The sequence below is a fragment of the Pinus tabuliformis genome, chromosome 9 (genome assembly GCF_031772625.1).
Source record: "Pinus tabuliformis cultivar Carrire ecotype Pingquan chromosome 9, CPIR1, whole genome shotgun sequence".
NCBI lineage: Eukaryota > Viridiplantae > Streptophyta > Pinopsida > Pinales > Pinaceae > Pinus > Pinus tabuliformis.
Window position 1 is genome coordinate 1,357,933,668 of NC_142307.1, and position 144,179 is coordinate 1,358,077,846.

The window sequence follows — 144,179 nt, forward strand, 5'->3', positions numbered from 1 at the left end:
CGCAAATATGGAGAGGAAGGTGAGCCTTCCTTCCCCAGATTGCGCAATGCAGCCTTGGTGAAGGCAGAGTCCGGGCCAAGGTTGGCCTGACTCACCGACGGGCAACTGAAAGCAACTAAGATAGTAAATACATGGCGACACTAAGTGATAGCAGAAGTGATTGAGAGTGCATGCAAAACATGAACGAAATATTCAACAAACATATCAACATGCATGTGGGTGAGGCAGTTTGCCGATTGGTCGAATGTCCATGTAAAACAATTTCATGCATGCAACACCAATGAGATAGCAAAGAAAGCTGAAATAGAGCTAGGACAAGCTAGTATATATGTAAACGACAGAAAATGTTCAAAGAAATCAATCAAACAATACTCCCACAAGCGAAAACACAAAAAGCGACAGAAATGCAGCACAAGGCATGGGAAGCGAGATTACCCCAAAACAGCTGAGCTGAATGTTCTGACTACTCCTAGATGTGATGTGGGATGTTAGAGTTACAAGGTTGATGTGAGGGATGAGCTCTGCAGTGTCTGGTTGATGATTTTTTATAACATCAAGGTTGTGAAGCGCATGCCATGAATCTAGGGGAAGCGACACTTGGTGGGAGGTTTTAAAATTTCTCCTTGCATGTAACCTCCAACTGTTAAACATAGATCCTTGAAGCAAGGGATGCCTTTGCATGCTACCATGGGAGAAGCATCCCATGCATGAAAGTCTATTTTGCTCAGTTCTAAAGGGAACAGGTCAACTCAGCTGCACATGCAAGAGGTTGCTCGATTGTTGGAGAAAAATGCACATTTCTGGCTGGGAGATGGGCTGGATGCCCAAGAGATTTGCGCAATTTCTGGGCAGAACAGCTAACTGCTACCAGATTTGTGCAAATACTAGGTTGAACAGCCTCGTGCTGGGAAAATCTACGAAAATCCTACTGGGAGGGTTGGCTGGAAGGATTGCACAATCTTGGAGCCCAGTAGGCTGTCAGAGAGGATTACGCAGTTGCTAGAGGGAAGGTTGGTTGCCCTCCAAAAATGCACAATTTTCAAGTGGAATTTGCTCATCCTACAGCTGGACCAATTTCAGGTGAGAAACCTATGAGGAAAATGGATCAACTGTGATCGACAGGTTTCCTTTGTGCGAGGAAAACTCTGAAGCTTGAGTACTTGACGAAGCAAGACAAAGTGTTGTGTAAGGTTGGTAGGGAGGCTCTAAAACAGGATAAGGAAAAATTTTGGAAGGGTGGTTGTAGCCGCCACAACACCTCCTATCCCTTCACCCTAGACTATTCCCACTCCATGGCCTTATTCTCCCAAAAATCATATTCTTCGTTTTCATCCATATCAACACTAGCCTCCTCAAAGATGATAATACATCTTCAGAATGGAGGCCTCAAGCAACGCAACCACCTTCCTTAATGCCTCCTCCTCCTCAACCACAAGTACTTCAAAATAATCCTCCAAAACAACCTCAAATGCCTTTCCAACCAAACCTGAATCTTAACAACAAGCAGGCTCGACCAGTCTAGAGTGGAGAAACTACCTATCTAACTTATGTTGTAGAGATTTAAGATATAAACCTTAGGTTTGGGAGGGCCCTTCTAGATTCCTTCCCACCTTCTCCAATGAAAAATATAGAAGAAGATTTTGCACCTCAAGATACCCAAACTAAGTGTCCATTTCTTGAAAAGTTGACCACTCACTAAACACGCGCCCCATAAGAAGTTCTAGGAGAATTGAAAAATTTGTGTGTTAAGATTACCCTTTTTCAAGCCATCAAGGATGTTGCTATATACATAATTTCCTAAAATAAGAATGTCTTAAAAGGCCAGGAAGGAGGAAAAGAGATGGCCCTACTATCAATGTCATAGGAAAGCTAGTTGATATTATGCATGGGAAGTCATCATCCCAAAGTACTTAGATCCTGGGAGCACAATAGTAGATGTCCACATCAATGATATTTTAGTTCCTAACACTCTCATCGACTTGGGATCTGCATAAATGTCATGACCAATGAGACTATGCTCAATCTCAATCTCCAAGAATACCTAAGGAATACCAACATACTACTACAACTCGTTAATAAATCCACAGTAGCACGGGAAGGAATCATTGAGGATTTCATGGTCTCCATTGATTATTGGGAATATCCCATAAATTTCCTTGTTCTTTAGCCAAGTACCAAGTTTAATGGATACCCTCTTATCTTGGTTGGCTACTACTTATGCCTATATCGGTTATAGGGCTAGAAATATGACAATCACTAATGGGTAGTCTAAAAAACAACTTGTATTATATCCACATGATCAACCCCTCATTAAGCATTCTTTTCCTAATTGGGTAGAAGAAGAAGAAGAATAAGACCTTTATTTATCATCGCCCAACCTTGTATGAACATTAGAAACCACTATAGGTAGCAGACAAATGGATGAAGATAATTTTATTGACAATTTTTTGCAAAATAAATACATTGCTTCCATGAATATTGATGCCATGAAAGAAGAATATGCGAGACAACTTGGCTATTCTCAAGAAAATTCATTGGAAGATATGATAAATACTGGTTCTAACCAAAATAATGTAAAACCCATAGAAATTATCCCTTCCAAAACCTTGAAAATCAGCCCCTTTCTTTCAGCTAAACAAGAGGACAAACCGCTCACTTTTTTTAGACAAAATGTTAATACATTTGCATGGGACTATAAATAAATGAAGGGAGTCCATCCTTTTGTGTGCATTCATCATATATACGTTAATGAAGGTCATAAGCATGTTCACCAGCCAAAAAGGTGAATGAACCCTGCATTAAAAGACATTGTAAATGATGAATTGAAGAAATTGCTCAATGTAGGATCCATCTATCTGATCTCAGATAGTGAATGGGTATCTCCCTTAGTCCTTGTCCCTAAAAATAATGGAAAATGGAGAAATTTTGTTGATTATAAAGAGCTCAACAAAAACACCAGAAAGGACCATTTTTCCTTGCCCTTTATTGACCAAGTTTTAGATGTTCTTGCAGGGAAATAGTTCTCATTTTTGGATGGATTCAACCAATATAATCAAATCTAGATCATCCCTGACAATTAAGATAAAACCACTTCCACATGCCCATGAGAAACCTTTGCTTACAGAGTTCTTCAATTCGGTCGATCCAATGCCCGTGCTACCTTATAGAGAGTTGTATTTAGTATTTTCTCTTATCTTGTGCATGATTTAGTGTAAATCTACATGAGTGATTTTACACCCTATGGGGATGGTTCCAAGAGGCTCTCTCCAACCTATGTAAGGTCTTCGAAGGTGTAAAGAAATGAACCTCTCCCTAAGCCATGAGAAGTGCTTTTTTTTATGAATGAAAGAATTGTTTTGGGGCAATTTTTCTCTGAAAAAGGAATTTAGGTAGATCCTAACAAAATAGCCATCATTAAAAATGTTCTTACTGCTCAAAAAAAAAATATGTTATAATTTTTCTATATCTTGTTGGATATTACCGAAGATTCATCAAGGATCTTAACAAAATTGCTTAGACTTTATTTTATTTACTAACAAAAGATTTAGGGTTTTGCTAAACAAACTTATGTCATAAGGAATTTGGGGAAATCAAAGAAAAAAAGATGACTGCACCAGTCCTCAAAGGCCCAAACTAGACTTTTCCCTTCCATATCCATACGGATGCATCATATAAAGAAATTGGGGTAGCACTAGGGTAGCTTGAAAATAAAATTTCTTATGTCATTTATTTTATTAGCAAGAATCAATTCAAATATGAGCTTAGCTATAGAATATCTTAGAAATAAATCTTATATGTTGTACATTCTTTGAACAAATTTAGGCACTACAATACTGGCTATCAGGTCTTCGTACATACTGACCATGAACAATCAAATATTTGATGAATAAACCAGATGTAAATGTTCGCATAATTGGGTGACTACTGTTGCTACAACAATTTGATTTAACTATTTTTAGCAAACTTGGAAAAGAGAATGTTGTTGCATATTTTCTTTCGAGGCTGACATTGTCTATAGAGGATGAAGAAATGGTGGATGACCATCTCCTTAATGAGAATCTTTTTTTCATCTCACTCTTATCTCCAATGTTTGTTAACATAGCTAAATTCCGAGCTACTAGCCAATTCCCTCCCCACTTATCTTCGAAAGAGAAAATCAAGATTGTCAAAAAAAGTACCTCTTACACTTGGATTGGGGTTAACCTCTTCAAGTTGAGGCTTGATCAAATCCTGAGAATATGTGTGATGGAAGACAAGGTTTATGACATCCTCTCAAATTTTCATGACGGACCCTATGGTGGTCATTTTGCTGATAAGAGGATAGCCTACAAGATCCATCAGGCAGGATACTACTAGCCAACCATTCATAAAGATTCCTAGAGATACACATCACAATATGATGAACTCCAAAGGATGTGGAAACCTACTCAGAAGGATGAAATTCCTTTACAAGCTCAAGTGACTTTCAAGCCATTTGAGAATTGGGGAATGGACTTCATAGGCCCTATTAATCCTCCAACTAGACATAAGAGGTACATCATTGTGTGTATTGACTACTTGACTTAGTGGGTTGAGGTAAAAGAAGTAGAGGCAACAACAGAGAAAAGGTAGTTTAATTTTTTAGGGAGAACATCTTCTACAAATTTGGTTTCCCAAGAGAAATGGTGACATACCAAGGCTCTGAGTTCACTTCCAAATTGATCCAGGGAATATTGAGGTAACATCATATCCAACACCAAAAGTCTACCCCGTATCACTCCCAAGAGAATGGAAAATTGGAGGTGACTAATAGGAAATTAGAAAGCACTTCAAACAAGGTGTTCAAAACCAACAAAATAGATTGGGTAGAGAGATTTGTTGAAGCCACCTAGCTTATGTTGTAACATTATTTATTTTTTATAAGTTAGTATATTAATCAAAATAATTTTAAACGGTTAAGTTAGGATATGGATGCAAAAAGAAAGAAAAGTTAAAATGTTAGGCAAAATTTGATGTTTTATAGGCATCCATATCAATAAAATGTGAGGTGGTAGCTGCCCTAAATAAAGAATGCAAAGGAAAATAAAATGCTAGGGAAGCAAAAAGAAAAGAAAGGCTTCATTTTATGCTTTCATAAATGCACAAGTTGCTAGTCTAAATGCGCCACAAGTCAATTATCAAATGATATTTTCATGTGCAGAAGAAAAAGACAGAAGAGTAAAGGTTTACTCTAAGGTTTATATATTAATTTTGGGTATTAATATTATCCCTAATTTTTAAATCCCATATTAACCCTCCGCTTATTCTTCCCTTCACTTTCATATCCCTAAGTCATTACACCCCCTCATACATTATAAATAATCCATATTATGCAGTTATTAATCTTCCCGACCCCACTGTAAAATCTCATCGCATCATGATTAATTCCCCGCCATGTTACACTTCATCTCCACCCCATCTTCCCACATCCAACGGCACACATGCGATTTTAGCCCCCCCTCACCATTCAAGCTTTACCGTCGAGGGGGTCCGAAATGGATGGTATACCAAACACGCCAATCCCTATGTGTGAGCTTCACAACATTTTGGACCCCCTTGAGAGAAACCACTAACTGCTCACCCCCCCCCCCTTGAAAAGTTAATTCTATTTCTCCGATACTGCTTACCTATCCGTTGTGTTTCCGCCATTCACTCTCTCCCACCTCACCAGTCCATTAAACTCCATCAAATCACATTCATTACCTCTAGAATTAACCCGTTAAGCATTCAATTAACTTAGTCGTTAATTCAACGGACTCGCGCCACCAACGGAAAACAAAAGTTGTTATATAAACCTCCTTCCCCTTTGTGAACAGGTTACTAAATTCTTGTTTTATTACTGTTAACTAATTTGATTATAGGTTGCTCACCAAATCCTGACATTGTCAACTCGCCAGCGACACTCTTTATCCGATCATTTCCAGATTATTCCTTCTGTTCCTGTCTCCGAAGTCTGACTTCTGTCTGTGAATTGTCTCCTCCCAATCCATTTTTCACTCCTGCTCTTAGCCATAGCCAAAATGCCTCCAAAGGACAAAGGGCTAGAGGAAATTGTCAATCCTATGATCCATCCTCCTATAGACCTTCATCACATTCCTATGGCTGACCGAGATTACAAAATTCATGAGACATTCTATGAACTCGACCTCTTCGAGATGTATTGTTGGTTTGAAGACAAGTATATAGATAAATCATATGATATCCAGCTGTAGGAATCAAATTTACCTCACTACATCTTTCCTCTTAACCACAACACCCTAGATTTTATTAGAAAATGTCATGCATCCTATTTGTCAAGCCAAAGGGCCATAGCCACTCCAACAGGAGAAATTATGTTTACCATAACCCCTCAGGTCATTGATTAGATGATGCAATCCCCCTCAGTTGAGAATGCTACCCCATTTTCCTATGAAGCACTGATTGAACTATACCAGAAACTAGACTTTGCCAAGAGAGCCAAAACCCTTTAGTTGTTTTTGACACAAGATGCTTCATTACCAAAGAAAAATTCTCCTTATCGCTTCTCGATATTCCCTGAGATAGCCAAGAAGATTATCATTGTTGCTTCCTACCTCCTTGGCTACTACTATGATCAATGGGTAGATGAGGCCATTATAGGATTTTTGTCCATCTTCTCTGTTGATTCTAAGCCCTCAATTGTGTTTAATTTTATCCATTTTCTTGCAGAGTCCATTCATCAGCAGCTTGTTAAATTTCCAATTGAGGAGGTATTCAAATATGCCTTTGTGTTAGTTTACATGTTCCTATACTTTCAGGGGGATAACATTAACATATCTTTGCAAAAGCTGGATGAGAAGGGAAATCAGCAGTCAGCCATATTTTGGACTACTCTGGTCATGAAAGAGCAGAAAGAGTACACTTATAAATAGTTTACAGAGATGTTTGTTCACCCAGCAATAGGTCTCATGAACAGCAAAATAGAACCGAGGATTAGTGAAGAAATCAAAAGGGTGTTGTAGTTGTTAGATCAAGTTCAGACAGGGGACTGGTACCTTTATGAAAATTATACAAAAATAAGAATATTTGGATGCGAGCTCCCACCTTATAAGCTGCCAAAATTCCTCCCAATGAGGATTTTTTCCTTGGAGTACATAAGGTAGATGATCAACATGGATGAAATCCACTTTGTTGCTGCCAAGAAGAAATCCTAGTTTAAAATAAAAACACAGGTTGGCCCTTTCATTTGCAACAGTAGGGCAGCAAGGGAAGAGGCAGATAAGATCTTGAGGGAAATGCATTTCAGCCTCAGTTTTACCTAGTCCTATGATCCATTAGGGATCATTTCTATATTAAGGGTAGAAACCAAGTCTACTCCTTACTTTCACACAACCAGGCCAGAAATAGAAAAGTACAAGAATCAATTAGAGTGGGTTGAGAACACCTTACAGGAGGCAGAAGAACAACAGGTATCATCATCTATAGTGCAGACTCCCACCATGCAGGAGAAGACAGCAAAGAGGAGCAGAGAGGAAGAGTCCCCTTTGGGGATTTACATCTTCAGTGAAGGGTTTAAAATAATGTAGAGAAAGAAGGCCAAGCTTAGTTCCAAACTGAGCCTTAGCAAAGATTCAGATTAGCAGACCATTATCACCACTAATGAGCCACTTGTTTCCTCATTAGTTAGTTATTGGTCCACACAATCTCCTACCACCTCCACAACTTCACAAGAGCAGCAGCAAATAATGTAGACAGGTACATCTACTTTAGGCGAGTCAAAGAATATCATAATGGACATCTTCAAGGAGATAAAAGTCAGAAATGAAGGCTTGAAGGTTAACACTTATACCCAGTTCTAGAAAAAAACTTCTAGTACCCACACCAGGATGTTGTCAGCCATTGACTCAGAAAAGGGGAAAATGCAAATGGCATTCCTCCAATCACACACCTTTTGAGTTTGATGTAAAGGATATACATCCCATTGACCAAATGGAGATGCATAAGCAGACTAGGGAAATTATTTTCTCTACTGTCACTAACATTGCCATGACTTTGTCCAAACTACAGGTTACATTAGCAAATTTACAGTCACAGCTAAAGATGGAGAAGGTCTCTGCACTTTCCAAAGACACCATGATTAAAACCCTGGAGCATTTGGTAATCAAACTGGGTTATGATCTTGCAAACATCAATGTTGCAGAGGAACTTGTCAAGAAGAAGATTTTGGATATAGCAGCGTTGAGGAAGTAGTTAAAATTGCTAGCTACTGAAGATCCTCTGGCTAAGGATATTACAGAGGCAGAGACTCAAGAAGCAGATATGATGAATCTCATCATGGAGCAAACTGCACAGCTCAAGAAAATGGAGACAGATATGGAGAAGCTAATTAAGGAAAAGGAAAAACCTACCAAAAAGACTGCCCCCTTGGAAGCACTTCCTATCACAATCATTCCTACAGCCATACCAGCGACAACAAGTACAGGGGATGCTATAGACCAGTTGGCCAATGAAGTCCAAAATATGTCTCTTCAAACTAAGGAAATCAAGAAGTTGCAGGATCAAGTGAAACTTTTAGAGAATCATCGCCAAAAATCTGAGATTTTTCATGTAGCAGAGCTTCAGAGAGCTCAGAATTAGATAGAAGTATGGAATAAGTCAGTAGTTGAGTCTTCCATTGGTCACACTTTAGCTCATGTCAACGAAATCATACGGAACAACATCATTGAGGAGATAGATGAAATCTGGCCATGCATCTAGATTATTTTTTAGCAAAAGGAGTTGATGGAAAAGGCAAAGCAAACCATTGCCAATATAAATGCTCAACTAGGATAGATGCCTCCTACAGCCAACAGCATTATAAAGTTCCTCAAATCCAAGAATAGATATGAACTGGATGATCTAGGAGTGGATGACAGCACTGAAACCATCCTGGAGGTGAAGAAAGTTCTAACCAAGAAGAACTTAGTTGTACAGTTGACAGAGAAGTGCCACACTCTTGAAGTGGCAGTCGACATATTTTTCACAAGGATTGATGCATTGAACAAGAAGGGTCTGCCTTCACTGTTTGTAATCAATGATAAATTAATGACCAAGGAAGACTACATGAAGAAGCTTTAGGATATTTCCAAGGATACAGCCAAGTCTTCCAACATCAAAGGTTCCATGATAGGCAGGGCGTTTTACAAAGCCATCAACGACATATGTTTTATTCAACATGAGATAAAACATATTTTCACTGTAAAACCCACTTTTGCCTGGTATACTGAGATAGATGAAATCTATCGTAAGGTAACCAAGACAGCAATCCCAGATGAAGAATGGTGGGAAAAGTTGTGTGAATTTCAGGATTAGAGTACAAATTAGCTTCACCAGCGAAGCACACGAATAGTGGCCACTCAGCAACAATTTTCCTTCAAAACAGGTCCAAATGTTCAGTTTTTATCGAATTACTTATGTTTCTGTGAGTTTTAAGTAATAATAGAATGTCGTGTCACTCAAGCATTTATTGTAATATTTTGTAATTTTGTTTAAATACTTCAGCCTGTCGAAGTATTGAGGGTTTCACCCTTGAACCAATTATCACACAGATTTGTACTAGGCTAGAGAATTTTTGATATAATAAAAGATTATGGATTTACTTCATATGGCTTGTCTCTCTGTGAGTTGTTTTCATCATGTTTTTCATTATGTATTCTTCATATAATTCAATTCTTTTACAGTCATCCGATTGGAAATTTAATTGAATCTCAATTTCATTTTGAATCCCTGTGAAGTTGAATTTAAATAAGAGATTAATTTACAAGACTATCTGTTATTGTAAATTCCTCTTTGAACTTAAATTGCACTAGATTTCTGTAATAGTTTTATTATATTCTATTGACCTAGGAAACAATGTTTTCTTGATTTCTTCTTATAAATGGTTAAATATTCAGTCTAAATATTAAATCACTTATACTTCTCTATATTCTACATATCCATCCCACTTAAATCAAAATAACCATATGTATTTAAAGAACAACCTTTTGTTTTATTAAGGATATTCCTAAGTTTAAAGCACTTGTTTTTAAACAGTTCACTGGTCATCCAAACCATTAAAATCAACAAAACATTTTAGATTCTTTGGTATAGCCAATTGACCTTAGGTTATCTCAAAGGAAAGCATCAGACTGGCGTCATTGTCGGGGAGCAAAGAGCTGAAAGTTAAATTTTCCCTGGGGCAACGATTTTCCCTTTCCTTTAAGGTGAATAAAGGATAAGGTTATAGGTCAAAATCTTTCACTTGGCAATTCCACTGGTCCAAGATGGTTCCCTATAAGCATACAAGATCACGTTCTGATTCTGAGATTGTTAACCCTCTACCTGACCCAGAAAGACTCATCAGGGGAGCCTCTTCAAGGAGAAGACGTAGAACACCTTCTTCTTCAGCTTTACAACCTAAAGACATTCCATCTATATATCCCTTTTCAATTATACCAACCCATCCTGATTGGACTGAACTACCTCCTAGGGTTTCTGATCTTATTTCCAAAAGAGTAGACCTTCCATCAGCCTTTTTAATACAAACACTTGAATCATATCAAGTTCCATCCCTTCCTATTAAATCACCTTCATCTGAGGAAGAATTGGGTTTGCATTTACCTAAATTCAAACCTCAAGATTTCATTACTCCAACTCCTTATTCTATTCCATCATCCTCAACTAATATTGAAGAGACATTTTCTGTCTATCCGAATCTTTTGTTTGAAAATAAGGAAGACTTCCCACCAGGAGTTCAGAAATTGGTTATCAAAACCCCTTTCAAATCCTTAAAGAGGTCTCCTCCCTCTCCTCCACATGTTAATACACCTACTAACTCATCTTCATCTCCTTCATCCTCATATTCATCATCTTCCTCTTCCTCATCAACACCCACACAAAATCCCCATACTCCTCTTGTTGTTATGGTTTTTCAACCTATCATGCAAGCTAGGTATGCTGCTCTAGTTCTCCCTGCAAACTTGGGAAATTTTCCTAATGTTATCTAAAACATATACCAAGATTCAATGGAGAAACAGGTCCCTCAGCAAAGGATCATGTATCATCCTTCCTTGATTTTGCTGACAATATGAACATAGAAGAGGAAAATGTTTATATGAGATTATTTGTACAATCTTTAGAAGGAAATGTTAGGATATGGTTTAGGTAGCTCAAAGCTGACTCTATCAGAACTTGGAATGAGCTCATAATCATCTTCAAAAAGCAATTGGGGGTAAAGAAAGATCATGTTTAATTCCTTACTGAATTTGAAGAATTAAAGAGAAAACCTGATGAACTAGTTGCTAAATTCATCAAAAGATTTAACAAACTCTATCATAAAATTCATGTTGATTGTAAACCACCAGTAGCAGCTACAAAAGTTAGATTCTCCAAAGCATTTGATGATGATTTCTCAATCATGCTAAGGGAAATAGTTTCTAATACATTAGAAGACATGAAGACACATTCTATAGAGGTAGAAGCCAATAGGTCTTCTTCTGAAAAACTCAAAGCTAAAGCAAAAAAAGAAGAAAGAAAACTAAAAGCTAAGACTGATGATTCATCTTCCTCCAAATCTAAACTTGAAGATTAGAAAATTGATGAAATTACATCTTTGCTTAGGAACCTTCCTAACAGGATTTCCAAAATTGAAACACATCCTAGAACTGTTGTCAGACCTCAAGCTAAAACTCAATTCAGAAGAACTCCTCAAATGCAAATTCTTCAGAGACCAGCTTCTCACCAAAACATTCAACCACCTTTGATAATTGATTATCAACAGTCATAGGATACAGACCCTTTAATCACTGAAGATATCAATAACATTGATTCATAAGTAGTAAAAATGGCCATAGTTCCTTCATCCTCACCTCAGTCTTTTGAACAAGAACCAGGAGATGTTCGACTTTCAAAATACTTAGCATTCTCTAAATCTTTTATTGTAGAATTGAATAAAAGGTATGATCTAAGGCCCAGATCAGGTCTTGTAGACCTCCACATTCTACCACCATAATTGAACCTACAATGAAAACCATTCAAACACAAACTCCAACACCTTAGACTACAAAGTCATCCATTGAAACCCTTTTATCTGACAATACTGTTTTGACCACTTTTAATATTGAAAGGGAATTGGAAAGGATAAATATTCCTATACCTTTAGCTGAACTTTCCAAAAATCATGGTTACAAAAATCAAGTGTCTAAATGGATATAGTCTTCTAGTGTAGATTTTTAGGGAGATGTTATTAGTCTGGAGGATGAAAAACCCTCTGTTGTATTTGGCCCTAGTTCTGATATGATCGATGAAATTGTTCCACCATTTTATGTAACATTAAAAGCTCATGATTTTCTTTTGTACAACTGCATGCTGGATTCTGGAGCCTCTCGTAACCTTATGCCAAAGGTAGTTATGGACCAGATTTAGTTACAAGTCACTCGTTCTTATCATGACCTTTACACCTTTGACTCAAAGAAAGTACCATGCCTAGGATTGATTAAAGACCTAGTTGTGACCTTAGCTCAAATACTTGTCAAAAGTATAGTTTTAGACATAGTTGTCACTAATATTCCTGAAAAGTTTGGCTTTCTTCTATCTAGATCACGTTGTGCTAAACTTGGAGGATCACTTCAGATGGACATGTATTTTGCTACTATCCCAGTCTATGGAGGTGAGCATTTAAGGTTATATAGGGAAGTTAGATTCCTTCATATTGTTTGTAGGTTTGATCAAGCAAAAAACCACCCTATCTATGCAGTAGATCAGGATTTTGGTTTCTTTCACTTATCTTCACAAAATGCATCAAACACTCAACTTGCCATCGAAAATATTGTTTCCCGGCCTAAAGTTGTAGAATCAGATATCTAGAAACTTTACTTTGATGGCTCTTGCTCAAAAGAAGGAGCATGAGCAAGAATTGTTCTAATATCACCAAATAAGGAAAACATTACTCAGTCATGTAAACTTGAATTTTAGGTCACCAATAATGTGGATGAGTATGAGGCTTTTCTTCTTGGTCTTGAGTTACCTAGAAGTTTAAAGGTTCAAAACTTGAGTGTATTTTCTGATTCTGAGCTTATATTGAACCAGGTTATAAATCTGTGTCAGACTAAACACCCAAGGCTTAGGTCCTACATAAATGAAGCTTGGGATACAATTGAAAATTTCTTCCAAGGTAACATAACAGCTATTCCGAGAGATGAAAACATGCATGTTGATTCACTAGCTGTCTCATAATGCTCTTTCAAAATCCTTGAGCCAGTATCATTTTAATACCAAATCAAAGTGAAGTATTGGCCATCCATTCCTGATAACCTTAAACACTGGCAGATTTTCGAAGATGATGAACAGTTGAAATCTTTCCTTCAAGTTATTGTTAAATTCTCAAATATGCAAATTGAAGGAGATCAAAAAGATATTCCAGAATTAAATCAACAAAATCCAGAAACTTCATTCAGTCCTAAAATTCTTAATCATGATATTATCCAATTATCTAATAATTGTGTTCCTAAAGGATTAGTCCCATTGGAAAAATTATTTGATAATAATGATGTCTCTAAAAATCCCTTGTTTCACTCACCTGAAGAAGAAATTGAAGAATGCAATATTAGGACTATGGATGATTTGAGAAATATCAAATTGTCGTCAACCTTACCTTCAGATGTAAAAACCAAATACTTGAATCTTCTTAAAAACTACAAAGACGTTTTTGCCTGGTCTTATAATGAGTTAAAAACTTATGACACATATTTGATTGAGCATAAGATTCCTTTGAAACCAGAAGCAAAACCCTTTCAGCAAAAGCTAAGAAGAATTAATCCCATACTACTGCCAACCATTGAGAAAGAACTTAAAAATCTGCTTGATGCTCATATCATTGTGCCCTTAAGGTATTCTAATTGGGTATCCAACCTAGTTCCTGTCAGAAAGAAAAATGGTGAGATTAGGCTATGTGTAGATTTCTGAAATCTGAACAAATCATCTTTAAAGGATAACTATCCATTGCCTAAAATGGACCATCTACTTTAGAAATTTTCAGGGGCTAATAGGATTTCTATGCTAGATGGATTTTCTGGTTATAACCAGATCATGGTAAGTGAAGCTAACCAAGATAAAACTGCATTCACCACTCCTTGGGGTACATTCATGTATGCCAGAATGCCATTTGAGTTAACCAATGCCGGAGCCACTTTCCAAAGAGCCATGGACCTCACATTTGTAGGTAAAACATTTGAATTTATTGTCATTTATTTAGATGATTTAATTGTTTTCTCTGATTTTGATGAAATTCATTTAAAACACTTGAGAAAGGTTTTTGACAAGTGCAGGAAATTTAGCATATCCATCAATCCGAAGAAATCTTTGTTTGCTATGAAGGAAGGGAAATTACTAGGGCATATAATCTCCAAGGAGGGAGTTATAAGTGACCCAAAGATAGTTTCAGTTATTCAGATGTTGTCTCTGCCAAGGACTAAGAAAGAGATACAAACCTTCCTTGGAAAGATGAATTTTCTCCGAAGGTTCATCCCAAATTATGCTGAGATAGTTAAAGATATAACAGATATGCTTAAGAAAAATAATGAAGTGAAATGGACAATCCCTACTAGATGTTCTTTTGATCATATCAAAAAGGCCATATCTGAGGTCCCTACATTAGCTAGCCTTGCCTATTCTTCATCTTTTAGCATATTTTATTTTGCATCCGAGACAACCTTAGCTGATGTACTTTTACAGAAAAATACAAATGGTGATGACTAGCCTATAGCCTTCTTTTCCAAAGTTATGAGGGATGTTGAACTTAGGTACGATATTATTGAAAAACAAGATTATGCCTTAATTCAAGCCCTCAAAGCCTTTAGAACCTATATCCTGCATTCACACATTACAACTTATGTATTGTTTTGACTCAGCGTAACATTGATGGAAGAAGAGGGAGATGGATTGCTAAAATCCTTGAATTTGACCTTGAAATTAAAACCACAAAGCTAGTAAAAGGCCAAGGCTTGTCCAAATTGTTAGCTGAATCAAACTATAAAGTATTGGGAATTAATCTGGTTTCTGAAATGTCATAAGGGGAGAATTGATATGGAATTTATCCAGGACAAAGACTTAAAGGTATTACAGACTCATGTGCATGGATGTGCCTATGTTACTTTATGCAACGGATCGATAAGATTGAAAAATACATAGACACTGAAGCAGTAAGAGAAAACAGAATAGGAAAACATGTAAACATGACAAGTTTAATAAGGAGTTCATCCAATACTCCTGGGCTATGTCTCCTGGTCCAGCCTTTAGTGGTGGCCTCTCTATTATGTTTTCAAAGCAGAGTTTTTACAACAGTGAGCTCAATTTGAGTCTCACTCAATAGATATAAATCAATAGGATTGGACTTGGATCCCCCAAGTCTCCAAAGTACACAGACTCTCCTTACTAAAACTAGACCTCTATTGGTCATAGTGGTATGAGCCCAATCTGAGACTCATACATGACAGGCATGTATAGAGGAGTTCGCTTCAACCTCTCAAGCCTTCTCTGGAGTACACAAACTCTCTAACTCTCTCTGGCTATGTCTGGCTCGGTGCTACCTTCAAGTCAGCTCGGCTCCTTCTCTCTTTTCTCTACTCTTGGCTTTCTGCCTTGACTAACTCTCCTTGCTTGCTTTGTTTCTGTCAGTTCGTGGCTTTAAAGCCAATCTGCTTTCTGTCTGTTCGTCTCCACTTTCCAGTGCTTTGGTTCTCTTGCCTCTGTCCATTTGAATTCCTCTGTTCTACGTCATCATCACTTTGTAACGCCTTACAAGGAGGTGGTCACCTGTTTCATAACGAACTAAGTGTCAGTTCTCTTGAAAATGTTTGAACGGTCGTTATTTCCATTTAACTCCCAAATTTCCCATGAACATGATTCCTCTGCCAACTCATCGTTCATGTCGGATTTCAAACCTTTTCACAATTCGCCCTATTTACCCCATTGAATCCGGTCATTCGTCGGATCGCATCTCCATCATCGATCTGGAGCCTCCAAATCCTATGGTCTCCGTCCGTATCGGGCAGGTAAGTTGCATGACGTTTACCTCTCTGATGTGAGTGGTTTTCTCTCTCTTCCACCGGACACGTGGCACCCAGTCTGTGGCAGCGGGCGGGACTCGGTTGAAACTACTTACTGCTTGAAGCCCTTTCGATATTTTGTCGGTTTTCGTGTGGGACCTGCTTCTGACGAAATCAGCGAATTCCGTACGGTTTTTGACTTTCAGGGTCCAGTCGCTCGGAGCTTTTTCTTTTCTGAGGGGTTTGCCCGGAGATATTCAGAAACCTCCCCTGTTTTTCAAAAAGACTTCCCATTTTGCTGCTTCATGGCAGTGCGCATTACCATGGGCCAACGGTCTGCATGCTTGACCGAGCGTCCTCGTTGCTCAGCGCTGCTCACAAATTACAACTGTTCAAGGATATTTCTGATAAGCTCGACCTTTGTAAGACTTTGAAACTTTAGCATGAATTTTACAGAGTTATGAAAACTTAGAGAGTTCTTTAGGATCTAATTCGGATCACGGCCTTCCCACTGAAAAATCTTTTGGACCACCAAAAGTTGGTTTTTAAGCATCAATCAAGTGAGGGTACAGATTCCTCAATTGCCCAATTTCTATCCATTTCGCACTGCTTGGTTTTGAACCTTTGAGTCCAATCCTCAGGTACTCAACATCCCCCCTACGCGTAGTTCTCACCTTCCTGTCCAGAACTGTATCTTCCTGCAACTCAATGAGATAATCAGGTAACAGATCGTCAATGGAATGCAATTGACTCTGCTCTTTGGGATCTTCAATCAATGAAGGTTCAAATAATCTCAAGTTGTCTACATTAACAACTGAGTAGATGTGCATGTAAGCTGGTAAATCAAGGCGAAAAGCATTCTCACCATTTTTCTCAAGTATCTTGAAAGGTCCATACCTTATTGGCTTTAGCTTCTTACCTTCACCTTGCATTCTGTCTTTTCTGATATACAGCCAAACTTGATCACCAACTTGGAAACTATGCTCAATCTGATGTTTATCATGCCTTGCCTTGTACTTGGCTTGTCTCTTTTCCAGCTGTTCCTGTACTGCCTGGTGAATCTCTTGGATTTGTTCGATGAACTTGGTTGCCTTGTCCACATCACTGTGTCCATCAATTATTATGTCTTTACCAAAGACAAAATCCAAGGGAGACCTTGGTGTGAAACCAAAACAGGTCTCAAAAGGAGATCTCTGTGTAGAAGAATGTTTAGCTCGGTTGTAAGCATGTTGCACATAACATAAATGTTCATCCCAAAGCTTGGGATGCTTGCTGCAATAGCCTCTGAGCAACTGGATCACTGTCCTATTGACCACCTCTGTTTGGCCATCTGTTTGCGGATGAAAAGTTGTGCTCTTCTTCAGTCTGGTGTCCATCAATTCCCACAAACTTGACCAAAATTTCCCAACAAATCGGGTATCTCGATCAGATATAATGGAAGTGGGTAATCCAAAATGAACCCATACATGCTGAAAGAACAACTTTGCAGTTTGTTTAGCTGTAATCTGTTTGTTACAAGGTATTAAAATACACATTTTGCTGAACCTATCCACAAAAACATATAAATAGTCATGACCTTTTCTAGATTTAGGCAGTCCCCCAACGAAGTCCATAGAAACACTTTCCCAAGGATGAGAAGGAACTGGTAGTGGAATGTACAAACCTATTTTTCTATTGCTGGGTTTTCTTTTAGCACACATGGTACACCCTCTTACATATCTAGAAACTGTCTCATGCATTTTTGGCCAATAACAAAATCTTTGCAGCTATGCAACTGTTTTACTTATACCAAAGTGACCTGATATTAGAGAAGTGTGTGCTTCTCTAATTATCTTTACTCTTTCTGTTTGAGGAATGCATAACTTTCCCAAATGATACAAGAGTTGGTCCTTAACATGATAATCCAATTCTTCTACTTGTTTGCCATGTCTTAAAGTTGCATATACATCTTTAAAATCTATATCTTGAGCATACTGTTCAATGTAGCTTTCATGCAATACTGAATTATGCTTAAGTATAGTGGATGCATTTATGATTGGTCTGGACAACATATCTACAACTTTGTTGTGTATGCCCTTTTTATTTCTGATGACAAGATGAAACGGTTGTAGAAAACCTATCCACCTATAGTGTCTTGATTGCTGCAACTTAGTTTGTGAGTGCAAATATTGAAGTGGTTGATGATCAGTATGTATAACTATCTCTTTTCCCATTAAATAATGTTTCCACTTTTTCACACTTTTTACTAATGCATACAATTCTTTATCATATGTGGGATAATTAACTACTGCATAATTAAATGTCTCAGAATGATAACATATGGGTTTACCGTGTTGTATCAACACTGCTCCCATGGCATAGTCAGTGGCATCTACTTCAATCTCAAATGGTCTTTGAAGATCGGGCAGTGTTGGTACTGGTGTTGTACTAATCTTTTCTTTTAAGGTGTCGAAGGCTTTCTGTTGTTTGCCTCCCCAATGAAACACCTTGTTCAATCCTGTTAAAGCATGTAAGGGAGCTGCAATCAAGGAAGAGTTAGAAATAAACTTTCTCCAACACTGTGTTGCTCCTAAGAAGCTTCTAACTTCTGTAGCAGATTTAGGTTTAGGCCAGTTTACAATGACTGCAACCTTAGAGGGATCTATCTTCAATTCACCACCCCCTACAATATGACCCAAATAATTCAAAGATTTTTTTCCAAATTCACATTTTGAGACCTTAACATAAATATTCTCTTTTTTCAAAACATCTAGAGTCTACTTGACATGCTTTAAATGTTCTTCCCATGTTTTACTAAATATAAGAATGTCATCTAAATATACAATGACAAAATCATCAATGAAAGGTTTGAGTACATCATTCATTATTATCATGAAAGTGGCAGGAGCATTAGTTAAGCCAAAAAGGCATAACCAACCACTCATATAATCCTTGCTTTGTTTTGAAAGCGGTCTTCCATGCATCCTGCACTGCAACTCTGACCTGATGATAGCCACTATGCAAGTCCAACTTGGAAAAATAAACAGCTTCTTTCGAGTACTGATCTGATATATCATCTATGTGAGGAAGGGGATAACGATTTTTTATCGTTATCTTATTTAGTGCTCGGTAATCAAGCACATTCTCCATGAGCCATATTTATTTCTCACCAAGACAATTGGAGACCCACAAGGCGATGTGCTAGGTCTTATGAACCCTTTCTCAATCAACTCTTGTACCTGGTTCTTGATTTCTGCATTCTCTAAAGCAGACAACCTGTACATTCTGATGTTAGGAAATGGAGCATCTTGCTACAAATTAATATCATGTACTATTTCCTTTTTGGTTGGTAGACCTTTAGGTTCTTGAAATAGTATATCATATTCTGAAACAAATTTTTCTAAATCAGCTTGTTGTTTAGCATTATAGCCCTCAAATACATTGGTTTTGTCAAGTTTCTTTTCCTTTACAACCATCAATAAAAATTGTTTGCATGAATTTACAATTCTTTTCATCTGCCCTAGGTTTATGAGAGTATAATTATTCTTGAGTTTATGAGCTCTTACAATATATTTGATTCCATCTTTAACGAGTTGTTACTTGTTCTTAGCTCTATAGAAAATGGCTTTTCTACTATACAAGTAAGGACTTCCTAAAACAATTCCACATATATCCAAGGGAACAATATCTAACTCAACCTCGTCTACAAATGCTGACCCAAAAGTAAACCTAAGTTTACATTGTCTAGTCACTTGTAGCTGTGCTTTATCACATAACCAACCTAATGGATATGGCTTTTTGTGAGGTGTGGTTAGTAATCCCAACTTCTTTACAATTTCTTCAGAAATTAAATTTACTTGTGAGCCACTATCAAACAAAGTATCAATCTTTTGATGCTTGGAAACAACTCGAATATGAAAAATCTCATGTCTTTTCCTCTCATTTTCTTCATTGTCAGTAGATTGTGCAGAATTACTAGTAGATGCTTCAGAATTTTTACCTTTTATACCTGTGGCTGCAATTGTTGTTTCATCTCCTGAATTTGACCCCAAATCTTTTTGAATAGCTGCAGCAATCTTCTTCTTCTTGCCATCGTACTTCTTGGGTTTCAGCTCCGGATGCAGAATCCAGCAGTGTTCATCATCATGCCCATCCTTCTTACAGTGAGTGCATGAAGATTTGGTCTTTTGTACAGTATTTGTCTTCCTCTCTTTCCATTTATGTTTTCTTTTCTCCTTATTCTTGCTTGCAGTGGGTTTTGATGATCCCCCAACTTCTGGGTTCACATTCTTGCCTCTAGCCTCTAGATGTGTAGCTTGAACAGATACCTCATCTATGCTAGTGGGATTAAACATGAGAATTGTGTGCCTTAAGTAGCTATGTAGACCACCTATATACTTTAGCAGAGTTTCAAGTGAGTTTAAATAAATTCCTAGAATCAAAGCTCTTTTCCTAAATTCTTGAGTGTAGCTTTGTACACTTTTCCCTTTTAATTGTCGAAGAGTTTTCCAACTCATCATGGCTTGCTGCATATAAGCTAGTGGATAGAACTTTTTTTAATTACAGAAACAAATTCACTCCAGACAGAAAGAATTTTACCATGCTTCTTCATGTCAGCTTGTGTCCTGCCTTCCCACCATACCAAGGCAGTGCCTCCAAGGTGTAGGCTGGCCAGCTGAAGCTTACTACCATCTGAATCAATGCTCTACACCCTGCAATAAACATCAATCTATCGAATCCAATTATCTGGCTTCTCTGCATTCAACTCTCCATCATATATTGGTAAATCAAATTTAATATCTCAATTAATCAAAGATGTCTTCTTTTTGTTTTCGGGGCTACTAGGAGGTGTGGGAAGTTTTTCTTCTTTTCCTTTGCCTTTAGAGTAGTCATGGAGGAGAGATTCTTCTGCTCCTTTATCTCGTTTGGAATTTGATGCATCTTCCTCTCTACCTTTCTTAAATTCTCTATACATTTCCTCTACCATGGCTCTCATGGTCAGGAAACTATCCATGAACTGAGGGTCTGATTCCAAGGGACTTTCTTCTGACATTTTCCCCTTAGGATAGACTCTTCCAATTTCAGGGTTAGTTTCAACCAACTCTCCTTCTCCTAATTTAAGCTTTGATCTAGTTAGCATTCAACAACAAAATCCAGAACAAGCTTGTCTAACCTTAGTAACCTATAGCTCTGATACCACTTGATCTAGAATTTATCCAGGACAAAGAATTAAAGGTATTACAGACTCATGTGCATGGATGTGCCTATGTTACTTTATGCAATGGATCGATAAGATTGCGAAATACATAGACACTGAAGCAGTTAGAGAAAACATAACAGGAAAACATTTAAACATGACAATTTTAATAAGGAGTTCACCCAATACTCGTGGGCTATGTCTCCTGGTCCAACCTTCAGTGGTGGCCTCTCTATTATGTTTTCAAAGCAGAGTTTTTACAACAGTGAGCTCAATTTGAGTCTCACTCATCAGATATAAATCAGTAGGACTGGACTTGGATCCCCCAAGTCTCCAGAGTACATAGACTCTCCTTACTGAAACTCGACCTCTATTGGTCATAGTAGTATGAGCCCAATCTGAGACTCATACATGACAGGCATGTATAGAGGAGTTCGCTTGAACCTCTCAAGCCTTCTCTAGAGTACACAGACTCTCTGACTCTCTCTGGCTCTCTCTGGCTTGATGCTACCTTCATGTCAGCTCGATTCCTTCTCTCTGTTCTCTGCTCTTGGCTTTCTGCCTTGACTAACTTTCCTTTCTTGCTTTGTTTCTGTCAGTTCATGGCTTTAAAGCCAATCTGCTTTCTGTCTATTCGTTTCCGCTTCCCATCGCTCTGGTTCTCCTGCCTCTGCCCGTTTGAATTCCTCTGTTCTGCGTCATCATCACTATGTAACGCCTTACAAGGAGGTGGCCACCTGTTTCATAACGAACTGAGTGTCAGTTCTCTTGAAAATGTTTCAACGGTCATTGTTTCCATTTAACTCCCAGATTACCCGCGAACATGATTCCTCTGCCAACTCATCATTCATGCCGGACTTCAAACCTTTTTACAATTCGGCCTATTTACCCCGTTGAATCCAGCCATCCATCAAATTGCATCTCCACCGTCGATCTGGAGCCTCCAGATCCTACGGTCTCCGTCCATATCGGGCGGGTAAGTTGCATGATGTTTACCCGTCTAATGTGAGTGTTTTTCTCTCTCTTCCGCCAGACGCGTGGCACCCAGTGTGTGGCATTGGGCGGGACTCGGTTGAAACCACTTACCACTCGAAGCCCTTCTGATATCCTGTCGGTTTTCGTGTGGGACTCGCCTCTGACGGAATCGGAAAATTACGTACGGTTTTTTACTTTTTGGGTCCAGTCACTCAGCGCTTTTTCTTCTCTGAGGGGTTTGCCCAGCAATATTCAGAAACCTCCCTTATTTTTCAAAAAGACTTCCCATTTTTCTACTTCGTGGCAGTGCACGTTACCATGGTCCAACAGTCTGCGCGCTTGACCGAGGGTCCTCGTTGCTCGGCGCTACTCACAAATTACAACTGTTCGAGGATATTTCTGATAAGCTCGACCTTTGTAAGACTTTGAAATTTTGGCATGAATTTTACAGATTTATGAAAACTTAGAGAGTTCTTTAGGATCCAATTCGGATCAAGAATCCACAAGAACCTTCCTTAATATCAAGAGAGAATCCACAAGAACCTTCCTTGATATCAAAGGATAATCCACAAGAACCTCCTCCTCTTAGAGAAGGGGAGAATCCACAAGAACCTATTTCTTCATATCAAGTTATTCTTGTTCACATATATAAGAAATATCTACTCTCTAATTGGTATTCTGATATTGTGCAGTTTCTTAGATATTTTCAATGTCCGACTGATCTTAATTTGAAACAGTGCAAAGCTCTGAAGATTAAAGTAAAATATTGCATTATCAATGCTAATCTATACTAGAAAGACCCTCTTAATATCCTTCTTTTGTGCTTAACTGAAAATGAAACAAAGGGAATTATAGATCAGTTCCATGCAGGGTTTTGTGGTGGACACTATGCCTAGAGAGAAACAACCTACAAAATTTTAAAAGCAAGTTTTTATTGGCCCACACTTTTTAAATAAGTTGGAGCAAGAATAAGAAGTTGCAAACCATGCCAATTATTTGCAGGAAAACAGAAACTATCAGCACTTCCTTTGGTCCCAATATCTGTCCATGATCCTTTTCTACAATGGGGGTTGGACTTTATAGGGGAAATTCATCCACATTCCAATAATCAACACAGATGGATTTTAACTGCTACAGACTATTTCACCAAGTGGGTAGAAGCCATACTGGTTAAAAATGCAACTGATATTGTTGTGATAAAATTTATTGAAGAAAATATCATGTCAAGATTTGGATGTCCTCAACAGATTGTTACAAATACTGTAGCAGCTTTCAGCAGTGTTAAAATGATTGAATTATGTCAAAAGTATTCAATCCCTTTACACCATTCTACACCATACTATCCACAGGGTAATGGAATAGCAGAGTCTTCCAACAAGAGCTTAGTTAAGGTCATTAAGAAGACTCTTGAAGACCTTTAAAAGAGTTGGGACAACCATCTTATTCATGTTATCTAGGAAAATAGAGTTTCTCCTAAGAGATCAATAGGAAAGTCTCCTTTCCAATTAGTTTATGGCAAGGAAGCGGTTTTTCCTACTCATTTGGATTTACCTGTTATGAGATTCCTCCAGGAATCCTATGAAGAAAAAGATGATTTCTCAAGAAGGATTAATCAAATTATTGAGTTAAATGAAGACAAGGATGAAATTCAGTACAAGCTAAGGAAATACCAGAATAAGATGAAAGAACTGTTTGACAGAAAGGCTAGAGAAAGAAATTTCAAGAAGGGTGACCTAGTGCTTAGATGGGATACAAGGAGAGAAGATAAAGGCAAGTGTGCAAAATTTGACAACCTCTGGTTTGGTCCATTCAGCATTGCAGAAGTCAAAGGGAATAATACATTCATCCTGCAGAATCTGGAAGGAGAGTATTCCTCATTCCAAGTCAATGGGAGATACTTAAAACATTACATTTAGTATTGATTTTTGAAAAATGCAAGTGAGATCCGTCATCTGTAAATATTCCGAGAGTTTAATTTATTTTTGAAAATTGCAAGTGAGTATCTATTTCAGCAAAGATTCCATAGCCCGAGGAGAAGGCACTTGGATCTTCTTTTTCTCTGCATCCCATAGGGGGAAGTAGTCCCTAGCTGGAGTCGATGTTGTATCATTATTTATTTTTGATAAGTTAGTGTATTAGTCAAAATAATTTTAAAATGTTAAGTTAGGATATGGATGCAAAAAGAAAGAAAAGTTAAAATGTTAGGAAAAATTTGATGTTTTATAGGCTTCCATATCAATATAATGTTAGGTGGTAGTTGTCCTAAATAAAGAAGGCAAAGGAAAATAAAATGCTAGGGAAGCAAAAAGAAAAGAAAGGCTTCATTTTATGCTTTCATAAATGCACAGGTTGCTAGTCTAAATGCGCCACAAGTCAATTATCAAATGATATTTTCATGTGCAGAAGAAAAAGACAGAGAGTAAAGGTTTACCTAAGGTTTATATATTAATTTTGGGTATTAATACTATTCCTAAGTTTTAAATCCCATTTCCTAAGTTTTAAATCCCATATTACCCCTCTACTCATTCTTCCCTTCACTTTCATATCCCTAAGTCATTACACCCCCTCATACATTAAAAATAATCCATATTATGTGGTTATAAATCTTCCTGACCCCACCGAACAATCCCGTCACATCATTATTAATTCCCTGCCGTGTTACACTTCATCTCCACCCCATCTTCCCACATCCAATGGCCTGCATGTGATTTCGGCCCCCCTCACCATTCAAGATTTACCGTCAAGGGTGGGGGTTTCAAAATGGGCGGTATACCAAACCGCACCCATCCCTACGTGTCAGCTTCACAGCATTTCGGACCCCCCTTGAGTGAAATCACTAACCGCTCAACCCCCCTCCGAAAATTTGATTCTATTGCTCCCGATACCTCTTACCTGTCTGTTGCCACCTCATCAGTCTGTTAAACTCCATCAAATCACATTCATTCCCTCTAGAATTAACTCGTTAAGCATTCAATTGGTTTAGTCGTTAATTCAACGGACCCACACCACCAATGGAAAACCAAAATTTCTATATAAACCTCCTTCCCATTTGTGAACAGGTTACTGAATTCTTGTTTTATTACTGTTAACTGATTTGATTGTAGGTTTCTCACCAAATCCCGACATTGTCAAATCACCAGCGACACTCTCTTTCCGATCATTTCCATATTATTCCTTCTGTTCACGTCTCCGAAGTCTGACTTTTGTCTGTGAATTGTCTCCTCCCAATCCATTTTTCACTCCTAGTCTTAGCCATAGCCAAAATTCCTCCAAAGGACAAAGGGCCAGAGGAAATTGTCAATCCTCTGATCCATCCTCCTATAGACCTTCATCGCATTCTTATGGCTAACCAAGATTACAAAATTCATGAGACACTCTGTGAAATCGACCTATTCAAGATGTATTGATGGCTCGAAGACATGTATATAGATAAATCATATGATATCCAGTTGTGGGAATCAAATTTACCTCACTACTTATTTCCTCTTACCCACAACACCCTAGATTTTATTAGAAAATGTCATGCATCCTATTTTCCAAGCCAAAGGGCCATAACCACTCCCACTGGAGAAATTATGTTTACCATAACCCCTCAGGCCATTGATCAGATGATGCAAGCCCCCTTAGTAGAGAATGATACCCCATTTTCCTATGAAGCACTGATTGAACTATACCAGAAACTAGACTTTGCCAAGAGAGCCCAAACTCTTGAGTTGTTTTTGACACAAGATGCTTCATTACCAAAGAAAAATCCTCCTTATCCCTCCTCCATATTCCCTGAGAGAGCCAAGCAGATTATCACTGTTGTTTCCTACCTCCTTGGCTACTACTCTAATCAATGGGTAGATGAGGCCATTATAGGATTTTTGTCCATCTTCTCTATTGATTCTAAGCCCTCAATTGTGTTTAATTTCAGCCATTTTCTTGCAGAGTCCATTCATCAGCAACTTGTTAAATTTCCAACTGAGGAGGTATTCAAATATGCCTTTGTATTAGTTTATATGTTCCTATACTTTCAGGGGGACAACATTAACCTATCTTTGCAAAAACTGGATGAGAAGGGAAACCAGCAGTTAGTCATATTTTGGACTACTCTGGTCATGAAAGAGCAGAAAGACTGCACTTATAAAAAATTTACAGAGATGTTTTTTCACCCAGCAATAGGTCTCATGAACAATAGAATAAAACCGAACATTAGTGAATAAATCAAAAGGGTGTTGCAGTTGTCAGATCAAGTTCAAATAGGGGACTGGTACCTTTATGAAAATTATACATAAATAAGAACATTTGGATGCGAGCTCCCACCTTATAAGCTGCAAAAATTCCTCCCAATGAGGATTTTTTCCTTGGAGTACATAAGGTAGATGATAAACATGGATGAAATCCACTTTGTTGCTACCAAGAAGAAATCCCAATTTAAAATAAAAACACAGGTTGGTTGTTTCATTTGCAACAGTAGGGCAGCAAGGGAGGAGGCAGATAAGCTCTTGAGGGAAATGCAGTTCAGCCTCAGTTTTACCTGGTCTTATGATCCATTAGGGATCATTTCTAGATTAAGGGTAGAAACCAAGTCTACTCCTTACTTTCACACAGCTAGGCCAGAAATAGAAAAGTACAAGAATCAGTTAGAGTGGGTTGAGAACACCTTACAAGAGGCAGAAGAATAGTAGGTATCATCATCTACAATGCAAACTCCCACCATGCAGGAGAAGACAACCAAGAGGAGCAGAGAGGAAGAGTCCCCTTTAGGGACTGACATATTCAGTGAAGGGTTTAAAATAATGTACAGAAAGAAGGCCAAGCTTAGTTCCAGACTGAGCCTTAGCAAAGATTCAGAGAAGCAAACCATTATCACCACTAATGAGCCACTTGTTTCCTCATTAGTGGGTGATCAGTCCACACAGTCTCCTACCACCTCCACAACTTCACAAGAGCAACAAAAAATAATGCAGACAGGTACATCTACTTCAGGCGAGTCAGAGAAGAGCATAATGGACATCTTCAAGGAGATAAAAGTCAGAAATGAAGCCTTGAATATTAACACTTACAACCAGTTCTGGAAACAGACTTCTGGTGCCCAAAGCAGGCTGCTGTCAACCTTTGACTCAGAAAAGGGGAAAATGCAAATGGCATTCCTCCAAGCACAAGTTCCCCAGCTTAATGGAGCATCATACTACAAAAATACAGCTTTTGAGTTTGATGTAAAGGATATACATCCCATTGACCAATTGGAGATGCATAAGCAGACTGGGTAAATGATATTCTCTACTGTCACTAACACTGTCATGACTTTATCGAAATTACAAGTTACATTAGCAAATGTCCAGTCACATCTAAAGATGGATAAGGTCTTTGCACTTGCCAAAGTGGTGGGCCCCAGTATTGTAGCAATAATGCTACAACTCCTGGAACTCCCTTCTTTAATTTTATCAACCCGGTAGTTCATAACAAACTTGGAAGCGACGGTGTTGTATGCACAAGTACTAGCTCTTGCCGCAGCTGTCACTTGGTCAGCTGGCACAAGTCCACTAGGAGCTTAAGCCAACTTCTATGAGCTCTTAGAAGAAGCTTTTTAATTGATGGATGAAAGCTAACTCGAAGGAAGCTAATCTAATCGCAAAAAGAAACTGAAAGCCAAAAAGAAACGCAAACCCTAGCAAACCCTAATTCTACCAGCTAGTCCTACTGACGCAAAGGAGAGCATGCAAACTACTAAAAGAGATGCCATTACTTCTATGAAGGTAAAATACATGTGTCTTGACTACCTCTATCTGAAGAAAACATCTTTTTGTATTTTTGTTTAAGTTGTTGGAATTATCATGCATGTGCTTCTAACTATTTTTTACTGTGCAGAGGTGGATCAAGGAGGAGAAATGCTTGGGAAAGGTTGGGAAGGTTCAAAGAGGGTTTAAGGGGTCCCTAACACCCTTCCAGAGAGTCCCACAAATTTTGGCTGCCAAGAAACCGTGTTTATGAGCTTCTACAGGAAGTCTGCAGGGGTTCTACAGGATGTTCAGGATTTCTACAGGATGTTCTGTAATTCTTCTATAGGATGTTTCGAAATGGGATTTTGGAGCATGGATGGAGGGAAAAAGATGGAGGAATGAGTATGGAGGTGAAATAGGGGTGTGAAGAGGTCTAGGACTTGGTGGATGAGGATAAGGAGCGATTGGATTTGTTCAAGGATGGAGGAAGCGATGATGCACAAGAATGTAGGAATTAGGGCAAGGTGGGGAAAGTATGGCAAATGAAGGGTACGAATCATGGACTAAGGGTTGGAGTAGATTATCTGATGGATTATAGGTAGATAGAGAAGGATAACAGGTGCTCTGCAAGTTATTTTTCGAATTTAACAAAAGAAGACTTGGAAAATCAAGAACCTAATTACCTTGACCTAATCTGACCTAGATAATAGCAAAAGAAATGGAACAGAAGTTTATTTGCACAAAATCAGATGAACTAACTATGCAACTAAGCAATCGTAACCCTAAGCATGCGGTCAAAATTGATATCAAGTTTGACAACTAAGAATCCAACACTAATACTTGCATGGTGAAGCAAAACATCGTTTTTGTGGGCAGCAAGGTCACCTTTGTCCCAACTCACGATCCCACTGAGGGAGAGGTAAGATCAGAGGTGCTTGAGCCCCTTTTTCCAAGGATCCTTTATGTTATTAATCTATCCAAATCAATCTGAACATGAAAATCTACTTTAATCATCAAAAGCAACCTAAATAACACAACAAGTTTTAAATCTAAATAGCAGATTTTACTCTAAGAATGCAGCAAAGACACATGAAAGTAAACAAAGGAGGTATTGGGCACTTGAGATGGGCCCAACCCCAAGAGCTACAGCCTCCTAAGAGAGATTTAGAGCTGGTGCAAAGCTGGATTCATCTTTATTGATCAAGAAATGAAGAGTTACATCAAAACTGTCCACAAGGAGAACTTGAAAATGAGCTGACAGCAAAACTAATCTATTGCCTAAAAATCGAACTACAAAATGACTACAACAAGACTATGAAATGACTAACTACTAGCTAACCAAAATGAGGCCCTAAGCCTTCTTATTTATACAAATTGAGGACCCAACAGTCCTCCTAAACTTTAGGGACTCGGCTGCCCAAAACTTGTAGTTAACAGCAGTCCTACTTGACTTGCTTGGCTGCCCTTGTGCTAATTGATTTGGTGGCCCTTGAACTCTGAGCTGATGGTGGAGAATTCGAGGTAAGGGCCCATAAATGAAGGGGACACCTTCCTACAAATCCTCTCCCTTGTTCTCCCACGAATTTGGCTGCCAAGTGCTCATTAAAACCTTCAATTTTGTCTCCAAGTTGACCAAAGAGGCTACACAAAGCACCCATTAGACTTGTTGGCATAATGACTAACCCAATTCACTCTATTAGCATAAATATAATAAAAAACATGCAATAAACTAATGAGAATGGTGGATTAAGTTGAATTAGGAGGTTGAATGAGCCCAAATAATTATCCATTTTTGGGGCTCATCATCACCCCCCTACTGAAAGTGTTGCTCATCCTCTGAGCAACCAATCTATCTCCTCATTTTCGATGGCCTTGGTGGCCTCCTTGTCATGCCAAGCTTCTAAAGTGATGTCCTTTTCTCTGTCATGAAATCACGCTTTTCTCTTTGTTTCTTCCCACTGCCTGCTCCTTTTCCTATTGAATTCTCCTTGGTATGATTGTGCAAGTATATTCAATCTGATGGTGGCAATGGTGGTGAAAGGAGATGAAACCAGTGGAGGATGGAAGAAAAGAGTGGTTGCATGCCTCCTCAACAGACTTATAGCTTCAAATACCTCTCCATAATTGATTCTGGCCTGCCCAAAGGCTTCTACATGATGTTTTTGGTAAAAATACAGAACTTCCTATAGAAGGTTGAACCGTGACTAAATTGTGCCCGAACCCTGAAAAAAATGAGTGTTCATGGAGGGGGTGGATGTGAGGATGCCTGGGAAATTGGTAGGGACACTTTTGCTTGTGCTGGGAGGCCGTTTTCTGGCTTCCTGTAGAAACAGTTCTCTGTCTTCCTGTAGAAACAGTCTGCTAACTTCCAGTAGAACCAGTTTTCTCTGATTTGGCTTGCTTGGCTGGGGTGCCTTCTCCTTGACCTGTGTTGTGGTTGCCTTGGGTGTGTCCCTACTTGTTTGGCCTTTTTCAATCTTCTCTACTCTCTTCTGCAATCCTTTTCCAAGGTGTTTGTGCCATTGTTCCTCCCACAGTTTTAGGCTTAGCAATTCGGCCCATTTCTCCTTTTCCTCTATGTTTCTTCCTTCTTTTTCTTTCTTGATTTTCCTCTTTCTTTCCTTGTGGATTTTTTCAATTCGTTGATTGCATGTTGTACCATAGGCCTCAGGAATAAACCGCGCCACCACAATAATTTCAGGTTTGATGTCCAATCCTTGATGTGTTGTTCTCAGCAACATTTCATTCTCCAATGCACAAACTTGATCAAGTATATACACAACCTGTCCACCAGTATCTGGCATTCCTAAAACAATTGCTTGGCCAAAATAACCCTGAGGTGAAAGAATCACAACATTAAAGACCATAGGAATCCTTCCTAGAAATGTTTCTAAAGTTGATGGATCAGGGGCCTGCAAAGTCTCCAAGAGCAAATGAATCATATCCAAGACATGTTCTGCATTGTCTCCCCATCCTTTTTCCAATCCCATTTCTTGTAATTTGTATTCAAACTCTGTATGTGGTGTATTCTTGGGGAACTTTTTAAGATATTCCACTGCCTTTACCAAGACTGAGCGTAGCTTGGACAAACTTTGTATTCTCTCATTCAACATCAGCTTCTGGCCTCTGTAGCTGTGTGCTCGAAGGAAATGCAGCAAGGGCTGCATGCTTTCTCTATCATGGAATAATCTTGAGGACAAATGCTGATTGAGAAATTGAACTCCACTACCAATGGAAGATGGCCGTGTTGGGCGAGGAAAAGATTCATTGAAGGGCTCAAGGTCTAGCTTCAATGCATATTTATCCTTGACACTTTCATCCACAAGGTGCTCCTTGAATTCCAAATATTCAGCCACAGAAAGTTGTTCAACAGCAAGTTCATCAACATTTGACACGGACATAATCCCATATACTAGACCTTGGTCGTACTGCAAGGACAATCTGTGGTGGAAGAATGATGTCCTCCTGTGTCTTAACACATCTCCAAATAGCCCTTCTTTGAGCGTTTGAAGTTCATCATTCTCTCCCAATACCTCTGTTAGTCATCTAATAAATGATGAGGCCGCAAAATCTTCTTCCCTTGTGCTACATATCTCTCTTCAGGCTCCAAATTTAATGAAGAAAACTCGGGCTTTTCTGCTCTGGACGGCTTTGCTATACTTTCCTGTAGGACGTCTTCCTGTAGAAACGCCTGTACAGTGCCCCTGCGCCTCTGTGCGAGCTTGATACACAGCAGAATATCAAAGACAAGTAGAAAAACTCAGCGGAGGACGATAGGTTAATCATTTTGTGGAAGCAGAGGATACATACTTCAGTTGAAAATGTTGCAAGTGTAAGTTAACAACAATCTGTGAGTTTCAGCTGAGCATTCATTAATTGTTGCATGATTTGTGGTGAAGGAGTGAGGTGGCCAGGTGTACGTGGCCACATGTAGACGGTAGTGCTATGATGAGTTGCATGTCCTCTTCTTGTTAATCAGTTGCACTGGAGTTAAAGCCTCTACCACTGTCTGTTTTTTTTTTTTTTTTAATTTTCACGTGAGTTGTCTAACACGTACGCTGCATGATTCATGGCTGATTGCTAGAGAATTGGAAAAGGAACTATCGGCTTAATCTTGCTATATTCGTGCCTTAATTCCACCATTCCATTCGTTCATGCAGTTTTTAAATTAGATCTGTGCAATAGAAGGACGAGTTTCAGTCACGTACCTGAAGTCAAATGGCTGTCGTGAGCTGCTGTGGCCTGTCATTGCTGAATGCATTTGATTCTATGGTTGCATGATGGCTTGGTTGCTGATTCATGGCTGGTTTTCTTGTGCAGGTGTCCTCTGGCCAGATGCATGCTACAGGAGTTCATTTCCACGTTCAGATCTACACCCTCAAGCTGCTGCTGCTGAATTTTCACTGGATAGAAACTTGTTTTTGCCATTGCTCCCAAACGGTAAACCGGATCAATCTGAAACATGCTGAGCACGTTCCTATCATCATTATGCATCTCCCATAGCAAAATTACGATCAATGGATGCACAGATTTCGAGAAAAATGGAAAATGGCTGAATATTTCAGAGATCGATTTCTCGGAAACCGTGCATCAGAATCGGCTGAAACTGCTTGGGTAGGCTACTATCACCCATGTGCATCTCCCCATGAAACAGATTTTGAAACGGATGCACGGATATGGAGAAAATGCAAAAATGGCTGATGGTGATGGAGGCTGATTTCTTGGAAACCGTGCACCGGAATTGGCTGAAATTGCTCAGGCATGTTGCCATCACCCCTGTACAATTCCCCCTAAAACGGTTTTTCAAATGGATGCATGGTTTTCAAGTTATGGCAAAAACAAATTTTGTTCTATGTATTTTCTCTTCAAAGCATTTTGCAAGTTTTTGCATGGAAAGAAAAACTGAGCTTGGGCTGTGATGCAGGTATGGAGATGATGGAGGAGGAGTTTGAAAAGTACAGGAGGACTTCTAAACCCTTGAGGAAGCTACCATGTTCGCCAAACCGCCTTTTTGAAATCCATTTCTAGCTTCCTACCATTTCTACAGGAACTTCCTGTAGAAGCACAATGAAGAAGCACAATGAGGTGGAAAAGATGATGGAAAAGTGTGAGGAATGGGAACATGGATGCTTGCAGGCATAACCAATGGATTCCAAGCTTTAGATCCCCTTCCAAAATCGAATCTGGCTCGCTTGAAGGTTCTACAGGATGTTTCCTGTAGAAATATAGAACTTCCTCTAGAAGGCACAAAAACTCCTTTGTCTTTGTTTTGAGTGATCCTCCTAACCTGCAATGTCATTGCTGTAACCTGAAATTATTCAATGGAAATTAGATTTATTTTTATTTTTCTTTTTCTCTTTTTTTTTGAAAAACAACCAGGGCGCCTCATGGAGGTTTTCACCCTAATTGCCTGCCCTGGGCACCTCCAAGGGAGGTTTTCACCCAGAGATCTTATTCTCTTTTCTCTTTTTTCCTAACCCATTGACCGCCTCATGGAGGTTTTCAATCAATGAGCCAATCTAAGGCGCCTCCGAAGAGGTTTTCACCTTAGATTTTTATTTTCATCTTATTTTCATTTTTTCTTTTTCCTTTTTTTTTCTTTTTTTTTCTACCCTACCCTACTTGAAAAACAAAATCATTTTCAAGTATTAGAATACTTCCAATGGAGCCATGTGCACATCGAGATCAGAGACAAAATGATGTGGCGGCTTGAGATGCATGCTTTGACAGGTATCCGGATTTCAGAGACCAAATGACCTGACTTTGAAGGGATCAAACATAGCTGAAGAAGATAGTATCGTTGCAACTTAGTGACCGTCTGAAACCATATCTCAATATAGCTCTGATATCCTTGGTCCTTTTGCTGATCTGGATCATTCTTCATGTCACCTTCTATCATGACCTTCTCATCTTCCTCTTTTTGCTGATCTTTCTCTTGAGTACATGGAGGATTTGATGGTAACCATGAGGGAACTCTCTCGATCTCTAATTTTGATTTCTTCTCTTCATCAAGTGCAGCCCATGGTTCTTTGATCTCCTCTTTTGAATCTTCTTTTGCCTGATGTGGTCCTTCAATGCTTTCAATATAGTCTCTTTTTTGCAATACTCTTCCTGAGCTATGGTGAAGATCATTGAGCTCAAGAGCAGTTGTTTGGACATGTTGTGCCTCAGCTTTGCAATTGGGTTGAGCTGCTCCATGGTATGGTTTTGGAAATGGTGGTACGGGTAGTTGAGTGGAGGTGTGTATTTGAGATGGATGCGGATGGGGTTGTGGTTGGGTAGGCATTTGGGGTTGCCTTGGTGGAGGAGGAGGTGATGGTTGCGGTTGAGGAGGTGGTGGAGGAAAAGAAGTGGGAGGAGTGTTGTATTGGGGCCTCCACCCCTGATGAGGTGCATTCCATTGAGGTTGTGGCTGAGCATAAGAGTGAAACGAATGAGCAGCTGGTTGGGCATAATATGGATCTATGAAGGAACAAGGAGGAGGTGTGAACCAGGAAGGATGAGCAGGGGGACCCCAAGAAGGCATGAAAGTGGCTTGATAGGGGTCATAATAGGTCTCGGATGTCCCTTGCAGTTCCTGCTGATAAGATCTAGGTTCATGTGGCCTCCTTTGGTTCATATAATAGAGTGATTTAGTGGCTCCTTTGGCTCTCTGATATGCAGCTTTGATTCTGGGTAAGGAAGGGCACTGATCTGTAGGATGGTATTCTTCACATACAAAACACACTTCTATGGAGTACAATGGACATTCGTTCCTAGGATGCTTTCTAGTGCACCTAGGACAAAAAATGGCCAAAGCCCTCTTGGCTTCTTCTTGCTTCTTTTGGATCCGCAAGGTATCTAGTTGCATGGTAAGAAACAGCCTCATATCACTCTTGAAATCTTCGATCTGATTTTCAAATTCGTCTTTGGACAAGGTGCTGCTCCCAAGATTTTTGCTTGTAGCCATTTGCTCCAGAGGAATGGTTTCTTCTTCTTCTTCCCTTGAGGTTCTTCAAATGTGTCTTGCTGTCCACCTAAGGGTTCTTTAATCACAGCCATCGAAGAAGAAACTTTGTGGGTCCCTAACACCCTTCCAGAGAGTCCCACAAAGTTTGGCTGCCAAGAAACCATGTTTATGAGCTTCTACAAGAAGTCTGCAAGGGTTCTACAGGATGTTCTGTAATTCTTCTACAGGATGTTTCGAAATGGGATTTTGGAGCATGGATGGAGGGAAAAAGATGGAGGAATGAGTATGGAGGTGAAATAGGGGTGTGAAGAGGTCTAGGACTTGGTGGATGAGGCTAAGGAGCGATTGGATTTGTTCAAGGATGGAGGAAGCGATGATGCACAAGAATGTAGGAACTAGGGCAAGGTGGGGAAAGTATGGCAAATGAAGGGTACGAATCATGGACTAAGGGTTGGAGCAGATTATCTGATGGATTATAGGTAGATAGAGAAGGATAACAGGTGCTCTGCAAGTTATTTTTCGAATTTAACAAAAGAAGACTTGGAAAATCAAGAACCTAATTACCTTGACCTAATCTGACCTAGATAATAGCAAAAGAAATGGAACAGAAGTTTATTTGCACAAAATCAGATGAACTAACTATGCAACTAAGCAATCATAACCCTAAGCATGCAGTCAAAACTGATATCAAGTTTGACAACTAAGAATCCAACACTAATACTTGCATGGTGAAGCAAAACCTCGTTTTTGTGGGCAGCAAGGTCACCTTTGTCCCAACTCACGATCCCACTGAGGGAGAGGTAAGATCAGAGGTGCTTGAGCCCCTTTTTCCAAGGATCATTTATGTTATTAATCTATCCAAATCAATCTGAACATGAAAATCTACTTTAATCATCAAAAGCAACCTAAATAACACAACAAGTTTTAAATCTAAATAGCAGATTTTACTCTAAGAATGCAGCAAAGACACATGAAAGTAAACAAAGGAGGTACTGGGCGCTTGAGATGGGCCCAACCCCAAGAGCTACAACCTCCTAAGAGAGATTTAGAGCTGGTGCAAAGCTGGATTCATCTTTATTGATCAAGAAATGAAGAGTTACATCAAAACTGTCCACAAGGAGAACTTGAAAATGCGCTGACAGCAAAACTAATCTATTGCCTAAAAATCGAACTACAAAATGACTACAACAAGACTATGAAATGACTAACTACTAGCTAACCAAAATGAGGCCCTAAGCCTTCTTATTTATACAAATTGAGGACCCAACAGTCCTCCTAAACTTTAGGGACTCGGCTGCCCAAAACTTGTAGTTAACAACAGTCCTACTTGACTTGCTTGGCTGCCATTGTGCTAATTGATTTGGTGGCCCTTGAACTCTGAGCTGATGGTGGAGAATTCGAGGTAAGGGCCCATAAATGAAGGGGACACCTTCCTACAAATCCTCTCCCTTGTTCTCCCACGAATTTGGCTGCCAAGTGCTCATTAAAACCTTCAATTTTGTCTCCAAGTTGACCAAAGAGGCTACACAAAGCACCCATTAGACTTGTTGGCATAATGACTAACCCAATTCACTCTATTAGCATAAATATAATCAAAAACATGCAATAAACTAATGAGAATGGTGGATTAAGTTGAATTAGGAGGTTGAATGAGCCCAAATAATTATCCATTTTTGGGGCTCATCATCAAGACACCAGGAATAAAACCCTGGAGGATTTGATAATCAAACTGGGTTATGATCCTGCAAACATCAATGTTGTAGAGGAACTTGTCAAGAAGAAGAATTTGGATATAGCAGCGTTGAGCAAGTAGTTAAAACTGCCATCTACTGAAGATCCTCTAGCTAAGGATATTACAGAGACAGAGACTCAAAAAGAAAATATGATGAAGCTCATCATGGAGCAGACTGCACAGCTCAAGAAAATGGAGACAGAGATGGAGAAGCTAATTAAGGAAAAAGAAAAAGTTGCTAAAAATACTGCCCCCTTGGAAGCACTCCCTATCACAATCATTCCTACAGCCATACCAGCTACAACAAGTACAGGAGATGTTGCAGACCAGTTGGCCAATGCAGTCCAAAATATGTCTCTTCAGACTGAGGAAATCAAGAAGTTGCAGGATCAAGTGAAACTTCTAGAGGATCATCGCTAGAAATATGAGATTTTTCATGCAACAGAGCTTCAGAGAGCTCTGAATCAGATAGCAGTATGGAAGAAGTCAGAAGCTAAGTCTTCCATTGGCCACACTCTGGGTCATGTCAAGGAAATCGTATGGAACAACATCATTGAGGAGACAGATGAAATTTGGCCATGTATCCAGATTATTTTTTAGCAAAAGGAGTTGATGGAAAAGGTAAAGCAGACCATTGCCAATACAAATACTCAACTAGGAGAGATGCCTGCTACAGCCAACAGCATTATAAAGTTCCCCAACTCAAAGAATAGATATGAACTGGATGATATAGGAGTGGATGACAACACTGAAACCATTCTAGAGGCGAAGAAAGTTCTGACCAAGAATAAATTAGTTGTATAGTTGACAGAGAAGTGTCACACTCTTGAAGTGGCAGTCGACGGATTTTTCACAAGGATTGATGCATTGAACAAGAAGGGTATGCCTTCACTATTTGTAATCAATGGTAAATTAATGACCAGGGAAGACTACATGAAGAAGCTTCAGGATATTGCCAAGGATACATCCAAGTCCTCCAACATCAAAGTTTCCATGACAAGCAGTGTGTTTTATGAAACCATCAACAACATATGTTTTATTCAGCATGACATAAAACATATTTTCACTGTAAAACCCACTTTTGCTCGGTATACTAAGATAGATGAAATCTACTGTAAGGTAACCAAGATAGAAATCCCAAATGAAGAACGATGGGAAAAGTTGTGTGAATTTTAGGATTAGAGTACATATCAGCTTCACTAGCGCAGCACCTGAATAATGGCCACTCAACAACAACTTTCCTTCAAAACAGGGCCAGATGTTCAGATTCATTCTATTTTATTGAATTACTTCTGTTTCCGTTAGTTTTAAGTAATAATAGAATGTCGTGCCACTCAGGCATTTATTGTAATATTTTGTAATTTTGTTTAAATACTTCAGTCTGTCGAAGTATTGAGGTTTTCACCCTTGAACCAGTTATCACATAGATTTGTACTAGGCTGGAGCATTTTTTATATAATAAAATATTTCATATTTACTTCATATGGCTTGTCTCTCTGTGAGTTGCTTTCATCATGTTTTTCATTATGTATTCTTCATATAATTCAATTCTTTTACAATCATCCGATTAAAAATTTAATTGAATCTCAGTTTCATTTTGAATCCGCTATGAAGTTGCATTTAAATAAGAGATTAATTTACAAGACTATCTATTGTTGTAAATTCCTCTTTGAACTTAAATTGCACTATATTTCTGTAATAGTTTTATTATATTCTATTGATCTAGGAAACACTGTTTTCTTGATTTCTGCTTATAAATGGTTAAATATTCAGCCTGAATATTAAATAACTTATACTTCTCTATATTATACTTATCCATCGCACTTAGATCAAAATAACCATATGTATTTAAGGAACAACCTTTTTGTTTTATTAAGGATCTTTCTAAGTTTAAAGCACCTGTTTTTAAATAGTTCACTAGTCATCCAAACCATTAAAATCAACAAAAAAAATTTAGATGCTTTGGCATATCCAATTGACCTTAGGGGAAAGAAGGCTTTATTATCTATTGAGTTCAAGTACAACACATTAAACAACTCAACATGGATCTCACCAAAGCACAAGAAGAAAGTGTGCAACAATTAAATGCACTTGATGAATACAGGATGTAGGCCCTATTGCACACCAAAGTGGTCCAATTGCAAAAAAAAATATGGCATGACAAGCATATCAAGATTAGAGCCTTCCAAAAGAGTGATTGGACCCTCTTGTATGACTCTAGGTTTAAATATTTTAAAAGGAAGCTCATGATCAGATGGTTTGGACCTTATCTAGTTGAAAAATGTTATGATAATGGTTCAGTCCATATTAGAACAATAGATGAAGAGCATATTCCACTTATAGTGAATGGTTACCAACTAAAAATCTATAAAAATACCCTCTCTAAGGTGGAATTTAATGATTCAATAATAAAATCGTTGAATATGATTGAAATCATTAGAGCTCCCAATCCATTCAGCCGCTGATCAATAAAGAAAAGAAGAAGAAAAAAAAGAGAAAAAACCCTCAAGTGAAAACCTCCTTTGAGGCACTTGAGGTAGACTCGTTAGCTAAAAACCTTTCAGAGGTGGCCTCTAAGTCTAAGCAAAAAGAAAAAAATAGTAATAAAGATCCCCAAGTGAACCTCCTCTGAGGCACCTATGGAAGTCCTCCTAGCTGAAAACCTCCTTTGAGGCACCTAAGGCAGTCCTACTAGTTGAAAACCTCCATGAGGTAGCTAGTCGGCCTCAAGGAAAAAAAAAAACAATGAAGATGTTTTATCTTGCCTTGATGTATGTGTAAGCATCAAAGATGGAACTCATCAAGGCAAATTAAACCGACCATCTTGCACATCTAGCCCATAACATCAAACCATGTACTATCAAAAGGATCAAAAAGCACCCCTACACCATTTTCCTCCATTACCCAACATCCACAACATCACCTCAGCATTCCCAAGTCTTTTTTGTGCATTTCTATCCACTTCCTTGAGTTGCTACAAGAAAGTCCTATAATGCTATAGGATATCCCAGATTTGGTAAAAAGACACAAATCGAAGATCTCCTCTACATACAAGAAAAAACATCAAAGGATTCCTTACACTCATCCATTCCCCCAACATGTCTCACCCCTCAAATTTTCCTCCATTGTTCATCATTTTCTTTCCACAACAGCTCAAAATCCTCATCATCTCCAGCTTAGTCACCATCAACATAATTTCCAACATCATCACCAACTTCTCCTTGAATTGTCAGAACCCTCTAATGTATCAGAAGAATAAAATGATGAACATGAAGAGTTTCTATGATTTCTACAGGATCCTACATAGTCCTGTTGTAGCATTCAAAAACCCTACAAGCCCAAGTCTCCAACAATCTTGAAGAATACCATTGCATTCCACAAGTTTCCACATATCTATAGGTATCTTTGGTAGTCCAGACACAACTCTCATATCAAAAAAATCACCCTGAGTAGCTGCAGGATCTCCTGTAGACTGTTATACGATCTCCTATCTAGTAATAATAACACCAAATCACCTACAGAAGAATCAACATCAACTGCAGAAGCATCAAAATCACCTACAGAAGCATCAAAAGGTAAGGGACCATGTATGAATCTCCTAACCTCACCATTAGAACTTATCCCAAGCATGAGAAAATTTTAGAAGTGCAAAGGGTAGAGGGATATATAGCCAAATTAGTCTAGCAGGGGTCTTGGCCAAATCCAGTAGAGGAATTTACCTATTCTCCAAGTCACCCACAGGTGTGGAAGAGAATAAGAAAAACTAGGAATGATTTCAAAAGTAAGTTGTTGTCTCTTACTAATGGAAAAATGTGTGGAGTATGAAGGATGACAAGGAGTAATTGGGAGCCAGCCCACCCATTGCACGTTGAGCCCCATCTCATCAATCATCGACAAGAAGTCCACTTAGCTCGGGAGCACTACAAGCTTACCACTTCACATTTTCATGTAACATTTCTTAAAAATTATCAAAGAGGGTTGCCACCACTACAAATTCAACTATCGGGCTTACAAATTGTCTCCTATAGGCATTGCTGCAAGATACAGATATACTTGTACATGATACTAGAAGACTGCTACAAGATACCAAATTATTGCCCATAACATTTACAGAAAACATGGATGACTTAAGAGGAAATGGTCTACTTGAAGAAAACATAAGTCAAATTCCACTACTCACATTTTTCATAAGGTTCAATACTCAAATTTCCTGTATTTATCAAGAAGATATTTATGTGTTAAGCAGTCTAAGTTAAACAGAGAAGCAATTAGGTAGTTTTTTGTTTTCAAGAGTTCAAAGCAAAAAATGATTATTAATTTCATGGAGTAATAATTTTACAAGTCCTATCCTTCTCTATTCTTGAATATCGTACATGTTTCCATGCTACATGATCCCCTACTACCATAGGAAACCCTAATTCCTATAGCAACACAAAACCAACATTCCCTTGCAAAAAATTTTGTACCCAAATCTGTGAACAATTGTGTCATACCATGGTAAGGGGATTCAATAGAATAGAACCCACAGACACAACTTAGATTCATTAAAATCCTAAGGCCAAAGATATCTTGGAAAATTGTAATTGGCTACAATTCTTAGAGAAATTAAGAGGTTATGATGATGAGATATCCCTAGAAATTGCTTTAAACTTGCAACATCTTAAAGGCCATAAAATAGTCATTATATTTAAGGTTTTGATCATATACTTGGATGAAGACCTAATTAAAAGAATCACCACACTTCCAAATTGGATTAAATGGATTAAGGCAGAGAGACATGAAGTAATCAATGCTAAAAGATGATTTTTCCTCCCTTATGAGCAACAAGAAGAAGATAAGAAATGGATCAGGAGGGAAAGCCTACCACACCCATGGGATGGGGTCACATATCATATCCTTAAATATATTTCTTATGAGGGAACATTTAGCATGTATATGATTATCAGTTTAGAATCTTGTATCAACTCAAATTCCAGGTTCAAGACCTACATGTCCATGAGAGGCTTAGCATCCGACATTTTCTCCAATCCATGAAAAAATTGAGCACAAAAGTGAAGGAGGGGAAGCACAATTTCTTGGCTCATCATGGCCTGATCAGGCTAATAGTCATGGATGTCGTAGAAAACCTTCAAAACATTATCTCTAGGGAATATTTTAGTGACATGGATAGACAAGATTTCTTAGAATGCCAAGCTAAACCTCAGACAGAGTTAGTTGAGTTAGAAGAGGCAGAAATAATGGTAGAAGAAGGGGTAGAAATAGAAATAGCCAAGCACTAGACAAAGTTATTAGAACCACAAACAGAAATAGAATTGGCTGAAATAGAACTGGAAAAGTTACAATTAGTAAGGATAGGATTACTAGCTGAAGTAGCAGATCCACAGACAGGGCCCCAAATAAAGATAGTAGGGCTTTAGGAGGAAATTGAGAAATTAAGGAGGTCAGCTAAAAGGAGAAATAAGGAGGTGGAAGAAATCCACGTGGTACATAAAGGAGAGGAAGAACTTTTGGAGGAGGAAGAGAAAGAAATAGATGCTACTTTGGTATCCCTAACCATTCTAGCAAAACCCAAGGCAAGTAGACCTAGTGAACCTCTTGTTTATTTCAATAGAAAAAAGAGTACTAGAATATGGTTTACTAGCAGACCTAGGCCTCCATCTCCCACTCCCATAGCCATTGAATAAACTCCTAGACTTGAGAAAGAAGGGCATAAATCAATGACATCATTGATGCATCCAATAGTAACACCAACAACTCCTAAGGGAAAAGATTTGCAATTACAATCAGAGGGACCACATGCTTAGCTTGCAAGGCTACAAGAACAAACAACAAAACTGCAAGAGAAACTTGTTGAGCTACAAGAACACACAATAGAGCTACTAGAAATTGATAGAAAAAAAAATCAAATAACTCCAGGAGAATCCACATCCTTCTAATCTTAGATTGATACTAGAAAAATACTTCATATACACTTAGCACCACAGTTATTCCTTGAGGTTGAACAAGAAAACACTAGGACCCATAGATGGAAGCAAATTGCACAATCTAAGGGAGTTGTTGATGTTGGAAAAATGGAAGAGGAAATGAAGAAGATAAGGGAGGAGATGGAACTCCTCATATTTGATGAATCCAACAAGAGAGACCACCTAGAAAAGGAAAATAAATAGTTGAAGCCATAGTTGCAGCAAACACAGAGATTGTTGTAGGTGAAGGAAAGCTAGGTTTCCACCCTAGATACAAATTTGGGCACCATGGCACATGTTTCCGTAGAATTTGTGAACTACAGGGACCCCTCAAAAATAAATTCCTTGTTTCTAAAATATCAGTGGCGTCAATTCCAAATAAAAATGCTTGCACAAGGAGGATATCTCCCTCTACAGGATGTTAAATTCTTCATAGAATTTTGTCTTCACTACAACACAAAAGATAAGGCCAAGGTTGCTAAGTTTTATATTCATAACCTTGTACTTCCATATATGACCATATGGGACCCAAATCCATATTTTGGTGATGCACAACTAATGGACCTAGCCTCTTGGCTAAGGCATGAAGAGGTCAAGGCAGCAGAAGTAAAAATATTCTTGGAAACAGAGTTGAAGGAACTAATTTAGATCAAACCAGAGCATCCTAATCCATCCATCCTCACTTCTACCCATGCAATCCTAGAAAAGGATCTTGAAGTGGTGAAGGTTTACAAACAAGACAGGTGGGTCATCCTCCACTTTGAGGATACTTTTAGACTATTAGGTGAAGATAGCTCATCGGCCTGCCAGAAGAGATGGAAAACACTTCCCTACAATATGAAGATCATAGAGTACCATTCACATGATAGGTTGCAAGTTGCATTGGCTAAGACCCACTTGTATAAAAGAATCATTCAGAGACTTGAGGTCCAATGGAATGGACTCAAATTCATTCCACCCTAGCAATTAGGTCTATAGAAGCATCAAAATCAAGAGGAAGAATCAAGGGAATGGCAGAAAATTGAGGAAAATGCAGGTTAATATCCAGTAGGGGTAGCTACCTCTAGCACAACATGGGATGTTATGAAGATCATAGGGAAATGAATGAAGAAAAATAGAGAAATGAGGAAGAATAGGTTGCTTAGAGGATGAGAAAAAGCTTCATTTGGGTGTACTAGACCTTTCCTTACACACTTAATAACGTTTTCTTAGATTAAAAAACTTCTTAGGAAGTTTAGATGGATTTATGATGCTTTATGTGCCTAATGTGGTTATGAAGCGGAATATTGAGAAGATTTGAAACAGATCACGAGGATATTCAGTCAACGAAATTTATGGAACATGTCTGAGGTTGCAGGATGATAATACTTGGCTATCTTGAAGCACTAATTACTCTTCCTTATAGCTGCAAGGTCACTCATGAAGCATAATCCTGCATTTTAGGAATTTTGGAGAAAGAAACTCACCTTTCAAGGAGGTTTCCCCTTATCCATCTTGTATAAATAGAAGGGTCAAGTATCCCATGATAAAGTTATAAAATCTAGAGGATAGTTGGAGTTAGTGGAGGCATTAGCTTAGAAGTTTCATTTCTGCATCTTTTCATGTACAATCACTTTTTCTTATTAATGAAAGGCACCTTTGGCTCTTAGGCTGTTTTCGCTTCAGGGATCTGAGCATCCTTGGGTTAGGGCCCACCCCAGGTTCCCAAGACCCCTTCTGTATTATTATCTTTTATGCACTAGTTCATTTATTTATTTCTACAAATTAATTTGTGAATATTATTTTCTACAAAGTTAACTAGTTAACTTGTTTACAATCTTTTCTTGCATGGTACTTTGATAACTAGATGGTAGCCCTAACAATGATTTTTTTTTTCAATTATCATCTCTTTCCATGCATTAATTTCACTTTGGTTGTTGACCTTTAATAGTTGTTTATCATTTATGTGTGTTGTAATTGTACAAACTCTTATTTCATAGAGCTATAGAAGACCCTACAATCGCTCATTTTTTGAATAAACCCTTCTATCATTGTCATAAGGACATGGAAATTAATACTTGATCATCCCTTAACCTCCCCTTAGCTCATTTTACCTTCAAATTGCATCCTTAGTGCACTTTCTTGCTCACTTGACTGTTTCTTGTAGCAAAATAGGTACTCTTGTAGTAGTTTGCATTTTGCATCTGAAACTCATCTAAACTTGCATCCCCAAGACCCTGAAAATGGAATTTAGAAGCCAAAAGACCGATCAAATTCCTTAACCTAGTTGTTGTAGAAAATTGCCTTTTCCTGCAAAATTAGGGTTTGATATTTACATGCCTTATTTCAATTGTGAGTTTTCTTTATTTGAACAATAGAATAGACATGCTTTTATTTCATCATATTTAAAATGGTTTGTTCATTTTCCCGCATTTAATATAGATTTTCTTATTGTCTTTCATTTCATGTAATTTTGAATTTTTCTTGTAGCATAAATAGTAGTAGGGCCTCTAAGAAAATCTCATCTCAATGTTTTCACCGGCATAAAATCAACAAGAGAAAATATAATACATGTTTCACACATATTCTTGACCCATATTAAGTTTGTATGAACTCGGGTTAACAACTAAAGTCGAGACCCTTGGGAGTTGCTTTTTTCTTGCTACAATACAGAGGGCCATCAGACATGTGAAAAACAAACTAATTTTTGGACAATTTTAATGATCATTAAAGCATAAATAAAATATTTCATGGATAAATATTTGGAAAGACTGAATATAATTGGGAAACTACCCATGAGAATTGAAAGACTTCACAATAATTTTGAATTGAATCATAGATTCCCAAAATGATGCATTCAGAAATTTTAGCAAAAAATTATGGAACAATGTACCCCAAAAGAAGGATATCTTAATGATCAAGATCATAGACATACAATTTTTTGCAACTAACAATAAAAACATGTGAGATTCAACAAAAGAAAAAATAAATGAGATTAGTGACATAAGATTTCTTATGTGATTTTATTTTTTCAATAAATGGAAAATAAATAATGATAAAGGAATCCATGGACAAGTACAAGAAAGAGAAGAGAAAAACAAGAGTATTTCTTGTCATCTAATAGTTTGAAAACACAATTATCATCTTATTTCATTCCACCACCATCACCAAGTTCATTGTGCTTTCTATTTTTTAACTTCCCACCTTCTATGTGCCCAAGAACATTTCGGAAAACCAAATAAAACGTCAAAATTTAACATGTAATTTTGGTTAGTGGGGATGTGGAATCTCCTAATCCAATAGGTTCAATAATACTTATTTTATTCTCCTGAAAGACAAGTCTTGTGTTGTTTATGTTGATTATTGGGACTTATATTAGTTTCATTCTTATTTACATTTATTGAGCAACATTGAAAGGCCATCGTCAAGAATCTAGGTCAATTTTGGGTTATTGAACATGGAATTAATGAAGAAACATTTGTGACAGGGATGCAAATACTCTCTCAATTGGTATGTAGAGGTTTTACATTGTTCATTTTTTATCTATGTTTGCAAAATAAATATATGTTTTGTAGCTACATGCACTACAAGGGTGGAGGTATGATCTTATGGACAATTTTGTGAGTTGGGATCTTTATAGGTGGGAGACTTATGAAATTATTTTAGACAAATTCAACTCAAATCAATTGGATTTGGTTCTTCAAAGTGTGTGAAGATGTTCAAATTTCTAGTTTCTTGTTGATGGCATGATAATCTTGATGCTTCTTAAGTTATACTTGATTTTTATGTAGAGTATAAGAATGCTTAAGTTAGACACCAAAGTAATTGGTGTTTGTGTCTATAAGAAAAGTGCATGAGCAATAATATGGATGTGTCAATATAACATAATTATTTGGCATAATGATTGTCTATTTAAATATTTTGTTACAAATATTGAAATAGCAAGTTCAAATAGCTTAAAGGAATCTTACATAATCATTTTTTTTGTTACCTTCACCAATCCACAAAATTTCAAGTGGTTTTTAAGTTATGTATTTGTTAATAACAATTTGTGCTTTAAATTGTGAAATTGTGTTTTAGGTACATTTTAAATTTTACTTGTATATGCATCCCTATGGATGATTACTTGTTCAAATTGAAAGGAAATATCACAACAAATTTTAGGTTGTGAACAAATATAGACCTTGGGGATTTCGTGGGAGATGATGATCCTAAACAGATCATCTAAAATGATATTAGCGATGAGAACATCAATGTCCATGGGTGGAGAAACAAGTGGAAGGATCAAATTCATTTAAGGCATATTGAAGAACAATACAAGGAGGGAACCCATAATCATGCTAAACCTAAGCATAAACAATCTCCTTAAAATTTTCCATGAAGGGCTAGATATTAATATATACCTAGAAAGTACTCCATTCATAGTATCCAAACATCTTCCAAATCACACTATTCAATTTCCACTACAAATTTGTTGCAATTTTAATTGTGTTATCACTATATTCAAATATTTAAGTTTGCTCCAGTTTTAGCTATATCGTGGCCAAATTACAATACGAGTTCATACTTGTTGTCAATTGTTATATTGACATTAATGAAATAATACAAAGGGTTCCTCTTGTCAATGCACATGTTGAATAAAAAATATATTCACAAGACGAATGCGTTACGATCCAATTTTGCATGTGCACTAGCATAGGTCCTCCATGATGCATATTGTTGATGCATACCTACATGCATGTCAAAGCAAATATATCAAGTAAATTCATGGCATGGCATGACAAAGGGGTGTATGACCCAAGGGATCTGCAAATGGAATATGTCAGAGGTATTTAAGATGTTTTATTGTGTACATTGTTTTCCTAAAAACCTCACCCTATTAAACAATGTTTTCCAATGCTTAAAATATTTCGAATGGGTAGATGATGATGGGTGATTTTCCCTTTTAGCAAGTGAATCTCACAATGATGATCAATAACTCTACTTCTATTAGATGCCCTAGTACTTGATCAATACCACAAGATGTCCTTTTCACATTTTATATCATGTGCACTATCATCTTCAAATTGCAAATAATCACCTCAAAATTGCTCCTTTAAGACCCCAAGCCAATGCTTTATAATGTCATTGGAATCTATAGTTGTTAATGATCTCAAACACACTCTTCCTTCTTGTCTAAATCCTTCTTAGGTTGTTTCTCTTGTCTTGTCATTGGAATCTATAGTTGTTAATGATCTCAAACACACTCTTCCTTCTTGTCTAAATCCTTCTTAGGTTGTTTCTCTTGTCCTTGGGGATTGTTCTCTCTTCCTTTTATAGGAATCTTTAGTGGAATGTCTAGGTTGCACACAATATAAGCTCTTGTGGCACTTTACAAACTTCAGATCATTGTTAGAGTGATCCATGTTCTATGAACTCTCATTCCACCCATCATCTTTCACCTTCATATAAACATTAAAAAGTTGTTAACCAATGCTTGGGTCAAACATTTTGTCTTTTTCTTCTTGTATCAATGATCTACCCAACTTATAGAATGATAGTGTAGCAACTTTATTTACCATAGTTAGGATCGTCACAAACAAAAAAATGCCTACATCAAAACATTTATAGTTAGTGGTACAAAGTCATTTCTTCAACTTTATCTTCAAAAGAAATCAATCAAGATCATCCAATAAATAAGAATAATTCTATCATCCATTACACATCATTGCACATTATAGATCATTGTTATCATCCAAGCACACAACATGAACAAGAACACATTGTAGTGGAACTAAAACAAACTCTTCACTAACAAAATAAACAAAGTAAAAAGTACATAATAGTATAGTTTCATTATGTTACATTGTATAGAACTTAAGGCCACTCAATAAGATTAATAGATTGTAACCCAACATAGAGGCTTGTGACTCAAAGGCCATTGTCACAACAAGCATAGTACATTGGCCATTCAGTGCCCCTACAATTCCCTAATGATAGTTTGACTCACACCCTCTCCTTTTATTCATCTTTTAGGATTGATTCATGTTTATAACATATTTTCTAGCATTTGATTGATTTGACTTATTCAAATGTTGATCTTCATCCTCATTCCAAATTCCATAAGCTTTTGTGAGTTCGTGGTTCTCTTTATCACCTTCCTAAATTCTTGGTAGGTGTTGTTACCTTGTCGATCTTCATATTAGCACATATTAATTCAATTTTTTTCCTACCTTTCAGCATTCCTTCGACATTCTCAAGACTTTGATATCAACAAATTGCATGTCATGGTTTCTTCATCTATTGCATTCTCTAATTGTGTTAATGTTACCTTGTTTTGGCTCCTATTGATACTTTAGCTTGACTATCTCCATCCAGTCCTCTTGATCATTCACAAAATTTCTCTTAATGAAGTTGTTAGTATTGATTTGGCAATTAACTTTTAGACGACTCACTTGACTTGCGCAATTTTGATACTTGGGCATTTACCACCCAATTACTTTGACACAACAACAATCCCCTCACATACCTCCTTCATGATGTCCACTAGGTTACAATGAGTGAACTCATCTAAAGTTCCCATACTTAAGATAGTTTTCACCAAACATGACATGTCTAATGTTAATGTTTGGAATTGTAGTTATTGTTAGCATAGAACTTCTTTAAATACTATCAACCTTCATGGCCAATTATAGCTACATTCCTTGGAATTGCCCCTCAACCAATAACATATCACAAAAATTATTTCATAAGATGTCACCATATGAAAGCTAGTCACACACCACATGTTAAATCCTAGCTTCACATACTAATAGCGAGATAAAGAAGGTTATATATTAAAAAAAATGACAAACTGAAATAAATAAATAACCTATGAAAAAATTGTTGCGAAAGTAATTATGATATGACTAAGGTACAAGAAAAAGAAAAACATGAAATATAGAGTATTCAAAATACCAATCATATATGTGATATCTTCGAATAAGACATTTAAAGTACATCCTTTATATAATTGCATGATGTTTTTCATGTGTTTAGTGGTTGAAACGAGCTTCAACATGCAAACAACCTAGGTTCAAACTTCCGTGAGTAAACTACTTGAACATTGTGTGTTAGCTGAGTTTGACAATTCCCCATGATGAAGTAAGACCATAATTGAGTGGAGAGGATGCATTACAACCCAAATAATTTATATATATATATATATATATATATGTATATATAATTATAGTGAAAATGTACTATTGTGAGATAATAAACAAACAACCCACAATGAAGAAGATCCTCCTTCAAGCCACAATGAATAAAAATCAAGAAAAAAAATTAGAAAATCCTCTCAACTTAGCCCATAATGATGAAAATTGGCCCACAATCAATAAACTATTGCTTTCAAATCACCCTTCAAATCCTCAAACTCGCCATTCAAACAATTGTCACATAATCAAGGTAAATTACAAGTTAAACTTGCGCTAATGGTGTAAAATAGGCATTGGATTCTTACAGTGATTTGGTTGTGTGGTTGATAGGGCCTTTGTTGTAATAAAAATAGATATCATGCTTGATATGTTGTTTATATTATGGATTTATTGATTTTTTATTTAAGAATATGGTTAGTTTTTCCTACCAGTGGGGAAGGCTCACTGAGTAACTTAGATTTACAAATTTTATGATCGTGAAGGCTCCAAATCTAAATAGCTAGCCATTCATAGGTTATACATGGTTAACGAAACAATTCACACATGCAATAGAACTTGAGTTTGTCAATGTGATTAGTATTAGCCAAGTTGACTATTAAACTAGTTTAGTTGTTAGTAGATAATAAAATAGCCATGCTCATTCAGTGGTTACCCTAATCAACTTAACCTTTTCTTAGTTTGAAATACAAGTGTACAATGCATGGAACCAAGGAAAAATGGGTCATGCAACAATCAGGATGCATGTGTGCCTCGATAGGCATCTCACTACTGCACACCAGTGGAAAGTCATTGACTATTTCAAATGACTAATATTTTTTTCTGTGGCGACTATATTGAAACAGAAAACAATACATGAAACAACCAACACTTACAAGAGAACTTGAGTTTGTTGATGTAATTAGTATTAGCTAGGTTGACTAGTATAGTAGTTTAATTGTTAGTAGACAATAACATTACCATTCTCATTCAGCCTTATCCTGATCAGCTTAACAACCTTTTTTGGTCTGAAATATAAGTGTACAAACCATAGAACCAAGACAACATGGGTCATGTGACAATCAGGATGAGTTTGTACCTCAATACAATACATAAATTTTAAGAGAAGCTTAGACAACTCACAACTGCACAGCAGCGGAAATCACGACTGCTTCAAATGGCTGAATACTTTTTACTTTGACCACTATATTGAACCAGAAGAAGCTTACATTAATACGATGCTCCACAATGATTAAACAAAGTATGATCTTAAATTAGTACAATTATTTTCAGAAGGGGCTTAAAACAGGAATATAACCAATCTCAGAACAGCTTAATTAGATTAAGCTAATTCTAAATAGACTAAGATCGTCTTTAGCCCTATTTCCTCCCCTAAACCTAAAATCTTTGCCCCCAGAGACAGGGACAATAAACATCGTAACTATAATTGGGAAAAGGCCGTTTAATTAATACTTTGCTTCCTCTTATACAAAATTTACCCCATATGTAGCCCTAAAGAAAGAGCATATTCACTCGTGCGTACTTTTCATGCTTAATTAATCTCTTTCAAACCAAATAAATCAAGAATTTCTCTTGTCTCCTTCGAAGCACTGCATTCACAGTAACAAGGCATTTTCAGCGTTCAACAAAAATCGCTGATAATAAAAGAACTCAAACTGAAAGCTCCCTCACTCATTAGTTATAATTTAAAAATTAAATAAAAAGTTAAGAAAAGTACCTTCCACGTCTTAGGATCTTATAGACTTTGGGTGTGGTTAGATCTATAATTTTTGAGCCTGCACGTCCAACTGGAAGTTGACCTCCATCAAAAATATAAGCACAATGTTGCCTCAGCTGCTCAAATTCTTGAATACAAACTGTGCTTGGTTGTCCACTTCGATTAGCGCTTGTGAGTGCAAGAGCGCTGCCAAAATTACGAGCTACTATCTGGATAAAGTCACATTCTGGTATTCTGATTCCAATAGTATTCACTCCTGGGTTGAGGGACTTCTCAAGAATACTTTCTTTACCTGCATTTCCAAGCAGTATCTAGATCATAAGATGGCAATTAAAATTAACTGAAATAATGGATAATGCATGTCAGCTTAAATTTCGTGTAGACTTTTGTCATAAACGAACTTTGATTAATTTTGGCCTGTAAAATAAAGATTTTGGATGGACAAAATCAAATCAGAGTGTTCAAATATTGCTAGAATTACAAACCACGGTCTAGCACTAAAGTGACAGGTCCAGGAAGAAAACTACTAAGTAGACCATCCGGTAAATGAGAGGTCACTGCAAAGCGATTAACATCCGACACATCAGCAACACAGATTGCAAGTGGGCTTGTCATACTGCGTCCTTTGATTTCATATATCCTTTGGACTGCTGCTGGAGAGCTGACAAATAATGAGAAAATGAGAAAGCATGTCAATCAATAAAGAGACATGTACAAGAAAGTGAGCTATATCTACATAGTGGACATAACATCATATATCCTTTCGAAGTATGCTTCTTTAATCTCTTGTTTCAACTAATGATCAAAATGATTTTCAGGCCAAATGCAGGGCTGCATGTATTATATTTCATATTATGAGGAATAATGTGCAGAATGAAGTATCTAGCAGTTGCCTCTCCACTCACATACAAGAAAGAGTGAGTGTTCATACAGCTGACCTGGTTGCTGTTCTTTCAGGGGAGTGTATTGTAGTCAACAAAGCAACTGAGGACAACAAAATCCTCCTCATGGTAGTTGATGCCATCAGCCAATGAATTGGACTCACAGCTTATTTCCACATATGGGAGGAAATGCAGAAAAGTTCATTGTTTTTCTCAGCAGTTTCTACATCAGGGCTACCAAAGACATTGACAACATCAACAGCTGCTGAAGCTACCAGCATTTCTGATGTACAAGTAAGGCAACAAATGTCTGACACTCCAGAGAGAAAGCATAGGTTTTGTGGACTATATAAAAGCAATGGATACCTAATGGTCTCTTGCAATGGAGGCCTGAATCAGATGCGAGCTGCGATATGTAACATGGTTACAATTGCAAGATTTCTTAATGTGACTCTGATTGTCCCAGAGCTGGACAAGGCTTCATTTTGGGCAGATCCCAGTAAATTCAAAGACATATTTGATGTGAATCACTTTATCACATCTTTTAGAGGCAAGGTTCAGATAGTCAAAAGGCTTCCTTTAAAGCTGAAGGCAAAGGCAGAATATGGGGCAGTCTTCACCATGCCTCCTGTGAGCTGGTCAAACATGTCCTATAACCTACAACAGATCCTTCCCCTTATAAAAAAGGACAAGGTTCTGCATTTGAATAAGACAGATGCATGTCTGGCAAATAATGGCCTGCCACTTGAGCTTCAAAAGCAACGCTGTCATGTGAATTACAACTCACTGTTTTTCGCTTCAAAATTGATGCATTGGGTTAAAAATTTGAAGTTATTGCTACACAGTGGTCCTTTTGTGGCTCTTCATCTTCGTTATGAAATGGATATGTTGGCTTTTAGCCTTTTTCTGATTGCACTCTTGGCTGTACTGATGAAGAAGCTTAGGAACTCACCAGACTGAGGCATGCTTACCCATGGTGGGAGGAGGTCCTAATTTCTGAAATGAAATGGGAGGATGGACTGTGTCCCTTAACAGTTAACACCAGAGGAGACTGCATTAGTTCTGGAAGCTTTTGATTTTGATAGAAATATTCCGATATATACTGCTGCTGGAGGAATCTACGGGGGAGAAAGAAGGATGGCTGATGCTCTTATTATTGCTTGCCTGGGTGGAAATTCTTTATGGGAGAAAACTTGTGATCAATATTTAAAAAAGCTAACTCTTCTATCTCAAGGTGGTTTCTGCCATGGTCAATAATGATTTTGCAGGCCTTGTCAACAGCAGGCCATTGAAATCTTGGAAAGAAACTCTTGCTATGCTTTGTCTATATTCACAGAGGAAGGAATGGACTGTTTCATGTGATATGCTTGCTTCTAGATTGATGGCAGCAGGCAATGTGATGGCAGCAACATTTCGCTACATATGTGCTGGGAATATTCAAAAGACAGTAGAAATATGGTCTCGAAGTCTTAAATATGATTATGATGGAAGGAGCTTTGTTGATCATTTGCAAGACCTGATGGAAAAGACTGCTGTTCTTGCTTTGCCACCTGGACAAAAGCAGGCTAATCCCTCTCTGTCAAAGTGGTTGAGAATTATGCATGATTGCTAGCAAGTCGAGGGCTTTTAAAATACAGCTATTGAGTGTCTAAAGCTCCTGGGCATTGAAGAATCTTCTCATGAGCTGTCTATTTTGTGAAATAGAATATACCTCTCTGGAACAGACAATAAGGTAGAGGCTTATCTCCTGCATACATTTCAAGTGTGAGCTCTGTAGGTAGAGATGAACCGGTCAATTTCTGCATGAAAGAAGAGCAGATAAATAGCTTTTCCCGGCCTTCTCAATTACTTCAACTACCTTTGAATCCTCCGGTAAAGATTTTGATGTTTTGGTCAGAAAGACCAGAGGAAGTATGTCACCAACTACTGCACGAGCAACAAATAATGCTAAAACATCTACTACATCAGGGATATCCAAGAGCAAATCATCTGATGAGACAAACAATTTGCTAACCTGCTCAGATTCAATCTCATCGGCATACAGAGAGGACAAGAGCACTGCAACCATCTCCTTTTCTCGATCATGCCTGTCCATTGCCATGAAGATAAGTTTTTTAACAAAATAATGGCGATAGCTCAAACAGCCAAGATCAGATATATCAACAGCTACTGAAGCCACATTGTCAGTAGCAAAATATTCCTTTATTATTGATCCAACTTTTCGCTTGTATTCCTCAAGAGACTTAGATACAGTTTTACCCACCAGCTAGTAAGGTTCCTGATTGCTGTTTCCAAGAATAGGATTACCAAGAAGCTTGATACGGTATATTAATTATGTCAAGTGACAGATCATCTACAGTGTCAGCAAGCCTGCCAAACCCCTTTGACATCTAACTAGATGTTATAAGACCCTCCTCAGCAGCTTCTTTCAATAGAGCCAAAATAAGTGGCTCTGCACTTCTTCGTTCCATAGCTAAAATTAAAGCCCTCTTTACAACTTCATGATGAAAGAAACAAACATTCAGATCTCTTATACACCAGCAAGCTTCCACCTTGTCCGCACTTTCAATGTACTCATTTAGTGAGTCGCTTATCTTATTTTTTACTTCCTCCACTGTGACATGGTTGCTGCCACCTCTCGGCATTCAATAATTTTTGCATGAAGTGGATAAACCAACACTCCCCGTGTGTTTCGTGACATGGACTAACTGCCTCTCGTGGATCCTTATTTCTGGCGATGCAGTCGTTGACTAACACTTGTGGGTTTTGGTCTAACAGCAATCGTGATTCCCAACAAGTGGTATCAGAGCATAGGTCACGAGTTCGATACACACCCGGCTCGCATTGGGGGGAGATTGTTGGACATTGGATAAACCAACACTCCCTGTGTGTTTCGTGACAGGACTAACCACCTCTCGTGGATCCTTATCTTTGGCGATGCGATCGTTGACTAACACTTGTGGGTTTTGGTCTAAAGGCAATCGTGATTCCCAACATTAAGAGGAGCTGATAAATAGCTTTTCTCAGCCTTCTGAATTACTTCAACTCCCTTTGAATCCTTCCGTAGAGTGTTTGATGTTTTGGTCCAAAAGGCCAGAGGAAGTATGTCATCAACTACTACTACACGAACAACAAATAATGCTAAAACATCTAATGCATCAGGGATATCCAAGGACAAATTATCTGCTAAGTTGAGCAATTTGCTAAAACATTTGCTAACCCGCTTAGGTTCAATCTCATCAGCATACAGAGAGGACAAGAGCACTGAGCCATCTCCTTTTCTCGGTCATGCTTGTCCATTGCTATGGAGATAAGCTTATTAACAAAATAATGGTGATAGCTCAAACAGCCCAGATCAGAAAGACCAGCAGCTGCCAAAGCTACATCATCAGTAGCAAAATATTCCTTTATTATTGATCCAACTTTTCCCTTGTATTCCTGCAGAAACTCAGATACAGTTTTACCCACCAGTTGGTAAGGTTCCTGATTGTTGTTTCCAAGAATAGGATTACCAGGCAGCTTGATACGGCATATTATTTGGTTAAGGCCATTAACTCCTTTGACGACGATAGATTAATAGACCTTGTGAGGTTTGAATTTTGTGCCCAAATGTTGGCCAAGATTCTATTGATGGCCTCAACACTAGTTGCAGGAGGGCCAAAGGGCCTCAGTCCAAGATCAAGGTGGCTGAGAAGCCTCAGTTCGAAGGGCAGATAAAGATCAAATACCACAAATCTATCAAGAAGCTAGTGAAGTTGTCTTTTTGTCTACTAAAAGGAGGTCATGAATAGCATGGTTTGTAAATCCTACTTATTTTGCAAGTCTGTTATGTATACAGTTCACAAAAAAGAGCAATTGACTGATACATTGAAATTAGGTACTACCACTAAGGTATCATTACTTAAATCCTGCCAGAATGGATTTGAAGATTGTTCGATTTAAGGGAGCTAATTCTCAGATTGATTCTTGACATTGTTTGAAGAAGGAGAAGCTGGGAGTATTGGCTATAGACATTGTTAAATTTGAAGAAGACCCTTTTTGAGGTCACTTGTTGAGGCAGAATGGACATTTGAACACACTTGCCTCAAATGTCTTGATCTGTTGAGGCATATTGTCGATTTAATTCAGACTACTTGCCTCATGATTCGAAGAGGAAAGCAAAAAGAATCCATGCTTTAATGTTTATCACTGTATTATGCTGATCACACACGGGCAGAGTTCAGTTTTGAAAAGCGCATTCACAATGAAAAAGTGGCCGAGTTCCTCATCAGTTTTTGAGACCGAAATTTCTCTTGCAAAGACCAAGTCACCTTCAGGACTGGAGTTTTCCTTGTAAAGGACAAATTATTGCCGTTGCCACAATGATTTTTAGAAGGCCAAGTTAAGTGATTTGGAAGGACCGGGAGTAATCATCTGAGATCTGCCAAATAGTTTGTACTGCTCTGAGGATAGAATTTGTTGATGACTCTTCTATAAAGGAAGTCTGGACCATTCAAAGACTGTTGCTCATTTATTAAGAGTTGGTTGATGGTGCAAGTTCTCTTGTAAAATGCTATAGAGGACAATGGAATGTCATTCCCTCCCTTGAAGACACTTACTTTCATGAAGTATTCCTTGGAGATTTGTATCTATAACTCAACCTGCTATATTTTGTCCTTTGTTGATAGTTGGAGGATGTTGTTTCTTTACAATGCAAGATGGAGGCAGAATACAAGCCCTACAAAAGCTATAATGGACCATTAATCTTGATACATTTACTTGGATTGATATCAAGATGGAACATCCTTGATTGTTTGATGACATGATGGATTTCATCACATATGCTGAGGCATGGGGACTCTATGAATTTGGACATTTGGATATGGAAAGAAAATTTGCATATGACAAAATCTGTTGGACTTGCAAAAGGTGTAAATGAAATTTGTAAATCTAGGGTTTGTAAACCCTAAAAGACTTAAAGTCTTGGATGTGAAAGCACTAGGGTTTGTGCACTAGAGCTGGAACTAGATCGATGATTCCATTGAATGGAGAAACACTAGCTCAGACAAGGAAGGAAAGGAAGCAACATGCTGATGATGAAGACGAGGATGTTTGCAAGAAGGCAAGGATCAAGAGGGAGTCGACAAATTCCCTACAATCCTCAAAAGGTAAGTACTTTATACCTCTCTTCCTTGTTTATTATTGTTTTACTATTAGTTAGCCTCTTGTCTCTGTTTCTTTTGCTAGATTATAACCGTTTCTTCCATGGCCAGTGAGGATTGTAGGTACATGGTGAAGGTTGCCAAGGCTCTGGCAGTAGATGGAAGCATTGGAAGAACAAAACAAAAATTTGTGGCAAGAGGAATCTCCTAAGAAGAGGGAGAGGACTGTGAAGAGACATTTGCTCCAGTTGTCAGGAAGAAGGAAGTGTGAACCTCTGGACTTTGAGGTACATGAGAGGGGATCTCATGTTTGCAGACTAGAGAAAGCTTTGTATAGACCTCAGCCTTGGTATTGATATTTGAGAAATCTTGGTTGATCTTGTTTCTGATAAGAGTGGAAGGACTCACTTGTCAGAGGGAGTAGCAATGGTAGGAAGATTTGTGTAACAACACCCCTTACCCAACACCCAGAGTAAGAGGTGGTCACTTTGCATACCTAATCTTCTAATTGCCATTATGAAAAAGGCGTAAAAATATTTTGACTTTTCCCAAACTTCTCTAAACTCGAAGTACCCTTTATCATTGCATTTGTCTCGTCGAGACAAATCCGGTGCTATAAAAAAATTCCTTAATCCGACCCCCCGATTGTGAGATATTGCTTCCCAAAGGTTTTACCCTACCACCTCATTGGATTGCCACGTGGCAATCCAATTTTGGCCTGCGTGGAAATCGGGCTTTTAGACCATTTGGGATCAGCCTCCTCCACTTACCTGCCAAAGCCCTCCATTGCACTGGACTGGATTTGACGGTCATGGATTAACCATGTCGTACCAGTGCCTTCATCCTAGCTCTCCTTATACCTTTGGGATGACGTCTAGAGACACATCATCCCGCTCTTTCCATGCCAGTGGATTCCTAAGCATGCTTCTCTAATAATCGTCAGGATCGTGTCATCGAGCTTATGTGTGGGTGGGGCTGTATGGCCTCCTCTCCCATTGGTCTATCTTTCCACTCTTATTGCCATCGCATGTTATCCCACGTCAACCCACTTCCTTCACCCCAGAGCCTCCTTTGTTGCACCTCTTTATTTCTCCGAGATCGTAGCGTCGGGCTGACTTGGCTGGCAGGACCCCTTCTCCACCAATTGGATACATGCCCCACCAGCATGGTATGACTTTTGTCGTTCCGCTAGTCTCCTCCTGGCGTTTACGATTAACTCCTTATTTTAATCTTCCGGGGTGAGACTTCTACGCCTTCGTGGTATGGTGGGTCTCATCTCCACGAGTTACTATTTTTGATTGGCCTAAGTGGCTCCTCTCCCTACCTATGGGAACACTCCTCCGCTTCTAAGTTGTATGCCTAACTGACCTGGTGCTCCGTCAGTCCTGTGGTTCCGTTACACCACTGCTTGCGGATATTCCGGGTTGAACCCATCAAGCTAACTTGATAGGTGGGCCAATTCCTGACCAATAGCACCACGGCAATAGTGCAGGCCCTGCCACGCACCCACCTTATGTCATCTTGCAAGGCCTTGCCCAGCGCATTTGATTCTTTCGCTCCAACGTTCCTCCGAGGTGAGACTTTCGAGGTGATGTCAAGCGACGTCATCTCGCCTTTATGTTCCTAGCGCTTCCTAGTGCACCTCCCTCTCATCCTTCCGAGCTAAACTTCTTGGCTTATGTGGATAGTGTGCCACCCCTCCAGCCAATGGCATAACCATTGGGCGCACGTCATCTTGCCGCATCATCTCGGCAACTCGTCCCTCTAGTGCTCAACACGATTTCCTCAGGTGAACCTTCTGGTTCCACCTCCGGGCCACGTCAGTACACTCGCGACCAATCACGTTAGGGACAATCAAGCACACCAATCTAAGACTACCACAACTAGGGTTTTGATCAGTGCAAGGATAAGGTTTGCCCAAATTTCGTTATAAGGTTACAGCTTGCCCTCCCGTGTCGCTTCAAGTTTTGCCCATGGCCCAACCAGGGAAACCCTGTCAACCTTTGAGCTATGGGTTCGATCCGGATTTTAATCGACAACGCAGAAGCTTGCCCCAACTCTTCACCGATCGCTCCTCATTGGTTAATCTGACTAAAGCTCTACTACAGGGGTTCGGTAACTATTGCGAATGGCATCGTTGCTCGGCAATGGCGATGGCAAAAGTAGCTTGCTAGCGCACCCCATAGTGCTACCTCTCCTGAGCTTGGGTGAAGGTCACTCCAATGAGTTCCTGGCCCTCGGATGTACTCCTCTATGTAATAAGGGCATTCCAGGGGCACTGGCGCAGGCGCTTCTACAGCCCCACTCTGTCGTGGAACTATAGGGTTGCTTACAGGCCTGTAAGCAACCCTAAGGCGCTACGCAGAAGCTTATAGGGCTTGGCAAAATATGCCCTAATGATAGCCAAAGATATCCAGGCTGTTGATAATGCATGGTTGGCTAAGCCTGCTTGCATGGGTTTCGACTATCCTTCCACTAAAAGGAAAATAACAATTTTAGCATTAGCATGACACCTTTTGCACAGGTTCAAGGGCTTATAGCCCAACGAAGGAATATCCATGTATATGTATAGACACCGCCAAGCGGGCGGTCTCTTATGTAATTATTTTATGTTAATAAAAAGGGCCTTTGCGCCCAATGTTCCAAGTGTTATTCCATATCCTTATGGATCATTTCATTGCATGTGGCAGTCATGGTGTCATTGTGTGTATATATATATATATATTATTGTTAACAATATGAATGAGTATTTACCACATGACAAGATTCTAGTCCTGGGTTATGACACCATATTTGTATAAGATATATATATATATATATATATATATATATATTACACATTTAGTGCATCAAATGTCCTATGATCAACACCAACAAGCATATCACACAGTACTTCATTTCTAGTTCAGAAGCACACACTTACTTAGTTTGTTTAATAGTATCATTCGTTTTCAGGAAAGCACACACATACAAATATATTTAACATATCCATTAGTACCATCTCCCAACCGAGGTGCAAACACATGTTCATACATTGATAGTCTCCCTTTTTATCCAAAGATGCAGTCCCAGTTCATCCAAAATGCAATATAGATTCATTGATATTTAAAACAAGTGTAGGAGACTACTTATCTTAAAATTTGCAGGGAAACAGAGTCAAGGACAAGGACTCTCCACCCAACCATAAACAGTTGCAGCCACATGTACTTGCAGTTGTCTCCGTCGAGCCAGATTCCAGAGTCTAAGGGGGGTGCTTGCTTAAGGGAATCGAACATTAGCTATCAACTAAAAACAAGGAATCCTAGAGAACCTCTTCCTCAGTCCCACCAGCTAACTGCTACCATCTTCTTTAGCACAAGAAGTCCAAAGGTTCTCTACCTCACCCCAAATGTGCCAAAATTATTCACTCCCTTCCAGGGAGTCCAAAATCCATTGTAACAGTAAGGAAATAACCAAAGGTCTTCAATCAAGTCTTCCTTTGATGCTGCTTCAGGATTAGCATCTTCACAAGTTGTTCAGGGCTCCAGACCCTGCTATCTCAACCCACAGCCTCCAGGGAACCCAAGTTGTTACAGAGCTCCAGATATTACATCCCAACCCATAGCTTCCAAGGACCCAAACTATTACATGGCTCCAGAGACTGTGTCAACCCATAGCCTCCAGGGACCCAAACTGTTACAAGGCTCCAGGGATCCTATCTCAACCCACAGCCTCTAGGGAAACCAAGTTGTTACAGGGCTCCAGAGACTAGCAGCTCAACCCATGACCTCCAGGGAATCTGAGGACCAATCCCGCTCTCTTCTCTTCACTTCCTGTTCAATGCTCTCATTGGATGCTCCCAGGTGGTTCCTTCTTCCAATTGTTGCTCGTTCTTTTCCCCGAATTCCTTTGTTGCTTTCTTTTACTTGTTCTACAGGGATTTTTCATCCCCGTCCTTGCTACCTTCCTAGTCTCGTCCTCCCTAAATTTTTGTCCTCTTTTCCTTGCTAAGGTTCTTTAGTGTATGGGCTTGTGTCCTTTCTTTTGCAGCTCATTTAATTTAAGATCTAGCCCATTAAAATCATGCCCCCGTCAGCCTTTAATGGTTGTCCAAGCACTTCAGGTTTCTTCTCTGCACAAGAAAACATCAATCATCCCAAGCAAGCAATCCTCCTCCCCAATTCTAGAATCTGTGTCCCTTTGACTCAGTCCCCTTTTTAAATTTCACATATTTGTAAAAATATTTACAATGCATTTATGAGAGAACCATGGGTGGGGTTGTCACAAACCCCTCCCCCTTTAAGGAGAACCACCCTAAGTATTCATCTGGCCATTTGCAACACCAGAAATAAAACACGATTACATATTGTTTTATGGAGCTTTATATACACAGCTCTATACAATATTTACAATCATATACACACTTGATTTAACCAACAAACAAGAAGGGGTAATCAGCTCTCATGGCATCAACCATTTCCCATGTGGCCTCCTCTGGCCCAAAGTGCTTCCACTACACCTTGACTTGCTCTATGGCTCGATTCCAGAGCATGAGACTCCTCCGGTTTAGAATGCACATTGGCTTTGGCTGGAACTCTCCCTCTGGTTCCACCTGTAGCACAGACCAATCAATCACATGATTAGAATCCCATATATATCTTTTTAAGCAGAGGGACATGGAAAACATCATGAACTCTAACTGATGGAGGTAAAGTCAGCCTATATGCCACTGGTCCAATCCTCTCAAGGATTTCAAAAGGCCCACAATACCGTGGTGCCAACTTGGCACATGTCCCAATCCTTAGGGAACTCTTCTTGGGTTTAATTCTCAAATAGATGTGCTCCCCAATTTGAAACTCTTTGTGTACCCTATGCTAATCTGCATAGCTTTTCTTCCTATCCTGTGCCACCTTCAAATTTTGTTTTATGATCTGAACTTACTGCTCCATATCCTTGAGCATATCAGGTCCTACATGAACCCTATTAATTGGATCACTCCAACTAACAGGAGTGTTGCAACTCCTGCCATACAACGCCTCAAATGGGCTCATCCTTATGGATTCTTGGTATCCATTGTTGTATGCAAATTCCACAAGTGGAAGATATTCTTCCCACTTCTTGGGTTGATGCATCACATACATCCTTAACATGTCCTCAAGGATTTTGTTAATCCTCTCTGTTTTCCCATCTGTTTGTGGATGATAGGTTGTACTAAATGCCAATTTTGTTCCCAATCCTGCAAACAGTTCCTTCCAAAACCTGGAAGTGAACCTAGCATCTCTGTCTGACACAATCTTCTTGGGGATGCCATGTAGCCTCACAATCTCCTTTATGAAGATTTGTGTTATGTCACTAGTGGAGTTAGTGGACTTGACTGCTATAAAATGAGCTACCTTGCTCAACTTATCCACCACCACCATGATTTCATCATGTTGCTTGGTGGTTCTAGGTAATCTAGTAATGAAATCCATAGAAATTACCTCCCACTTCCATTCCGGAATGGGAATAGGCTACAACAATCCTGCCGAATGCTTGCACTCGGTCTTTACCTGCTGGCATTCTATGCATTTTGCCATGAAATCAACCACTTCTTCTTCAAATTCATCCAGTAATTGTACTTCTTAATGGTCGTAAGCGTCTTTTCATACCCTAGATGGCCTAAATAAGGTTTAACATCGAACTCTTTCATTAGATCTGTTTTTACTTCATCACTATCTGGCACATAAATTCTGTTTTTAAACTTGATTAGGTCATCCTCAGTGAGGTGATATTCTTCATCCTCAGTGAGGTGATATTCTTCATCCTCACTGCTTTGCAGCAATTTTTCTTTCACTTACTGATATTTTTCATCTCGCTGCCCAGCACTTTTGACTCTTTCTATCAAGTTTGTTGTATAAGAACTTACAGCTGCCAAGTGATTTACTTGAATTCTTTTGCTCAAAAGCATCGACAACCTTGTTTTCTTTACCTTTCATGTACTTGATTTCAAAGTCAAATTCGTTGAGTGTGGCCAGCCATATTGCTTGCCTAGCATTCAACTTGGGTTGCCCAAACAAATACTTGAGCCCACTATGGTCTGTCATGAGTGTAAATTTCCTGCCAAGGAGATAATGCCTCCACATTTTTAAGGCATGAATGATGGCAGCCAATTCTAAATCATGGGTTACATAATTCACCTGATGCTCATTTAACTTTTTGGACTCATAACCAATGTTGCAGTAATCGTTATCGGGATATTATCAGTGAGGGGAAAAAATCGGGGAAAAAAACAAAAAAAATCGGTAAAAATCGGGAAAAAATCGTACCATACAAAAATATTCATTTTTTTCAATTATTTTAATATCTAAAGCATCTACAGCATAAAATAAATACATTGACACATAAATATGATAAAAGAACTAATATGTAAGATGTGTAATATCATTTCTAGTCCTACATCACACATAACAGTGAATCATGTCCTGAATAGTAAGTCCTGACTCCTGAGTCCCAACTCAGCGTCAAAATATCAACAAAAAATATAATAATGTATCTCATATCATGAGTCATAATGTCATATACAATGAAATGAACCAAACAGAGTTGCGGGGGAGCGCTCCCGCTCCCAATCCGCGCTCCGGGCGGGAGCGGCTCGGGAGCGTGTCGGGAGCGCGCTACCGATAAAAAAAATTGCGCTCCCTACCAATTTCGGGAGCGACATCGGTCCCGTCGCTCCCGGAGCGAAAATTACAGCTCGGGAGCGATCGCTCCCGATCACTCCGGGAGCGATTCGACCAACGCCGGGAGAGATCCGGGCAGAAAAAAACGTTACGGACGCGAAAAAAAAATCCAATTTAAAAAAAAAAAAAAAAAAATTATGTTTTAAAAACTCAATGGAGCAAACAAAAATTTCAGTATCACTTGAATGAGAGCAAGAGCAAAGGAGCGAGGAGAAGCGAGGAGCAAAGAGGTAAGTAACTTAGTAATTTAGTTAGTTTAATTTAGTTAGATAGTAATTTAGTTAGTTTAATTTAGTTTATTAACTATATTTAGTAAAAAAATCATGAATCTAAATTAAATTAATTAATCTAAATAAATTAAATTAATTTGCAGATTCAAAAGCCTACAAATATCAAACATCATGGACCTGGCTATATTTCTTGGCATTTTCCTCTTCTTGGTCCCTTTTATGGTTATTATGGTGCTGGAGAGTAGGAAACGGAGGGGCCAAAATGAAGAGGGGGATGAAGAAGCTGGAGAAAGTGGATTTGATGAAAACCCCGGTGAGAAGGAGCTGGAGGAGGGTGAACATGACTCTCAAAAAACTAAACAAGACCAAACCCCATTGTGGAAATATGTTAACAGGCCTGAAGCAGGGAGAGGGGGTGGAACCACTAAATTTCATTGCCCCCATTGCAACAATGATTACACAAGTTCATACACCCGTGCTAGAAAACAGCTCTGCAGGAAAAGGCCATGGGATGCAGACAAACAAATAGGAATCAAAACTTGTCTAGCGGTGTCAACAGCGGATACAGCCAAATACATAAGGGAAGAGGAGGAAGCCCAATACAAATCAAAAAAATCAAGGGGTTTCTTTGAACCAAGCTCACAATCACAAGCACAAAGAACTCCTTCAACATCCTCCCAAGGCAGTGGATATGGAGGCACAGGGTCATCAGGTTTAAGGTGTAGAACCATATCAGATTTCCTTGATGAGGGATGTAGAAATGATGTGGATTCAAAGGTTTACAAGTTTCTCTATGCATGTGGGATACCATTCAATGTTCTTCACTCACCTTATTGGCACGAAATGGTTTCTGCCATAAATGATGCCCCTAAAGGATACAAGAGCCCTGGGTATGACAAGGCAAGAACCGTTGGACTTGATCATGAAAAAGCAAAAATATCACATTCTTTGAATAGACTGACAAGTTCTTGCACTGACCATGGGGTGTCCATTGTATCTGATGGATGGACAAATGTAAAAGGCAAACCATTGATAAGTGTTCTTGCTGTGTCTGTTAGTGGTGCCATCTTTCTAACTGCACATGATTACTCAGACAAACTCAGGACCGCCATCAACATTGAAGAAGCATTACTTGAAACAATTGATCGTATTGGGCCATACAATGTCATCTAAGTCATCACTGATAATGCTCCTAATTGTAAGGCAGCGGGAGCAATTATTGAGGATAAATACCCCAACATATTTTGGTCTGGATGTTTGGTTCACACATTGAACCTTCTGATGCATGATGTTGTCAAGAACAAAAATGCACAATACAAATGGATTGGTGATTTATACAAGAAAGGCAAACAAATGATAAAATTTATTACAAATCATAGCAATACCCATGGCCTTTTCCGCAGTCACTCGAGATTGGAGTTGTTGAAGATTGCGAAGACCAGATTTGGTAGCTATTACCTCACCTTCAGGCGCCTTTTGAAGGTAAGAGAGTCATTGGCTAGCATGGTATCAAGTCCACATTGGCAGGTACTAAAGGAAAGGGCTACAAATGCAGCTAACAGGCGAGGTTTTGAACTGGTGGAGGAGGCCGCTCTTGATGGTCAGTTTTGGACAAGTGTGAGGCAAGTATTGGATTTCACCAAGCCCATTTATCACATGATTCGGTTTGCAGATACAGACAAACCAGTGATTGGTGAGGTGTATGAGCAGATGGATACCATTTTGGGGCAAATAAAAGATATTGTTCATAACAGAGATCCCGACTTGTACAAACTGATTCATGATTGTGTGTGTGAATGGTGGAATAGACTTAATCTTCCACTACATTGCTTGGCGTATATCCTTACGCCAAAATACTACTCTACATCTTGGTTGGGCCAACCTGCACCAGGGGGTGGGATTAGGACCAAACCCCATTTAGATGCAAAGGTAACTAGTGGATATTTGCAAGCATTAGAAAAGTTGATACCTGACAAGGAGGAATGTGCAGTTGTGCGCCTTGAAATAGGCAAATACTTCAGTGGCACTGGTTTGTTTGGTACCTTCCATGCAATGGAAGACAGAGACAGATTTGATTCTCTCACATGGTGGGAAACATATGGCAGCCATGGAATTTTGCCAAAATTGGCAAAAAAAGTTCTATCACAGGTTGTGAATACTTCTTCTGCAGAGAGGTGTTGGAGCACCTACAGCTTCATACACAATGTGAAAAGAAACAAACTCAATGAAAACCGAGCAGAAAGCTTGGTTTATTTGCACTACAACTTGAGGTTGTTGAGTCATTACTGTGATCGGGCTTATGAGGATCCCACATATAAAATTTGGGACAATCACCCAGAGGATGACAATTTGGAGGATGGTATAGTGCATCTTGAAGAACTGGAAGAGGAACTTATAAGGGATGAAGATGAAGGAGCTGCAGCTGCAGCAGCCATGCCACCTCCACCTCCACCATCCAGTAGCAGTGCTTGAGGTCCGAGTCTTGTTCCTTTGCTGTCGCCACCTCCATCTACACCCTCACATGGAGGGCATATGCCTTCTAGTTCTGGTCGTCGGTCTGTGCAGGAGACTCCTAGAAGACCACCATGACCTGCTTATACTCCTGGAGACTCTCGTGGCAAGGGCCACATGTAGATTTACAGTTTACTTGCCTTTTCTAGTTTCTATTAGTTTTCATAACTATTGAGTCTTGAGTCCTTGACTCTTGACTCTTGACTCTTTCATATCATAATGATATTTTTTGTAAACAATATATGACTGTGACAATGAAAATTTGAAGTTTGAAGTTGGCAATTATAACTCATTGGTAATGATTGTGAATTATGAATATGATGCTTCGTGAAAGACTAAAGTTGTTTCATTTCATTTCATTATTCATGTTTCATTTTATAACATTTCATTTCATGTTAACAGTTAGAAGTTAGGACTTAGAAATATCTAAGATATTACTTCTTGTAATGGTTAAACTTAGCTTACAAGTACAACTTTGGTGATCAATGATGATAAATGTTATATATTGAATTTTCAATTTTGAAAGCTTGAAGTTGAAATTTTAAGATTGAATTTGATGAATCATGATTCACGAGACTCAATATGTTGCAGTTGTAATATGTATTTTACTAACTTGTGGACATGGTTGATGAAGATTATAATTTCTAGATGATTGATGTGATATGGTTCAATGATCACTCTATGTTTTTTTATGTTTTTTTATATCTAATTCATCATTCTACATGTTTTTGTTGACATATATGTATCAAAAATTAAAAAATATATGTATTTTTAAAAAATCGCTCCCGGATTTGCTCCCAAACCGGGAGCTTCTGAAAATGGTCGCTCCCGCTCCCAAGTAACATTGGAACCAAATAACTAAAGTCTAATACCACTGATTTCCTCTGCCCCTCTAGATGTAGATGCCAGTGGAGTTGGCAGTGGACTCTGCTGTGCTCTAGAAGCTGAAGAAATAGGAGCTACAGGAGGTAGAGCACGTCCTCGACTGGTGACAGGGGTAACCTGGGTAGGGTGTGTCACCTCCTCCTCCTGTTGCTCCTCCTCATCAAAAAATCGGAAGGAGAAACAAAACAAAACAAAACAAAAAATATATATATATATATATATATATATATTTTCCAAAGATTTTTTCCCAAAAAATTGCGATTTTTTGTGAAATAAACAAAAAAAAAAAGCGTAAAAATTCGGCAATAATATCGCCAAACTCAAAAAATCGTGATTTTCCGATATTATCGCGATTTTCACAACACTACTCATAACATACTACTTTCCCTTCTTGCTGTTAACACCTAATCTTTGGGATTAAGAAATTCATGTAAATAATGTAAATAGAAAATAAGGAGATTAGGAATATAAAGAGACACTGGGAAGTGAAGCCTAAGAGTCTCTCCCTCCATGCATATATCCATGAGAAATCTTAATGCAAAAACACAATTCTCATTGTGGAGTTACCTCCTGGACTGACATGGTATCAGAGCCAGCTTTATTTTTGGCTTCCCTCTCTACCCTTGTAACTTCCTCCTGCCTATGTTCTGCCTATTTTGCAGAACTAACACCTCTTCCATAATTTGTCTCTCCATTCTCTGCAAGATTTTGTTCATTAATATTCTTCAAAGCTGCATCGAATATCCACTGTGAGTGTTCTTATTGAACCAACTATTGTTTCTGTGAAGGCATTTTATTGAACGAGCTATCGTTTCTGTGCAGACCAAGCTGAGACTGCCCCACTCTTCGACAGTCTACATGGAGGATGAAACCCCTGTGCAGTGAGCATGGAAACCGAGCAGTATGTCTGTGACTGTTGGTGTTATATGTTATATGCTAGTGTTATATGATTGTGTTACAACCAACTATGGTTTTTTAATATAACGGATGGTTGCTCCCACCGCCTCTCCCATTGCATACCACCGGTATCATACCATTGTTTCCCCGCAGCATCAAGCCTCTCCAAACCGGTTTACGTTGTTTTTTATGATACATTATGGTGGCACCACCTAGACCTGCACTCTCCCTCGGCCCATACTTTCGCACTGTCGGCCTCACAGTCGGCCTACGCACCTCGGCCTCACCTGCACTATTGGCCCAACTCCTCAACTCTGGTCCACTGCAATACCACTCCCACCGCTTCGGTCCACTGCAAACCACTCCCACCACTCTGGTTACACTTCTCGGCTCCGGTCCACTGCAATACCACTCCCACCACCACTGAGGTATTACTACTACCAAACCATACGTTAATACTCCCCGATCATTATGTTAATACTCCTCGGTCCATACATTAATGCTCCCCGATCATTATGTTAATACTTCCCGGTCCATACGTTAATACCTCCCACCGTTAATATAACCATTTTAATACAATTCCACAGTCCACCTCTCTTCCCATACCATCGTTCGGTCAACATTGCTTATACGTTGACCCTTTTCCATATACACCTCCCCCATATAACCCTCCCCAAATAATACCTTTGTTCTACACATATCAGGTTGCAACTTTTACACCAGAGCTGCATTTTTTTTACCACCAAAAGTGCAAATTTTTTATATATTGGTAGCAGAGTACATTTTTAAATGCATTCAATGATATCTATTGTTGGAGCAATTCTCTTTGGAAAAGAGAACTATCCTGAATGGCCGCAGAAGATAAACACACTCTCATTTTCAATGAGTTGTGGAAAGGAGTTTGTGTACGAGAAGGAGATAATGAACCTGCAAAGCCCACATTAGATAAGGAGATTACCATTTGGGAAAACAAGAACAGCAAGGCCTATGCCTTGATTGCAGTATCCATAAATGAAGAGGCGAGTCGCCATATTTCACCATTTCAAATGATTTTGAAGCCTTACAGAAGTTGAAGGAACTCTATGACTCACACTCTAAACTTGAAGTTGTCCAATTGCTGATTAAATTGTTCAGTCTTGAATTGAAAAATAATGATCCTCTTTAGCATCATAAGTAAGATCTATTATGCATGATATCAAAACCACTGGTGTTCAAATAGACATTCCTCTTATAGCTCATGTCAAGGAATTATATCCCACTTATTCAAATTATCTTGAGTCATTGCAAACAAGTGGAAACCTTAAAGAGATTACCTTTGACTCCCTCAAGAAGAAGTTTGTTGAGAGAGAGAAGGCTTTAGGGAAGAAGACAACTCCTCAATCTTCTAAAGAAGTTGTGTGTCTTGCACATAAAGAGAAGAACCATGCACAAGATTCTTCTAGAGGAAGAGGTGGCCGAAGAGGTGGAGGAAGAAGGAATTTTAGAGGCAAGGGGGGCAAATAGTTCCAAGGAGAAATGTCTAATCTTCATTACATACGTTGCAATAGAGATTGACATGATGCATCCACATGTAAGTTGCCTTGGGACAAAATTGAGCAAGAAAGAAATGAAGCCAAAGGTAAAACCAATGACAAAGGGAAAGGTAAAGCACCCGAATCCATTCACTATGTTGTGGCACATTGTAATATTGGAGTAACTGAAGACTTGTTTAATGCTTCACTTGCTTCTTGGAAAAATGATTGGTTGCTTGATTCAGGAGCAACTTGCCACATGACTTTTAGAAGAGATTTTTTTGAAGAATTTACTGACAATGTTGATGGAGCAGTATACTTTGCAGACAAGTCAAAACTCAAGCCATCAGGCTCAAATTGCCTGGTCTTCCATACTTTCTTCTACATGATGTTCTATACCTCCCGGAGTTGAGGAGAAACTTGTTGTCTTTAGTCCACATCCACCAGCAAGGACACTCCATTCATATGTTTGATGGCAATGTTGAGGTCAGAAAAGCATCAGATCGCTCATTTGTCATGACGAGGATAGAAGAAGAAAGACTTCTGAAGCTGCAAGGTACCTCTGCTCGTGCACAAAACTTTTCATACAATTCTCATTATGATGAAGGTACATTTCCATCAAGTCTTTTATGGCATGCTAGATTTCAACACTTGAATTATGACAGCCTTCGTATGTTGAAGAAAAGTGGTGTTACTAGTTTGCCTACAATTCTTAGGAAACTTAAGCAATGTGATGCTTGTATTCTAGGAAAGCATAGCAAATGGTCTTTTCACGATTCTCATTCCAGAGCACATAGAAAACTTGAACTTATCCATTCATATTTATGTGGCCCAATGCATGTTCCTTCTGCAAATGGAAATAAATATATGATGACATTTATTGATAACTACACCAGAATGTGTTGGGTTTATTTATTGAAGAAAAAATCTGATGTTTTCAAACATTCAAGAACTTTCATGCATGGATTGAAAATGATGCACAATCTCATATTGGCTCTATTCGCACTGATAATAGAAAAAAATACACTTCAGATTAATTTGAAAACTATCTTCGCTAGCATGGGATCAAACATCAAACATATGTGCCTTATAATCCCCAACATAATGGAGTAGCTGAAAGAATGAACAGGACAATCTTAAATATGGTACGTTCCATGATGTTTTTCAAGAATGTAAAATTAATGTTTTGGGCTAATGCAGTTCTATGTGTTGTGTATATAAAGAATAGGTGTCCATCTAATGCTATTAGAAACAAGACTCCTTATGAAATGTGGTATGGCCACATTCCTTCGGTAAAGAATTTCAGGGTCTTTGGTTCCACTTGCTATGCCTTAACACCTAAGGAACAAAGAAACAAACTTGGTACAAGGAGTCGTAAGTGTATCTTCTTGGGGTATTCAAATACCTCCAAAGCATACCGTCTCTATGATGAAGTTAATAAGAAGTTTGTTGTATCTAGAGATGTGATCTTTCTTGAATCTTCCAATGCTAACAATGTTGTTGAGTGGCAGCTTGATCGCTTGGATAGATTCAGACATGCAAAGTCGTTTCAAGAATTTGATAATCAGATTCCACATATTGAAGGGGGGATTTCTATACTAGATCAATCTGTGGATTCTTCTTCTGAAGCACTCTCTTCCCCACATGAAGCTCCAGCCACTGATGACATTTTGAGTGATGTGATTGACAGAATTGGGACTCAATCTTGATTCAGTCCCAACTCGGTCAACTGAGCAGCCTAGGCCATCTCAGAAAGGTCCTCCAAAATGGCTGACAAAGACAATTAAAAGTGTTCATCCTGATGAAGTTGGAAAGACAGGAACAAGAAATTCAACCAAGCAAAATGGAGTTGATGTAGACAATTCTGATTCACTTGATATGGATGTTTCTTATGATTGTGAACTGAATTTGTCTACAGATTTTGAACCAACTTCCTTCAAAGAAGTCGCTTCTCATGATGAATGGAAAGAAGCGATGCAGAAAAAATATGATGCCTTGATAAAGAATGGCACTTGGACGCTGGTTAATCCTCCATTGGGAACCAAACCAATTGGCTGCAAGTGGGTCTACAAGAACAAGTATAAATTTGATGGCTCACTTGACAAGCACAAAGTCAGGCTTGTGGCAAAAGGTTTTGCACATAAGCAAGGGGTCGATTATGAGGAGACTTTTTCTCCCACAGCAAAATGGGCTACCATCTAGACACTCTTTGCCTTGGCAGCTCAAAACGGTTGGAAAGTCCATCAAATGGATGTAAAAACTGCTTTCTTGAATGGAGATCTGAAAGAGAATGTTTTTATGTCCCAGCCAAAAGGATTTGTTGTGAAGGGCCAAGAACACAAAGTATGCAAGCTTGTGAAATCCTTATATGGCCTCAAGCAAGCACCACGAGCCTGGTATGAAAAGTTAACTGAGCATCTTCTGAAACTCAACTTCAAACATTATGATCTTGATGATGCAACTTTATTTGTCAAGAAAGTTGGAAAAACAGTTGTATATCTTGTGGTGTATGTAGATGATCTTTTGATGACAGGGAACAATGAGAGCTACATTGCATCCATAAAGAAGGAATTGAGGAAAGGTTTTGAAATGATTGACTTGGGCTATGTTCACTACTACCTTGGAATTGAAATAACTCAACATCCAAAGTTTATATTCCTCTCTCGGAATAAGTACATTGGAGATTTGTTGAACAGGTTTGGCATGGCTGACTGCAATCCTTTGACTACTCCAATGGAACAGAACTTGACATTGACATCCATTGAAGAAAACGAATTTGAGGATGCAACAAAGTGTAGATAGCTTGTAGGAAGTCTCAACTACCTGACTACTACCAGACTGGACATTTCATTTTTTGTTGGAACCCTCTCTAGGTTTATGCAAAAGCCTTGTGAGGGACATTGGTCTGCTGCAAAAAGAGTTCTAAAGTACTTGAAGGGAACTCAAGACTTTGGAATCAAGTATACACAAGTGGGCGACTTCAGCTTGATTGGATACTCTGATTCAGACTTCGATGGAGACAAAGAAACTGGGGTATCTATCTCACGTTATACTATGAGTCTTGGATCAAGAGTTGTCTCCTGGAGATCACGCAAACAATCAATTCTAGCAGATTCCACAACTGAGGCAGAATATGTGGCAGTAGCTGAAGCAACAAAGGAAATTGTGTGGCTCAAGAAAATTCTGGAAGATTTGCAAGAGAAACAAATGCATTCAACTCCTCTCATGATTGACAACACTTTTGCAATAAAGTTAGCCAAGAACCCAAAGTTCCATGATCGAACGAAACACATCAATACAAAATACCATCTGATTCGATATAATGTTGAGGCCAAGACAAACCATCTACGCCATTGTTCCACAAATGAGCAAATTGCACACATCTTCCCCAAAGCGCTTAGAAGAGAAAAGTTCAAAACATTCAGAATGATGCTTGGACTCGTCAACATCTCTTCAGATTAAGGGGGGGAATGTTGACACCTAATCTTTGGGGTTAGGAAATACATGTAAATAATGTAAATAGAAAATAAGGAGATTAGGAATATGAAGAGACATTGGGAGGTGAAGCCCAAGAGTCTCTCCCTCCATGTATATATCCATGAGAAATCTTAATGCAATAACACAATTCTCATTGTGGAGTTACCTCCTGGCCTAACACTTGCATTAAGACTCCACCGAGTCTTTCTTTGCAGGCATTTGTGCACACCACAAAATCCTTGTTAGGATCTATAATTCTCAACACTGATGCATTGGTGAGCAACTGTTTTAACAACTCAAAGCTTTCTACACATTGTGCAGTCCACTCAAATCTTTTTCCTTTTCTCTGCAAGGTTGTAATGGGATGGCCTATCTTGGAGAAATTCTAGATAAATCTCCTATAATATCCTACCAATCCCATGAATGATCTAACCTCATCCACATTCTTTGGAGTTGGCCACTCCATTATGGCTTTGATCTTTTCAGGGTCAACTGAGATTCATTCCTTGGAGATGATATGCCCCAAGTAATGTATATGTGATGGAAGAAATCACACTTGCTAAGATTTGCATAGAGCTTGTGCTCCCTCAATAATTGTAACATTGCAGCCAGATGCTTTTCATGCTCTTCTTTTGTCTTTGAATACACCAATATGTCATCAACAAACACAATGACAAACTTGTCCAAATAAGGATGCAACACATTGTTCATCAGGCACATGAATGTGGCAAGGGCATTGGTAAGCCCAAAAGGTACCACTACGAACTCATAATGCCCATATCTTATCTTGAAAGCAGTTTTATGAATGTATTCCTCCTTGATTCTTACTTGATGGTAGCCTGACCTCAAGTCAATTTTGGAGAAAATTGATGATCCCCTCAACTAATCAAAGAGATCATTAATCCTTGATAATGGGTACCTATTCTTGATGGTCACCTTATTTAATTGTTTGTAATCAATGCATAATCTAAGTGTTCCATCTTTCTTCTTTACAAATAATATCGGTGCTCCCCATGGGGACACACTTGGCTTTATGTAGCCCTTATCAAGCATTTCCTTTAGCTGCAATTTCAACTCAACCAACTCTAGGGTGCTCATCCTATATGGCACCTTGGATGTTGGTGCTACTCCAGGTACCAGCTCAATAGAGAAATCTCTCTATATGAGGAGGTAATCCAGGAACCTCCACTGGAAAGACATTTGCATACTGCTACAAAACAGGGTACCTTTGTAGCAATTCAGCTTCCTCATCTTCTATTTCTTTGTCATCTTTCTCGTCCTTAGAAACATGCACTGCAAATAGCGTGCATCCCTTTCTGTTGTTGTGTTTGGCTTGCATAGCAGTGATCAACCTTACTGAAATGGGCTTTTTCTTGCCTTGCAACACTCTTTTTGCTCCTTTCTCATCCAAGCATTCAATTGCTTTTTCATAGCAATCTACCTTGGTCCGATGTAAATACAACCAATCCATGCCCAACAATATGCCATATGCACCCAATGGCAATACATTCAAATGGGCTATTGTGGGCATGTCACTGAGCTTGAATACACATGACCTTACCCAATGGTTGATCCTTCTCTTTGTCCCAGTTGCCAATTGAACCAGCCAAGGTTATTTATGCAACTCCTTGCCCAAACCACATTTCTCAACAAGCTTTGGGTTGACATAGCTATAGTTAGAACCTGGATCAATTAAAATAGAAATAATTTGCTCTTGCAGCTTACCTTCCATCTCAATGATGGATGCCTGGTGATCTGCTTGGTGGTTGTCCACTGCGGCATAAATTCTTGGCATACTCTAAGCTACCTCACCCACCGTGAAAGCCTCCTGAGCACTATAAATCTTTGGTCCGTCATTCTCTTCTTCTATGGTTATTGTGGACAATCTCTTCTTCTGTGGTTCTCATGGCAAGTCCAGCATTTGAGCGGCTCTCGACCTTCAAACTTGGGTTGTGGTGACATCGATTTCTACACATTTTTCTTAATAGCAACATTGGCTTTCTGTTGAGACTGTCTTGTATGAGTTGGGTGCTTACCTTCTCTCCTTTCTGAGCTTTTCTTGGGCCAATTCTTCTTATGTCCAGCATTGCTTTTGGCTTGCCAATTACTTTTAATATTAGGTTTGTGTTTTGCTTGCTCATATTCTAGCTTCTTGATAGCATCTTTCAGGGTTTGGGGTTCCAACAACTCAATTTTATCTCTGAATGCCATAGGCAACCCATTGATGAATCTCTGAATTTTGGCTTTTTCATCCTTGATATATGGCACATACCTCAATAGTTCTAAAAACTTGGTGACATACTCATCACTAGTTAACTAACCCATTTTGAGTTCATAGAACTCTTTTTCCTTACTATCATAATAACGTTCAAACAAGTATTGCTCTCTGAAGAGCTTCTCAAACTCATCCCAGGTCAATTCTTTCTCAACAATGGCTCTAACGTTCTTCAAGTCCTCCCACCATATGTCGGCTTTTCCTTTTAAGTTGTAGGTGGCGACTCTAGCTTTCATATTCTCAAAATAGTCATGTATTCTGAAAAACTTCTTCATTCCCAGCAGCCAAGCTTCTGCATCCTCTGTTTTTGTAGTATACCTAGGGGGGATAGTATGGGGTACAGACAGAGGTACCCAAGGGAATAATGTAATAATGGGATGGGCCATAGTTAATAAATAAAGTGGTTAACCCGCATCATGTAAGGGACCACAAGTAGTTAGCAATAATGTGATAAGCCCATGGTATTATATATATGGTATTGAAAGACCCATGGTATTATATGTATGAAGCCTATATAGAGGCTAGAGACTCCCCATGGAGAGATGTCAAGAATTATTGTATTGGCAAGCATATGGCTTGTGGAGTGTTCCCCATCAAAAGCAGCCTTGTCCTCAAGGCTGAAGCTGCGGAAACTGCTAAAGAAGAGTGATTGGTTCCTAGGTTGCATCTTCTGGAGAGGTGTCTTTCCACTTAACGAGGACTTCCATGATTGTGCGGCCGCGCAGATGTCTTTCACGAGTATCGAGGACCTGTTCAGGTTGGAACCAGAGTGAACCTTCCTCATCCAATTCGGGTAGACTGGTTTGAATTCTGCAATTGTTCCCCACCACTTTCTTAAGGCATGATACATGGAAGACTGGGTGGATTTTTGAAGTTAGTGGCAAGGCTAGCTTGTAGGCTACTACTCCAATGCGCTAAATTATTTGATAAGGTCCGTAGAATTTGGGAGCTAATTTCTCACAGGTCAAGAGCATAACAAGTGGTATCAGAGCGCTTTCCAGGGCCAATGGTACCTGTTTACCACTACGTGTCAACGACCCATAGCGGTACACCCCCTTTTTTCGCAAAAGGGATAGCGCTTGATCAACATGTCCGTGCCGTTCGACTATCATCATCAGCCTGATCATGTTATATTGTAAACCCTTTCTGCATGTGTAAATTGTAAATAATCTCAGCAGATCCGTGTCGTGTATGTAATTGCCTAGGTAAACCTAATTTTTTGATGACGATCTACATTCCGGAAGGTTTTTTGTCTCACCGATCCATGATCGGCAAAGTTTTCCTTTAGCTTTACCCCAAAGCCGGAATGGATTTTGTCACCAGAATGTTAGGGGAGTCCTAGTGTGCTAGATTGAGTCTATGTAAAAGTGATTTGGGAATAATCCTAACTATTTGGTTAGGTTATTTTATTACAAATTGTTTGATCTGCTAAATTATATTTGTGTTGCAGAAATGCGTAGTCTGTGAGGGTCTTGGTCAAATGGGTTTTCCCCCTTGAGATGTAAAAAATATAAAAAATTATGATGTAAAATGTCTTGAGGGTTAGAAAAATAATTTATCCCCTCATGGGTCCTAGGTCCTAGGTAAATTTAAATTTTCCAGTGATAAAATTCATGGATCCTTTAAAAAATTAAATCTTAACTGGTCCAGGGACCAAGGTTAATTGATTATTTTGCTAAATTTTATGTTTTAGGTCCCTGGGGTTAAGACAAAGTCAAAGTTTTGAGGAAATAAATGCAAAATTTTAATTTTTTAATTTATTAAAATGCATTTAATTGAAAATTTCGAAATTTCCTCAATATTTAAAAATTCGACAGATGAGATTAAAAGAAATTTTGATCCTCATCAACGGTCAAGATCATTTTGACAAGGATCACTCGAACCAGCCGTTGGAAGATTTATCTTTAAATAGGAGGTCATTTGTCAGTCAGTGTCATCCGATCTTTTATCGTGTACTAAGTGAAAAGCTCTCTCTTGTAATCTTTTTTATGAGTAATAAAGAAAGACTTTGGGGGTAAAATATTATATATATATATATATTAAAAAAATCTAAAATATTTAAAATCCTAAACATTTAAAAAATCATAAAAAAAATTTAAAACTATGGTGACTAAGGATTTTAAAATAAAACAAAAAGGGTTTGTGCTTTAACGTTAAGAAAATTTAAATGTGGCCTATGGCCCATTAAAATTTTTATTTTAGGCCCTTTTCATTTTTCCGTCGCATTAAAAGATTTTAGATTTTTCATTAAACATTATTGCCTAAGGAATAATTAAAATTTAAATTTAAGGTTCCTTAGTGTTATGCATTTCTCATGATTTTTCTATGGTCAAGGCGTGATAAATCATATTGGTTGTTCTAGATCTTGTCATTAATAGTAATCATTTTAAATCTATAATTTTCTTGCATGCTACAACGTTGGGCATTTATATGGATTATTGTCACTTTTCTTCACATATTGAAAATCATTCTGGATAACTTGTTTTATTGATGGTTAATTCAAATATCGAAGGCACTGGTCTATACTTGTTTCTATCTTGTGGTCGTGTCTTGTCTACGTTGGCGTTTAATCTATCAATCTGATTTAAATTCATCAAATTGTCCGTCATTAAAATCTCCTAGAGGTTGTTTTTCACAGGCTATCCTCATCCATTTACCTAGGGACTACCCCCCTTGACTTGTCTAGGAGAGAGTCTAAATGGAGTAAGGATTTAAGAGTGACAGCCCTTACTCTAAGCATTGTCGCGCTGCTTAGACACTCTGTGCGACAACAGTACCTTCATTTTTGCAGGAATTTTTTTTAGGCTAAAGACATGTTCCCGCGTCTTTAAACCACGGGATCTGTCGTTAAGCGCATAAATGTGTGGATTTGGGGAGGCATGCATGCAGGAAATACAAGAGGTGGTCACGCTTGTTGGACTCCCTTGTAACCCCTGTGGGTACCCCTTCGAGTAGTAGCACTTTAGACAAAACCGTGCACGAACTGCACTTCCACGTACCCTCTAGGTATATCAAAAGCCCCCTAGGCTCACCTGAAACCTCATCGTAGATAAGCCGTCGACCGTCTTGCTGGTACAGTACACTGAGAACAGCACTCGGGGAGATTACTAGTGCATACGATAAGGTAGTCAGGTAGTACGACTAAGGGTACGGTTGATTCTCCTTAGTTAGTGCCCTGAAAGATTGGGCCGAGTACTATTGTTGGACCCTTATGTATATTGTGATCTGTAGCACCTGACACTCCTTTGTGACCATGGTTCCCTCAGCTCTCTAAAGATCAGGCATTATCTTATCGGCCAGATCAGATCCACTAGTTGGGGTTCAAATGCTGCAGTTCAATTCAGATCCACCAGTTGGGGTATTGCCACCGCAGTGCAACACACATTCAGCAGTTGGGGTTTTGCAAGCAGATCTAACTCTGCGCAGTGAGGCTTGTTGCTGCTATAGTCTTGGCCGATTTTCGCAGGACATTGCGCAGGATCAAGTTTTCTGGAATTTGGCCACTGCAGTATTGATCCGCGGGGAGTAAAACTCCGTTTGGAGTAAAACAAATAAATAAATAAATAAAAAATGAGTCTTGAGTCCTCCCCGAGACGCTTACAAGAGACTTAGCCCATAATATTCAGGACGACGAGCTGATCGCAGTGGTACCATTCACTGGTTAGCCTCAATTTTCGGGCGGTCCCAAATTTTTTCGGAGTGACTTCAAGTAACCAGGATCTGTGCATGGTAGAAACCAGAGCTCAAGTCATGGCCAATGAGAAGATCGAGCGCCTTGAAACAACGTTGGATTCGTTCAGGGAACAACTGGACAACATTACAAAAACGCTTGAACAATTCACCAAGAGCAGGACGGGGTATCATCAGGAGGTGCCTAGTATTGATGAACACCTTGAAGGAGAATCTAGCCATCATATTCACTTCCATGGAAATCACCAACATTCCCACCCTCAGCCACCCAAGCTGGACATGTATAAATTTGATGGCTCTAATCCAGCAGTATGGGTAGCACAAATGGAACAATATTTCACCCTGAATGATATCTATGATGATCAAACTAAACTACGTGTGGGAGCCCTTTACTTGGACCAAGAAATATGGCAATGGTGGCAGTGGCATCGGAAATGTTATCCTGGGAACATAACGTGGCACGTGTTCTCAAAAGCCCTTTGTGACCGCTTTGACAGAGAATCTAATTTTTTGGGCCATCTCACTAAGCTCCGACAGACAGGCACAGTAAAAGACTACATTGCAGCCTTTGAGACATTGGCCTTCAGAACGAAAGGTCTAGGAGATGAATTCTACTTGGAGTGTTTCATCAGTGGTCTCAAAGAAGCCATCCAAGCACATGTCCGAATGCACCACCCTCCTACATGGATAGACGCTTGCAAAAAGGTTGTCGAGGTAGAACTTGCCTTAGCTGCCCAGTCTACTCGTCCAAATTTCATAGCCAAGGGGCATTCCACCCAGGCTCAGGGCCCTACCCAAACACTTAAGGTTCAAAAGGTGTCTCCAGCAGAAATGGCTGAAAGAAGAAAACAAGGATTGTGCTACTACTGTGATGACAAATACTCCCCGGGGCATAAATGCAAGGAGCCAAAATTATTTCAAATTGATGTTACTGATCACATCTCATCTGAGGAAGCCCCACCCCTTGGGGGGCCAGAGGATGAAGTTGAGGAGACCCAGCAGGAAAATGATCTCACAACTATGCCAGATGAACCAATTATCTCGCTACATGCTTTGGCAGGCATTTCTGCGCCCCAAACTCTCAAAATCAAAGGCTTTCTTAAACATCGCCCTGTAGTAGTATTGATTGATAGTGGCAGCACTCATAACTTTATCCATAAGCGAGTCGCCAAAGCTGTTCATTGTTTTGTAAGGGCAATCTCTAATTTCCAGGTCCTTATTGTTGATGGGGGTACAATGAAATGTGAAGGCCGATGCGAAAATATTAAACTTCAGATGGGAGACTACCACCTAAAGACCCACATGTTTGCGATTAACATGGGTGGTTGTGACATTGTCTTGGGTGCTGAATGGCTTCGCACACTAGGCCCAATCACAATGGATTTCCAAGAGTTATATATGAACTTTAAGCAGAATGACCACATTCATACACTTCGTGGACTCCAAGCAGGTGCGCCTTCTATCATCAGCTCGCATCGAATGGAAAAGTTGTTAAAAAAGGGCCATCATGGAGTCATCGCCCAATTTAATGCCATCCAAGCCATAGAATCCACTCCTCTTCATATTCATCCTGAGATGCAATAGGTCTTAAACCGCCACCAGCCGGTATTTGACAAACCTAAAGAGCTTCCACCCTCTAGAGGGGAACATGATCATAGCATCACTTTGGTCCTTGGGGCCCAACCACCTAATGTGCGCCCATATCGATATCCTTTTGCCCAAAAGAATGAAATTGAAAAAATCATCAAGGAACTCCTTGAAGCCAGTGTTATTCGTCCTAGCATCAGTCCTTATTCATCACCAGTGGTCATGGTGCTCAAGAAAGATGGGGAATGGCGCATGTGTCCGGACTTTCGGGCCCTCAACAAGCTCACTGTCAAAGACAAATTCCCTATCCCAGTTGTTGATGATCTGCTTGATGAACTACATGGTGCTCAATTCTTTACCAAGCTAGATCTTCACTTTGGCTATCACCAAATACGCATGAAAGAAGTAGACATTCCCAAGACTGCTTTCCGCACTCATGAAGGCCATTATGAATTCTTGGTCATGCCATTTGGTCTCTGTAATTCTCCATCCACTTTTCAAAGCCTCATGAATCACCTGCTGAAACCATATCTCCGAAAATTTGTCCTCGTGTTCTTTGATGACATTCTCATCTACAACCTAACCTGGGAAAAACATCTTCATCATGTAGACCTGATCTTGCAACTGCTCCAGAATCACAAATTATTTGTCAAATTGTCCAAGTGCTCTTTTGGCGTGGAAGAAGTTGAGTATTTGGGACACATTGTGGGTCGTGAAGGTGTTAGGGTTGATCCCAAAAAGATACAGGCAATGCAAGATTGGCCCCAACCAAAAACCTTGAAGAGTTTGAGGGGATTCTTGGGTCTCACTGGCTACTATCGCAAATTTGTCCGCAATTATGGTCGCATTGCTAGACCCCTCACTAACCTTCTCAAGAAAAATTCATTCCTCTGGACTGATGCAACACAACAGGCGTTTGTGGCTCTCAAACAGGCCATGTGTTCCACTCCAGTATTGGCACTACCCGACTTCACCAAATCTTTTTTGATTGAATGTGATGCTTCAGGTACTAGTATTGGTGTTGTCTTAATGTAGGAAGGTCGACCCTTGGCTTTCACTAGCCAACAAATGAGTGGGAAACATCTGGGACAATCTACCTATGAGAAAGAGATGATGGCCATCTTACATGCAGTAGATACCTGGCGACCATACTTATTGGGACGACGTTTCCAAATCCGCACAGACCATCAAAGCCTCAAATATTTTTTGGAGCAACGTCTGTCATCGCCATAGCAAAATAAATGGCTGGCCAAAATGTTGGGATATGATTATGAGATAATTTACAAGGGCATGACAACGTAGTAGCGGATGCTTTATCGCACCAATTTGAGGATGAAAGCACCCTACTATCAATCTTTCTTTCCATACCAGATTGGATTGAAGAAGCCCGCAAGGAATGGTTTTAACGCCCCTCTCTCCCAACTCATTAATAACTTGAGAGCAGATCCTAATTCCTTAGTTGGCTACTCTTGGAAGGATGAGATTCTTCGCTACAAGGATCGAGTAGTGATATCGCCGACATCCACCCTCAAAACTTGCATTTTGGCAGAGTTGCACTCATCTCCCACTGTCGGGCATGCAAGCTTTCAGAAGACTTATGCTCGCACTCGTCGTTCTTTCTTTTGGACGGGCATGAAAAATGACATTCTTACCTTTGTAGTTGAATGTGATGTGTGTCAATGCCACAAAGGAGAAACAGTGAGGTTACCAGGACCCTTACAACCATTGCCAATCCCTGCCTCCATCTGGATGGATGTTTCTATGAATTTCAACACTGGTCTACCAATGTCGAGCAACAAATCAGTGATCATGGTGGTTGTGGACAAACTTTTTAAATATGCTCATTTTTGCGCTCTACCTCACACCCATTTACCCCCACTTTGGTGGCTCAAGCTTTCATGGACCAGATCTTCAAACTGCATGGCATGCCAACTTCCATTATGTCTGATCGTGACTCAACTTTCACCAGCAAATTTTGGCAAGAACTTTTCAAGCTACAAGGCACCCAACTCCAACTAAGTACTGCCTATCATCCCCAAACTGATGGTCAAACTAAAGCAGTCAACAAATATTTGGAGACATACCTAAGGTTCTTCACTTCAGAAAAGCAGCATCAATGGGTACAATGGTTACCTTTAGCTGAATGGTGGTATAATACCTACTATCATGAAGCCACCAAGATGACTCCATATGAAGCAGTGTATGGCCAACTCGCACCTTCACCTATTTCTTATATCCCTGGATGCTCTAACGTGCAGTTGATCAACTCCTACAGAACCGTGCCGCCATGATAGCTTGCCTCAAAGATAATCTCCATCAAGCTCAGAATCGAATGAAGCAATAGGTCGACCAGCATCGTTCAAAGCGCACATTTCAAGAAGGGGATCAGGGTTTCAACCATATAAGCAAACATCGCTAAAAGAAAAGAGCTACCAGAAATTAGCTCCCAAATTCTACAGACCTTATCAAATCATTCAGCGCATTAGAGCAGTGGCCTACAAGCTGGCCTTGCCACCAACTTCAAAAATCCATCCAGTCTTCCATGTATCATGCCTCAAGAGAGTGGTGGCGAACAATTGCAGAATTCAAACCAGTCTACCCAAATTGGATGAGGAAGGTTCACTCTGGCTCCAACCTGAACAAGTCCTCGATACTCATGAAAGACATATGCGTGGCCGCACGATCAAGGAAGTCCTCATCAAATGGAAAGACACCTCTCCAAAAGATGCGACTTGGGAACCAGCCACTATTCTTCAGCAGTTTCTGTAGCTTCAGCCTTGAGGACAAGGTTGCTTTTGATGGGGGAGGGCATGTTAGGGTCCAACCCTAACCTCTTTATTTAAGTAATAAACCCAATAGGATCGAGTCTTATTTGTAACAGAGCTCTGCTCTGCTAGAGGTTGCCCCCTCGAAGAGGCAAGTGAACATTGCTTTTATCTCTGAATAATAAAATACTTGTTGTTTTTCTCATTTTATTCTATGTTCTGGGTTGTATTTCTTCGCATATTTGGTATTCTGGAGAACACTCCACAAGCCATATGCTTGCCAATACAATAATCCTTGACATCTCTCCATGGGGAGTCTCTAACCTCTATATAAGCTTCATACATATAATACCATGGGTCATCACCATGGGTCTCTCAATACCATATATCTAATACCATGGGCTTATCACATTATTGCTAACTACTTGTGGTCCCTTACATGATGCAGGTTAACCACTTTATTTATTAAATATGGCCCATCCCATTATTACATTATTCCCTTGAGTACCTCCCTCTATACCCCATACTATCCCCCCTAGGTATACTACAGCTTTCTTTATATCCCCATTAAATGTGGGTAGCTTGGCTTTCTTAAACTCCTTAGGCATGTGATCCTTTCTTTTGCATCTGTTAGTTTCTATAGCATCAGATGTGTTCTAGCCAAAAAATTTGGTGGAGAGGCTAGAATACATGAGATCTCCAAAACCCATAAATCATTCTCGTAAATTCCAACTAGAAGTTACTTAATTAGATTATTAACCTATTTTTTAATGTTTCCCAAGTCTAAACTTAGGAAAGCTAGTTAATTAATTATAATTAATTAAGTCAAGGTGAGAATAGTTTAGAAACACACACGGATCGATCCATAAATGATCTCAGCCATCGATTTGTTAGAAAATCAGAAAGGCAGTAAAGATTTTCTTGATTTTGATAATTACTTGTGATGTTTCTTATTATTACGATTCTTTATATCTTCTTTCTTTAGTTCATCAAGCAATTACCAAAAGCAGCAGCACATAAAACAATAGACACCAAATGTAGGCACATGCCAGGGAAAAACCCCCCTCGAGGGGAAAACCCAGTCAAGATAATTCTTCCTTTCAATAGTATTCTTTGAAACTATTCACCCTAGACCAAGACCAGACCTTCGCTCCGCACCAAGTCAGCCTCCCAGAATTTCAACCTCTTCCCAGCAACTTCGACTATGCAACAACTTACGGCAACTGGCAGCGTCCGACAACTATGAAACTTGGAATACTTCGATCTCCCAATCCAGGACACGAAACAAAGAGAGAGAGACACCAAAATTTCGATTTTCCTTGTCTCCTTAGACTTCCTCAAACTCACACTCACTTCGGCTTCCCAGCAACAGACTTTCCCAGCTACAAGAGAACTTCGCACTTATGCCCAGCAACAACATATTTCCGCACTTCTTCCCAGCTACAAGAGAATTTGAACTTGATGAGAGAATGATGCTCCAAATGAATTCGATGACCTTCCTTTTATAGGCTTCTTGTGGGGTTGAATAGGGTCCTTAGGCCGACTTGATCTTCTCTTAGGCCAACATGGTGTAGAGGTTACATAATTCATATTTGACTCAATACTTAACCTTTTTACATGATTCAAAAGCCCAAGAAGGGTCTCTTTAAATGTACAATAACTCTATAGACTCAGAATAAATCCTAGAAGTCCTCAATGGGGACTTTGACCTAAAACATGGTGACCCAAGCATGAAACTAATGCTTTAATAAGTCACAATAATAATAATAATAATAATTCTTTTCTTTATTCTTTTGACAAAGTATATTACATAATGACTCAAGTACATTATTGAAGACCGAACATAGTTACATTTTCCAACACTCCCTCTTAACTAGGGAGGTATTCATAATGTACAAATACAATGGAAGATCTCAAACTATATGAACCATGAAAAACTTTAGGCACCGCAATGCCATGGACTAGATTCCTAACCAGGACAATTTATCAAAACAGTCACTCAACAGTTTAGGGATCGCAATGCCGTGGACTAGATTCTTGACCAAGGAAATCTATCCAAGCAGGACTAAGATGGACTCAAGCTTTCAGCCCCTTTAGGTACCCTCAGGCTTACTTGCTAACCATCAACCCAAAAATCCAAGTGTATATCCAAAAAAAGCTCTTTGATCAACACCATCTTTCCAACTTCAGACATCAACACAAAGTGTCAACTAGATGTCTTCCCAAGCAATGCTTCACTCACAAAGCCTCAATACCCCTTGATCAAAGAGATCAAGAATGACCAATCTCTCCCAATCAACTTCATTGGTTATCAGCATGCTATCAAAAACCTTCGAGAGATTCACCTATACAGACACAACCCCAATCAATAATATACATTCACATGTACATAATCAAATACAAACCTCCGGGGTCTTTCAGACAACAGATGTTGCTTCTCAACTTTCCATAGTAGGACTATCAACCGAATCTTTGACAGAAGATTCCTCAATCATATGTTTTCCTTCCTACTTTTCACGCAACAACATATCCTCTGAAATTCATTCTTCAATTAATACCAAAGTTATGCCCTCCCTCTCGACCAAGAAGCACCCCTTTATCCGAACTCCCTCTTAATCTTAGGAAGATCTCTTCTTTCAAACAACAGAAGTTGCTTCTCAACTTTCCATAATAGGACTATCAACCAAATCTTTGACAAAAGATAACTCAATCATATGTTTTCCTTCCTACTTTTCATGCAACAACATATCCTCTAAAATTCATTCTTCAATTAATACCAAGTTATGCCCTCCCTCTCGACCAGGAAGCACCCCTTTATCCGAACTCCCTCTTAATCTTAGGGAGATCTCTTCTATTCATGCTACCTCCGAGAGATCAACTTCTTCTTTTTGACATCGGAGAATCCTTCGTGGCTTCCAACCATTTCATCAGAGTTATCATCATCCTCATCAAGCCAAATCTAATCTTAGCCGTTGATTAGGGACTTAATCTCGGCTGTTGAATCGTCAACAGGAAAAGTATAAGAGGAGGCTTGAGGATCAGTTGGAAACACACCAAGTTGATCAAGAATTCGATTTTCTGGGGCAGGGTTTGCTGAGAAATCAAGTTAGTGATCTATTGCAGCGAGGGGCAGTTCGGCAGAAGGCTGAGAATACATATCAAAGAGGCAGAGAAAGTGTCAAAGAGATAGCGCAGAGCCTTGGAAGGCTGACACAGATGCAGCCAGGACTGATGCAGAGGCTGAGGAGGTCAGCATAGGTAACGCAAAGGGCCAAGAGGCTGACGGAGAGGCAGCAGAGGCTAACGTAGAGGTAGCAGAGGCTGACGCAGGCAGCGCAGAGGCTAGCAGAGCTGACGCTGGGCTAAAGAGGCAGCGCAGAGGGTTTTTCGTGGGGCAAATTGGGAGATGAGAGGCAGACTGGGAGCTGAGAGGCTAAGGCACATGAGATCTCCAAGACTCGGAAATCATTTGGGAAAATTCCACCCAGATGGAGAGATATTAAAATAATTAATATTTTTAATGAGACCCTAAGTCTAAACTTAAGAAAATTAAAATATTAATGTGTATTAATGTAATATGGGTGAGAAAGTTCTAAATGACAAGGATCAAGCCAAATCTAATCTTAGCCGTTGATTAGGGACTTAATCTCGGTCGTTGAATCGTCAACAGGAAAAGTATAAGAGGAGGCTTGAGGGTTAGTTGGAGACACACCAAATTGATCAAGAATTCGATTTTATGGGGCAGGGTTTACTAAGAAATCGAGTTAGTGATATGTTGCAGCAAGGGGCAGTTCGGCGGAAGGCCGAGAATACATATCAGAGAGGCAGAGAAAGTGTCGGAGAGACAGCGCAAAGCCTTGGAAGGCTGACGTAGAGGCAACCAAGACTGATGCAAAGGCTGAGGAGGCCAGCGCGGGTAACGCAGAGGGCCAAGAGGTTGACGCAGGGGCAGCAGAGGCTGTCGCAGTCCCTAGAGGGTGACGCAGTTCCAGAGAGAAGCTTGGAGTAACTTTCGCTATCCAGCTAAGGAACTGTCGAAGTTGTTGTGTCATCAAACATTCGGTTGCTGATCAGGCGGAATATTTGTCTCCGAGGAGAGGTACTTCTGCCAAGGAAATTCTCTGAAAGGTGAGCCATTTCTAGCACCCTAGTTGTATTCAGAAACTGCATAATAATAAAACCCTCACATTTGCTGCACCGGTTTTCCCACATTGGGTTTTTCCGGGGACGTTTGTCCAAAAATAAAGGTGTCCCTTGTGTGATTGTCTTAGTTATTTCAATTGTTGATCTGTATATGTGTTAAGGATGCATTTGTGTTTATTTCGGTATTTATATTTATAAATAACTTGTTAATGGAAAGAACAAGTAGGAGATAATAAACCAGATAATGTAGTGGGGATTTCTAATGTGTCATACTTAGAAATTTCAACACACCCTAAACTACTTCATAACAACATTCATTCCATCTAGGGTTTCAATGTGTCTTCAAAGGTATGATATACCTTACTACAACATATAGCAAACCCTAGAAACAATTCACACATATATAGATCTACAAAGTATCTAACAACCTTTCAAAATACATATGTTAGACTTCTCACTAGGGATTCATATAAATCCCAGATTTCATACAAACAAATCAATCAAAGTCAATCACAGCTTAGTCATTAATATGATTAACTTCCAATAGGGCTAGTTCCAACCCCTAGATTTTCAATCAACAATCAAACAGTCACTAACATGACCAGCTACCACTAGGGTTAGTTTGCAAGCCCTAGATTTTCAAGCAATCATCAATCTCAACCAAAAATTCAAATTTCAATAGTCTCTCACAAATCTCAAATTATCATATAGTCAACATTCTTCAGAGATTTCTACTTCAACTAAGGTTCAACTCCAAAACCCTAGAATTTCATTTTCACAAATTCAACAATCTCGCATAGATCTCAAATCATCATATTTCAAAGATTTTACTTTGACTAAGGGTTAACTCCAAAACCCTAGAATTCCACAATCTCAAAAATCATTAAATACATAGATCTCAGATCATTACATTACACACATTAGACAATGTCACTACTACAATTTAACTGCAAAACCCTAGATTTTTCATTTTCAACAAACACTTAATAGATTCCAAATTGTTATATCACACATACTAGACAATTTAACTTCACTAGGGTTTAGCTACAAAACCCTAGATTTAAATATCATCATCCTAGAATCTCAAACAAGGACTTCCATTAAATCCCAAGAATTATGACCATCAATGACTAGGTCTGAACACAAATCTAGGAATTCATAACCATATATAAACATATCATATGTCCAACAACATTAATCCATCTGACCTAGATCAACCTAGGATTTCAACCAAAAGGACATATCTATATATGCCTAGATTTCATTTCATATCATGAGTTAACCAAACCCAACTTCACAAATATCAATAAGAGTTAGACACACAACCATCTTGATTACACTAGGGCTTGATCAAACAAACATACACATACCAAGGAAATCATTTCTAAGACAATATAAGGGTCTTGCTCACGCATTCCACCAAACCCCAATGAGCTAGGGTTCCAATGTAGAAACATAGCAAACCCTACATTACCAAAAACTTCAAAGGTTCTGGGATTTTAGACGTTATCATTTAACCCTAACAAGTTAGGATTTCCTGATAACACCAAAATCCCAAACTAGACATCATCAATAAAACTTCAACTAGCATTTCACAACATCCCTAAGAAACTTAGGATTTCAGACATTCACATTAGCATACCCTTTGGTTAGGGTTTTCCAGAACCTGTCTAGGGTTCTATCAAAACAGTTAAGAGTGGGATGGATAGATTTATCAAGAGATGAATCACCCAAACAAGAATCACTAAGATTCAATACAGCTAGTCACAACAATGTTAGTAATAGATCATTAAATGAATAATCCTTTCAATCAATGTATTCAAAGCATACATTTGTTTCTTGACTAACCTTGTTTTGAGAGATCCTCCTTCTTGCAGATGTTTTCCTAATCAAAACAACAGAGGGAGAAAGGTGATTAGTATTTAATACAATCAAAACTAAATGAATACATGCACCCAAAACTGGAAAGACATGAGATACTTATCTTTGGGAGTTGTTGGGGGCTCCCTCAAAAGCTTGAGGGAAACCTACAAACTTAAAACAATACAAAAATGTCTTTTCCAAAATATGTTAAAGACCTATAAATTCTAAAACATATAAAACAAGATATGTAAAGCTACAAGCAAAGGAATTAAAATGTAAGTCGCTAATGTCAGGTTCTTGGACTTGACTTTCTTTGAGTCTCCTTTTATAGCAAGGTTGGCTTGATCCCTTCCTCTCTTCTTATTCTTTGGATTCTTGGGACAGTCACTTTTGTAGTGACCCTTCTTATGACATTGATAGCACTCTATCTTGGACATATCAACTTTCTTCCTCAATCCCTTCGATCTCTTTCCTTTATGATGAGCAACATAAGCATTTGATACTCCTTTAGGATTGGCAACCATTGAGATCCTTAATTCTTCTTGACTACAGGCAGTCCATAATTCTTCAAAGGTGGGAGCTACCTTCCAACTGTTGAGACCTGCAATAAATGCACCCCAAGAGGGTGGCAATCCTAATAGAGCAGTGATCACTAGTTCTTTGTCTGCAACAATCTCATCAATGGCTAAGAGATCATCCCTGAGTCTAGCTATCTTCACAAAGAAGGTTGCCACATTATCTTCTTTAGTCATCTTCGTAGTCCTCAGCTCATTCTTCAAACTTGCTACTTGACCAATGTTCTTAATAGTGAACAACTTCAACAACGCTTCATACATCTGTTAAGCATCATTTATGTTAGCTATGAATGGGACAAGATTGTCTTTTATCCCTTCTACCATCAGAGTCATCGCCACCAATTCTAAATCCCTAAATTTCGCCTTGTCGCCATCACTCGTTTCTTCTGTAGGCTTCTTTACATTTCCTTTTACCAAATCCAGCACCTTGTTCTTCTCGAGGATTAGGTCAATCCTCTTCTTCTAGGATCTGAAGTTAGATGCTCCTTCAAGCTTGTTCTCACCCTTGATTGAGTTAGACATCTCCCTTGAATAAAATAGACTACTTCCATGAGATAGTACCTATGAATGGATCAAGTGCTTGAGACTACCCTTTTCCTCCTTCTTCACCAAAGCTCTAATACCATGTTAGAAAATCAGAAAGGCAGTAAAGATTTTCTTGATCTTGATAATTACTTGTGATATTTCTTATTATTACGATTCTTTATATCTTCTTTCTTTAGTTCATTAAGCAATTACCAAAAGCAGCAGCACATAAAACAATAGACCCCAGATGTAGGCACATGCAAGGGAAAAACCCCCCCTTGAGGGGAAAACACAGTCAAGATAATTCTTCCTTTCAATAGTATTCTTTGAGACTCTTCACACTAGACCAAGACCAGACCTTCCCTCCACACCAAGTCAACCTCCCAGAATTTCGACCTCTTCCCAGCAACTTCGACTATGCAGCAACTTACGGCAACTGGCAGCTTCCGGCAACTATGAAACTTGGAAGACTTCGATCTCCCAATCCAGGACACGAAATAGAGAGAGAGACACACCAAAATTTCGATTTTCCTTGTCTCCTTAGACTTCCTCAAACTCGCACTCACTTCAGCTTCCCGGCAACAAACTTTCCTAGTTACAAGAGAACTTCGCACTTCTGCCCAGCAACAAGAGATTTTCGCACTTCTTCCCAGCTACAAGAGAATTCGAACTTGATGAGAGAATGATGCTCCAAATGAATTCGATGACCTTCCTTTTATAGGCTTCTTGTGGGGTTGAATAGGGTCCTGAGGCCGACTTGATCTTCTCTTAGGCCGACATGGTGTGGAGGTTACATAATTAATATCTGACTCAATACTTAACCTTTTTACATGATTCAAAAGCCCAAGAAGGGTCTCTTTAAATGTACAACAACTCTATAAACTCGGAATAAATCCTAGAAGTCCTCAATGGGGACTTTGATCTAAAAGATAGTGACCCAAGCATGAAACTGATGCTTTAATAAGTGACAATAATAACAACAAAAATTATTTTCTTTAGTCTTTTGACAAGTATATTATATAATGACTCAAGTACATTATTGAAGACCGAACATAGTTACATTTTCCAACACTCCCTCTTAACTAGGGAGGTATTCATAATGTACAAATACAATGGAAGATCTCAAACTATATGAACCATGAAGAACTTTAGGCACCGCAATGCCATGGACTAGATTCCTAACCAAGGAAATATATCCAAGCGGGACTAAGATGGACTCAAGCTTTCAACCCCATTAGGTACCCTCAAGCTTACTTGCTAACCATCAACCCAAAATCCAAGTGTGTATCCAAAACAAAGCTCTTTGATCAACACCATCTTTCCAACTTCATACATCAACACACAAAGTGTCAACCAGATGTCTTCCCAAGCAATGCTTCACTCACAAAGCCTCAATACCCCTTGATCCAGTAGATCAAGAATGACCAATCTCTCACAATAAACTTGATTGGTTATCAGCATGCTATCAAAAACCTTCGAGAGATTCACCTGTACAGACACAACCCCAATCAATAATATACTTTCACATGTACGTAATCAAATACAAACCTTCGGGGTCTTTCAGAAAACAGATGTTGCTTCTCAACTTTTCCATAGTAGGACTATCAACTGAATCTTTGACAGAAGATTCCTCAATCATATGTTTTCCTTCCTACTTTTCATGCAGCAACATATCCTCTGAAATTCATTCTTCAATTAATACCAAGCTATGCCCTCCCTCTCGACCAGGAAACATCCCTTTATCCGGACTCCCTCTTAATCTTAGGGAGATCTCTTCTATTCATGCTACCTCCGAGAGATCAACTTCTTCTTTTCGACATCGGAGAATGCTTCGTGGCTTCCAACCATTTCATCACAGTTATCATCATCCTCATCATGCTTACCACATCAACGAGCATCTTCACTAGGTTGAAGATAGTGTACCTGCATAGCTTAAATATCAAGTACAACCAAATCTATAGAAGCATGATGTTAGCCTATCAAAATCATGGAAGCATTTCATCTTTATACATATTAGATACCCAGACTTAAACAAGAGACATATACTCTTCATTATCTTGCTCAGGACATTGTTATACACCCAGATGATTTGTGGTAGCATCGGATGTGCTCTAGCCATGAAAATTGGTGGAGAGGCCAAGGCACATGAGATCTCCAAGACCTAGAAATCGTTTGTGGAAATTCCGCCTGGATGAGAGATATTAAAATAATTAATATTTTTAATGAAACCCGAAGTCTAAACTTAGGAAAATTAAAATATTAATGTGTATTAATATAATATGCGTGAAAAAGTTCTAAATGACAAGGATCAAGCCAAATCTAGTCTTAGCCGTTGATTAGGGACTTAATCTAGGTTGTTGAATTGTCAACAAGAAAAGTATAAGAGGAGGCTTGAGGGTGAGTTGGAGACACACCAAGTTGATTAAGAATTCGATTTTCTAGGAAAGGGTTTGCTAAGAAATCGAGTTAGTGATCTGTTGCAGCGAGGGGCAGTTCGGCAGAAGGCTGAGAATACATATCAAAGAGGCAGAGAAAGTGTCGGAGAGACAGCGCAGAGCCTTGGAAGGCTGACGCAGAGGCTGAGGAGGTCACCACAGGTAACACAAAGGGCCAAGAGGCTAACGGAGAGGCAACAGAGGCTAACGCAGGCAACGCAGAGGCTAGCAAAGCTGACACTGGGCCGAAGAGGCAGCGCTAAGGGTTTTTCGTGGCGCAGACTAAGAAGTGAGAGGCAGACACAGAGCAGAAAAAGGGTGATGCAGTCCCTAGAGGGTGACGCAGTTCTAGAGAGAAGCTTGGAGCAGCTTTCGTTGTCCAGCTAAGGAACTGTCGAAGTTGTTGTGGGATCAATCATTCGGTTGTTGATCAGCCGGAATATCTGTCTCCGAGGAGAGGTACTTCTGCCAAGGAAATTCTCTGAAGGGTGAGCCATTTCTGGCACCCTAGTTGTATTCAGAAACTGCATAATAATAAAACCCTCATATTTGCTGCACCAGTTTTCCCGCATTGGGTTTTTCCGGGGACGTTTGTCCAAAAATAACGGTGTCCCTTGTGTGATTGTCTCAGTTATTTCAATTGTTGATCTGTATATGTGTTAAGGTTGCATTTGTGTTTATTTCGGTATTTATATTTATAAATAACTTGTTAATGGAAAGAACAAGTAGGAGATAATAAACTAGATAATGCAGTAGGGATTTCTAATGTGTCAGACTTAGAAATTTCAACATGGTATCAAAGCATTGCAGATCACAGGAGGACTGAAGGCACCAGCAGAAATCTGAAATTTGCAACAATAGCAGTTGTCCCGAGAGATAGCGTTGTTCCAGAGAAGAAGCAGCAAAAGACGAAGTGACGCAGATCCTGTGTCATCATTTCGAGCCAGGAGGAGGGTCAGTGCAGAGGCAGGAAGGGGTAGATCAGACCTACGCAGTGCCCGGTCATCTTTCTCAACCAGGAAGGATCGACGTTGTGGAAGGGAGTTACAGATTCAGCCGTTGTCGGGATTGCACAGAGCCTGAAGGGCTTAGTTTCTTCAATTGTCGAGGATTGGGGAGTTGTAGGCAAATTGTGATTTGAGGAGCTGGTGGAACGTTGTTTATGTTGAAGTAGAACAGTGTCTAAGGAGGCGGGACCGAGGTAGAGGGAGTCACTACCTCGACGGATTTCTAGCCAAGGAATCCATATCCAAGTTGTAGTTGCAAGGAGGATTGGAGAGGAGCGGTTCGACAGTTGACCAGAGGATTTCCAGAAGGGAAATTAGACTTAGAGGGAGATTTCCAGGAGGGGAGTCAAGACTCAGAGGTAGTCCAGAAGAGGAACTGAAATGGCAGTGAACAGACTAAGGGATCTGGACAGGTTGGACGAAGCTTCCAACTTTGTTATCTGGAAGGCCAGGATCCTGGCAGTCCTAGATCAACATCGCATCAAGGACTTTGCCTTAAGAACCGTGGCTATCCCAGTTGACCCAACTGAGAACGAGAAGTATGAGGATGTAATGGCGAGGGCGAAGTGCATGATCCTAGACAGCGTCAAAGATCATGTCATACCACATATTGTTGAGAAGAACACAGCAAAGGAGATGTGGGACACCCTAACCACCTTATATCAGGGCTCTTCCGTGCAGCGGAAGATGCTATTGGAAAATCAGTTGCGGTCATATCAGATGTAGAAGGGAGAGCAAATAGATCCATTCCTTCTTAGGTTGCAAGAGATTCGCAACCAGCTTACTTCCGTGGGGTTTACACCGGATCCAGAATTTATAGTCAGGACTGCCCTGAATGTAGTGTCCGAGGAGTGGGAGACATTTGTCCAAAGTATTTTGGGCAGGGCTACTCTTCCCAGTTGGGAGGAGATGTGGGCAGCTCTTCGCCAAGAAGAGATCAGGAGAATGACCAAGGCGGGGAGTAGTGGCAAGGAAGGTCGAATCAAGAAAGAGGAGGAGGATGTGGCTCTATCATCTACGAGACAGCAAGGGAAGAGGAAGAAGAAGGACATCTCCAAGGTTAAGTGCTTCCATTGTGGGGAGCTGGGACATTATGCATCTCAGTGTCCTAGGAAGAAAAACAAGGGAGAGGCTTCTGATTCAAAGGAAGCTCCAGCTAAGGCAGAGAAAGAGGTCGAGGCTGATGATGATTGTGCCATGAGTGCTCATGCACCTCTAGAGAAGAGGTGGAGAGACATCGAGTTGTAGTCAGGACGACTACATACTAGGGGCAGGATCCTTAAGGTGCCCAAACTCTTGGATCATATCTTGCTACGGGAGCCCTTAACGACGTAGCAGGATGACAAGGGTTGGGTGGAGCAAAGTGTAGTGGAGCAGCGAGGCAGTGCTTGGGTGCAGAATTTTGAGGCAGCGCAGTGGAGGTTGCAGCAATGCGAGAGGCACAAAGGTGTATGTAGCAGCGCAGTGGCAACAGAGGGAGCATAGGATAGCAGCAGAGGCAACTTCAACATCATGAGGCTTCCAGACTGACTGGGATGTCAGTATTTGGGAGAAATCAGTTACCTACTTCTCGGTAACTGAGTTGCAGTGCAACAGTTAGTAGTGGCAGTGCTAGGGGCAGCATGGGCAGCATGTTGAGAGGGAGTTGCAGTACAGATGTAGTAGTGGCAGTGGCAGTGTCATGGGCAGCAGTACAGGGAGCAACAGTGCAGAGGATGTAAGGCAGCAAGCCAAGCATTAGCACAGGAACTAGTGCGAAGTATCAGTGTGATGTTTCAGTGGTGGAGCATTACTAGAGCACATTCCTCGCTAAGAGGGAGTGTTGATTTGTGGTAGCATCGGATGTGCTCTAGCAATGAAAATTGGTGGAGAGCCTAAGAAACATGAGATCTCCAAGACCCAGAAATTGTTTAGGGAAATTCTACCCGGATGGAGAGATATCAAAATAATTAATATTTTTAATGAAACCCTAAGTCTAAACTTAGGAAAATTAAAATATTAATGTGTATTAATATAATATGGTTGAGAAAGTTCTAAATGACGAAGATCAAGCCAAATCTAATCTTAGTCGTTGATTAGGGACTTAATCTCAGTCGTTAAATCGTCAACAGGAAAAGTATAAGAGGAGGCTTGAGGGTCAGTTGAAGACACACCAAGTTGATCACGAATTCGATTTTCTGGGGCAGGGTTTCCTGAGAAATTGAGTTAGTGATCTATTGTAGTGGGGCAGTTCTGCAAAAGGCCGAGAATACATATCAGAGAGGCAGCCAGGACTGACGCAGAGGCTAAGGAGGCCAGCGCAGGTAACGCAGAGGGCCAAGAGGCTGACGCAGAGGCAGCAAAGGGTGATGCAGTTCCAGAGAGAAGCTTGGAGCAGCGTTCGCTGTCAAGCTAAGGAATTATTGAAGTTGTTGTGGGATCAATCATCCAATTGCTAATCAGTGGGAATATCTGTCTCTGAGGATAGGTACTTCTGCCAAGGAAATTCTTTGAAGGGTGAGCCATTTCTAGCACCCTAGTTGTATTCAAAAACTGCATAATAATAAAACCCTCATATCTGTTGCACCTGTTTTCCCGCATTGGGTTTTTCTGGGGACGTTGGTCAAAAAATAACAATGTCCCTTGTGTGATTGTCTCAGTTATTTCAGTTATTGATTTGTATATGTGTTAAGGTTGCATTTGTGTTTATTTCGGTATTTATATTTATAAATAACTTGTTAATGAAAAGAACAAGTAGGAGATAATAAACCAGATAATGCAGTAGGGATTTCTAATGTGTCAGACTTAGAAATTTCAACACACCCTAGACTACTTCATAACAACATTCATTCCATCTAGGGTTTCAATGTGTCTTCCAAAGGTATGACATACCTTACTACAACATATAACAAACCCTAGAAACAATTCACACATATATAGATCTACAAAGTATCTAACAACCTTTCAAAATACATATGTTAGACTTCTCACTAGGGATTCATACAAATCCTAAATTTCATACAAACAAATAAATCAAAGTCAATCACAGCTTAGTCATTAATCTGACTAGCTTCCACTAGGGCTAGTTCCAACCCCTAGATTTTCAATCAGCCATCAAACAGTCACTAACATGACCAGCTACCACTAGGGTTAGTTTGCAAACCCTAGATTTCTGAGCAATCATTAATCTCAACCAAAAATTCAAATTTCAACAATCTCTCACAAATCTCAAATTATCATATAGTCAACATTCATCAGAGATTTCGACTTCAACTAAGGTTTAACTCCAAAACCCTAGAATTTCATTTTCACAAATTCAACAATCTCACATAGATCTCAAATCATCATATTTCAAAGATTTTACTTTGACTAAAGTTTAACTCCAAAACCCTAGAACTCCACAATCCCAACAATCATTAAATACATAGATCTTAGATCATTACATTACACACATTAGACAATGTCACTACTAGGATTTAGCTGCAAGACCCTAGAGTTTTCATTTTCAACAAACACTTAATAGATTCCAAATTGTTATATCACGCATACTAGACAATTTAACTTCACTAGGGTTTAGCTAAAAAACCCTAGATTTAAATATCATCATCCTAGAATCTCAAACAAGGACTTCCATTAAATCCTAAGACTTATGCCCATCAATGACTAGGTCCACACACATATCTAGGAATTCATAACCATATATAAGCATATCATATGTCCAACAACATCAATCCATCTGACCTAGATCAACCTAGGATTTCAACCAAAAGGACATATCTATATATGCCTAGATTTCATTTCATATCATGAGTTAAACAAACCCAACTTCACAAATATCAATAAGAGTTAGACACACAACCATCTTGATTACACTAGGGCTTGATCAAACAAACACACACATACCAAAGAAATCATTTCTAAGACAATATAAGGGTCTTGCTCACGCATTCCACCAAAACCCAATGAGCTAGGGTTCCAATGTAGGAACTTAGCAAACCCTACATTACCAAAAACTTCAAAGGTTTCGGGATTTTAGACCTTATCATTTAACCCTAACAAGTTAGGACTTCCTGATCATACAAAAATCCCAAACAAGACATCATCAATAAAACTTCAACTAGCATTTCACAACATCCTTAAGCAACTTAGGATTTCAGACATTCACATTAGCATACCCTTTGGTTAGGGTTTTCCAGAACCTGTCTAGGGCTCTATCAAAATAGTTAAGAGTGGGATGGGTAGATTTATCAAGAGATGAATCACCCAAACAAGAATCACTAAGATTCAATACAGCTAGTCACAACAATGTTAGTAATAGATCATTAAATGAATAATCCTTTCAATCAATGCATTCAAGGCATACCTTTGTTTCTTGACTAACCTTGTCTTGAGAGATTCTCCTCCTTGCAGATGTTTTCCTAATCAAGACAAAAGAGGGAGAAAGGTGATTAGTATTTAATACAATCAAAAACTAAATGAATACATGAACCCAAAAATGAAAAGACATGAGATACTTGTCTTTGGGAGTTGTTGGGGGCTCCCTCCAAAGCTTGAGGGAAACCTACAAACTTAAAACAATACAAAAATGTCTTTTCCAAAATATGTTAAAAACCTATAAATTATAAAACATATAAAACAAGATATGTAAAGCTACAAGCAAAGGAATTAAAAGTACAAGTCCCTAATGTCAGGGTCTTGGGCTTGACTTTCTTTGAGTCTCCTTCTATAGCAAGGTTGGCTTGATCCCTTCCTCTCTTCTTCTTCTTTGGATTCTCGGGACAGTGATTTTTTAGTGATCCTTCTTATGACATTGATAGCACTCTATCTTGGACATCTCAACTTTCTTTCTCGGTCCCTTTGATCTCTTTCCTTTATGATGAGCAACATAATCATTTGATACTTCTTCAGCGTTGGCAACCATTGAGATCCTTAATTCTTCTTGACTACAGGAAGTCCATAATTCTTCAAAGGTGGGAGCTACCTTCCAACTGTTGAGACCTGCAATAAATGCACCCCAAGAGGGTGCAATCCTAATAGAGCAGTGATCACTAGTTCTTTGTCTGGAACAATCTCATCGATGGCCAAGAGATCATCCCTAAGTCTAGCTATCTTCACAAAGAAGGTTGCCACAGTATCTTCTTTAGTCATCTTCGCAGTCCTCAGCTCATTCTTCAAACTTGCTACTTGAACAATGTTCTTAATAGTCAACAACTTCGACAAGGCTTCATACATCTCTTAAGCATGATCTATGTTAGCTATGAATGGGACAAGATTGTCTTTTATCCCTTCTACCATCAGAGTCATAGCCACCAATTCTAAATCCCTAAATTTCGCCTTGTCGCCATCACTCGTTTCTTTTGTAGGCTTCTTTACATTTCCTTTTACCAAATCCAGCACCTTGTTCTTCTCGAGGACTAGGTCAATCCTCTTCTTCCAAGATCTAAAGCTAGATGCTCCTTCAAGCTTGTTCTCACCCTTGATTGAGTTAGACATCTCCCTTGAATAAAATAGACTACTTCCTTTAGATAGTACCAATGAATGGATCAAGTGCTTGGGACTGCCTTTTTCCTCCTCCTTCACCAAAGCTCTGATACCATGTTAGAAAATCAGAAAGGCAATAACGATTTTCTTGATCTTGATAATTACTTGTGATGTTTCTTATTATTATGATTCTTTATATCTTCTTTCTTTAGTTCATCAAGCAATTACCAAAAGCAGCGGCACATAAAACAATAGACACCAAATGTAGGCACATGCCAGAGCAAAACCCCCCTCGAGGGGAAAACCCAGTCAAGATAATTCTTCCTTTCAATAGTATTCTTTGAGACTCTTCACCCTAGACCAAGACCAGACCTTCCCTCCACACCAAGTCAACCTCCCAGAATTTCGACCTCTTCCCAGCAACTTCGACTATGCAGCAATTTACGACAACTGGCAACTTTCAGCAACTGTGAAACTTGGAATACTTCAATCTCCCAATCCAGGACACGAAACAGAGAGAGAGAGAGACACCAAAATTTCGATTTTCCTTGTCTCCTTAGACTTCCTCAAACTCGCAGTCACTTCAGCTTCCCGGCAACTGACTTTCCTAGCTACAAGAGACCTTTGCACTTCTGCCCAGTAACAAGAGATTTTCGACTTCTTCCCAGCAACATGAGAATTTAAACTTGATGAGAGAATGATGCTCCAAATGAATTTGATGACCTTCCTTTTATAGGCTTCTTGTGGGGTCAAATAGGGTCCTTAGGCCGACTTGATCTTTTTTTAGGCCGACATGGTGTGGAGGTTACATAATTCTTATTTGACTCAATACTTAACCTTTTCACATGATTTAAAATCCCAAGAAGGGTCTCTTTAAATGTACAATAACTCTATAGACTCAGAAGAAATCCTGGAAGTCCTCAATGGGGACTTTGACCTAAAACATGGTGACCCACTCATGAAACCCGTGCTTTAATAAGTCACAATAATAATAATAATTATTTTCTTTATTCTTTTGACAAGTATATTACATAATGACTCAAGTACATTAATGAAGACCGAATAGTTACATTTTCCAACACGAATAAGATTTAATCTTGGTCGTTGGAGTCCCAACAGGAAGATATAAGAAAGGATCGATGTGGTGATGGAGAATACACCAGTCACTTCGAGAATTCGATTTTCCAGAGTAGCAGCAGTCAGTTGCCGGAGAGTTCGAGCTTCAGTGAGGAAGCAAAGACAGTGAGGGGCAGAGACAGTGATCCGAAGGAAGTTTTCCAGATCCAGAGAGGCAGCAGCAAGGAGGTTGAGTTATTCCCAGTGAAGCAATGCAGAGGACTGCACAGTTGCTTCAAAAAAGCAATTTGATTTGGCTGGAGGAAAAATCAATTAAGCTTCCAGAGGCCAGGAAAGTCTTCCAGAGGGTCAGAGAATCAATTTCCTCAGCAGAGATAGGTAGAATGACTTCATCAGAGGCAGTTTCAGGCTTAGACATCCAAGGGTTTGCGCACGCACTGCGCAGAGGGTCCAAGAGGACGAATTTTCTAAAGGGAAGTTGTGTCGGGGTTGCTTGTGGAAGAAGGGAAAAACCCTTAAATAATTTTGGCCAGATTTTCTTGCTGTTTGGATTGCTAGCTGGGCATCCATAGATTATACTTAAAATTTCACTGATGCATAATAATAAAAACCCTCAGTTGTTGCACCGATTTTCCCAAGTTGGGTTTTTTGGGGGACTTTGTCCAAAAATAACAGCGTCATTTTTGTGTGTGTGCGCTATATTTTCTCAGTTTCCAACGCTATTTTTTCTTCCCAGTTTATTTGTGAAAATCACAGTGTGAATTATTTGATTATTGTCGTAGTAAACAACAAATAAATTGTTAAATAAATTAACAATTAGGAGAATAATTTCCACTTGTTGTGATAGATGAAATTTTCAGATGGTATCAAAGCGTGAGTGATCAACTAGGAAGCTCAGAAGCGGAAGAGGGAATTTCACTGTTCAGTAGGAGCAGTAGGCCGAAATTCCTAGAAGCAGCGTAGTCCATTGCCAGGCAGGCCGAGTTCCTTGGGGAAGTTCGATTTTTCAGTACAAAGTGGCAAAAAATTCAACTTTCCAGATTGAGTGATTTCAGCAGGTAGAGGGAGCAGCAGTAACTTAGATTTTCGCTGAGCAGATTCCTGGTTGGACGCAGAGGTTTTTGTAGCAGCAGAACCAACGTCGAGTGGAAGAGAAAGGCACACACAACAGAGGGAAAATTTCTCTCAGGTAACTTTGAGTCTCAGAAGTTAGATTTTTCCAAGCATATTAGCAGTAGTAGCTAGCAGATATGTGCATTCCAAGAGGGAGTGCAAGTAGCAGAGTAGCAGCCAAGTAGAGGGAAAGAGGGGTTTTCCGACAGATTCAGAGATGGTCACAGCAGGGCTTAGAGATCAAGATAGGTTGGATGGAGCTTCCAACTATGTCATCTAAAAGGCTAGGATGTCCTTCCTTCTAGATGAATATGGCCTCAAAGCCTACATAGACAATGTGGTAGCAGTTCCCCAAGATGCAGATCAGCTCAAAGAATATAGGAAGGAGATCGAAAGAGTGCAACGATTAATCTTGGATGCAGTCCGAGACCATATAGTCTCACGTTTGGCAGATAAAGGTACAGTCAAAGAGATGTGAGTAGCTCTCTCCACACTATATCAAGGTACTTCTGAGCAACGAAAGATGTTCCTAGAAGAAAAGTTGAGATGCATAAGGATGCAAAAGGGAGAAGGCATGGATCCCTTCCTCACCAGGATTCAACAGGTCCGAGATCAGCTCGCAGTTATTGGGTCAGCGCCTCAACCATCAGAGCTAGTGTGATTGGCACTAAACAATGTCTCAGAGGATTGGCAAGTGTTTGTCCAAAGTATATTGGGCAGAGACACTTTGCCAAGATGGGGCAGGATGTGGGCCGATTTGCAGCAGGAGGAGTTGAGGCAAGCTCTTCTAAAGTGCTCCATTAATGGCAGTAGTAGCAGCGGATCCAAGGGTGTGAAGGAGGAGAATGTGGCCCTCGCATGAAAGGGTCCCAGTCAGGGGCAACAGGAGCAGAAGAAGAAGAAGAAGGACCTATCTAAGGTCAAGTGCTTCAAGTGTGGTGAGTTTGGCCACTACAGTACCCAATGTCCTCTCAGAAAGAAGGACAAGTAGGAGAAGCAGGAACAGGCGGCAGCACAAGCTAAGATAGATAGGTTGTCCTCCAGGTTGGGGGAAGCCTTCACAATGATGGCAACCATACCTCTAGGAGTAAGGTGGGGTGACTTGGAGTTGTAGCCCCAGAGAGCTATAGAGATTGGGTAGGGTCCTTGAGAGTCTAACTCGTGGATCATTACCTACCTACGGAGACCCACAGTATTTAGTAACCAGATGGATCAGTGGTAGTTGATGCAGTCAGTACCAAAGTGATAGTTGCAAACTAGTAGCAAACGGATGCTAAGGAGCGTAGTGCAGTGTCGACAATAGAGCAGGTGACTCAGTGCAGAGTTGGCAGCAACGCAGATTCTTCAGTGACGATGCAGATGCTAGTAGAGGTCAGATGCTCAGGAGACAAATGCATCATACTGAACACAGTTGATTCAGTATTTTGGATGCTTCTCAATAGCAGTAGTTGCAGTAACAACAACAACAGATGAGAGGGAGTTGCAATGCAGATGCAATGTTCGCTGCAGTATGGCAGTGTCAGCAGCAGCGCAAACGCAGCATCAGAGTTACGTAGTAGTTGGTGGGAAGTAGCAGCCAGACATCAACATCGTGACAGAAGGTGATACAGAGACAGGGTGTTATGGCAAGATGTGCAACACTAGAGAGAACACAATCCTCGCTAAGAGGGAGTGTTAGTTTTTGTAGCATTGAATGTGTTCTAGTTACGAAATTTGGTGGAGAGGCTAGAATACATGAGATCTCCAAAACCCAGAATTGTTTCTGGAAATTCCACCTAGAAATGACTTAATAAGATTATTAACCTATTTTTTTAATGTTTCCCAAGTCTAAACTTAGGAAAACTAGTTAATTAATCAGAATTAATTAAGTAAAGGTGAGAATAGTCTAGAAACTCACACAGATCGATCCAGAAATGATCTGAGCCATCGATTAAGAGTTAATCTTGGTTGTTGGAGTCCCAACAAGAAGATATTAGACGGGATCGATGTGGTGATGGAGAACACACCAGTGACTTGGAGAATTCGATTTTCCAGAGTAGCAACAGTTAGTTACCAGAGAGTACGAGCTTCAATGAGGAAGCAGTGACAGTGATCCGGAGGAAGTTTTCCAAACCCGGAGAGGTAGCAGCAAGGACGCCGAGTTATTCCCAGTGAAGCAGCACAGAGGACTGCGCAGTTGCTTCAAAAAAGCAATTCGATTTGGCCGGAGGAAAAATTGATTCAACTTCAAGAGGCCAGGAATTTCTTCCAAAGGGCCGGAGAATTAGTTTCCTCAGCAGAGACAAGCATAACAACTTCATCAAAGGCAGTTTCGAGCTTAGACGTCCAAGGGTCTGTGCAAGCACTACGCAGAGGTTGACGTAGAGGGTCTGGGAGGACAAATTTTCTGAAGGGAAGTTGTGTCGAGGTTGCTTTTGGAAGAAGAAAAAATTCCTTAAATAATTTTGGCCAGATTTTCTTGTTGTTTGGATTGCTAGTTGACATCCATAGATTGTATTCAGAATTTCACTGCTGCATAATAATAAAAACCCTCAGTTGTTGCACCGGTTTTCCCAAGTTGGGTTTTTCCAGGGACTTTTGTCCAAAAATAACAGTGTCATTTTTATGTGTGTGTGTGCTAGATTTTCTCAGTTTTCAGCGCTATTTTTTCTTCCACAGTTTATTTGTGAAAATCACAGTGTGAATTATTTGATATTTGTCGTAGTAAACAACAAATAAATTGTTAAATAAATTAACAATTAGGAGAAAAATTTACAATTGTTGTGATAGATGAAATTTTCACAACTTCCTGAATGATGATGATCGTAATGGTGAGAATGGTGGTACCTTCGGGCAACAGAACTAGATGGTTTGCTAGAATAATGCACCTGTGTGCTAGTTCCTCCCCTTTGAGTGCTCAAAGGTACATCTCTTGGCACAGTGTCCTCACCTCCTCGTCTGGGCCTCTTTCTGGACCTGCCACCATCCGCTACGTTCGTGTTTTCTTTTGACACATGAAGGCTTTTCTTGTCTCTATGACTAGCCCTCATCTCAAATTGCCTTTGCCTCTGCCAATCCAAGAGACTTTGCAGGATGACTGCATTGATCTTCACTTGCCTTTCTTGGGCTCTTACCAGCCTCTCATTATCGGCCTTAAAGCTTCTCACCTTAGCCCTCAAGCTTCTCAAGGTGTCCATCTAGTCTAGGGAGTGATTCCCTCCCCCTTGGTCAACTGATCTCTCTTCCTCATTAGCTTTGACCCAGTAGCTCTGACCCAGTAACTTCCATGTTGTGATTGATCAGAACTGTACTCAACCATACCATTCCTCATTGTTGTATTTCCTATGTCTTAGGTCGTTTACAATGTGCTGTCAACCACACACATTGTTAGACATTTCATGATAAATAAATAAACACAATCATGACCATGAACTTGCATTCATGGGTCTTCCATGGAGATTTCTGCTATGACAAAACGACCATGTTAGTGTGCCAACATATTTACAAATCATATGCATCAATCATTCAATCCTGCAATCCTATCATGAGTGCATAATTAATAATAAACAACATATTTATGGCCATGATCCTGCTCTCACCGAGCTACTGTCTATCTGCAACCAAACAGCTCACATTAGCACAAGGTTACCATCAAGGCAGCAATCAATAGTTTAGACTAGCTTTTAACACCTAAATAGTTACTTAGTAATTTTTCATAAATCATCATTGGCTTGTGATGAAGCCCATCCAGTCCAAGAGTTGAACCTGGATGTTCTTATACCACTTTGTAACAACACCCCTTACCCAACACCCTGAGTAAGAGGTGGTCGTTATGCATACCCAATCTTCTAATTGCCATTATGAAAATGGAGTATAAAAATTTGGACTTTTCCCAAACTTCTCTAAACCCAGAGTACCTTTTACCATTGCGTTCGTCTTGTCGAGACGAGTCCGGTGCTATATTTTTTTTCCTTAATCCGGCTCCTAGATTGTGAGATATTGCCTCCTAAAGGTTTTACCCTACCACCTCATCAGGCTGCCAAATTGCAGTCCACCATTGGCCTGCGTGGAATCGGGCTTTTAGACCATTCGGGATAAGCCTCCTCCACTTACCTGTCGAAGCCCTTCATTGCGTCGGACTAGATTTGACGATCATGGATTAACCATGTCATCCCAACGCCTTCATCCTAGCCCTCCTTATACCTCCAGGATGACGTGTAGAGATACATCATCCCGCTCTTCCATGTCGATGGATTCCTAAGCACGCTTCTCTAATAATCGACGGGGTCGTATGGCTTCCTCTCCCATTGGTCCGCCTTTCCACTCTTGTTGCCACCGCATGTTATCCCACGTCATCCCGCTTCCTTCACCTCGGAGCCTCCTTTGCTACACCTCTTTATTTCTCTAGGGTCATAGTGTCGGGCTGACTTGGCTGGCGAGACCCCTTCTCCACCAATTGGATACGTGCCCCACCAACGTGGAATGACTTACGTCGTCCCACTAGTCTCCTCTCAATGTTTACGATTGACTCCTTACTTTGATCTTTCAGGGTGAGACCTTCCGGCGTACGTGGTCTAGTGAGTGTCTCACCTCCACAATTTATTTACTCTAATTGGCCCAAGTGGCTCCACTTCCTGCCTATGGGAATCCTCCTCCTCTTCCAAGTTGTATGCCTAACCAACCAGGCGCTCCGTCAACCTTGTGGTTCCATTATGCCACTGCTCGTTGGTATTCTGAGGTGAACCCATCAAGCTAACTCAACAGGTGGGCCAATTCCCAACCAATAGCACCACGGCAATAGTCCAGGCCTTGCCACGCACCCACCTTACGTCATCCCGCAAGGCCTTACTCGACACATTTGATTCTTCCGCTCCAACATTCCTCAGGAGCGAGACTTTCAGAGTGACGTCAGGCGACATCATCCCACCTTTGTGTTCCTGACGCTTCCTAGTGCACCTCCCTCTCATCCCTCCGGGCTAAACTTTTGGGCTTATGTGGATAGTGTGCCACCCTTTCAGCGAATGGCATAATCGTCAGGCACACGTCATCTTGGCGCATTATCCCGGCACCTTGTCCCTCCAGTGCTCAACACAATTTCCCGCGATGAACCTTCTGGGTTCCAACTCTAGGCCACGTCAATACACTCGTGACCAATCGTGTTAGGGACAATCAAGCGCTCCAATCTAAGACTACCACAACTAGGGTTTTGATCAATGCAAGAATAAGGTTGGCCCAAATTTCGTTATAAGGTTACGGCTTGCCCTCCTGCATCGCTTCGATTGTTGCCCATGGCCCGACTAGGGAAACCCTATCAACCTCCAAGTTATGGGTCTGATCTAGATTTCGACCAACATCGCAGAAGCTTGCCCCAACTCTTCACCAATCACTCCTCACTAATTGGTCTCACTAAAGCTTTGCTACAGGGGTTCAGTAACTATTACGAATGGCATCGTTGCTTAGCAGCGGCAATGGCGAAAGTAACTTGCTAGCGCACCCCATGGTGCTACCCCTCCTGAGCTTGGGCGGCAGTCTCTCCAACGAGTTCCTGGCCCTCAGATGTAACCCTCTCTGTAATAAGGGCATTCTAGGGGAACTAGCGTAGGCACTCCTGCAGTTCAACTTTGTCGTGGAACTATAGTGAGTTCTTGAAAGGCTTCACCTCGTCGGCCACATGCCAAAGGTTCCAGACTCCATGACAAGCCTGTAAGAAACCTTATGGAGCTACGCAAAAGCTTCCAAGGCCTAGCTAGCTACGCACCTATGATAGCGGAAGATATCCAGGTTGTTGATAATGCATGGTTGGCTAAGCCTACCTACATGGGTTTCGACTATCCTTCCACTAAAAGGAAAATAACCCGTTCATCATTAGCATGATGCCTTTTGCACAGGTTTAAAGGCTTATAGCCCAGTGAAGGAATATCCATGTATATGTACAAACCCTACCAAGCAGGCGGTCTCTTATGTAATTATTTCATGTTAATAAAAAGGGTCTTTGTGCCCAATGTTCCAAGTGTTATTCCAGATCCTTATGGATCATTTCATTGCATGTGGCAGTCATGGTGTCTTTGTATATATATATATATATATATATATATATATATATATATATATCCTATCCTGTGGTAAATACTCATTCATATTGTTAACAACATATATATATATATATATGTTGTTAACAATATGAATGATTATTTACCACAGGATAGGATATATATATATATATATATATACATATATATATTACACATTCAGTGCATCAAATGTCCTATGGTCAACACCAACAAGCATATCACACAATACTTCATTTCTAGTTCAGAAGAACACACTTAGTTTGTTTAATAGTATCATTCGTTTTCAGGGAAGCACACACATACAAATATATTTAACATATCCATCAGTACCATCTCCCCACCAGTGTGCAACCAAACGTTCATACATTGATAGTCTCCCTTTTTATCTAGAGATGTAGTGCCAGTTCAGCCAAAATGCAATACAAATCCATTGATATTTAAAACAAGTGTAGGAGACTGCGTATCTTAAAATTTGCAAGGCAACTGAGTCAAGGACAAGGACTCTCCACCCAACCATAGACAATTGCAACCACATTTACTTGCAATTGTCACCCCCGAGCCAAATTCCAGAGTCTAGGGGGTGCCTGCTTAAGGGAATCGAACAGCAGCTATCAACTGAAAACAGGGAATCCTAGAGGACCTCTTCCTCAATCCCACCAGCTGACTGCTACCATCTTCTTCAACACAGGGAGTCCATAGGTTCTCTACCTCACACCAAATGCACACAAAGTCATTCACTCCCTTCCAGGAAGTCCAAAATCCATCGTAACAGTAAGGAAATAACTAGAGGTCTTAAATCAAGTCTTCCTTTGCTGCTGCTTCAGGATTAGCCTCTTCCCAAGTTGTCTAGGGCCCCAAAGCTTGTTATATCAACCCACAGCCTCCAGGGGAACCAAGTTGTTAGAGGGTTCCAGAGATTACATCCCAACCCACAGCCTCTAGGGACCCAAGTTGTTACAAGGCTCAACCCACAGCGTCTAGGGACCCAAGTTGTTATTGGGCTCCAGGGATCCTATCTCAATCCACAGCCTCTATGGAAACCAAGTTAATATACGGCTCTAGAGGTTAGCATCTCAATCCATAGCCTCAAGGGAATCTGAGGAGCAATCCCTTCTCTTCTCTTCACTTCCTATTGAATGCTCTCGTTGGATGCTCTCAGGTGGTGCCTTCTTCCAACTGTTGCTCGTTTTTTCCCCTAATGCCTCTGTTTCTTTCTTTTATTTTTTCTACGGGGATTCTTCATCTCTGTCCTTACTGCCTTCCTAGTCTCGTCCTCCCTAAATTTTTGTCCTTTTTTCCTTGTTAAGGTTCTTCAGTGTATGGGCCACTGTCCTTTCTTTTGCAACTCATTTAATTTAAGAGTCATCCCATTAAAATCATGCACCCACCAGCCTTTAATGGTTGTCCAAGCAATTTAGGTTTCTTCTCTACACAAGAAAACCTCAATCATCCCAAGCAAGCAATCCTCCTCCCCAACTCTGGAATTTGTGTCCCTTTGACTCAGTCCCCTTTTTAAAATTCACATATTTGTAAAAATATTTACAATGCATTTTATGAGAGAACCATGGGTGGGGTTGCCACAAATTTTCTTTTGTGATAGAGGGAGCAATCATTTCAAAGGGAGTTGATCTCTAGGATCGAGATGAAGGATCTTGGTTGGATACATTACTTCTTGGGAATAGAAGTGTGGCAGAAGTCGGATGAGGTCTTCCTTGGTCAAATGGAAGTGTATTATTATGATTCCTCAGGGATTTGGATAATGGACAACAAGTCCATGGCCATTCCCATGGTATCTAATTTGATGAAGCTGAGTGGCAGAGGGAGCAGCCTAGATTGTCTCAGCAGGGTTTGTTTCAGCATTAGAGGGAGCACCCAATTAGGGTGATAGAAAAGCAGTTGTGGAAGATGGTCAGTTTACGGTTGAGCCAAGGCATGTGGCATGTGTTGAGGTATCGGCATGGTATAGTTGGATATGGATTGAGATATGTCTCATACAACTGCAAGGATTCACAGATTCAGCTTGGGGTCTGATATGATAAGCAGGAAGCTAATATAGTATATTGCAGTTTGTTTAACGAGTTGTGAAGCAGTGTGGCTTTGAAAGCTATTTGCAGGATTGTTTGATCAGGTGCAGGAGACGACCATGGTGACAAGTCACAGCACGTGGAGTAGTGAGGCTCCTATGTATTTCTATAATTGAGTTGGTAACTAACATTCTCACAAAGCCTTTATCCCTAGATGAAGTTGGCATACTTTCGAGACAAGCTTGGAGTGATTGAGAATGCTTCTCTTGGTTGAAGGGAGTGTATGAAAATTCCAAACTGGAATCCTATTGTGGCGACTGATAGTATTTCTCCTAAATATTAATTAATTAACAATTTATCTGCTAAGGCAAATATCGAAATAAATACACTGCAACCTTCACAAATAAAATATTGCAGAAAAGTAATGCGCTGGAAACTGAGAAATGCTAGCACACACATAAAATTAACACAATTATTTTTTGACAAAAGTCCCCGGAAAAACCCAACTTGGGAAAATCGGTGCAGTAGCTAAGGGTTTTATTATTAAGCAGCAGTGAGAAATTATGAGTACAACTGGATGTCAAAATCTGGCAATCCTACAGAGAAAAATACTGGCAAAAATCTAGTGAGGAATTTTTCTAACACCACAGGCAATCTCCCGACACAACTTGCCTCAGAAACTCGGTCCTCTGACCCTCTGCGTCAGCCTTTGCACAACCTGCTTGACATCAAGCCTCTAACTAGTCTCTGATGAAGTCGTTCTTCCTTTTGCTAACTGGAAAGATGCTTCTTCGGCACTCTGGGACTCCTTCCTGGCCTCTGGAACTGAAGTCGTCTCTCCCTCTCAGCAAATCAAATTTGCCTCTAGAAGTTGTTGCTTTGCCCTTGCGTCAGCTTCTCTGTGGCTCTTCTGCCTCTCTGCAAATGCACTTGCTGGATCTGGAATGCCTCCTCCAGCCTCATTGTCGCTGCCCCTTTTTCACTGCTTCGATCTCTGGCTCTCTCTCCGACAACTGACTGCTTCTACTCTGGAAATATATCTACTCAGAAATCGAACTATTCAAGTGTCTCGAATGTATTCTCCATCACCACATCGACCTCCTCTTATAATCCTCTATTGGAGCACAAACAACCTATTGAAGAATCTAGGGCAATTAGGTGTAGTGTGATTCTTCTTGACTTGATAACAATTTGTGAAGCACTTTTACAATTATCTTAGCTTGATCTTCTTCTTCTTATTAGTGTGTGTGTTTCATCAAACTGCTACCAAAAACATAAAGACAAAAACACAGATGTTGGCTCTCTACCAAGGCCAAAACCTCTCTCTCTTAGAGAGGAAAACCCTTTGGTAAGTTTCTCTTATTGAAGCTTCTTATTGATCAATGCCAAACCCTAGACCCTTGACTAGGATGTCCTCCAAGCAAAAGTCAAGTCCTTCCTCTATTCTGCACTTTGTTCCCGACACATAGACTTCCTCCTTCCAGCACTTTGCTTCCCAGCACTTTGTCCTCCTTCTTCGATCTTTGTCTAGAGATAGATCTTGCTTATATGAGCTTCTTGATGTGATATGCTTTCTCTTTACTTAGGGATGATCTTCACTCATGAAGACATCCTTCAAGGTTCTTCTTGAGATAGGTCTGCAAACTGGTGTAACTGAACAGCAACCCTAGTTTTGCTACGTGTGGTAGGAACCCTAGAGAATTAGGGCTCTTTTCCTTCGCTAGAGAGAGAGACTCCTTCGCTAGACTTGGGAGGCCTTGTAGACTTGATTTCTCACCCAAACAATGATAATTCATGAACTGTTCTCTAGCTGTTGTTATGCCGCAGATTTGCCTTACTTTTCTTCGCACGTGTGACTGTTTCTAGCCCTAGAAACAGTCCCCTACACTTCGGTCTTCTTCCTCCTTTCTTCGCTTGTCTTGGAGACCCTTAGACTTGCCTTTTACCTTCACTTTCTCGACTTCTACCTTTGCTGATTTCAAAGCTTGATTGATGGACGTTGAGAGGGAGTGGACAGCCTCTATATATAGAGGATTGTCCCTCTTTTAGGCCGAATTGCTGTCCTTAGGCCGACTTGTCTATTTCTTCATTATTTTATTTGCTTTGCTTCATTTGGAGGACGTTGCTACATGGAGAGGATTTGGACTTTGCTTGGACTTCATTATTTTCTTTGTTTTGCTTCATTTGGAGGACGTTGCTGCATGGAGGGGCTTTGGACATTGCTTGGAGGTATTCCTTTGACCTTTATACTATTTTATACATAGTGTAACATGCCCTCAAAGGGTCTTACATAAATACATTGACTTTTTGACTTCTTAGAAGCACTTAAACATGTGACCGAACCTAGTTACACTTTCTTCAACATGGCCAAAATTAAAACATAATCGATGGCTAGGATCATCTCTAGATCGATCCGTGTGAGTTTCTGATCTTTCTTGCCTTGACTTAATTAACACTGTTTAATTAACCATATTCCATAAGTTTATACTTAGGAAATATTTAAAAACTGGTTAATAATCTAATTAAGTCATTTCTAGGTGGAATTTCCATAAACGATTTATGGGTTTTGGAGATCTCATGTATTCTAGCCTCTCCACAAAATTTCAAGGCTAGAACACATCTGATGCTACAAAAACTAACAGAGTGTTGATGTTGTAGTATCAAGGGGCGGATAATCTCCCTTAGGTCATGGGTATTGACTGGGAAGCCATGGTTTATGGTTGGGGAGATTGGCCCACTGAGCATCGAGGCCTGGATTGCTCCCCCGATTTGGGGTTATATGACCATATTGCCATGGGGTTTGGCGAGTGGGTTGAGCTTGTGCCTTATAGCGTTGGGCAAGTATTTTTACCATTCAATAGCATGTGATGACATGTGGGAATAGTAAATGGGCCCCAGGTGTCACCATGGGTCAGGTGGGTTCTTGACAAGACTCCAAGTGATGACTTGGTAGATTGGTGACTTAACCATGGGTCAAGTGGATTCCTGACAAGATTCTACATGACGCCTTGGTAGATTGGTGACTCAAGGGCTAGAGGGTAGCTAGTTCCTTTATTTGATGTGGATGCGGGTATGTTTTCCACATGGTTCTGGTATAGAACATAAGGTGGATGGATTCATCAACATCGCTAAGCTAATTCAACCTTTTATTGGGATAAAGAATTTTTTGTTCAACAAGAGAACATCTGGAAAAGTCATTATGAATACCTCCCTAGCTAAGAGGGAGTGTTGAATTTTTCTAGCTATGGTCGGTCTTCATATGAAAGAAATGATAAATACAAATGCATACTTCAAGTCGGCTTCAAAAGAAGGAAAATTTGAATTTTGAATTATGAATTTTGCCTCTAAAGTGTAAGGTCAGCTCTAACTGCTTAAGTCAGCCCAGCCCAAGGGACTTGCCCACTGGGGCACTCTAATCTACTATATATACTCTATTCGTCCTCCTCCATTTGCACCAATTTTCGGATCTAAGGCAGAATAAGAACAAATCTGAGACAGAAAAGAAGGACGAATCTGAGGCATGAAGAAGGACGATTTCTAAGGAAACACACTGGAATTTCTGAGGAAAGTGCAAGAGGCTAAAATTTCAAGAAGCAGAATTTGTCTTTGTTTGACCAGGTTTGACTTGGGTTTGGTTACTAGTCAATTTGACTTTGTTTTTTACTAGGAAATCAGATTGTATCTTTTGTTGAATTGGACAATTTCTCTAAGAAAGGTTGTTGGATTTTTTTCCTGGTTAGGGTTTCCCAGGAAAAAATTTGTGTCTCTTGTTTGGCTGTCTCTTTATGATCCTATTGACTTTATTGTTTTACTGTTGAAGATTTTCTATGTATAATTACTTAATGATGAATGTGATACAAGTTAAACTAATGAAGATATCATTGGAAGTAATTATCAATCTAGGAAATCATGAAAAGTCAACAATGTCCCCTATGGATTAATTGCCCAAGGGAGGATGAAATAGCCTATCCAACCCTGTAGACTATAGTTAGTGATATAGGGGAAAACCCATTTATCCAATGTTTGGGGCAACAATGGGTAAATTTTGGGGTGGCTGGGGCAAAAAGCCAAAATGACGGTTGCCCTTGCAACCCCTCACATTTGAGGAACCCCATGAGAGAATGTATAAATAAAGAAGAATTGGAATCACATTTTCATCATGGATTTGGATTGGATATCTCTGTTTTCTTGAGCTAAGGCTCTGAGGATTTTAAGACCCCTTCTTTTTTATTAATTCGGTTCAGGTAATCCCACCCTACCTAATTCTTTGACTAGTTTCGATGGAGCTGATCCCACCCTACCTAGGCATGTCTTTTCGTTGTTCTGGCACAGCAAATCATCTTGAAGTTACTCAGATCTATCCTAAAGCAGCCCTCTGATATCATTCGTCTGGTCAAACAAGTCATTCTTCTCCACTGTTCCGTTAGAGCACATTCTTGGAGCAAATCCGGATCCGGTTAAGAAGTTTCTCTGCTTGTTCGTTAGACAACAAATTTGGTCTCATAAAACAGCAGACCACTCATATATTGTTTGGATATGTCAAGGAGATTTTCAGTGAGGTTAAATTGGTTCTGAGGTCCAAGTTTTGGTAGCAGCGAGGGTGCAGAGTAGGGCATCACTCGGCTCTATGGAAGCAGCAACAAATCTGGTCTGCGAATTCTCTTCTAAGCCTACGGCTAGCCATCGAAAGACTGCCGAATCCCTGTGCACACGTCTGCTCAACTATTTCCGTGGCATTTTCAGGGACAGCGAGCTAACCAGGTGTCCTGAGGCCAGCAATCAGTCCGCTAGGGCTGCGGGTATCCTCAAGGAAGGCAACCGAACCTCCAGTCTTCTAGGTTTGAGGCTACCATCAGATCCTGTGCAAAATCAAGGTCGGTTCCAGGCAGGGTTTCCATCATACCGCAGTTTCAGGCTTGGGACAGCGGAACAGGGAATTGTGAATCGTTGAAGGGAGGAACAAGGGAAGTCGAATCTCTGTGGCAATAACTGTATCGTTCTGTAACAACACATTCCGTCTCAGCTAGCCAGGGGTTGTTAGATAATGAGTTGCAATCCGTTTAGTAACAATTGATTGGATTGTATTAGCATTGTTACAGTTGAATGCTGGATTATCAATTTGCGATATTCTTGTATTGGGAATTATTGGTTGGACACAGTATTGTGTCTTAGGCAGACAGTCCTAATTCATTGTGAGCTGGATGAGGAATTAAATTGCTGTGGAGATCTCAATATTGGTGCATCTATAGAATCCGGCGGGCGCTATACTATGCTAACTGGGGAACCATGACGTCAACAAACTAGCAAACTCAGTTTACGAAAACCATTTGTTTTATAGTCCAGTTCAAGGGCAATCGGGTGGGCTACATGGACTTACTCTGCATATGCCCAAATCCTCGTTACACCCTATATGAATGACGGTATAAACTTTCGTATTCAAGTTTCCATGCCAGATTTGCAAAGAAAATAAGCAAAGGTAAGGAAACAGAGTAGAATTGTTACCAAGCATCGCAAGCAAGTCCATACAGAGTATCTGTGGGTACAGCAATGACTTGCCCAGCTTCAAGGGCCTTCGTTGCTTTTTCTACGTGAAATTCAGTTGCTGGCAGAACTGACCCCATCTCCATCATTCCTAACGTTGCATGTTCTTGACCAAGCTCCCCCATTACTGAAAGCCCTGTTAACTTTTTGTATTGGGAGTTGAATCTCTTCACTGACCCGCTCACCAGTTCAAGTCTGCCTGAGAGGAGTTTCTCAGTGTGGAATTGATTGAAACTCAACCCCAGAAGTCTTGTATGGTGTGCCCACTTGCAGGAAGCGTGGAATTTACGAAAAGAAAGCTGTGGTAGGAGGTTCATGGAGAGGGTGTTCGCAGACACTACCTTCATGGGTGGTCAACTTTCCGCGCTGTGTCGGATATTCACCAAGTGACATGTCGACCACACAGAGACAACCCAAATATTGACAGTCAAAATGGCTCAAAAAGGTGTAACGACCCTACTCCCACCACAAAAATAACAGAGCAAGAATGTGGCTATCATATGTTTTTTGAGTTCACAACTCCAACGGTGTTAACAACTCCAAACGAGAGGTATCACATAGTATGTGGCTATCATATGTTTTTTGAGTTCACAACTCCAACCGTGTTAACAACTCCAAACGAGAGGTATCACATAGTTTTGAGTTCGAGGCAGCAATTCTTTAGCTTCCATACACCTCTATTTGACATGGATCAGAGTTACTGAGTTCTTCGTGTTAATGTGTTTGAATTGAAATCAATAATTTGAATAAATCGAATCAAAGTTATTTTTTAGATGGATCAGAGTTATTGGTTCTCCTTCATCATATTAATGTGTTTGAATTGGACTTGATAATTTGGATATATCACATTTTTGAAATTTGAATGGTTTGAAAAATTTCTCATATAATATTCAAAAATTTCGTTCTTTTCTTTTTCTTTCTTTCTCTTTTTTTGGTGGGGAGAAATTGAGCTCGTCAATTAGTTTATTTTTATTTATTTTTTAATGTAAATATGATAGAATATCATAATGAGATATATTAATGTGAGGAAATATATTAATAAAATAGTTAATGGAAATTAGTACATTATAATTAGGGGATTCTACTAGCCTTTATTGGTATAAATTAGTCATATGTTTCAATATTCACAAATGTAGGAAAGTATCTCTTATATTTAATAGTAAATAATGGTGTCAAAAACAACACATAATAAATTATGCTCTACTATAATCCCTCGTGGTATTTGTTAGAATTTTATGTTCAAAATGAACATCTCTCGCATAAAATCTTTAATGTGAAAAAAGATACTTAATAGTAAACAATGGTGCCAAAAACAACACATAATAAATAATGCTCTACTTTAATCCCTCCCCGTAATTGTTGGAATTTTATGTTCAAAATAAACATCTCTATCTAATTTGAACATCTTTTACAATTAGTTTTAAAGAGGAAATCTTCAATTATGATATGGAACAAGTTGTCAAGCTCATAGATTTTTTGCGTTGGAGAACAAACTACTCATCTTACTATATGAGCATATCACATTATATGATTTTCAAGCTAGAGTCTCTCACTCTTGTTTAATGTTTATGATGGTGATCATGATGATGTGACCATCCATTTAGACTGGACCTTGACCCAAAAAAAGTTAATTATTTTGTTTCCTTATGATGCTTCTAAGATAAACATCTTGGATATAAGATTAATGGGTCATTTGGGTTTCCATGGGTTAGTACACTATAAATCTTAGTGGCATTACTAGCTTTTTAAAAATGATATCTAATCTTCATGTTGAGTGTGCACAGTGAGAGAAAATGTTTTTCATCCTCTTTTTGATTGGAATTGTCAACTTTATGAAATATTTCTTCCCAACATATTTTACGTCCTATCCACCACCTAGGTTCATTATGAAGTTCAACAAAGTTTTTTTTTTATTTTTGCAATATATTTTTTCTTCTTGACACTATCAACAATATAGAGTTAACTTTGACCTTCTAACTTAGGATTAATGACTACTTTGTCGTAAACCAACATTTTCTTACTCTCCCCCTTGATTGGGTGACAAGGATGAGTCACTCTTAACCCATACTACCACTAGCATGTCATAATAACTAACATCTAACATCTAACAAAGAATGATAGTAGAAAAGGTGATCATACAACCATCCTTTAGTTATTATTCACATGCAAAGGTTTGAAAGGGGCCATAATAGGGAGTCAAGGGAACATTTTGGATCACCCACAATTAGTAATCAAAGGAAGAGTGTGCAAGTGTAAGAGAACTTTAATTATGTGGATGATGACCAAGGGTTATCTGTCAAGCTACCTCTTCTTGTGACCATCTACGTGTGGTATAATATGGCCTCTCAAATGGTTTATGGGCTACACCGCTCATGAAGAGAGGCAGAAGAAGAGGAGAGAGTGGAAATTTTGAGAAAAATGAACTATAGAGCTCCCAATCTTGTGTATGAGGATCCTCCAAGTCCAACGGAGATGAGAGATAGGGCACAAATAAAGGAGGACTCAAACATGTCATTGGTGTGTGGCAGATGTCCACTATCCCATGGACCATATTGGTGGCCTAACTCACGCTAGTCCAGGCTAGGTTGAAAGAAGACAAAGACATAGAAGATTACAAAGGAATTTAACAAAAGGATCAAACCTATTATGATTTAGTGCCTTCGTAAGTTAGAAGAGAAGGTTTAATAGAAAAGGGGAGAGATAAGCAGTGCCAATATTAATGAGGATTTGGCCAGCATTGTGTTAGGCATGGGCTTCTCTATGTTGTAGTTACTTGATTCCCTCTCACTTTAGGTTAGCATACTAAATATATCATTTCTAAGAATTTGGATGAACATGAAGAAAGCTACAACAATACCCTACAAGGCGTCAAGGAGGAACCAAAGTAGCTAAATGATAATTATCACTTTCTCCTCTAGGTCATTCAAGTTTTATAAAGGGTATTAGATGAGGATGCCATGCTAGAGGTAACTCGGCAACCACTAGGAAAATATCCTTTCTACCCCACCCCCCACCCCTCGACTTATTCTTTTGTGTTTTTTGTTATTAAGTTCAAATGTCATGAGGCCAACTCGGATGAGAATATCTTCCTTTTCATATAATCAAGAATTTCAGAGGTATAAACCATAATGTGGTAAATTTAGTTCATGTAATAAGTATTTTAGATATCAAGGCTAGAGGCAAGTTGATGTGTAGACATGAATGATAGGTTTATGTAATGCTAAAAATATAAACCATGAGTTATACTAGTTAAAGTCAAGGTTCTAGCATGAGTTCTTTATAATACCCCCTTTCATTTCCCCAAAAATTGTGATGTAATTAAATATTTGTAATGTTGAATTACTAGGTTTTATATTATGTGTTAAACTTTATTATGTGATGTATTGTTCTATTTTATTAATAAAAAATCCAGAGTTGAAGGAAGGGAGCAACCAATAGATCATAATTCCTTGGGGAGGGGGGGAAAACTTGACTAGGGAGGAAAAGATGCAAGGGGGGTGGGAGAAATCCTAGCCTTGCTTGAATAAATATTATTTTCCCTTGATGTGATGGTTGGTATTCCCAAGAAGCTTCTAGCAAATATTGGGAAGATGAAGGGTCAAGGTGTGATTATTAAAAATAAGGAGAAACCATCAAGGGGTTCTTGGTTCTTATTTTCTCCTTAAATTTTTTCTCATACTCTCTCACTCAAAAATTTGATTTGAGAATAGAGATGATGGAAGAACCTAGATAGGTTTATACCTTGTGATTGGTTAAGAGCTGTGAGTGACAGCCTACGTGACAGAGATTGAATTTTTCCAATGTGTGATGGAGAGTGGCCTTAACTTTTTGTGTTAAATCTAGTCTAAAAATTGTGTTCTAAATCCATGAGTTTATTTTTACCTCAAGGAATCAAGATCTGACACAGGGATGGCAAGTTGTGAGAAAAATTACAACACAATTGACCATAAGGTGGGGTGAAACATGGCTCACCCTACTTTAGCTTGAGTATTTTCGGGTTGCAATAGATATATGTTTATTTTTGTGTTATTGATATGTCTTGCATGAATGATTTAGTGATATGCAAGAATTTATTGTTGATGTTATATTATTTTATTTATGATCAGTGTGTTGGTTATGATAGTAAAGTGTAACAAACCTTAAAAACACCCCATTTTTTTTTATTGATAATCAAATATTGTCTCACTACAATAGTTCTTCCTACTTAACATTTCTTTTCTTTACTAATGATGGGATTGATCATTCTAGATTTCTCAAACGTTGTTATCTTATCCTCTATTTTTTATGGTAGTTCACGAACACTGGGTGGTTGCTACATTCACGGGAAAATCTAGGCAGATCAACCCCGAAGGGAATCAAATCTCATGGGATAAACTAGCAAGGCCTAATCCCAAAGGCATCAAAGAGAATTGACCCAATGACCTCTTGATTGGCGAGGTACTTAGCAACAGGATCTCAACTAGTTAAGTTAACCCTTTGGGTTGTTATCTTACCTTCTATTAAACTGTAGATAACTAGCAATAACTTGGTTAACTCATATGTTCCATCACTTATGAACATCCATATTAGTATACCATAAAACTTATGAACATCCATATAATTGTGTTTCATCACACAAATTTATTGTTAAAACCATTCTATTTATATATTACCTTTTACTATCTTCCATAAACACGGTTTGAGAACCAATTCATAATCGGTGTTTATATGTAATTTATTAAAAACCTTTCATGAGACTATGAAGTTAACTTGCATTATAATCAAATATCGTTTACCATATCATGGAGCATATTTTATGTCTAACTTTGTTTGTTTTCGATTGAACATCTATAAGCCTTATAGATGGTCTATCTCGCACTATCGTCTTTAATGTGATATTAATTTGGGTGTATGTCCCACTATCATGATTATATGCATCTTGCCGATGCATTAGGGTCTATACAAATATTAATGAATCTTCCCATATTGTTCTATCACTCCACGCAACACATTACCGAGGTAGATTGATGATGTACCTTTGACCTACCAGATGAATGCTTGGGATTGAATCCTGCGTGATCAATGATGGAAATAGGTTAGGGTTCTTTGAGCACTTATTTACTATTATGTATAGTCCAACTACATTCATTTATTTGTTTTCCTTACACTGTGTTCTTCGCTCTGAAACTAGGGTTCTACGGTTATTTCTATCGAGTTCTTCGAATGAATTACTGATACAAGAGGTTGTATTTAACAAATGTGATAAAATAGCTTGCATGTAGTATGAGTCAATGGTTCCTTCTACAATGTTTGTAGTGGATTTCATGAGGGTAAGAGAATACAAAAAATATCCCTTTTTAGTATGTTCTGGTTGCTTACATTATTTATCTACAATTTACATAGTAGTGCCACTCAATTGTGCTTTAATTTCTTTTTCTTTCTTTTTTTGTGATGCTACTTCGCAAGTTGTATAAGGTTTTTTGACATAAATCCTTTGTTTAGTGTTTCCCTATCAACGTTATTACAGGAATTTTGTTTGTTGTGGATAACATGTTATGCTCGATCTAAAATGGCATTTGGCCACCAGTTTCCAGCATAACCTCCACACAACATCACCCTTAAGTAATTTTCCTATCACTTCTAACTTCTCAGATATCGCAGCTCAATTTTGGCCTAAATTTTCTAGGTTTTATCTTTATAACTCTCAATACAGTGTTGAAATCGTAAATGTTTTTCAATGGCATTCCCTGTACTTTTCAGTACAGAATGCATCATATCTGGGTTTTACTTTTTCTTTCAGTTTTTTATTCTCAATCAATACAATACTTGTTTATAAAAATAAATGGCTATGTAAAATCACTTCCTCACCAATTGTGTTATGTGTGTGTGTGTGTCAATTGTTCTAAAGGATTCCAAGAGGGTTTGGTAATCTCTGGTTCTAACTTGATGAGTTTTTCATTCATATTCCAACTAGGTATTTTTCATTTGGGGCTTAACATATCATAAGTACTATGAAAATGTGTGAAACTTTGTGGTTTCCTTCTTGAACCCCAAATACTAAGCGAATTTGGTGTTTTTTTGTTTCTCCTCATATATCTAAGTGAATATAAAAACTCTAGATTAATTATTTTCACAGTTTTCCATATACGCTATTTACTATATTCTACATCTCCTTATTTGTGGAACAGAACAAAATCTTGTGGAAGATTGTACTCTCGACATGTTTAATTATCACATGGTTTATTTAGTTTTTTTTCCAATAATTAACTCCTTATGTCATGACTAATATATGGTTTTTCTCTACTTGGGTAATAATATCGGACATACATAATCATAATTCCTTGGGTATTTTGCTATCATTCTCTTTTATATTAAAGTTTATTGTATTACTAAAATTTCCTTCATTTCCTTTTACATACTTCATTATTCAACCATTGACTATATTTATAACTAGCTCTTGCAAGTACAAATTCATACACACACAGTATTCTACGAATAACCGATTCCAAGTTAATGAAGTTTCACTTCCCAACTAATCTATCTCGTTCACCAGGTCAAAGATTTCCCAACTTTTGCCTTCTACATGGACGAAGTTTTCTCTGTTTAGAGAAAAGCCTTCCAGTTGTTGCTTGGTAGAGTTACACTTTAGTTAGTTTTTTCTTTGAGAAGCCTTCTAAGGTGTTTTAGTTATTTTGAAACTAAATTATTTACTTCGTGTTCCAAGCCTGAGTCCTAAAAAATAATAATAATACTAGAATTTTGTTTTATCAGTTCTCTGTTGAGGAGGCAATATCTCTACCCATACTCAAACTTTTTGTGATATTGCTACAAATTCTACAAATATTTTGTATATTTTTATTTTGGATAAATGTTACGTATAATATGTTTTAAACATATTCATGCCCATGCTTTTCTATGTCTCTAATTTTTCCAATTCTACTATAGTTTCCTAATTGTTTATAAATTATGGATTCTCTTCTATTTTTAGAAAAAAAGGATATTTCCATACATATTTCTTTGAATCTAAGTGTGTGTAAATTTACATAAAAAAATTATTATATATATATATATATAGTCTACTTGTCGATATATATATATATATATATATATATATATATTACATAGTCTACTTGTCGAATTTCTATATTGTTACAGGAATCATCCTACTAATGAACTAAATCATTATATGTGTGTGTGTTAAAATTGCTAGTTATATCTATATAACTTTAAATACTATATACGAATGAGCTTAAAATGGCATATAGATATATTTGCATATCTATATTGATGTCTACCTTTCATTACTTCATGAATAAAATTCGTTTATGAAAACTCGTTACTTTACAGCACCCAGTGTGTACTTTACTTTATCCTTCATTTCATTAAAGTGAAAAAACATTCTATGTTTTTCTTATCTATCAAATCATAATCACTAAATATTATATAGAATAAAAAGGTAGAAACTTAATATTTCAAATTTACTTGAAGCAACAATCTTCTTTTCATTTTGTCTACATAAAAAATAGATAAAACATATAAACAATTCATTTCTCTTTAATAACAAGTAGGTTTTTTTTCTTTTCTTTTCTTTGTTTTAGTTAGAAATACCGACTTGAAGTAATTTTCTTTTTTTCTGGAAAATTAGTAGTCAATTACTTGGCTCCTCCTGACATTGGCATTGCAAAACAACCAATGTCCCCCCAGCATACCAAGCGTTCAATTCTCTCTTTGTCTATTATTTGCTTCTCTTCAATATCTTATGTTCTCATAATGTAGCAAAAGCAAGGAGACCAAATTTTTATTTCAACCCAACTACCGCTCTTTTGGTGGTTAATCATTGCCTCCACCTCTCCAACAAGTGGCAGGTAGGTATTTGCTAATGAGCTCTTATTTCCCACCCTTGAAGACAACTTTGTCTTATATGAAATAATTAGTTAGCCAATATCATAATTCCTCAATTAAATTTAATCATCCAAATTAGATGCCTAGGACTTCTTGATGGGTAATAACACTTCACAATAAATTGCAGCTTTATCTCTTTTAGTGAGTTGTACTCAAAAACTAATTTTCCAGATTTTTCCTTATTTATAAAAATAAAACATCTTAACTACAACTTTACAATCATTTATTATTAGTGATAATTTATTGATAATTAGAATTTCAAATGTTTTTTCATACCAAAATACTTTAACCAAAAATACAAATATGCACATTTAATTACATAAACACATTAAGTCAGGGAATATCACATCCTCCCCCGCTTAAATTTGACATTGTCTCAGTGTCGGTTCTAGCCAACCCAATAGTCATGTTGTTCTAGGGTTATTCAGGCATCCTCCAGGCATATCCATTGCCAAGATACCAATCCAACAAGCATGGTACTTTAGGACTATTCAAACATTTTTTTATTTTTAATAGTACTGCAAATTAATATGTTGTCTTTAAATGCACCTTACAATTTTCAAATTATCTTTACGAGGTTGAATTGGTTTCATTGAATTTTGACTTGAGTCGTAATTCTATTCACGAGCATGACTTTCCTCTAGTTTAGAATGCGTACAGCATTCTACCTGTACTTTTACCTATAAAACATTCCAAACAATGATGTGAGTTGGGTCACATCCATAATTCTTTAATAAGAATACATGAAATCTTTTACAATTTTTTTTTATTTGTTGGAGGAGCGAACTGATAAGCAACTGGTCCAATTTTGGCTAAAACTTTGAAAGGTCCACAGTATCTAAATGGTAATTTGGCACAATTGCCAATTTAAGTGTGTTTTTATTTGGTTTTGCTTTCAAGTATACATGATCATCAACCTTTAATTCCTTCATAGCTCTTTTCATATCAACTTAACTCCTCTGGCGATCTTAAGCTATTTTAATATTTTGTTTCACCTGCTTAACTACATTTTTCATCTCTCTTAATACATCTGAAACCGACATCAATCTGCCTTACGGATGGTTCCAATTCAAAGTTATTTTACATCCCTTGCCATACACGACTTCAAAAAGATTCATTTTAATGAAGTTTGATATCTATTTATGTTCATCGATGGATCTTTGATTATTTACTAAAGAAAATTCATTATCTTCTTTAGCTGATAAATCATTTATTTTTTACTTTTCTCTTTAGTTAGATGATTCTTTACTAATGTTTGATAACATCTGTCAAGAAAATGTATTGGGGACTCAGATTTCAGATTGTTTCCTCTAGATTACGCTAATAGCAATAGATGATTTTTCCATTTTCATCCTAAAAAGGGACTCCTCTAACAAGGAAATTTTAAAATATTTATTGATGCATCCTATTTTTGAACAAGGTGAATGCTTGTTCACACTGCTCCTTTCTATTCAAAAGTGACTTCTTTGTCTAAGAGCCAGTTCACATGAGAATTTATTTATGTAGTGTTCAAAGAATTTGTAGCAATACAATCCATAACATATATATTCACTTGGTCTAGGATGCATTTACTAGTGGTTTTAGCAGAAATGTTTTCTTACCTTAGCTAGATCTGCCCTTCTACAATGATGTGGTAATAATGTGGCCAAGTAATTTCACTCAAAGGTTCATAAGCACCTTTTTAGGTTGATGCATTAACTTCAAATGTTGAATATGATCATCAAATATTGGATATAAAACTCAATCATCCAAATTAATTTCCAGGAATTTCAAGACGAAGTATCTAAATATATCAGTCACATTTCAACTAAAAGTTACAAGACATCAACCCATCTAAATGACTTGATGTTATAGTTAAATGCTCCTCATTTGATTGCAAGCTCATTTTGCATTAATCAATTTTATTAATTTTACCTTAGTTATAGGAAGAAAAATAATCTCTTAAAGACGAAATTTTTTCACAAGCTATATGCTCCAAGAATTATCTACAGGCAATAGAAAAAGAAGTATTGGGGTTTTTAACTGTAACTTTATTCAACTCCCTATAATCAATTGCATATTCCAATTTTTTATCTTTATTTTAGAACACAAGAATCAGACTTGTCCATTCATTGATCTCTATGGACTTGTTATACATAATTCCTAACTATCAATCTCATTTTACACCTACCCCTTCCAATGATGTAATGAACATTTGTGTCCATGACCTATTTATTTTGTATTAAGTAAAAGATCAAAATGTAGCTCACCCATTTTTTAAGGAACTTCTTTGATATCCCTATATGACTACACAAAAAATTTGGTACATTCCCGAAATAGTGCATGGTTATGTTCATTTGTGTAAGCACATCATTAATTAACATCCTTCATGATTTTTCCTTCTACTTTGTTACCAAATTAAACAACCATGTAAACTTCCTAAGAGTTGACAACATTTTTTTATTATAATTTCATCTTTCATCTCTCGGTTACGTGTATCTAACATTCCTACTTTTAAGTAGTTGTCTCTTTAAGAATATGTACTCAATATTAATAGCTAATAAAAAAATTATTTATTTGCATCCCATGTCTATAATGTATCTATTCATTCTTGAATTTCTTGTCAAATTTCCCGCAGTTGCAATACCACTAACATTGATTAGGGTTCCTAGAATTCTACCCTTCAAACTTTTTCATGCATCTAAAAACAAAATATTTACTGCTCTTTTTTTCATCATATAAATACCATTTCTCAATAATACCTGCAAGTTCTACTGAATATATATATATATATATATATATATATATATATATATATATATATATAACCATTTTGAATTTGAAATAGTTGAGATACTTCTCTTTTTCTATGATGCCATTCTTCCATGTCTTTTACCACTATAGACTCTTAGGGAAAACTTTATTTTGCTAAATGCAAACCTAGTCGTAGATGATAGTATACATTTCTTTTCATCCTAGGGCTCCACATGGTTGATTTTTGTGTTTGTGCATGACTTGATCAGTTTGTCAGGTCTACTAGGAAAGAAACAAGAGTTTTTAAGAAAGGATTTGTTTTCCTTATTGATCATGTATTTCCAAATTTGTTCAACTTTTTCTTATTTCCACAATTATGCAGTTTGAAATTTCTTATGAAATGTCTATGATGTATTTTATGTGATGCACAAATTTCAAGCCACTGTCAATCACATTTAGTCATCAGTGAACATTACCATATTTTTTTTTCTTTCTTTGCAAGCAGTGCCAAATTTTGGCATGAGGCTATAAGATACTTTTGGAGGATGTGATAGTGTTATGTGATTCACTTCTATGGAAAGCTTATAGATTCCCTTCATATCTTACTTTGACTTCAGATTCTCTTTGGAATAATGGATTCTGGACAATTTTCATGATGATTTAATTGATAAAACAAAATTCAAGACTTCTTGGTATATCTACCCCTCTGTAATGAGGTCTCCAGGTTAAACTTATTGGCTAGCATTATAATGTATGTTGCATTTTTCTTTCGTGTGTTTACTTGAATGAATCTTAGGTCTCTTAAATATTTCCTTACTTATCCAGGTTTTCTTTAAAATGGTTAACTTAAAGATTTAAAATCTCCTTACATATCATTTGTTTGAAGCTTGTATACTTACGAGTATACATAAAGTTTGACTAATTTTCTTAATCTCATTTCTTTCCATCCTTGTACAATGTTTTCCAATTGTATGTCTATGGTTATGTCTATAACTAATTCTTTGAGTTGGGGGTATAACCCAACCCTCATAGGTGGCTTTAATTTTTATTTTGTTTTTTTAATTTCATATTTGTCACATGTCTTTAATATTGTGTGTTAATCATGCCAACAACTTTGTTTTGTTTTTCACCATTGTTTTCCATTGTGTAAAATTTATGGGATGGGGTTTGGTGAAGACTAGTTCATGATGGCAATAGGCTAAGTGTAGACATGGATATTTTGCTTCTGTTAAAATGATTGTGTAAACTTCTTATCATGCTTATCTAATTATATAGTAGTAACTTGTCACTAACTGTCACTTTGTGATATCATATTCTCCTCCCATCACCCCATCTCAGTATTATGCTCCTCGCCTTCCTTAGGTGATTATACATAAATTTGTCCATTATTTTGTTAAGCCATTCTTTAACATATTATAATTACTGATTATCTATATGTCACATAAAAAATAGTATTTCAATTTAGGACCCATGGAAGGTCTAGTGTTGTAACCTACAATTCTGATACCACTTGTAAGGAACCTCACAAACACACCAATTTTTTTTTTGATAAATCAATAAATATTGTCTCACTACAATATTTCTTCATGCTTAATATTTATTTTCTTTACTAATGATGGGATTGATCACTCTAGATTTCTCAAATGTTGTTAAACTGTAGATAATTATAAATACCCTTGTTAACTCATATTTTACATCACTTATGAACATTCATATTGGTCTACCATATAACTTATGAAAATCCATATAATTGTGTTTCATCACACAAATTTATTGCTAAAACTATTCTATTTCTATATTACCCTTTACTATCTTCTACAAACATGGTTCCAGAACCAATTCATAATTGATGTTTATATGTAATTTATTATAAATATTTCATGAGATTCTGAAGTGAACTTGCATTATAATCAAATATCATTTACCATGGAGCATATTTTATGTCTGATTTTGTTTATTTTTTATTAAACATATATAAGCCTTATAGATGGTCTGTCTCGCACTATATTTTTTAATAGGTTAGGGTTCTTCAAGAACTTGTTGACTATTATGTATACTCCAACCACATTCATTTCTTTGTTTTCCTTCCATCGCATTCTTCGCTTTGCAACTAAGGTTATATGGTTATTTCTATGGAGCTTTTCGAATGAATTATTGATACAAGAGACTGTATTTGACAAATGTGATACAATCTCTTGCCTACAGTATGACATGGTTCCTTCTACAGTTTTTGTGGCAGATTTGATGAGGGTAATAGAATACAAAAAGATCCCTTTCTAGTATATTCTTGCTTCTTACATTATTTATCTACAATTTACACTTTAGTACCAACCAATTGTGCTTTAATTTTTATTTTTTTTGTGATGCTACTTCGTAGGTTGTATAAGGTTCTCTGTCAGAAATCCTTTGTTTAGTGTTTCCCTCTCAACATTATTACAAACAAATTATTTGTTGTGGATAAGGTGTTATGCTCGGTCTAAAATGGAATTTGACCACTAGTTTTCAGCATTGCCTCCACACAACATCATCCTTAACTAAGTTTTCCTATCATTTCTAACTCCTCATATATTGTGACTCAGTTTCAGCTTAAAATTTATGGGTTTTATCTTTATAACTCTCAATGCAATGATGATATGGTAAATGTTTTTCAATAGCTTCCCCTGTAATTTTCATTACATAACATGTACATAACACACTATATCAAGGTTTCACTTTTTCTTTCAGCTTTTTGTTATTAGTTAGTACAATACTTGTTCATAAAAATAAATGGCTATGTAAAATATCTTCCTTACCAATTTCGTTATATATATATATATTGTTCTAAAGGATTCTAATAGGGTTTGATAATCCCTGGTTCTAACTTGATGAGTTTTTCTTTCATATTCCAACTGGGTATTTTTCATTTGGCACTTAACATATCAAAAGTACTAAGAAAATGTGTGAAACTTTGGGGTTTCCCTCTTGAACACAAAATATTGAGCGAATTCAGTGATTTTTCGGTTTCTCCTCATATATCTAAGTGAATATAAAAACTCTCAATTGATTATTTTTACAATTTTCCATATATGCGATTTACTATATTCTACATCTCTTTATTTGTGGAGATGAAACAAAATCTTGTGGACAATTGTACTATTTACATGTTTAATTATCACAAGGCTTATTTAATTTTTATTTATTTTTACATAATTAACTCCTTATGTCATGACTAATATACGATTATTCTCTGCTTAGGTAATATAAAACCAGATATATAAAATCATAATTCCTTGGGTATTTTGCTATCATTCCCTTTTATATTAAAGTTTAATAGATTACTAAAATTTCCTTCCACATACTTCATTATTCAACGATTAACACTATTTATAACTATATCTTGTAGGTACATATTCATACACACATGGTATTCTATGAATAACTGATTCCAAGTTAATGAAGTTCCACTTTCCAACTAATCTATCTCGTTCACTAGGTCAGAGATTTCCCAACTTTTGGCTTCGACATGGACGAAGTTTTCTTTGTTTGGAGACGAGTCTCCCAGTTGCTGCTTGTCAGATTTACACATTAGTCAATTGTTTCTTTGAGAAGCCTTCTAAGGCATTTTAGTTCTTTTGGAACTAAATTATTTACTCAAGATTCCAAGCTTGAGTCTGTACTAAGATAATTTTTTTATAATACTAGAATTATGTTTTATTTGTTCTGTGTTAAGAAGGCAATACCTCTACCCATATTTCGACTTCTTGTGATACTGCTGTAAATTGTAGAAATATTATGTATAATTTTATTTTGGATAAATGTTATCATATAATATATTTTAAACATATTCATGCCTATCCTTTTCTATGCCCCTGAGATTTTTCCAATTCTACTACAATTTTTTAATTGTTAATATATTATGGATTCTCTTCTCTTTTCAGAAAAAGATATTTCCATAAATATTTCTTTCCTATGAGTATGCGTAAATTTACATAAAAAATTTATATATATCTCATCTAGCATACATGTTAGAACTGCATGTTATGTTTATATAACTTTAAATACTATATATGACTGAACTTAAAATGGAATATAGATATATTTACATATCTATATTGATGTCTACTTTTCATTACTTCGTGAATAAAATTTGTTTCTGAAAACTAGTTACTTTATAGCACCCGGTGCATACTTTACTTTTTCCTTCATTTCATTAAAGTGGAAAATATTCTATGTTTTTCTCGTCTATCAAATCGTAATCACTAAATACTATATAGAATAAAAAAAAAAAAAATAGAAACTTAATATTTCAAACATAATTGAAGCAACAATATTATTTTCTTTTTCTCTACATAAAAACCAAATAAAACATATAAACGATTTATTTCTCTTTAATAACAAGTAGTTTTTTTTTTTTAGAAACATTGATTTGAAGTGATTTTTATTTTATTTTATTATTTTTTTTTCTTCTCTGGAAAATTAGTAATCAAGTATTTGGTTCCTCCCAACCTTGACACTACAAAACAACCAATGTTCCGCCGAGCATACTAGACCTACGATTATGTTTGTGTGTACTACTTGCTTCTCTTCAGTCTCTTATGTTCTTAGAATGAGGCAAAAGCAAGGAGAATAAATTTGTATTTCAACCTATCTACCACTCTTTTGGTGGTTAATAATTACTTTGACATCTCCAACATGTGGTAGGTATTTATTTTTTCATTAATGAGCTCTTGTTTCCCACTCTTGAGGATAGTTCCTTGTCTTCTAGGAAACAATTAATTGGCAAATATCATAATTCCTCAATTAAATATAACATCCAGATTAGATGCCTAAGACTTCTTGATGGGTAATAACACTTCATAATAAATTGAAGCATTATCTCTTTTAGCTAGTTGTACTAAAAAATTAATTTTCCAAAATTTTCCTTATTTATAGAAATAAAACATCTTAATTACAACTTTACAATTAGTTAATATCAGTAATAATTCACTGATAATTAGAATTTCAAATGTTTTTCATACCATCATACTTTAACCAGAAATAAAAATATGCACATTTAATTACATGAACATCAAGTCAGGGGATATCACATAAAGTCTAGTGTTGTGGGTCTGAATTCACCTAGATGTGGAATTTAAAGGAATTGGGATGCATGGGAAATGCATGCTAATTTTTGTTAATTGCATGTCTTTCCTATTAATTGCATGATTTCCCTATTAACTACATGTTGCATTTTCTTTAATTTCCTCTATAGGTTATAAGTAATTTCATGGAGTTTAATGGTGGAAGCCCAAAATGTGATTTATGGGGTAAACAAGACATCTTGGCATTTTTGCTATAACTCTATTTTGGGAGGTTATATATGCTGAAGCTTGGACCATAATGAAGGGAAATTCCACTGACAATCTGGTTCAATTTTCATATCTTGATTCATTATATTTTTCAAGTTATGCTCTAAGAAATTCAAGCTTTCTAAATGCTCCTGAAATAAGGTCAATTTGGTACACTATAATTTTTCTTCTAGTTGGTTTCAGAGGCTGAAACTTGGTGCCATACTTAGGGAAAATGCTGAGGAAATTCTTGTAGAGATTTCAAATCTTGGTTCAGTATATTTTTAAATATATGCTCTAAAGAGTTCGGGTCTCTCGAATGCTCCTGAAATCTGGCCTCAAAATAGGTCAGCTTGGCATTCTTTTCATAACTTTCTTTCTGAGAGGTTCCAGATTGTGAATCTTTGAGGTGACAAAGAAAATATATCAAGGTACTTACAGTAGAAATTTTAAATTTTTGTCCTCTATAATTTCTGATCTATACTCTCTGGAAGATTTGGATTTAAGAGAAATAAATAGTGCAGACAAAGTACTTGATGAAATGCCCCAACAAAATGTGGTTTGGTGGATGGTGATTAGATAATGTGTGAGAATTGTTTGTTAAATTTTTTTAGAGAAAATTTGATGCCCCAAAACCCTAATGAAGGATTAGGGGTTCTGTGTGTGATAAAGTGGTATTAGAGTTGATTGTTAAGCTCATGAAGACAAAAAAAATTGATACCCCGTATCTTTAATCAAGCATTAAGGAACTAGGTATGGTACAAATTGGTATGAAAGCACGATTCAACACTAGACATGAATGGGCTCGAGAACAAATGAAATGGGATCTCTAATACTATGCTACAGATGGTATCCTTTTGCATCAAATTCACTACTACGGATGAATAAGGGAATGAATTCCCAATATCTTTTATGAGTACTAACTTGCAAGGCACTGAATTGAATTACCCATTATCGATAATCGAGCCTTCATAACATTGAAGGTTGTAAAACACTATAGAGCTATATCCTTAGGAATGGCAGTATGATGTCGGTTCCCCGCCTTGCCATTAGACCTATTTTGACATAAGAACTAGGGAAATAGAGAGGAAATTACATCTTAACCATCTAGGAATATGACATGGAGTTCAAATCAACCAAAATAGTGAGGAGGCAAGGCTTGTGTCAATTGTTACTTGAATCCAAACACAAAAACTCAGTAGATGAATTTGGGTGGGAAAATGAGGTAGTCTTGTTCCCCTGCAAAATATCATCCTCATTTTTAGGGGAGGCCTCGTAGTATGGTGATTTAAAATATCTCGATCATGGATACTTATCGAAATTCCTTTTTTTTTTTCACAAGATCGTTTACTCATATATTAAAAAACTGTAGAAAGCCAGAGCTATTACATAGGATTCAAGAAGAGCGGGCACAAATGAAGTCCAAAACCGGGACGCAGCCCGCGACTTCTGTGAGATTAAGTTGAAAAGAAATTGCTGGAAAAGATGCCTACTATACTGCCTTACAAACAAACCATCTATTAGCTTTACTTTGCTGTTCATTTGACTAACACCAGAATTGGTTTACTGTGTCTTCCATCTGAACATCCCTCTGTTCATCCTTTTGATGCCTTAAGTCCCTCGATTTCCTTTCTCTGTTTTATCAGCTTCTTTCTTTTAGAGCGGCTGTCTAATTCAAAATCGTCCCTCAGCTCTTTGTGGTGTTTAACAAAACGAGCAATCATGTGAACGTGCTCTTTACAAAGTGTGCAGGTATCATTCCCTATCACCCTGTCCAGGGGATTCCCTTGACGCGCTGCGCCCTCCTGTGCTGCTGGCTGCTGCCTGTTCTCTGCCATGGCTTGAAAGGAGCGGATTAGCAAACAAAAATCTGAGAAATAGTTTGATTTATACCTGAGGACGGCTTGATTGGCTTGGGCACCGAATCTCTGATTGGTAACACGCTTTGTGCTGAGAAGGAAAGGGGAACTCAAAGTTCTGGGCGCGCTCTGGACAGTATCACTCCCTTGAACAACTATTCTAACCTCAATGCTCCATACTCTTTTTTGCTGTAACTGGGGCTGCATAGCTTGATTGAGGAAATCGCGCAGGGGAGCAGATATATAAAGGGAAGGAGAGAGCCATACTAGACGATAGAGCGGGATATTGAAACCTGTGAGCACTGTATGCATAACTTGCTGCGGGTTCGAGGTGCACTGTCCGGGAGGCTTGAAGAGCCATTTGCCTACCAAACCAGAGGGGATAACACAGGAGGGGCTGGGATCAAGAAGAGAGAGGGAAGACGGAGGAGTGTAAGGTAAGGGATGATCATTCGATGACAGGTTGATGGGGTGAATACTGATCTGACAAGGTTCAGAGGGGCTTTTCTGATGAGCTAGATGACGGCTTGACTGATTAGGGGATCTCTTTTTCATAGCTTTTTTCATTTTCACTAACCTGTCCCTGCTGTCGGTTCACCGCCTTGCTGGCAAGGGAGTCAGCTTTTGCGTTGTGTTCCCTTAGCACATGCCTGAAGGTGACTTCCCCCAAACTTCTTGTGTTCTCTGTGATTCTCTTCCTTATGTTATTAAGACCTTCTTTGTTGAAGTCTTTATCGTTGATCATGGCTGAAATTATGATAGCCGAGTCCCCAATTATAATTGGGTTCTTTAGTCCCAATTTGGATAAAATTGTGGTGCCAAGGAGGAGACTGTAAGCTTCTGCTGCGTTGTTCGATGTCCTTCCCAGTCCCCATTCATAACTGCAGATGTGGTTTCCTTCATGGTCTTTTATTATGCCTCCTGCTCCCGCTGCTCCTGGGTTGTTCTTTGATGCGCCGTCAAAGAACAGGAGGGGGCGGTCTTGTTTGCTGATCCATTGTCTTATTTCTTCTTTAGTTCCCCTAAGCTTCCATTTGGGCTGCTTCTGGTTGGCTTTATTCTGTGGAGGAGGATTCTGAGAGTGGCTTACATTGAAGTTACTGTACCAGTCCCTTTCCTCTTGGGCCCAACTCTTCTGGTCTGGGAAGGCTATGAAGTTTGCACTGACCGCTTCCGAGATGTTTGCTATAGTTTTGGCTATTACACTGTCCATGTTAGGCCTTTTGTTTTTGAAAACGTAGTTGTTCCTAGCTAGCCAGAGGTTCCAGCATAGAGTAGCAGGGATACACTTCCAAATTCTGATGATATTATTCTTGCCCTTCTTAGGGTGTGGAAAAACTTTTTTCCAGTTCTTCTGGAGATTGTGCATCTGATCAGGGAATCCTCTGATGTCCAAGGGGCTTGTTATCCTTTTCCAACACCTTTGAGCAAACTGGCAAAGAAGGAAAGAGTGTTGAATTGACTCCTCCTCTGCCCAACAGAAGCAGCAGATCGAAGGTCCTTGTATTCCTTTCTTTCTAAGGTTCTCCGCTGTAAGGATTTTCCCTTTTAAAAGAGTCCAGTTGAAGTGCTTTACCTTTGGGAGGCTTTCTGACTTCCAGGCAGCTGAGTAAAGGTCCCAGTTTGCTTTGGGGGTTGAATTTTGTAGAGATTTGTACCCTTCTTTAACCGTGAAGGATCCTCCCCCTGTGTCCCAGATATATCTGTCCTCGTCGTCCCTTTTTGTTGGAGCTAGTCCTGATAATGAGAGCTTCAGATTGTGCCACAGAGCTTTTAGATCCGGAGGTAGATTCAGGTCTTTCCAAGCCTGCCATCTATTTTGATTCCATAAGGATATGTCATGCAGGGTGATTATTCTCCTTTCCTCCATCCAGTCTTGCAAAGGTCTGAACTCTTGAAGAAGGGTTCTTGGATTGGAATTCATTATTCTGTCAGTCCATATGTTGATGCTTTGTCCGTTGCCTGGGAGCTTGGAGACATTTTCTTTGAAGTGTGGCAGAACTTTCTTGACTAGGCGCCACATCGGAGTGCAAGGCCTGTCTGCTATTGGGTCGTTGAGGATATTGGAGTTTAGGCCTCTAAGGTATTTTCTTTTGATAGTCTCCACCCACCACGAGCCAGCTCCTGTGAGAATCCTCCAGATCAGTTTGAGCCCCAGCGCCTGGTTGGAGAGGCTTGGAGTTTTTATGGATAGACCTCCTTTTTCATAAGGAAGAGTTACTTGGTCCCAGCTGACCAGACTGAATTTTTTTGTGTCCTGCTTACCTCCTTGCCAGAGAAAGCTTCTCATTATGAGCTCCATGTGTTTGTGGATACTAGCAGGAGCCATAATGATTGCATATTGATAAATTGGGAGTCCGGAGAGGACAGCCTTTATAAGAATGGTTCTGCCTGCTAGGTTAAGCCAAGAGACACCCCAGTTTTGGAGATGGCCTCTCATTTTTTCAATGTGGTTTGTCCAGACCTCTGCTTTAATGTGTTCCTTTGCCAGAGGCAGGCCCAGATAAGGGAAAGAGCTCTAATTTTTTTGAAGAGGGATATCCAGGATTTGGGATATTCTTTGCTGAATCTGATGAGGCACATTCCAAGTGTAAAGCTTGCATTTTCTGTTATTCAGTTTGCCTCCTGAGGCTTGGAGGAAGGCGTCCAGAACTTTTTTGAACCTCCTTGCCATTAAACTGGAGGCTCCCCCAATTAATAATGTGTCATCCGCAAACAGTGAATGGTTTATTTCCTTTATTCCTCTTTCAATGCGGATACCTGTGATTTCTCTTTGGCTGCGAAGATTTTCTAGATGGATGCTGAGGGATTCCGCCATGATAATGAAAAGGAAAGGGGAGAGGGGGCAGCCCTGCCTCAACCCTCTGGAACTTCTGAAAAAGTTGTTGGGTCTACCATTAATCAGTGGGGCGGTCCAGGAGTCGAAGATACAAGCTCTGATCACATTAATAAAATTGGGAGAGAAGCCGAAATTTTTTAAAACCGCACATAGGAAGGAGTGATCTACTCGATCAAATGCGTTGGCCATGTCCAGTTTGATGATCATTCCACGCTCTCCTCTGTTGTGGCTGCTATGTATTGCTTCCTGGATTAAAATAACATTGTCTATGATCTGCCTCTTTGGGACAAAGCCTCCCTGATTCTCTGAAATTATGAGAGGAAGGAGATTCTTTATCCTATTTGCAATTATTTTTGTTATGATTTTATATGAGACATTACAAAGCGAGATGGGCCGGAATCTATCAAAGGATTTGGGGTTGGCTTCCTTGGGGATCAAAGCTATATGTGAAGACTTCGTATTGTCCCCCAGTTTGTGTTTTCTAAAAGCATTTTTAACCATTCTTACAAAGTCCTTCTTTATAGTTTCCCAATGCTGTTTATAGAATGCAACTGTGAATCCGTCCGGCCCTGCGGCCTTATCTTGCTGCATACCGAAGGTAGCCTCTTTGATTTCTTCTGCTGTAGGTTCTTGCTCCAGCTTGTTGTTGTGTGTCTCTGTTATCTTACTTTTGATTATACTTAGAAAATCATCGCTGCCATGGTGCTGGGGATCCGCCGAAAGGAGTGCTTTGAAGTGCTCATGTGCTGCGTTTTTTATGTCTTCTTGATCCTTCAATTCTCTCCCGTCGACTTCAATTTTGTCTATCTGATTGATTGCTCTTCTGATCTTGACATTGTTGTGCAAGAAAGAGGTGTTTTTGTCCCCAGCTCTCAACCAAAGACAACGAGATTTTATTCTTTGCTCCTCTTCCTCCATGCGGTTCTGCCGATATAGCTCTTTGTACAGATTTTTTTCCTTGTCTAGGTCCTCTGCTGTGTATTGCACTTGTTCTTTTTCTTTATGCCATCTCTCCATTTCTAATAGCAGCTCTGTTTTCTTTTTCTTTTCAGAAATTGCCTTTTCCCTTGCCCATTGCTTTATAGCTGTCCTAAGGTGCTTTAGCTTTGATTCCCAAACGAAATGGGGTGAGCCAAGGACTTCAATCGTCCACTGATCCCTTACAAGGGTGCGAAAATCCTCATGGGAATCCCAGGCTCTGTTATATTTAAAAGGGAGAGGGCCCAAATTTGCTCCTTTGTCCATGGAGAGGACCACGGCCTTGTGATCCGAGGCTGTGCCATGGATTATGTGGCTCTTGATTACTTGGTAATTTTCTGCTATTCCTTCCTGGACTAGGAACCTGTCTAGCCTCTCTTTTATGTTGTGTATTCCTGCCCTTCTGTTGGTCCATGTGTATTTTCCATTTGACAAAGGGGGATCAATCAGCTTGAAGTGTTGGATAATGGATTCTATCTTATCTCTGGACGGGTCGACATGGTAATTTCCCCCATGTTTTTCATCTACCTGCCTTATTAGATTCAGGTCTCCTCCAAGGATTACCCAGCTGCTGTGAATGGTGCTGAGGTCCGTTTCTAAAGTGTTCCAACAGCTTGCTTTATCTCTGTAGTGGTTAGGAGCATAAATGTTGTAGATGTGATAAGTCTCCGGGTGCTTTTATTCTTTAGATCTGTTCGGATCCACCAGTTGCAAAGCTGGGAGCTAGTAATTTCCCACTTATTTGTATTCCATAGTGTTCCTATACCTCCTGATGCTCCGGATGAGCCTTTTGATATACCTAGGTAGTTTCTGAATCTTTGAGTTTGAAGAAGGAAGTCCTGCTCGGTGGTTTTGGTCTCCTGGATTAGGAGGATGTCTGGCTTTTCCTGGTTTATGAGATCCTTGATTGCTTTCAGCTTTACGAGTGAGCCGAGCCCCCTACAGTTCCAAGAGACCAAATTCATTATTTACCAGTGTTGGGGTGGGGTCCTGATTTCTCCTTGGCCTTCTCACCACTTCCTTTTGACTTGCCTAGGAAGGAGTCCATTGGCTGTTGGGTGCCGGTTGCCATTTCCTTTGCTGCTGTTTCATCTCTTAGCTCTTTATTCGTCTTGCGGCCGACTTTTCTCGGAGGGTCAGATGGCTGATTTGTTTCTTTAGCTTTGTTCCTTGTGAGGATTCTTTCAATGGTGGGAGGGGGGGAGGGTGGAGGGTTAGAGCAAGGAGAGGCAGGACGAGGGGAATGGGGAGGGGAGGCCGAAACTTCTTCTGTTAGGGATTCGAAAGGGTTGGAAGAAGATGGGAAGGTTGAAGAGGGAGGAGGAGGAGGGGGGGGTTGTTTTGATACTGGAGGGGCTGTGGTACTGATGCCTGGGTTCGAAGAGGACTTTTTTCTTTTTACTTGTTCCCATGAACCTTCAGCGTGTTCCTCATTTTGTGCAACCTCATTTTCTTTTAGTTTACTGCATCTATTAGCAAAGTGGCCGTATTCATGACATACCTTGCATTTGAAGGGCAACTGTTTGTAGTCCAGCTGTTGAATGTGCATCCATTGATCCACTTTTAGCTTTATGGCTTCCGGCAGTCCTTTCCCAAGATCAACTTCAACGCAGATCCTAGCGCATGCATGCATATTCTCCCTCGGTTCCGATCTGTCTATGTATTTTCCGACTGCATTGCCGATCACCTTGACCGATTCATCCCCCCAGCAATGCAAAGGCAGATGAGGGAGGCGCACCCAAACTGGGACTGCGTTGGGTATATCCATTTCCGGATCGAAGTCCGGGGTCCAACGGTTCAGGTATAAACCTCTTGTGTCCATGAAATAAGGCCCGTTGCGAAAGATGAGGTGCTTGTCTTCTTTGGTCTCGAATAAGAAGGTGTAGTATCCACGCCCGCAGAATCTGATGGCAATCTTCCCTTGAATCATTGCGCTCCAGTTACGCTCCACCCATTTTTGGACAGTTCTTGGAGAAGGCCAGAGGCCTGTGAACTGCCCTACCAGACCTCTTTCTGAAAGTGTTATTGCCGATTTCCTGGGAAGAGATGGGGGTAGATTGACTTCGGGGATCTCATCCAGCTTCTTTATGAACTTTGATAGGGAGGGCCGGGTTCTGGCTTCTGAAGGATTTGTCAGGAGGGCGGCGAAGGTTTCTTCTGGGCTCTCAGAGACTGGGGGGGGGGGAGGCGGATCCTACCATTGCAGGCCCGCTGCGCACAGCAGAGGGGCAAACCGTCCAGAGGTGGGAACCCCGAATGCGGGGTCTGCGCTAGTCGAAAGGGGGCAGGAAGAGCAGGGAAGTCCCGGCCAGGCAGAGCCTGGGGGCAAGGGCGAGGACACGGGGTTCAGGCGGGCAGGGCTGCCGCGTCGCAGACGTCGGAATCCAAAATCCAAAGATACACTACTTATCGAAATTCCTTAACGGTTAAGAGAAGAGAGAATTATGATTAAAATCCACTCGGTACTAATTAATTAATGGAATCTTGTTGAATTGAGGCTTCTATGATCCATATCAAGTTTATGAGAAATAATTTTTCGAGGTAAATCGCATGATGATATATTTGTCGACACGTTTCGAGCCAACGAGTGTGGTTCATCGTCAGGACAAGTTGAAGAATCAGATCATGGCTACATGTTAAATAGGGATAACATATCTTCCAACGGCTAGGTTTGACTGCAAAACGACTATATTAAACTAGACTAGACAAACGGTTATAATGGACCCATAAAACGGCTAGTTTTGACCATTTAAATTATTTAATAATAATAATATAATTAGATAAATAGTTATCTTAGGGTGGATATCATTATATTTTATAATGTTCTAGATTTTAATAAAGTTTAGAATGTTGTAATATTATTTTAATATTTTCTGGTTGGAATTGAGTGTTATTTTAAGTAACATGTTAATCCAATTTAGAGTTAAAAATAAATCTAGGGATATAATGAATCATAATGAGTAAAATGTTAACAAATAATAATAGATCTAGGGATTATAACCAATAGTAATTGTATGGATTTAATATTAACTAAAATAATAATAATATTATATTATTATTATTATTCGTATTACTAATGGTTAGGGTGACTAATTAATATAAATTTATTAGTAAAGTTATCTAATATGAGCATAAAATTATTACTTAAATTAATTAATTATCATATACTAGATAATTTTAACCCATTCAGATAGTCATGTAAAGGACTATCTCATAAACGAAAGGAAAGGAGAATGAGGAAGATCTCCAAATAGGACCAAAAACACAAATAAGAATGGATAAAGAAAACAAGTTAGATAGAAGTTTCACTATGGGAAAAAAAGGAAATAAAGAGCAAGTCAATAGTAGAGGGAGGGGAAGGAAGGGGAAGAAATGACTAGGAAGAGAGGGCAGGGATCCAACAACTACTGATCTTCCAACCATCATCTCTATTGAGATTGCTTGGTCTCTTTTCAATCTCAATGGCTTCTCTAAATTTTCGGTGATGGAACTGCGCAACCTTAGCAATAACCTGGGCCTCCTCAATACAAACATCATTTTTTGTATTGAGGAGGCCCAGGTTATTGCTAAGGTTGTGCAGTTCCATCACCGAAAATTTAGAAAAGCCATTGAGATTGAAAAGGGACCAAGCAATCTCAATAGAAATGACGGTTGGAAGATCAGTAGTTGCTGGATCCCTGCCCTCTCTTCCTAGTCATTTCTTCCCCTTCCTTCCCCTCCCTCTACTATTGACTTGCTCTTTATTTCCTTTTTTTCCCATAGTGAAGCTTCTATCTAACTTGTTTTCTTTATCCATTCTTATTTGTGTTTTTGGTCCTATTTGGAGATCTCCCTCATTCTCTTTTCCTTTCGTTTATGAGATAGTCCTTTTCATGACTATCTGAATGGGTTAAAATTATCTAGTATATGATAATTAATTAATTTAAGTAATAAGTTTATGCTCATATTAGATAACTTTACTAATAAATTTATATTAATTAGTCACCCTAACCATTAGTAATAAGAATAATAATGTTATTGTAATATTATAATAATAATAATTATATAATAATTAATATTATTATTTTAGTTAATATTAAATCCATACAATTACTATTGGTTATAATCCCTAGATCTATATTATTTGTTAACATTTTACTCATTATGATTCATTATATCCCTAGATTTATTTTCAACTCTAAATTGGATTAACATGTTACTTAAAATAACACTCAATTCCAACTAGAAAATATTAAAATAATATTACAGCATTCTAAACTTTATTAAAATCCAGAACATTATAAAATATAATGATATCCACCCTAAGATAACTATTTATCTAATTATATTATTATTATTAAATAATTTAAATGGTCAAAACTAGTTGTTTTCTGGGTCCATTATAACCGTTTGTCCAGTCTAGTCTAATATAGCCGTTTTCCAGTCAAACCTAGCCGTTGGAAGATCTACTATCCCTATTTAACATGTAGCCATGATCTGATTCTTCAACTTGTCCTGACAATGAACCACACTCGTTGGTTCGAAACACATCGACAAATATATCATCATGTGATTTACGCCGAAAAATTCTTTCTCATAATGGAATCTTGTTTAGGAATAATCTCAATGGATTTTTATTGCAATGGTTAAAGAAAAATGATGCAAATATAGTTCTAAAGACATAAATGATGGCCCTACTTGATGGCATTAACCAAGGAAGAAATGACAAACAAGATATTGAGAGATAACTGCTATTATTAGGGATTCTCACTCATATGCAAGGAAATGTAGAGCAAGCCAATCTAGAGTTTGGAGAGAGAAGAATTTATCTTTACCTCTACATCCAATCAAGGTCAACAAATATTTCTAGAAATGGGGGATGGATGTAATAGGAGAAATAAACCCTCATTGCTCTAAGCAACATAAATTCATTCTAACTACCATAGGTTACTTCACTTATTGGGTCAAGGCTATTCCTCTCATGATGATCAATGAAATGATAATTCTCTAGTTCCTAGAGTAACACATTATCACCAAATTTCGAATGTGTTCAGTAATTGCATTAGACCAACATAGACCTATCCTAAATGTAGATCTATCAACAACAAATATGGATCTAATTTGTTTTTGTTTCTTAAGTTGTGTGATTCCTTAGATGGCTACACGCTTAACCTTTGGTTTGAGAAACCACAACCCAAAGGCACCTAATCCTTCAAAATCACCCAGGGATCGCAAACGGCTTAGGCCACACCAACCCTTAACATGGTTGGATTTTTTTCCACAAAATTTCAAACCAGTGACCTTCACATCATGGAGTGCCTTAATAGTACACCCCATCATTGTCTATTCTACACCCCGTGGGCAACAGATCCAATTTTTTAAGGTGTAAGTTTTTTTTCATTTAATTCCTTGTAATGTATTAATTCCTTCATATTAAATAACACTAAATTAAATGATAAAAAAAATACACCTTAAGAATTGGATCCCTCTTGAAACTTGATAAATATGGGTTTAAGATGGATCTACACTCATTTATTTTCTATATGTTGTTATGTACATATGTTTATTTATTTTCTTTATTACAAACTATGTTAGACATTATTTTTTCGAATTTCCATTACCATCTCATGACAAAAAGTAAATCCTTATAGTTATTATTATTATTGTCATCTAATGAAATTAACAATATTTTTTATTTCTCTTTGTAACTTAAAAACATAAATTTAAATTTGACTTGTATTATTATTATTATTTACTTTATTATCCTTAAGGGCATGGCGCGATAGAGTTGTCTAATGAGAACTTTATCCAAATTCTTAAAATGATTGTGGCTAGCCACCAAAAAAATTAGCTCTTCAATGTGATATGGATTGACAGGGTAACTCTTAAGACACAATTAGGTACTTCTCATTTATGTATTATCTACAACCATGAAGCTATCCTACCTTCGAAGATGTTTCTACTCTCCATCCCATTAGCATAGTCTATCTAGGACATTGCTTCATCACCAATGTGAAACTAGATTAACACATTATTGAAACCTTAGGAAGAGAGGGATAAGGCCTATTGAAACCTTAGGAAGAGAGGGACAAGGCCAAAGGGATATTTTCTATACATTAACATAAAGTGAATATATCATTTGAAAATCACAAGAATAGTGCTAAGGAATTCAACATAGGACAACTAGTCCTAAAATGGGATAAAGCCAAGGAATAAGGGGGGGAACTTTCCAATTCCAACATATGTGGCTCAATCCATATCAAATTGATGAGAGGTTGGGTGATGTGACATATAGGTTACAAAACCTTGAGGGATACCATGTGCCTCTCCCAGTAAAGGGTCAAAATTTGAAGAAATGCTTTGCGTAGGAAAATTTCTCCCCTCTTGTATTATAGTTTTCTTTCACTCTCTTCTGTTTGTTAATTTTCATTTTTCACTGTTCTCCTTTCGTTCTTTCCATTTTGCTCCTTCAACTTTTCATTTCATTTTGTTCATTTTTCTCTTTTATATATTCATGTATAATTTGGATTGGTTTATTATATTTCACTTGATAATTTTAACAAAATAATTTCGTGTTTTAGGAATCTATGAACACATTAATAGAAGAGTGATTTACTAGAACCCTAAAGTTGTGCATTGAGTCTTTTAGGTCACAATAATACAAGTATGACTGCAAGAAAGTAAAATGGGCCCTATTTTGGACCTTTAGTCAATCTAAGTGACCTCTATTATTTTTTTATTTGGGACTTCAAATTAAACTTCATATTCTAAACAAACATCTTTAACACCTCCATAATGCATGTCTATCTACATAATAGTCATCTTTCTAAACTTAAAG

General features: G+C 38.7%; 1 protein-coding gene and 4 pseudogenes across 1 annotated transcript; 1 reads left to right on the plus strand and 4 right to left on the minus strand.

Moving 5' to 3' along the window:
• Positions 1–10,285: 10,285 nt before the first annotated feature.
• On the minus strand, positions 10,286–41,592 carry LOC149153546 (sucrose synthase 2-like; annotated as a pseudogene).
• Positions 41,593–50,669: 9,077 nt separating this feature from the next.
• On the minus strand, positions 50,670–116,254 carry LOC149153547 (uncharacterized). Its single transcript, XM_089438032.1, has 4 exons — positions 115,728–116,254; positions 51,891–52,066; positions 51,406–51,697; positions 50,670–51,277 (listed from the first exon to the last, which is right to left on the minus strand). The coding sequence occupies exons 1-4, from the start codon at positions 116,111–116,113 to the stop codon at positions 51,220–51,222; spliced, it is 912 nt and encodes a 303-aa protein (XP_089294158.1). The 5' UTR covers positions 116,114–116,254; the 3' UTR covers positions 50,670–51,219.
• Positions 52,047–54,931, minus strand: LOC149153548 (MA3 DOMAIN-CONTAINING TRANSLATION REGULATORY FACTOR 4 pseudogene; annotated as a pseudogene).
• Positions 52,476–53,621, plus strand: LOC149153549 (rhamnogalacturonan I rhamnosyltransferase 1 pseudogene; annotated as a pseudogene).
• Positions 54,688–75,847, minus strand: LOC149153550 (MA3 DOMAIN-CONTAINING TRANSLATION REGULATORY FACTOR 3 pseudogene; annotated as a pseudogene).
• Positions 116,255–144,179: the final 27,925 nt, after the last annotated feature.

What these genes read in the sequence shown, in the direction of transcription:
- LOC149153547 (XM_089438032.1), bottom strand. Translation starts at nt 116,113, where the DNA reads ATGAAGGTAGTGTCTGCGAACACCCTCTCCATGAACCTCCTACCACAG. An exon ending in GGACTTGCTTGCGATGCTTG is followed by an intron (nt 52,067 to 115,727) that starts GTAACAATTCTA and finishes ATTATTTGTCAG; the next exon opens with CTCTCCAGCAGCAGTCCAAA. An exon ending in CACTTTAGTGCTAGACCGTG is followed by an intron (nt 51,698 to 51,890) that starts GTTTGTAATTCT and finishes TTGGAAATGCAG; the next exon opens with GTAAAGAAAGTATTCTTGAG.